Source organism: Typha angustifolia, chromosome 4 (genome assembly GCF_048772165.1).
Source record: "Typha angustifolia cultivar Huaian chromosome 4, ASM4877216v1, whole genome shotgun sequence".
Lineage (NCBI taxonomy): Eukaryota > Viridiplantae > Streptophyta > Magnoliopsida > Poales > Typhaceae > Typha > Typha angustifolia.
In genome coordinates, this window is record NC_133242.1 from 9018196 (window position 1) to 9139256 (window position 121061).

Consider the following 121061-nt stretch of genomic DNA (forward strand, 5'->3'; position numbering starts at 1 on the left):
AGGCTCACCCTAGGGACTCATCAACTAAGTTAAAAAATCCAAACAACCCAACAATTTTTTACCGCGGTGCATTTGAACGCGCCCGATCATGTTCAAACACTGAATTATAATTCTTTGCCGTTGCGAACGTGTGCAAGCGTTTGAACGATCGCGTTCGAACGACCCGATTTCGTTCGAACGCACAATTTGCATTCTCTGTTTTTGTGAACGTGTGTAGACGTTCGCAAGGCCCATCAAAAATCCTTTTATTTCTATAAATAAAACTCAACTAGATAAATAGGCTCATCCAAATGAACCCAATATCGTGAGTGGAGCCAATATGGACCGAGTCATATCACTCTTCTTCTTCTTCTTCTTCTTCTTCTTCTTCTTCTTCTTCTTCTCTTCTTCTTCTTCTTCTTCTTCTTCTTCTTCTTCTTCTTCTTCTTCTTCTTCTTCTTCTTCTTCTTCCTCGGTTTTGATTTTCCCTCTTTTCCAATTCTTTTTAGTTATGTATTTTATCTTCTCTAGTTAAAGCAAATTAGTTATTTAGACAGTTAATTTTTTAAAATTTATACTCAGTAATTGTTACGAACCGGCCTAATTCGATCTGCAACAGTTCCGAAACTTAGATCCTAGCTTGATAACCCTCCAATGGCTAGATGGATACTAGGTTTAGTTCTTGAGTGAAGGAGGAGAAGTTGTTATGAAAGAGAGAGATTAGAGGCTGGAAGAGGCCGTCCAAAAACTTGGGCGGTGAAAGAAGGAAGGTGGGAAAGAGCGCCAATGGCTAGAGTCAAGAGAGAAAAATAAGGCTAAAGCCTATTTCAATAACAAGATCCTCCCTCAATTAGAATTTTCTCCACATATACATAAAGGCTCACCCTAAGAATTCCTTAATTAACATAAAAACACTCCAAACAACCCTAACAATCCCTAACTAAACCCATACTTTTGTCGATGGTGCTGTTTTCAGTCTCCCTTTTGTCCACGATCTCATAGTCATATCCGAGTAGCTTAGACACCCACCTCTGTTGGACTGGTGTATGAATGCGTTGCCTAAGAAAATATGGTAAACTCCTTTGATCCGTGCGAATCGTGAAGCGTCGCTCGATGAGATAAGGCCTCCATTTGGTGATAGCATGGATGATGGCGAGTATCTCTCTTTCATAGGTAGATTGCAGCTGTGAACGCTCAAAAAGAGCCTTGCTCATGTAGGCTACAGGCCTTCCCTCTTGCATTAAAATCGCTCCCACATCGACTCCGGATGCATCGCACTCAATGGTGAACGGTTTGGTAAAATCTACTAAGGCAAGGACCAGGGCTGAGACCATTGCCTTCTTCGAGTCTTCAAATGCTTCCTTGGCTTTGTTCATCCATGAGAATGTACCCTTTCATAGCAAGGTCGTGAGGGGAGTTGCCACCTTAATATAGTTCGCTACAAACCAGCAATAGTAGTCGGTTAAACCAAGGAAGCAATGCAGCTCCTTGGTGGTCTTTGGCAACGATCAATCCACCATACTTTGGATCTTCTTAGGGTCTGCTTCCACACCATCTTTTGATATGATGTGACCCAGGTAGTCGACCATTTGCTGCCCCATGAACACTTTGAGTCCTTTGCCTTTAGCTTGTGTTGCCGAAGTAGTTCAAGAATCATTCGAAGATGCCCCAAATATTCCTCTCATGTGCGGCTGTATACCAATATATCATCAAAGAATATCAGCATATATTGCCTTAGGTGCGGCCTAAAGATATTATTCATCAATCTCTGAAAAGTGGTTGGGGCATTGGTAAGACCGAAAAGCATAATTAGGAACTCATAGTGTCCATCATGAGTTCTAACCGCTGTCTTATGCACATTTGATGGTTCGACTCTAATTTGATGGTATCCAGCTCTCAAATCCAACTTTGAAAAATAACATGCACCAGCTAGTTCATCCAACAACTCTTCAATCACCGGAATGAGGTACCGATCCTTGACGATGATGGAATTGAGAACTCAATAATCTACATAAAACCGTCACGACCCGTCCTTCTTCCGCACAAGTAAGATCGGTGAAGAATAGGAGCTTCTACTTGGCCTTATCACCCCACTAAATAGCATCTCTTGGACCATCTTTGATATAGCCTCCTTTTGGATGAATGGATATCGGTATGGCTTCACAATGGTTGGACCCACCCTTGGCAAGATCTCGATGCGATGGTCTTGCGCTCTAAGTGGTGGCAGTCCATGGGGCTATTGGAACACATCTTCAAATTCCTGGAAAACAGCCTTTAAATCAGCGGGTAAGGGTGCTGAAACATCTATGTTTTGGGTCCCCTCGATAAGTTGCATGAGGAACCCGCGGCACTCGGGTTTCAACAACCCTTCTAGGGACTGTAGTGCTCCAAAGGTTTCCACGTTTGATGCTGCCGTTAACTAAATCTGTTTACCTTCGTATATGAACTCCATCACCATGGTAGTGAAATTGAAGGTGACCAGTCCAAGATTCTGTAGCCATTGCACCCTAAACACCATGTCGGCTCCTCAAAGAGCCAACGGATAAAGGTCAATTTGGAAGGTATGGCCTTGAATTTGTAACTGTACCTTATAACATATGCCCTCAATTCTTAACATGATGCCATCTCCGATTATCACATCAAAGTTATTAGAAGGCTTCGACTCTAATCCCAACCGCCTCACCATCCGTAGATCCACAAAGTTGTGGGTGCTTCCTTGAATCAATAAGAATTAGCACCTTTTTCTTCTTAATCATACCTTCGACTCGAAGGGTTTTTGGAGTCGATTCGCCGACAAGCAAATGGAAGGAGAGTTTGGCTTGAACTTCCAGCGAGTTGTCTTCATCGATGTGATTCATTTCTTTCACTTGTTGCCCTTCAAGATCTTCAATAGGATCTTCCTCAATCATTTCTTCCATGAGCATGATGGTTGCAGGCTATTTGGCACATTTGTGACTCGGTGTGAAGCGCTCGTCGCAATAGAAGCATACGCCCTTCGAACACCGATCTTTGACCTCTACTAGTGTAAGGCGTCGCCCTATTACCCTTGGCTGTCCCCTAGAGTCAAGGCATGTCCATGGTGGGTTTGGCCGATTAAGATTTGGCCAAACCCACCCCGAACGTGCCACTTTTGAGACCGACGGTCTGGTGTTAACACGCGAGTCCGTAACGCTCCAATTAGGGCGATGAGTAGCCTTCAATTCCTTTATCTTTTGTTTCATCATTTGAGCCGTTGAGAAGGCCTCTAACAAGGATGCAAGATGGGTAGTTGGTGCAGTCTAATACCAGTTAATAAGCTTTCATACCAATTTGATGGGTTCTTATACAAAATGATCGGCTACGAACCAATTTGATGGGTTCTGAATTTATTGTAGGAATCAATCCATGTAATCGTGGGAAAATATTCGTCAGATATTCTTCTAAAATTATAAAATTATGAAACTAATTGGGTTAGATCTGTAACTTCCTAATCTACAACTTTTATATTTATGCCCTTTACAGATTCGAACTGTAGTAGAGACAAAAACATGAAAGAACGTGGGTGATGGTGCTGGTGATGGGTGGAGTGGATGTTAGGGTTATGGATGGGTATAGAGATGAAGATGGATGTGACTAAGGAAAGTAGACGAAGGGAATGAAGTGGTCGAGATTCCAAAGAAGAGTGGTGGCTCGACAGTCGAGGGAGATTAGAAGTTAGGATAAACCTTGCCGATAGTAGAGGTGGAAGGATGGTGAAGAGGGAGGAGGGAGGAGCCTAGAGAGAAGATAGGAGGTAAGAAATCAATAATTCAATAGCATTTTGAAGTTGGTTGCCATCCAAATATTTATAGAGGCTAGCTAACAAGTCCTAAAATAATATGAAACCCTAATTCTAGAGGATTCCCGTCGATCGCGTTCGAATGTACCCGATCGCGTTCGAACGCACTCAAAAAGCTCCATCTCTGGATGTGCGAATGCGATATAAGCTTTCGAATGTGGGTGTCCGAACTCGCCCGACCGTGTTCGAACGCATAATATGCGTTCTCTGTATTTGCGAACCTGATGCAGGCGTTCACAAGAGCGTTCGAACGCGACCCCTCCTGCGTTCGAACACGACCTATAGAAATTTTATTTTAATGAAAATAAACACATAATGCAATAAAAAAAGATCATAAATAAGTGTATCAGCCCACCACGCTTCCCTCACTTTGTCCTCAAGGTGAAAAGTAAGGGAAACGCTCCAAGATATAAGTCTCCAACTCCCATGTCGCCTCATCGGATGGCTTGTCAAGCTACTCCACTAAAATCTCCATCTCCAATCTAGTACCATATCATCGTCGGCGTCTATCAAGTACATGAACTAGCTCTACAATCTCTATCTCCTCCAATGGCTCCGGTAGAACTGATTCAACGATCTCATGATCTCCAATGTGCTCCCTCAGTAATGAAGACAGGATCCACTCTCGACTCCTCCGGCAACTCCAAACGATATGCAACCAGACCAATACGCTCCAACACTCAAAATGGACCAAAGTAGCGATGTGCTAACTTTTGGTTATGCATCAGACGGAAGGTCACCTGTCGATACGGTTGCACCCTCACAAACACCCAACTGTCGATACCGAACTCCTGCTCCCTATGACAATGATCATAAACTTACTTCATGCGGTTTTCAGCAAGTTTAAGATGAGCATGCAACCTCCTCAATGTAGCGTCTCTATCCATAAACACTAAGTCCATCTCCGTCCGATCTGCAGATGCGACTGAATCATAAGCACGTAACATCGGAGCCATGTGTCCATACACCACCTCAAATGGAGTCATGCCAACGCTGCTATGGTAGGTGGTGTTATAAGACCACTCCGCCCATAGTAAGAACTCTAACCATCGTCTTGGTATCTCTCCAACAATGCACCTCAAATACTGCTTAATGCCTCGATTAACCACCTCGGTTTGGTCGTCCATCTGTAAATGGTAGGCCAAACTGAAGTTCAATCGAGTCCTCTGCAAGCTGAAAAACTCAGTCCAAAAGTCGCTCATAAATACACGATCACGATTTGAGACAATCGTGCATGGCATGCCAGGTAACCGAACAACCTCTCTAACAAAAATTTCAGCCACTGACTTGGCTGAAAATAGATGTGACAATGTCGAAAAGTGCGCATACTTGCTCAATCTGTCAACCACCACCAAGATAACAGAATAACCACGTACCAGCGGAAGACCCTCTATGAAATCCATAGAAATGTCCTCCCAAACACTGTCCAGTATAGGTAAAGGCTGTAGTAATTTGGCCGATTTTAATATGGTTGCTTTAGCCTTTTAACAAACTTCTCAAGCATGAACAAAACTCCTCACATCCCGCCTCAATCCTAGCCACGTGCAACTCGAAGATATCCTCTTATAAGTCCTCAAGACACCCTCATGGCCAGCCTCTAGAGTATGGTGAAAGTGCTCCAACAATTTTTGCCACAATCCATCATTTGCAGGCAACCGAATGTATCCGCGGTTTAGCAACAAACCGCCTCGATTCTCCAACTCTAAATGGTGCTCCGGATCATCCATTACCTCCTGCAATAATCTCAAAATATCTGGGTCAGATGTACATGCATACCTCAGCTTGTCAAGAAAGGAAAAAATAGGAGAAGAATAGGTTGCAAGCTCGACGTTATCGAATTGGAGCGATAATGCATTCGTCGCTCTATTTTTCGTTCCCTTCTTGTATTGAATTTCATAATCATATCCCAACAATTTTGTGACCCATCTCTACTGTGCCGAAGTATGTATGCGCTGTCCCATAAAGTATGAAAGGCTCCTTTGATTGATTCGGATAATGAATCGCCTACCGATCAAATAAGGCCTCCACTTTGTCACCGTATGCAGAATTGCCAACATCTCTATATCATAAGTCGATAATTGCTGAGATCTTTGAGATAAAGCCTTACTAAGATAGGCAATGAGACATCCTTCTTACATTAGTACAGCTCCTATGCCAATACCCAATGCATCACATTCCACAATAAATTCTTTGGTGAAGTCTGGTAGCACTAAAATAGGTGACGTCGTCATTGTTGTTTTTAATTTTCAAAGGCTATAGTGGCTTCATCCGTCTATCTAAAAGAGTCTTTTTTCAATAAAGAAGTGAGAGGAGCAGTGATCTTGCCTCTTGCCATATTTAGGGATGAATCGGCAATAATTTCCGGTCAGCCCAAAAATCCTTTCAATCCGGTGGTAGTAATAGGAATAGACCAAGCGGTCATGTATGAAACCTTTTGAGGATCCGCCGCTACACTATCCGCTGAAATGATGTGGCCTAAATACTCCACTTTTGGTACTCCCCATAGGCACTTGAACCTCTTGATCTTCAATTGGTTTTGCTTCAACAAATTCAGCACGTCCTCCAAATGCCGCCAATGTTCCAATTCAGTCCTACTATACACCAAAATATCGTTAGAAAATACCAAGACATACCTTCGCAATAGAGGCCGAAATATATCATTCATAAGGCCTTGAAAAGTAGCTGGAGCATTGGTGAGACCAAAAGGCATCACTCGGAACTCGTAATGTCCATCCGGAGTCCGAAATACAGTTTTGTGCACATCCGCCGGGTGAACTCTAATTTGATAATACCCAGCCCTCAAGTCAAGCTTACTAAATATAGTCACCCCTGCAAACTCGTCTAGCAACTCTTCAATAACTGGAATAAGATACCGGTCTTTGATGGTAATAGCATTTAGTGCCCGATAGTCGACACAAAAACGCCATGTTCCGTTCTTTTTTCGCACCAATAACACGGGAGATGAGTATGAGATATGACTTGGTTGAATGAGGCCTTGCTCCAACATCTCGGCTACCATATTTGAGATAACTTCTTTTTGCACATGTGGATAACAATATGACCTCACGTTCACCGGTGCAGCCTCGGGTACAATCTCTATGCGATGGTCCGCTGCTCTCCTCGGTGGCAACTCCTGCAGCTCCTCAAATAGTCCAAAAAAGTTATCTAATAAATTAAACAATTTAATATTAGTACCTGAACTCGTTTGAGGCTCATCTCCTACTGGTCCTAACTAAAGAAGATAGGCCAAATCGTACACACAAGGTAGCCCCATCATAGGCTGCATCGTAGGAATCGGCGAAGACCGAACACCATCAAGCTGCACATCTTTGTTTCCTTGTTTATATTTCATCCACATGCTCCAGAAATTAAATGTGACGGGTCCCAAACTTTGTAACCACTGAGCCCCAAGGACAATATTCGCTCCTTGCAACGCCAACGGATACAAGTCCATATTGATCTCATGTCCTTGCACTCGTATACCGACCCGTTGACACAAGCTCTCCGCCCTAAGCTTTGTAATGTCTCCAATAGCAACGTCAAATCTCGTGGTCAGTTCGGCATCCAAACTCAACCTCCTCACTAACCTCTCGTCTAGAAAGTTGTGTGTACTCCCCGAATCGATGAGGATATGCACACAATGCTTTCTAACGAGTCCGTCTACTCGTAACGTCCTCGGCGCGAAAGTACCCAAATATGCATGCATCGATATTTCAGCTTGAATATCTTCCTCAACACCCTCCACAACGGCCTCCTCATGGACCTCCTCTGGACACTCCTCATCGTCAACAACATCATCATCCTCCTCAAGACCATCGATAAGCATCACACTCCCAATTGGTTTAGAACACCGATGATCGGGGGTGAAACGCTCATCACATCGAAAGCAAATGCCCTTTGCTCTTTGCTCCTCCACCTGGGCAGGTGTGAAAGTTCGAATGAGGGGGTCTAATGCCTCTAACATCAGAAGAAGGTCTCAAAAGTGGTCATGGTCTAATACTCGCAACCGTTGTTTTTGAAACCGCAGAATTTTCAACTGGCGTTCTAGGTGCAAACCGTCAATCTCGGTTGCCCCAATTGGTTTTCACTGCCATCTTTAGAGCCCTATGCTTTTGTTCCATCCTCACGGCCTTCTCAAAGGCCTCCTCAAGAGTAGTAAGGCATAGAGCATGGACATCCGCTTGTATCTCATCCCGCAATCCTGAAATAAATGTACTCATCAATGTTCATTCGGGCCATAGTGGCTCACAACGACTACTAACTCTTTCAAACTCTGCTTTGTACTCCAATACGGTCGTCCTCTGAACCATCTTGCTTAATGTGACAGCAAAATCTTCATATGCTGTTGTCCCAAATCTGTGTGTAATCCTCCTACAAAAATTAACCCATCCGATAAATTCACCACCATGAATAACCGATCTATACCAATGCCATGCCGTTCCTTAGAGGTGAAAGCTTGCCATCTGGACTTTTGCATCTTCCGCTGTACCTTGACAATCAAAATATTGTTCAACTTGAAACACTTAATCCGATGGATTAACACCTTGGAATTTTGAAAAGTCCAAGCATGGAGTTCTCCCCTGAATAGCGTTGTGGGGTTCGCGAAATATCCTTGGTTCAGGTCTAAACCTTTGTGCATGTTGATCACCTTCTCTAAATCCTTGAGCACATCCATCACCATCTCCATAGGGATCAATATCATCCTTATAGTGCAAATACTCCTTATCGACGAAGTGCACCGGTGCTGCACGCCTCTCAAGTTCCACCACCGCCGATCTTGGGTTTTGTAACGGAGGTGGGGGATGATGTGAAGGCATAGGTAAGAGGGGATCATTGACACTCATATGACGCACTTGGACCTGTGGGGTACCGGTTCGATGTGGTCCCACCGCTGGTCCTTCTTGAAACTCTGATCATCGTCGAGGAGATGACGAACCGAATCGATTCACGACATATTCCTTGAATTCATTGTGATCCTTTTGCATGTTGTTAACTTTATGCAACAATGTTTGAAACATGTAAGTTCATCTATATTCGAACCCATGGATGTTGGTTGACTCGGTCTTATTGTGGTCGCTCTAAAGAAATCGGCCTCCCTTATTAGTGTGCTCTCCATAGGTTTCCTTGTTAATATCATCTTTCTTGTTTCAACCATTAATGAAGGTCTGAGGTTCGCCTACTTTGATACCACTTTGATGCGCTCTAATACTAGTTGATAAGCTCTGATACCAATTTGGTAAGTACCAAAAGATCGGCTACGGAATAATTCCTTAAAATTTGAATTTATTGTAAGAATTAGTCCGCACAATCGTGGGAAAATATTCATCAAATATCCTCCTATGATTAGAAAATTATGAAACTAATTGGGTTAGATCCATAACTTCCTGATCTACAACTTTCTTATTTACACCCTTTGTAGATTCGAATTGTAGCAGAGACGAAAACATGAAAGAATGTGGGTGATGGTGGTGGTGATGGGTGGACTGGATGTTATGGTTATGGATGAGTATGAAGATGAAGGTGGATGTTGGATGTAATTAAGAGAAGTAGACGAAGGAAACGAAGTGGTCGAGATCTCAAAGAAGAGGGGTGGCTCGATAATCGAGGGAGATTAGAAATTAGGAAAAACCATGCTAACGGTAGAGGTGGAAGGATGGTGAAGATGGATGAGGGAGGAGTCTAGAGAGAAGATAGGAGGCAAGAAATCAATAATCTAATAGTATTCTGAAGTTGGCTGCCATCCACATATTTAAAAAGGCTAGCCAACAAGCCCTAAAATAATATTAAAACCTAATTCTTGAGGATTCACGTCGATTGCATTCGAACGCACTCAAAAAGCTTCATCTCTGGATATGCGAATGCGATATAAGTGTTCGAACGCACAATATGCGTTCTCTATATTTACAAACCTAATGCAAGCGTTCACGAGAGCGTTCGAACGCGACCTATAGGAATGTTATTTTAATGAAAATAAACACCTAATGTAATAAGAAAAGATCCTAAATAAGTGTATCAGTAGCCTTGACTTCCGCTTGGATATCACGACGAAGCCCGGAGATGAAAGTACTTTTAAGGGCCGAGTCCGACCACCCATGGACTCTATTGCTGATTCTTTCGAACTCTTCTTGATAGACTCTTACAAAAGTCTTTTGGGTTAGTTTCGTCAAGGTGGTTTGGAAGTCTTCATAGTTCAAAGGTCTAAAACGCACACAAAGCACATCGGCGAACTCCTCTCAAGTGGCGAAGGGGCGTGCGCGATGCGTTGCTTGATACCATCTCACCGCTACGTCTTCAAGGTGGAATGAGGCCAATAACACCTTTTGATGATTAGGTGTCCCTTAATATGTGAAGAATTGCTCCACCCTATAAATCCAATCCAACGGGTCCCCAGCACTGAACTTAGGAAAATTGATTCGAACGGTGCGGGGTTGTAGCATTTGGTCGCACCCGTTCTCACGTCCTCGATGAAGCAGCTCTTGTTATTAGGCCCTTGGCTGATGAGGGAGTTCCTCCCACTCATCCCAAGGCTTCTCCTCTGGGTGTGGGTCCCTCGGGTGCAAGGGAGCTAAGTCGGTGAGGCACCCGTGCAGCTCGTCGCGCTGTCACCAAGGTGCCTCTTGGATCGGTCTTCGTCGATTTTCCTCACTAGGTAAGAGGGGTTCCTTATGCCTTCGATGACGCTCAAGGGTACGTCTTGGAGGGTATTCATTCCTATCAGCAAGGGTGGCTTTGATCTCCAACAATGTTTGTGCCATAAGTGCTGCGGTTTGCGCGAGATCAGGTGGGCTTTCTGTCCATCCTCGAGAACTCTAAGGGAATGGAGATCTTGATATAGCCACACGGTCTGTCTCAACAACTCAATCACTTACTTGCTTAGCCACCTTGGATCTTGTGATAGCTATAGTGATCCGAGGAAAGTTGGCTCTGATAATAGTGTTACGAATCGGCCTAATCCGATTCGCAACGATTCCAAAACTTAGATCCTAGCTTGATAGCCCTCCAATGGCTAGATAGATACTAGGTTTAGTTCTTGGGGTGAAGGGGGGAAAGTTGTTGTGGAAGAGGGAGGTTAGAGGCTGAAAGAGGCCGTCCAAAGACTTGGGCAGTGGAAGAAGAGAGGTGGGAGAGGGCGCCAATGGCTAGAGTCAAGACAGAAGAAGATAAATGTTACAGACCAGATCTGGAACGATTCATTAGTAGGATGATTATGAAAATTTAAATGGAGGTAGCCTCGTGAGTTAGGGATCTAATGGCTCTAAATCGGAGGTCGGGATGAAAAGATAAAAATAAAATAGTGGAGATAGGCCAGAGAGAGTAGAACGATAATTTTCGACGTTATGGTGGTCGTCGGAGGGTGGCGGACGGCCAAGGGTGGTGGTGGACGGCCGTATTGTAGGGCGGCTGCTGGAGGTAGGAGGTGGCTACGGTTTGGATGCTTAAAAGCGATCTACGGTTAAAATCTACTCCTAGGAAGATAAAGGCAATCCCAACGACAAATGTAAAAAAGATAACGACGAAAATAATAACTGGCTAAACTTAGATTTCTCTCAATTAAATTCCATTCCCTCCAATTATTAATACATGTCCACTCCTACCTATAGAAGTAAAAATCTATAGCAGATCGGATCCACATGCGGATTATCCGATTTATTTGAAATTCAAACAACAAGATAAAGCTAGCTAACTAACTAAATCAACCTTCTTTATATTTCACGGATTAATCAAAGTTGTAGATATGAAGGTTGGCGATCTTATCCACCTGGTTTGATATTATTTGGACGCTTGTAGTATATTCTGCGAATATTTTCCCAAAACTGCGCAGAGTTGGATTTATCTAATTAAATAAAATCCTAACCTTCTAACTAAACCAAATAAGCAAATAAGATAACTAGACTCAATCCATTGAGTCCAATCTCTCATTGATGTGATCCGATCTGAGCCAATTCCAATAACAAGATCCTCCCTCAATTAGGGTTTCCTCCACATATATATAGAGGCTCACCTTAATAACTTCTTAATTAACATAAAAACACTCCAAACAACCCTAACAATCCTTAACTAAACTCACACTTTTGCCGCGGTGCGTTTGAACGAGCCCGATTGTGTTTGAACACGAAATTTCTATTCTCTGTCGATGCGAACGTGATGTAGGCGTTCGAACGGTCATGTTCAAACGTGCCAATTCCGTCTTCTATCGATGCAAACATGATGCAGGCGTTCGAACCACCCTGTTCGAACGCGATCCTTGCATTCGAACACATCCTGGCAAAAATTGATTGTATTGATTCTACTTACTCAACTAGATAAATAGGCTCACTTCCATGAACCTAATGTTATGCGTGGAGCCAATATGGATCGAATCGTATCAGTAATATGATTATTAGCTAAGTATAATTAGTATAATAATTGATTAGTTATAATTAAAGATATGAATATATCTATAAGTTATGCATTGTTATTAGATTAATGTATATATTTATATTGATAATAATCTTATATTCATGTTTATATTTTACATAATTATTTTTAGCATCTTATTTTGTATACTATTTTGTATAAAATGGCATACTGACCTTACATATTTATTTTTTTTAGAATAATAACTATTTTACATATGACTAGTTAAACAAGAGTAAGAATTACAAAATAAACTATAAATAAATCGTGTCTACTTATATTGTTTATAATTATATATATATAACCTTTTATTTTTATTTTTTAATTATATATCTAGAATATCTTTATGTAAAAAGAATAAACATATTCTTCTTATATTAATAAATTGCATTTCGGTAATAATAGTATATTTATAGTATTAATGTTATGAACCGGCCTAATTCGATTCGCAACAGTTCGTGACTCGATGAAGCTCGCAACTTCCGAAGGAATTTGTGAATAATTTAACTGATGGATCATCCTGAATTTTGGATATGTTGTTGTTCTTGAAGAGAGCTTTCCAAGAATCCAAGATCACAGGATTTGGACAGTTAGATCTTAGGATATCGACCAAACAGTTGCCAAAAGTCAATTATATCCTAGCTTGATAGTCCTCCAATGGTTAGATAGATGCTAGGATTAGTTCTTGGTATGAAGGGAGAGAAGTTGTTGTAGAAGAGGGGGGTTAGAAGCTGAAGGAGGCTGACCAAAGCCTTGAGTGGTGGAAGAAGAGAGGCAGGAGAGGGCGCCAATGGCTAGAGACAAGTAAAGAAGAAGATAAAGGACCTAAACAACTAGGGTTTCCTCCGCATATTTATAGAGACTCACCCTAAGGACCCAAACAACTAAGCTAAAAACCATAATAAAGCAACTAAACCAGTCTTCCTTATCTTTTCGGATTAACTCTTCGTTTCGCCACTTATCTTCTCGGATTAACTCTTTGTTTTATTGTAGATAGATTCTGAATCTGGAGATGTTCGTGAATATCAAAGTTGTAGATCTAGAGGTTAGCGATCTTATCTATCTGGTTTGATATTATTTAGATATCTATAGAACATTCTGCGAATATTTTTCCGAAACTACGTAGAGTTAGATTTAGCTAATTAAATAAAATCGTAACTTACTAAGACTCTAACTAAACGAAATAACCAAATAAGATAATTAGATTCAACGCGACAGGTCGGGCGGGGCCCGTCATGCACAAAGACACTCTTGTGCTCAACATAATCCATCTCAGAGATAAATCATACTATCAACCAAACAAGTCTATTAACATACGAATATCCAAATCCACAACAATCATACTAGATAGCTACATAATCTAGCAGGCCCACACAGGCCACAACAAACCATCAAGATACAACTAGAATAATTAAAACATGAGTACACTATATTTCGACCTGTATTATATAAATTATCGTCTATACAATAGAGTACAAATATCAAATAATAATACAACTCAATATCTAGATAAACTATCTTCTATACCATCTCGCGTCTATAGCTCACCTCATCTTTACTCTAAAATATATTCTCAGGATATCTCAAGTCGCTATCACGTATTATAATATCTTGGGAGAGGGGGGTAGACAATAAAAAAAAGAGTCATAAATAAAAGACTTAGTGAATAGACATTATCCTGAATCAGTAATGTTAAATAGAGAGTAAATCAAGTACTGAATAATATGAATCAAAAGGAGCAGCATGTCATGAATAAGTATATGAATGTGTCCTCAATATATAAATAAAAGATAGATATCATGTTATAACTAATAAAAATATATAATTCTCAATAATGTATAAACAAATTTTTATGTCATACCATCGTCATAACTCTATCAATATGACATATATGATGCATTCCGACCATAACCATGTTATAATATCAAATGCAATCATATATAATGCATAATAACCACTCGATAATTAGGTATATCAGATGATAATTAAATCATATGTATTTTTCAACATCTCAATCAGTGTCATCCTTGAATGTCATCATCATACTAGACCATTATGCACAGTCATCACCCAGTACCCAATCTCATCAATATGCTTGAAGGCTTAAAGCATACCCTACCATCCATAAAAGGTATCTCAATCATAATCATACCCTACTATCCGCAAAGGGTATCAACATCCATTCAGATCGGGCATCCTTCTAGCTGATAAAAACTACGTGAGAATAACTCGTCATATATGCCCTAGCAAACGACATGTGTTCGAATGTCTATTGCACACACAGACTAACGACCTCGGACGTAAAGTTACAGGATCGCGACTACGTCGAGCGATCAATCATCCACCAAGCACTTCCTAACCCTCACGCCCATTCGAGTATCCTCATGCTTTTTATCAACTATCATATCAATCAAATTTCATGTTTTCCTTCTAAATGACAAATCATATACATTTTATCCAATATTATAACAAATCATACAACTCATAAATTTAGGTAGTAAAGAAGTCAAGATGAAAAAGATACAATGCAATCTCCAACTATATATCTAACATATGCATACCCTTGCTAATTTATTGCATGCATACTCATGCTAGAGATCATCTTGATATAAAGTTCCAACAATAGTCATCTCTAATCATCTCTATAAATCACCTGTATACTCATATCTCAGATCAATCTAATCAAATGCATGATAAAATATGCTTAACTGAAATCATCTCATGTTGGAGGCCAAAACATGCATATACATAATTAAATATTAAATCTTAATTTGAGAAAAATATTTAGGAGATAAGACTACTCACATTTAGGAGATAAGACTATCGAATGGGATAGATAATGGAATCGCCACCAGCGACGATAGGAGGGGAGGATGTACACCAGAGAAGGGCATCATCGTCGAAGGTGTCGAAGCCGGAGAGAGGAAAGCAGATCGGAACGGGCAAAGGGAAATCGGTAGAGCACACTAGATCCTGGGCTTCTATAGCGGCTGGGAATAAGAGAGCACCAGTAAAGCCGGGGGCTATACCGGAGGAGATCCTAGCTAAACTTCGCAACCAGCTGGAGGATAGTGTGGTGATTGAACTTGAAGTCTTGGAGAAATGCCGGGCAAGATGGAAGCTATCACTCTTTGGTAGGTTCCTAGGGAAGGGCATACTGCTGGTTCGGATGAAAACACTGCTAGCCAAGCTTTGGGTTGGGATAGAGGGCTTCTCAGTCTCAGACATGGCGGAGGGGTACTATGTGTTTAGATTCGAGAAGGAAGAAGATTTGAACCATGTGCTGACCAATGGGCCGTGGACAATACAAGGCCAAGTTCTTAACCTAATACCCTGGCGCAACAACTTATGGCCGTCGCCTGAGGCGTTCACTACAGTGCCGGTTTGGATACAGCTCCACAATTTACCGCAGGAATACTGGGAACTGGAAGCACTTATTCCAGTGGCTGCCTTCTTTGGCAGACCACTACGGGTGGACGAAACAATGTTAGACCACACCAGAAGCAGATTTGCCCGGGTTTGCATAGAGGTGGACCTCAGCAAACCTTTGAAAACAGCGGTCTAGCTAGGGCTAAAGGAAGAAGGAGTGGACCAGAGAGTTATGTATGAAAGCATCCCAAAATTCTGCTTCAAGTGTGGAAGGAAAGGGCATAAGGCGGAAGAGTGCAGTTTCAATCCAAAAGACAGATCAGATGAGCCACCAGCGACCAAGGACGGTGAAGGAGGTGGAGATCACCAAAGGACAAACCCTAACCCGCCAGAGGAGGATAAGGAGGAAGACAACACGTACTATGGTCCATGGTGCACTGTCCAAAGGAAGCCTAGGTGGCAGGCTACCCAAAGAGGAAAAGGAATCAATGACCCTAATCGAAATATTGCAGGGGCGAAGAAAGACCAAGTTCCAATAGCCTCCAAGAAAGAATGGGCTAAAAATCAAAGAGAAAGGAAACAATATCCGCAGGCCAACACTGCCCAGGGCAAGGAGAAGATTGCAGGCCAATATGACAAAGATCAACAGCAGGCCAGTACCAGCAGGAGGCCAGATAGCAGGTTTGTCATGGAAACGGATAGCCTACGTCGGACGCATGCTCCCCATGCAGAACGGGAACAAATAGAGAAGCTCAAGAAGGTTGTAGAGGTTAACCTAGGAGAGGAATCAGCGAAGTGGCAAACCTCGAACCAAAAGCCAATTAGGTCAGGAGGAGTGATGATTACAGATCGAGCTGAGGGCCCCGCGCACAAGAGGCGATCCAATGGTGAGAAGCAGAAGGAAGTACGGATGGAGGAACGAGATGGCGACACAGAAGGAGATCATTTAATGCTGGACGAGATGGAGTAGGAGGGCGCAATTTACAAATCGACAAGTGTAGGAGCTGTGCAAGGAAGAACTGCCGTTGTCCAAGGGATAACAGTGCTGCTGGGCTCTGGCGACCAGCGGGCACAACGGTCGGCCTACGTCAAAACTGTTAGATGCCACGGAGGAGCGCGACGGACCAATAGCGAGTATCCGGTGCACATCTTACAAGATGGGATAGCCACGGCAGGTTATACACCTGCCTTAGTGCAACAGACAAACCCACCAGACAAACACGGGGAAGCGGCGGCAAGAGTTAAGCGGTGCTTACTGTTGGCTGAGCGGGAGGAGGAAGACAAGGAAGGAGAAGTGGTGCAGTGGAGAGGTCATTCTGGGGCCTAAGTGCAAAGCCTTCGCGAAGTTTGTGGACGACGCGGGGCTGTGTGACCTGGGATACGAAGGCATTCCCTACACATGGTGCAACAACCAAAAGGGTGATCGGCACATGTGGATTCGTCTCGATAGGGCCCTGGGTAACACGGAGTGGGTGAGCGAGCACCCGGCATGCAAAGTCCAGCATCTGGACCGGGGTGCCTCGGACCATGCACCGATCCTCTTCCGTGTACCATTAGCAACGACAAAGGTGAGGAGACCTTTCCGATTCGAACTCTACTGGATGGAATATGAGGAATGCCGAAGCATACTGAAAGACACCTGGGCGCGAAACGCCAGAGGCAACCCAATGCATGCGCGCACTCACCACGTCAGCGAACTTCGGAGGAGCCTGAACAGATGGAGCCGCGAGGCGGTAGGGTGTGTGGAACATCGACTGAAAGACACCAACACCCATCTAGCAGACCTAGAAGAGCTGGATGCAAATGGCCAACTGTCGGAGGAGGGATTGAAGAGGCTGAGAAGCATTTACAATCGCAAAGCTGCCCTCAACAGACAGCTAAATATCAAGTGGCTGCAAAGGTCCCGCCTCAGGTGGACGAAGGAAGGAGACCGAAACACCAAATTCTTCCATATATCGGCTACCATGAGAAGACAACGGAACATGATACCAGGTATCATGGGTGATGGGAATAGATGGGTGCAGGAACCTGCCGAAGTGTGCCAAGCTTTCACCTCCTTCTACTAAAGCCTCTGGGGTGACGTGGAAAATCAAGGCGATGGAAGTAACGAATGGCCCACGCTACTAAGAATCTTGGCCGAAGAAGCAATCGTGCTCGAGAGGCCTATTACGCCGGAGGAAATTAAAGAGGCGGTGTGGAGACTCCCGAGGGGCAAGGCACCTGGACCAAATGGGATGCTAGCGGAAGTATATACCAAATACTGGGATACCATCGGTGGAAGCCTTTGCCAGGCAGTAGGCCACTTCTTCACCTGCGCGGCTATGCCGAGATCATGGGGGGAAACCTTCATAACCCTCATACCCAAGAAAGAGCACCCGACGAGAGTGACGGACTACAGACCCATCGTGCTGTGCAACGTCATGTATAAGGTTATTGCAAAGATCATGGTCAGTCGCTTAAAAACGGTGCTACCTAAACTCATAGGACCAGAGCAGGTGGCCTTCGTGGCCGGCAGAAGCATAGGAGACAACATGCTAGCGGCTCAGGAGGTGGCTCACTCCATGGCGGTAGATAAAGGAGGGAAGCCTATCATGATGATCAAGATGGACATGGAAAAGGCGTATGACCGGGTTAGCTGGTAGGTAGTGGTTGGATCGCTACAGCGGATGGGTTTCCATTCGCAGTGGTGCAACTGGGTGCAGGCGTGCATTGCGTCCCCCCGTTTTGCTTTGCTGATCAACGGGACCCCGACAAACTAGATCACGCCACACAGCGATCTGCGGCAAGGTGATCCACTTTCACCCTATCTCTTCATCATCGTCACGCAAGTTCTGACGAGGATCATAAACGAGAAGGTGGACCAAGGGCTGCTGCGAGGTTATAGGGTTGGAGATGTACAGTTGTCTCACCTGTTGTATGCAGATGATCTACTGCTAATGACGGAGGCATCTACTGATAACGCTCAGAGTATCCTAGAATGCAAATCACCAACCAGAAAGTAAATTATAGTAAGTCGGAACTGTATCTGCCAAACAGGATCGGGGGGGAAGAGGGTAAACAACTCAGTGAGAAGCTTGGGTTGAAGGTGACAGCCATGCCTTTCAAATATCTCAGGGAGGAGAGTGAAGGTGAAAGATCATCAGGTGCTGGTGGAACGCATCGACAAGAGGCTTGCCGGCTGGAAAAGGAAGCTTCTGTCATAAGCCGGCAAATTAACCCTGATTAATGCGGCCCTGCTGGCGATCCCGGCATATTGGCTGGGCAGCACTTGGTTGTCAGACGCGGTGCTGGAGGAGATGACCAAAAAAGCTCAGACTTTCCTTTGGAAAAATAGTGAAGGCCACGGTTTACACCTCATGAACTGGGAACAGGTCACTACCGCCAAGCAGCAGGGTGGCCTCAGAGTCCAACATCTCAGAGATGCAAGAATAGCTCACCTAGGCAAGCTGGTCTTCAAGATGTTAAACAGGGAGCAGGCCCCATGGATCAGACTAATGCAGGCCAAGTATGGGAGCCTGCACCCGTGGGAACCAAAGAAGATCAAAAATGCATCATGGGTGTGGCGTGCTCTAACCTAAATAGCCAAGCAACTAAGGATGGGCTGTAGAGTGCTGATCGGGAATGGCAAGGGCACGAGAGCCACCTACGATCCATGGTTGCAGGAGGTCCCGTGGAGCAGACAGCCGAGGGATCTCGCGAGTGCTCTAATGGATGAAAACCTAAGGGTGGCGGACATCACCAACAACCAGCGCTGGACCACCGTGAGGTTGTGTAGGGAGGCGAGCTCGGATATGGCGTATGAGATATCAACCTTCCCCATGGGTACTACCACCAGTGAGGACAGGTGGATCTGGTGGCCGCACCCAAGGGGAACTCCATATGTTAAAGCTATCTACCACTCCCTACAACCGCAGAGTGAGCACCAATGGGAAGGGTGGAGGATTCTCTAGAGGCTACCGGTAGCTCCGAGGATCAGAACTTTTTGTTGGAAACTCTTGTGGGGCAGGCTCCCTACGCGAGCTTATCTTTAGTATATTCATATCGGATCAGAGGAAGGTTGTATAATGTGCGGGCAGTTCCGAGAGACGGTCGACCACCTCATGTTTACGTACAGATACAGCCGAGAGGTGTGGGAGCTTCTGCGAACCAGAGAAGGGGTGGAGACCGCAAGGATAGATCATGAATGGATCACGAGAGAGTGGAGTTCCAACAAGGAGGAAGACCGACAGATCAAAGGGATTATAGCCTGCACACTGTGGTCCCTTTGGAAAAGTAGGAATGAAGCTGTTTTTGGTGAGAAGAAGATGCCGGAGACAGTAGTGGTGAGAAGAGCAGTAGCGTTAGCGGAGGAGCACAGGCATAAGACTAAAGAAAAGAAACAGAAAGAAGTGAGGAGTAGGTAGAGATGGGAACCACCACAACCGGGGTGGATCAAAGTCAACACCGACGGCGCGCTCAGGGTGGGCGCCTGCCAAGTAGGTGCAGCGACTGTCTTCCGTGATGCAATCGGGGAGCTTGTCCAGGCGGTATGGGAGCCTTGTCCAGGGAGCTCGGCCTTACAAACTGAGCTATGGGCCATCAGACTAGGACTGAAAGCGACCGGAAGACACTGCAGGTTGGAGATCGAAATAGACTGCCTGGAAGCCATTAGATGCATGCAGAGGATAGAGCACAGCCCTTGGCGTGTTAGGAACCTGGTGCAGGAGTGCGTCGATCTTGCAAAAGATTGTATGGAGGTAAGGATTACTCACGTAGGTAGAGAAGCAAACAAAGTTGCTAACTAGGCAACTGCTAAGGCAAGCGTGGCCTCCGGATCTAGTGCTTTCGAGCGGCTAAGCCACACACCCCCAGAATTTTGTAAACTCATCGCTGTCGACACGGATTACGTGTCGACAGCTAATTAATTAATATATAGCTGGAAACAGTTCCTTGATAGTCAAAAAAAAAAAAAAAGACTAGAAAACAGAACCACAACAAATCAAATTGAATAACTTAGCTTTTGTACTTCTCATCTAACTATAATCATCTCTCAGCAAATGAAATGAAAATGCAACTTCTTTAAAATAACTATGAATATAGTGCTCATATAACTGTCAGTTCAACATATACATTTACAGATGGCAGAGACATCAAGCCAGCTTGCAATACAAAGAGACCATCTCAACCTCTCTCAAAAAGGAACCCTATTAAATATTTACACCCAGAAAATAATCACATCTGAAAATAAAGTAAAGTATAGAATCTTGACAAAATTTAGATCTCAGAGCCAGACTAACAACAACTAATTTCACCCTCCTCTACATCTCCAATGTTGACAGCCGAGATCCATTCCTCAACTTCCTCTTCAAGATCGTCATTCTTTATGAACAAACCTAACCGCTCCAACGGGTTGGCAGGGCCAGAGTGCAGATTATTCCCATACATAACATTAATCAGCATTTCATCAGGCATAGTGATTCCCATCTGGCAGTAACTCAAACTTTCTATATCTTTTAAAATCTCACTGTTATCAATTTCAACAGTCTTCTCCATCTGGATAATAAAGAGAATATATAAAAATTTTAACTGGAGCAACTAATCTGGTAAGAGATATATTACAAATAAAAGGAAACAGTACCTTTTGCAGTGCCAACCGAGCTGCTTCTCTTTCCTTCTCCCTTTGCATTTTCATGTCAGCTTCTGCCTTCATTCGTGCAGCAGCCTCTGCAGCCTTCACATGGGCCTCAATCCTTGCCTTCTCTGTTTAATGGAGAAGTAAAAGAAAAAATATATATATATGACTCAACACCGGATGAAGTAATATAAGGGCAGTGCTTTCATCTTGCCCTCCAACTTCAAGGTATCAGAGATGAAAATGCTATTATATCAAAACACCAGTCCCTATTTGTCTCCCCAAGCTAAATCCATATACCCAACAAGATTATTGGTTTATTCCATATGACATATCAAATATGTTCTGGGAAAATGTCTTAATAACTTCTTCTTTAGCAGTATATTGAATTATTAGACATAGTAATAGCTAATTAGGCTTCTAAATGAATTATCAAATTTTCTATAATATTGGTTTGTTTTGATATCTCAATGGTCATATCTCAGCCATGAAATAGCAGCAATGCCTTCAAATTCTTAAGACCTTTTTTTCTCACCTTCCTGCTGCCTTCTTTCTAATTTCTCCCTTTCCAGCTGCAACTTTGCAGGGTCAATTTGCTTCCCCTGTGTGAAGTAAATATAAAGTCAGCCAAAATTCTAAACTAACATACTGAATTAATCTAAACATTAGTTCAATCATAATGATGTGAGTTATGCAAGTTTACCCAGAAAAAATAAAAATAAAGGGAAGTACATGATCTAGAAGAGCTCTCTGCTGTGCTTTGACAATAGTATCAGCAAAACGACTCTTGAGCATTGCAGCTCGAAGGGCTCTAGTTGGTGACAGCGGTTCCTCAAAAGGAAGACTATTATTTCCTGGATATGAACAAAGCAAAACTGTAGAGTGAAAAGAGTGAAAAAAAAGGTGATCAAGCCAAAAATCTACACGGCTACAAGCTTTATAGAAAGGAAAAGAAGTTGAGAATGTGCACTGAAAAGAACTACAATATTGTCCAGTTGAAACTATTAAGTAAGATAATAGCCAAAGATGTACAAACAAAGCATATCATAGATAGAAGATAATAGAAGAAAACCTTTTTCAGAAATAGCTGGATCAGAAGGTTGAAAAGGAGATATAACCTTGTCACTATCACCAACTTCTACAACTGCATGCCAATATTACAATTAATTAACAAGCATGAAGAGGTGGAAACTGGAAATTAGTAATGATGTAGAAAGAAGGTAAAAGGGATACCATCTAATTCACAACTTGGATCACCCAACCGCGCTCTTGATAATGTCTTTATATGTTCCTGCAGTATAAGATCAATAGGAGCACATACAGGACACTATAATATTGCATCAATTTAAGTGGAAGGAAAAGAATATTCAACATACCAAGTCACAGGAAACAGGACGCTGTGAATAACACTCTCCACCAGGAAATTGTTGAGTGAAGTTGCCTTTGCGAGTCAAGCAGCGACCCATAGTTGCACATGTTGTATCTGCACGATCAGAAAATCTCGGAAGAGATTCAACTTTTGCATCAGCAGATGTAAGTCTTGTTTCACCACTACCTGAATTGCATTTCCTAAATTAGCTTCCTAGACAAGCTTTGCAATGGAAGATTTAAACAAAATTAACAATTGTATTATAAACACCTTTGCATGATCCCTGGGCAGAGTCTTGGCCACATTTTCTTATTACCTGTGCACACTACATGAATATTACAGATTTCAGAAGGCAAAGTAAAAAAAGGAGTAGATGAAGTGAATGACAAACTATTAGAGCATAAAAGCATCAAGAGAGAGACTACTTACATCTAAAAGTTTCGCATCCAAAGAACTCCTCAGCATCTGATGCAACTTGAACAAAGTCTCCTCATTATGCATATCAATCTCCAAATTGATTCTCTCTTCAGATTTTTCAAGCATAAATTCCTTCTGAAGAAAATTGAGCAACCGTGGCGGCATATTTCTTATTGGTATAGTTGCTAAATCTTTTCTTAACTTCAACTTTTCAGCATATGTTAGGGATCTCCTGGATGATAGATTTGAGCACCCAGAAGGTAATTTTACAGTCACTGGCCTCAAACTAACAGTCTGCAGTCCCAAATCAGAGTTTCCTTTTCTCCATTGTCCTTCCAAGGATTTCCATGCTGAACTGAATATATCATCTAATTCCTTGGCCATATTATGAACCTCATTTCCCGGAGGATTATACTGCATTGCGTTTGAGAAAGTTAGCCTTACATCAGCTGCAAACTGATGGGTGCTATTGTATAGCTTGCTTGCAAGGTTGTGCCGTATTGTACCCAAGTCCATTGGTTTGGAGATAATAGAAAAATAATCTGGAATATTCAGTTTCACTGGATCCACAGGATGATTAAATACCCAACCAAATGGATGATTCATCAATTTCATCAAAATATTGGAGCATTGTCTTATTTTGGTGATGCCCATTTTTTCACACTTCCCTTTAGTATTTGTCAAGCCTCCTAAGGGATTCCTTTTGGAGACAACTGTAACAGTTGCTGCTATTGCTTCACACTTCCTAGAAAAAACAGTCTCTTCGACATCAAAATGAAAATCTAAATGCTTTTGTCCTCTGTCTGTCCCAGGTGCTTTCCTTTTCTTACTCATCTCAACCTGATAGTTCTCTTTCCTTGACAACAGCTTAAGAATCTCCTACTGAAAGAATTCAAGAGGTACATATTCAAAATTAATAAAGTCACCTCCAGATAACGTTACCAGTTTATAACAATCAACTTACAAGTTCCAACAGCTAACAAAGAATAAGCAAAAAGTAATATAAACTGGTTTGAAAGCATTTTTGCATGTATCATAATATGTTGTAAGTTATAGTGGCCATTCTTCATGATTAGTAAAATAAGATGACAAACTTACTGTATGTCTATGGCTAAATATAACTCAAATTAAGAACTGGAATTATAGTAATAAAGTAAATGTTCAATATAGGTATCACCAACAGTTTCTATTTGAGAATTCAATTGATTAGTTCAACGGAAATATATGTGCTTAAGATAGCGATACAATTTATATTGGTTAATGATGGACGAATTTCTAATAAAGCATCTATGAAAGAATTGTGAATAATTTAACAATTATGGTTTATCAAAAGTCTCAATTGAATATGGAAAGATATTCCTAAGAAGAAATTTCCTGATACAACAAGCATAAAGCAAAATAGTCTGATCTTAAACTAGATTGAGCATAACAGTCCCTATAGAAGCTTTTTCAATACTACTTGGTCCATCTTGGATTAAACACAAAACATGAACATTAAAAAGCAAGCCTCATATGAAGTGCACATTTTCAAAATCTATCCTATGGAAGAAGGTCAAAAGATTCAAAATAGATTGAGCATAACAGTGATCTTAAACGATTGAGCATACAGTCCCTATAGAAGCTTTTTCAATACTATTGGTCCATCTTGGATTAAACACGAAACATGAACATTAAAAAGCAAGCCTTACATGAAGTGCACATTTTCAAAATCTATCCTATGGAAGAAGGTCAAAAGACTCAAAATAGTTTGTCACAACTGATTTCCACTTAAGAACCAATTTGATACTAAAAAGTAGCCAAAATATTTTTTTAAAAAAAAAAACTGATGAAGATTGTGTCAAAGTCTGACTCAAAAGAGTGTTGTTTTGACTGATCATGAACTTATAATTATTTAACAAGTGTTCTTATTAAGGTTAAAAAAATTGGGATTGGGATCGGCCTTCCGAAAAAATGATACGTATCTGCCAGATCGGCCGTATCGATCGTCTATATCTGATCGAATTTTTTAATTACGTAAAATTCTAAATATTATTTAAAAAATGCAGGAAAACTTCTAAAAATTTAGAAAAAAGTTTACAAAAAATAAGAAAATAAAAAAAGAAAAAGTATGGTGCAATAAAAATTAAAAAGAAGAGGAGATTAGAAAGAAAGTGACCGGAAGAAAATCAAACAAAAGAAAGAGAAACTATAGTGTAGTGAAGAAGAAGAAGAAGAAGAAGAAGAAGAAAAAGAAGAAGAAAAGAGAAGATAAAGAGAGAGAGTGGAAGAAATAAAAAAAATGAGAGAAAAATAAATTAATTAATTAAAAAATTATATCCCAGAGTTAGTTAGAGTTCGCCGGAGTTCATTAGAGTTCGCCGGAGTTAAATCTTTCCGTAAGAGAAATAATGGTTATATGATAAGGAGAGGAAAAGAAAGAAAGAGTGAAAGAAAAACAGAGAGTGAAAGAAAGAGTGAAAAAGAGAGAGAGAGAGAGTTCGGATCGTGGTTGGATCGAGATTGGGTTCGGCCGATCTGGATTGGGTTCGGCCGATCCGGATCGAGATCAGCCGATCCAGCGAACCATGGTTCTTATAGGAAGGAAAAGATTAATCCCCTCTATTCATCTTACATTACATTCTCCAATTAGTTCTTTAAAGTTAGAAGTGCTAATTAACATCCTTGACAAGAAGTCTAGAACCTAAATTGCCTTTAGTGCTTCAAATATTAACAAAAGTTGATTAAAACAAAATGTTACATTTAGAAGTAATACAATATTACCAAGAATGACATTTACAACCAAGATTTCAAGTATCGGAAAGCGGGATTGGGATCAGCCATTTACAAAAAATGATGTGTATTGACCATTTCATTATTGTACTATTTTTTAATTATGATTGTTTTAAGAAAAAGGTATAACATGCAGAAAAAAAGCTAAAAATTCAGAGAAAAAAATGACAAATAAAACAGAAATATCCTCTCCCTCTAAACCAGTGAAGCAGCAAAGATAGTTTTTAATTCTTTTTCTACCTCCCTCTCTCCCTCACTTTGCGGGAAACTCCTTGCCGGAGGTTGATATCACCAGAAAACTACTCATCATCGTTTGATGTCGCTGGATCAAAAGTGATGGGATACGTCAGGAGATAGAGGGAGATTGAAGGGAAAAGAGAGCGTGGGGGAGATGAGGGGAAAATATATGCCTTACCACCGTAATTAACACTATGAGTACCACTACAAATACAATTTCATCAAGAACTAGCCCAATTAGCTTCCCTAGAGTCAAATCAAGAAATATGCGCTTGACCAAAACCCCCGGCTCACCAGATTGCCATAATTACTTTGATCAAATTCATTGCTGCCTCTTCTCAACACAGCGTTAGCTTCCTAAACCCTAACCTGCCTGCCGTTCTTGAAATACTAACAACCCAGACCCCGAATTCTAAGAACTAGTACAGTAGGTTTTCCCTAGAACCAAAATCGACGAAGACATTGAACCGAATAATAACCCTAAACTAACAACCACGGATCGACTAACGTTTTCCCCCTTTTCTTACAGCTAAAACCATCAAATAGCCTCTCCACGATTATTAGAGATCAAGGAAAAGAACACAAAGACTTTGTAGAGAGAGGGAGGTAGACTTACTTGAGGAAGGAGACGACGGAGCTGCCGCCGAAGGTTAGAGAAAGTCGTCGTCGGACGAAGAGGAGAGAGAGTGAGTGAAAGAACTTATACAGGGTTTTACACAATCCGAATCAGCGTCGAGAAAGCTAGGGGAAATTACAATTTTACCCCTACGGTTAGGTCTAAATTAGTAAATTCACTTACACCCCTACTTCTATTTATATCACTTTATCCTCAACTCAAAGATTATATTTGACCAAACTAAACTCGTTAATTTTCCCATTTTATTTTATCAAACCATTCCTCAAATTTTAAACATTTTAAAAAAAATTTGATAAACTTTCTAATACATCTAAAATAATACTGACAAAGATCCGATAAAAACATACATTTGTTTAATTTATTTATATTATATTTATTACCTAAAACTTAATTAATATTATTTGAAAATATTAGCAAGTTTACTTAATCCTCTGTAATTTTATATCTAATGAGTTTTTTATATTTGACATATGATTTGATAAAATATGATGAAAAAAATAACCAGTTATACTTGAGTCTAGACTATAAGAAGTAAAATGATATAAATAAAACTACTTGTAATTTTTCTATATAGATCTCTGATTTATCTTTTGTGATACTGTCGCGACTCAAAATCGAAATTATGACTAGCCTTTAACCTTAATATGCTTGAGATACACGAAGTCTTACTAATACTTCCTAAGTATACAATGGCAAGAATAAATAAACGAAAATGATCTGCTTTATTAAATTTAAACTAATTACAATGAACATAAAATAATGTTATTGTTTGAGTTTCTAAACGAAATAAAATTAATAATTAATCTAAAGCATAAAATCCAAAAAAGCGGAAAGGTAAATAGGTAGATTCTAAGTGGAGGTAGGGTTCGGGTGCATCTTGCTTAGTCACCACGCTAATTATTACCTGAGATAAAAATTAAAAAAAAAAAGAAATCCATGAACCAATAACTATAGCTCAATGAGTAGAATCCACTCAAAAACCAAATAAATTTTAAAATTTTATAGTGTTAAATAAAACCCAAGTTCAACTATATACATAACAACTTGCAACAAGCATGCTTTTAAATAATGATAATGATAACAATATAGTGACATTACTTGTAATCTTGCACAGTTTTAACATATTAATATCTTTCCAATACTTATAATGTCATTTGTCATTGTGTCTATACCTTGTAGATCCATATCAACCAAAAGTCACCTCGAGATGACGCTTAAGACTTTTCCTCATAGTTGATATAGTTAGAGTCATCAGATGATGTCACTATGTGATCAACACACCTTGTCTTTTCTACTAACCGTTGAAGGAGGTTAGAATCACCTAGAATATTTCTCATTCATTTTGGGACTATTCCTTAACTTCGCCGAAGTCACCTAGGAAAGTCACCGTAGTGATCTGATATAAGACATTCTCTTAAACTTTCAGATAGGCTTGAGTCATCACAGAAAACCGCAAGCGATCTATACCGAGACTGTTCTCTAAATCATACTAATACTAGTTTTATTTTTCTTTTCACCAAAATCTATAATTTATACAAGGTATGGTGATGCACTGAGTGTAATAATTAAATGCACACAGAAAATGTAACAATTAAATTTGCACGTAAGAATGAAATAAATAAATTTACACATAATAAATTGCATGGTCTGACAAAGATACGAAGTATAATAAAAATAAAGATGTGAGTGAACCCACTCACTTGAGTCTAGGCAAGACAACTGAAATCTCTAATCTCTAACTCACGTGCTAAATATCACCACCTTTAATAATAATAAAAATTTTGAATTAAAAAAATATTATGATTTTCTACAATTTAACTCAATATTAATTAATTTAGGCCAAAACAAACCCAATAAGTTAAGTTGGCTATAGTTGACCCGTAGCCCTCCTAACCATATACTTAAATGGATTATGCCAAAGGCCCAATACAATTAAGTTAATGGAACCAGGTCGGGTCCTTGGATTCAAATCCAACCTGACCCAAATCCAAAACTTAAAGGAAAAAGGCCAGACTCAAGTCTCGAGTCTACCTTCTTCAATCCAAAGGGAAATCGAAGGGCGAGAGAGAGAGAGAGAGAGAGAGAGAGAGAGAGAGAGAGAGAGACCCCAGTGGTCATTGCCAGCGATTGATCAATAGCCACCCTCAAGCTCCCCAATGTTCTCATGATGTCGTCGTCCTCACGTGATGGAGGAGAAACCGCAATGGCGATCGACTCCATGGCCGACGACCATGGAGTTGTTTGCTACCACTCACCGAGCCACAAGGGCTCTAAGGAAGCACACCACGACACGAGGCCAAAGGCATGAAGCATTAGCACACAAGTGACAATGACCCGAAGTCGCTGGCCGGCTCAATTCAACTTCTCGCTTCACCCCCTAAATATAGGTATTTCTATTCTAACTTATTAAACACAAATTAATTATAAGGGATGGAAGAGAGCTTATCGAGGAATCCCATGGTGGTCTCCGGTTGCTCCGGTGACACTCTAGCGATCCAATTCCACGGCAACAACTCTGACAATAAGGAAAGAAAAGGGCTAGTGTGGGTGAATAACATAGGATTAGAGTTTTTATTTATATGTTAGGTTTTAATCCCAATCCTTAATTCGATTTAAATTCAGAGTGGTCGTAAATTCTACAGCCAAATGCAGTGCACCCTCTTCTTTCTTAAATTTTTTTTTCCAGTTCTTACAGATACACTGATCCTCTTGGAAGTTAGAAAATATTTAAAATATCGTTAGATTTTTCTAATAAAAAAACTAATATGTGAGTATCAGATTATCATTTTTAGGCCCCCTAAAGACTATTTTACTATTATTTTGAAGGACAAAAAAGAAAGCTAATTATAAGTAATCATTGACATTTTTTGTTAACACTGTAATAGCTAGGAAAAAAAGGGTCATGGCATTGCATGCGACATTTTTTGTTAAAAAGATATTTTTTGTTAACACTGTAATAGGTGGGCATGTATTTTAGTTGAGTTTTTTTACCATACTGTTGTCCCAATTTATTTTTATTACTCCTCAAATTTATTACTAAATAGAGTCTAATTTACTGTAGCCCTAATAAAACGTTAACCTAATCAGTATTTTCAAAAACACTAATTAGCTCAGCGCTTTTGTCTTGTACTAAAATACTGATTAGTTTAGTATATATATATATATATATATATATATTTAACTTAATCTTTCAGCAATTAAAAAAATTCTAAAGATAAAAATACTGAACTGATTAGTATTTTTAAAAACGCTAATTAGTTTACCATTTTTATTAGGGCTACAGTGAATTAGACCTATAATAAGTTTGAGAAATAATTTATTTTAGTAACAAAATTAAAAAAATAAAAAAATAAAAAAAGGGCTAGTTTGGTCAAAAATTCTATTTTAGTTGGGCATAACCCACAGACATCATGCAAATTGCGAGTATAATAGTTGATGCGGATCTTAAGTCTTAAAATGAGAAATATAATATTATTTGAGGATATTGACAAGGTCTTCATAATAAAATTTAAGCATATTATCAGTTTGTTATTTGTATTATTATTACTCGTGCTTTATTATTCATGTTGTGAACATATTAGTATTATCCATGTATTATTAATTATCGAGCTTTAAATTTTTAAATCATAATTTATAGGTTATAATTTTTACTTGCTATTTATACAATATGGATTCATCCCAGCGCTGATCAACATGACGAATGAATGTGCTATATTGGGATTCTATTACGTTCACTTAGGATTCGATTGTTTATTTAGTCCTCTTTATTATCTTATATAATTTTATTAATTGATTTGGAATCATTATATTATATTGAAATCTTTTATATTATTAATTTTATATCTCAAATTCTATAAAGATATATAACTAGCGATAATTTCAATTTCAGATCGTAACGGACACCGTTGAAATGGTGAAATTTAAATTATGTGAAGATTAGCAAGCATTACAAATAAGACCAAATTACTTAGATGGAAAAAATATATATTCCCAGCTTTACCATTAAGAGATAAAACCTAGAAGAAATCCATTAGACTGTAGTAGTCTGGAACTCTTTTTTTCTTGAAAATTCGTGCATTCCTTTCCTTAAAGCATATTCCAACCTTACTGATTTAGTTTTTCCTCCAATCCGACCAGAATTGTTGAACTGAATCAGGCTAAGAATTGACATCCAACCAGTATACCTTGACATAATCTTTCTAATACTTTCATTTTTCTATAGCAAAGAACACAGATCACTAAACCTTTCCTTCATAATATGTCCTTTGAATTGATCTCATATGAAACCACCAAAATAGAGTTTATAAAGAGAGTGAGTGGAATAAATACCATTTGAAGAATATCTCCAGGATATGAAAAGAAAGAATATAAACTGGAATGGCAGATAGGACTGAAGTAAGAAGAATCAATCTTACACCATAATCTGGATTATAGCTTGTTAATTACTGGTAAAGATAAAAGTATTATCAGCATATTGCAAAATTTATCCGCTATTATCGTACCCGAACCTTGAATAATATTATTAGAAATAGACAAGGAAAAGAACTAGTGACAGCACTTTGACCTTCTTGATTATGCCTTAACAGCCATGCTCATGTGTCATAACAAACCTTTCAAATCATAATTAGTTAAATTTAACTGACAGAATGACATTTATAGAGGAAGAAATATAGAAAGATAATAAAGTTAAATATTTTGAATAATATAGAAAGATATGATGGGAAAATTCTACCCCAGCCTTAACATTGATCACTCTCAACTAATGAACTAACAGCAAATTTCCCTATTAGTACTGAGGAACGTGGTAACATGCGAGAAATAAGAGACATGTATCAAAAACTAAACTTAGAGAAAAAGATATCAAGAGTATTACTTAAATTGTAAGTTAATCAAACCAAAATATTTCAAATACTATTCTTTCCAATCTCCATGAGAATTATATCATAGTCACTCATAAGCCCCTGCAAGACCTAAAATATAACAAACCCGGTGTTCGTACATTATTTGAAAGCAGAAACTAATGCAAGCACCTAACTCCTTGTTCATCATCATCTACTTATGTTTCAATGAAGCAAAATAGGTACCATTAGCCACCACCACCTGATCCATACTTCTTTCCGAAGACGATAACTTGGAGCTTGTCATAACCAGCCAAGACACCAGCACCTGCAACCGCACGCAGGATATTCGCACCAGCACCCTTAAAGAGGGACTTGGCACCCTCGTTCTTCAAGATTTGTTGGAATGCATCCAGTGAACTACGGTACTTGACAGCCTCTCCTGATGTCATCATCATCCTCCTTCTGACAGTGTCGATTGGGTAAGAGGCAAGACCAGCACCAATTGTAATTCCCCATCCTAGCAAGAAACTTGCAAAGAAATTATCCTGCAACATCAAAATCAAACAAAATATTAATAAAAAATATTGATTTGCAGAATCTTATGTGAGTGCTACTAATAAAAGCTAATGTAGTAAAGCAAAACATAATCATTGAACATCAACGGGACTAGGGTTAATTCTGCAATTCTATGTGAATTCTACTAAACGCTAATGTCATACAGATTTGCAAGATAGACAAGCAAATATAGCCAATGAACATCAAAGGGGCTCAGATGAATTTCTACAATCCTATGTAAGTTCAACTAAAAGCTAACACTATCCAGAGTTTGCATGACGGACAATCAAAACTTAATCATTGATCATCAAAGGAACTGATATATGAAATATCACCTAATTGAGGTGGATCTATTTAAACTTCAGGGGCCATAGCATTTCACTTCACATGCTAAATGTTAATTCAGTACCTTAGAATGTCATCTTTCTATTCTTGTAGCATTGCTATCATGGCCCACTTGGGATGGAGATCAATAAGTCCTCATGTTATGACTACCAAGCTAAAGAAAACAAGGTTAGCTTCCACCAAATTATCAATTCAGCTTTGGCCAAACCATGAATGAATTGTCATGAACTCAAGATCCATGATGGGCTGATCATGCTATATATTCCAGATCAAGTTTGTTAAAATTTGAAATATACTTGAGGCCAGAATAACATATTGTGAAGAAATATGTCACATTTCTCTCCATGCTCCAAAAGTCCAACTACCATAAAGACCTAAACAACCCAACACCAATCACTTAGAAGTTTGAAGAAGGATCAAGTCAAAATATAAAATAAGATCAGTCAAGCAAACGTTTCAGAAGAGGAAGACCATATCTCAGATTCATACTACTTGAACAGAAGGCATACTGGATGATAGGACAGAAATATATCAAGAATCTTTTCATATTAAGAGACTCCCAAGTAATCAACAAAATGAGCTCAGATTACACAATATTGTTGTTATATCAAGAATAGCATACCTCAACAACTTCCTATCTGATGATATAGACAACTACATCCTATCTGATGATACAGTTGGTTATGGAATCTGTGATGAGAACTCTTGAATCAATCTTCAGTCCACACTCTCATAAGGCATATAAACAGTAATATAACAGAACAAAACAGGAGAAACTACATGCAGCCATTGATGAAGATGATTTAAGTCTAAATATAACAACTACTAACCTGTAGGGCACCAACCAGAACCACTGGCTTTAGAGAATCATACATTCCAAAGTAGAGCCCTCGATAAACAATTATACCAACGCATGATATGTTAAAGCCACGATAGAGGCCGGCAATACCATCGGATTTCACAGTCTTCTTGTAAACATCAATAAGACCATTGAACTGTCTTTCTCCTCCCTTCTTAGCAGCCTTGGCATCATTGGCTAGCCGTGTTCGGGCATAATCCAAAGAATAGACAAAGAGGAGTGAAGAGGCACCAGCTGCACCTCCAGATGCCAAGTTACCTGCAAACCATTTCCAGTACCCATCTCTATCTTTCTTAAAGTTGAACATTCGCTTGAAGTAGTCCTTGAAAGCGAAGTTCAAGGCCTGAAACATACAAATCAATCAGTCAGCTGTTGAATGGGAAATTGTAAACAGAAAAAAGCAAAACAAAAATTAAGGCTTCAGACCTGAGTTGGAAAATAACGAATAACATTTGCAGTATTTCCTCTCCACAGTGCTGCAAATCCTTCATCCTTAATTGTTCGGCTAAAGCAATCTCCAATTCCTTTATAGGGTTCAGAAAGCCGACCAGATTTTATCATTTCATCCTGGTTCTGAATTAAGAGCTTCACCCTCTCAATAGGAGCAGCTGCTGTTTTGGATACAGCAGCAGAAACTCCTCCCATAAGGAAATCTATAAAAAACCCAGACATACCCTTCTCTGCAGGGGCATTAGCAGAGATAGGTGAGAGAGCTGACAGGGATGAAAGACCAACTGTCCCATTAATACTGTTGTGTGGCCTGAGCAACGGGCTCTGCAAGCCTCCATTCATATAAGTGGGTGGAAAGTTGTACATGCCAGAATTCCTGGCTGATGAATGAGGAGTAAGTCTAGTATATAAGTTCGATCTCCCATAGATCTTATGTATAACAGAGGGGGAATGTAATTCCTCTGCCATTTTGGCAAGCCACAGAATGAACAAACCTGCATCAAATAAAAAAACAGTACTTATAAACAGTATTTAGAAGCAGAGGCCTATGGCATGTCATTAAGAATATTACCAAGGCAAAGCATAAGTCTCACAACAAAAAGGCACAAGCCTCACTTCCTTTAAATGTCCCCAAATTTAAACATGCTGTGGTATAAAGCAAAATTAAGCTGCAGAATTATAAACTACTAAAATGTTTTGAAAAAAACAAATATATGCACTGGAATGTCTTACATCCACATTGTACTTATTCACCTCCTTGCAACTGGATATCTCATAAACCAAGATAAAAATGTCACTGCAAACAAGAGAGCATTTTTTCCCCTCCAAACAAAGACAAGAATGCATATTATATATTCACTGACAGATGAATATGATTTATTTTCTACTGAATAGTTACTCATTTTCTATTGAATAGTTTCTCAATAGGACCAGTTTTGTTTATCTATCTGAACACTATTAATTAGTCAAATCATCGTCTCATGGATGTTGGAAAAGTTTGCTCTGATCTGTAAATTTCTGAATTGTGTGAAACACCTGTATCTACTACATTAAGGGAAAGTGGGAAACTAACATAACCTATAATTGTCAACTTAAAAAATCCTAACCAGCTTGAAATCTTTCATTTATCCCATAACCCAATAACATATAAACACCATCACATAAACATACCATATTAACTACAAACAATGCTCTACAGAATTATGCAATCATCTTCACAGTACAATCAATTCAATCCCCAAAAGTAAATCTCTCGAATCTAGCTAAGAGGAGATTATCTATCTTACTTTTTAAATAATGAACAGGAAAATTAAGTGTCTATATGCCTCAAAGAATAATCACTCTAATAAACTAACAGTGAAAAATATTAGCATGGGAATACAAGCACAATTCATTAATGCAGCCACAACCACAAACACATACTCATGCAAAGAATCACTCATTTAAAAAAAAAACATTCCCGCAGGCAGACAGATAGTTGCACATGCATGCAGCAGAATACATTGACAGCCACACCACCCCCCAAACACTCCCATGGTATATATTATACACATATATACATACATATATACATATATATATAGGCTATTAAGTGCATCTCAAGATTAGTAAAAGGTCAAACAAAGGTGAAATAATATGAGAGAATTTTCTCTCTCCACCTTGGGAATAGGATATCCAAATGTGGAATCAACAGCTAGGGTTGTTAAAACTTATCTCAAAATATTAAAATAAAGTCTCTAGTCTACCTGATATAAATTTACATATAATATACATAAGTTTCTTACTAGTAAATTTCCAACTAACCAGTAAATTTCTTACTCCTGAATATCCAACTAACCAGTAAATTTCTTACTCTTAACTTTCTTTGACAAAAAGCCACAAAGCTTAATAATTTTCCAAAATACAGTATCATCTATTCACCACAAAATTCCTTTAGTATAATTGCAAATGTGAAGTGTCGGTATTTTATCGGTAAATATCCTTAATGACATCAAATTTGCAGAATCCATGCTCAATCTCCTGTAATCATATTCATTCATAAGCCAGGTTTGATCCAGCTCAACCCAAAGCTTCAGGTACTAGCTTTGTCCTTAGCCCTGAACTCATCGTAGACTGCACTCGTTCTTAGCGCTTCTTAGCCTCCCCACCCTTGCTAAGCCCTCCGCATTCAAACATATCCGAATTTTGGTAAACTATTTTCTTCTATGATGTGATATTTCAATTTCATGAAAAATGTGCCTACTATCTTGGAGACCAAAAAATTGGCCCCTCGGTTATTAAATTCCAGTCTCAACTTACTTCTTTCATAGATGTGACCAAATAGCTCATGCAACATAACTCCTTTATGCATGAGCTATAGGAAATGTCACTTCTATCACTATTTTATTTCAGAAGCTAACACTTTGCTTTTGCAACACTTCCCCATCTAGTTATCACCCAATATGTAAAAAGAAAACATTGATTGTCAATGTAGAAAATCACCCAAATAACCCCTACAACGTTGTGTTCATTTAGCTGGAGTTAAATAAGGATACTCTTAGATAGAACATGATTGATATCTTAAGCATCCAAAATATTGTTAAGTATCAATGATATTTCCCAAAAGGAAAAAGAAAAAAGAAATTACCAGTGAAATTGCCACTTCCATCACTGTCCTTCCAACATCTAAGACTAGCTAAACAATCTTCATATCAAAATCCATCCATTTATACTTCAATTTCCACCCAGTAGATTATTTACATACACTAGTCCAATTTATTTACAGACTTACATTATTACGCAACAAGAGCTCATAGAAAAATCATAATGAATTTTAAATAAATCATTACACTGAGCCAACAGATAATGAAGCTATGAAAATAAAGTCTCTTGTTCTCCACAGTCCACATATGTTGGAACATGAGCAGACAATAGTTGACTGCTAAATTTTAACACAAGAATAGATGAGTATCTGCAACGTCAGGTCAGGATCATCCAACTCAGCAAAATCAATGAAATAGATGAAATTTCAATTTGTAATTCGCCAAATCAAAGAGCGATTTATATGGAAATTGTTTTCCAAAATAAGTTGCTAACTGGGTAAGCAACATATACGAGTCCTTGACCAGGTATGCCCCTTGGTCATTTTTTTTCATTCTTCTTGTTCTTGCATAACTTGCTTACCTAGTCAGCGACATATTGTTTTAACATAAGTTGCTTATCTGATTAGCAACTTATTGAGGAAAGCAATTTTCATAACTTAAGTAGCTGGATGGACCTCAATCAGCTGTGTCAAATTTAAAAACTCATCTCATGTCGTATTAAAGTTTGGTTGTTAAGGGAAGGGGGGAGGGGGGGCGGGGTGGTGGGGGTTTAGTATGGTCAAAAACTCTAAGAAAAGATAAAATTTGCTATTATTGCCTATCCCTCCCTAATAAAGAAAGAGTGAAGGATAGACGGGTATCTGTTCTGTGGAGGTCAAACAACAATGGCCATTCTCAGAAAACTGAAGCAAGAGTCAATAAAATAACTACAAATTCACTTAGTGGAAAATAGCACACATTTCCATCCACCAAGGTGTACATTATTATAATAGCAAAGCAACTTAAATCACATGAAAACGAAATTCTCGATCCACTCGCCAATTGTTAAACCAAAATGATCTCACTTCTATCTCTTTGCAACTCCTCCAGATGTCAGAAACATTAGACTACTAAATCAGCAGACTCTACACCACTTGATTCTCCTAACAAGTCACATAAATCAAAAGAACCTACTAAAATTCACCATTTGTACGATATAAGAAACAACCAAAAAAAAGTTGCTAACAGTTAGATCCAACATACGAAATAAAAAAAACCACACGAAACAAACAGATCTAATCTAGGAAAACTAACGAAAACCAAGCTTAGATCCTAACAGATCATGAAGCATAAGAAAAGAAAAGTAAAGATGAAACCTTTCCGAGAACTACCGATTTACACCAACAGGGGAAGGGAATAAACAACAGATCGGAGAGAGAAGAGAGCAAACCTTGGGAAGGCCGAGAAGGAGAGCCTCCACCTTCCTCCGATCTCGATAGGAGGGTGGAAACGGGAATCAGAGATTTGCATTTATATGGAAAGGAGACGGCTGCAACCCTACTTGCTTCCAATTCACTGGGAGTTCGAACTGACAATATTACCCTTGCCTTCCATTTGTTTTCCAATTGTTTTTCCACGCTTAGTCTGGAGAATTTTTTTTTATAATCAATCCATCTGGATTAATTTGAATAGTATTTTTGCTCATTTTTAATTAATATTTTGATGTTATTTTGACTAACTAACTGTTTTAAGATATTAATTAATTTTTTTATGTTCTTAGTTTTGATCGGGGTCTGTGAGTAAAATATTAGATTCTTTTATGAATTAAGAAGAGAAATGATTGCTTTAAAGATGGGAGAAGATATCACCGTTTAAATTTGAGCTTTCTTCTCACGATTTAGATGCATTCCTTTCTATTGACATTTTATCTAATTAATAGACAAACAGGATTATCACTGTATCACTAAGAGATAAATCATATCCAAATAAGCCAGCAAACAGTTCCTTTTCTTATATATATATATATATATATAGACTTGATTTAATTAATGACCTACAAATATAGAGAAAGTGTTTATTGTAGGAGATTTATGCTCTCAAATTTGGCAAAACTACATGAAGAGAAGAGAAGATTATTTTTTGGATGTATGGCTGTCACAGATAATTAATTGTTTGAGGAATTGTTCAAATCTTGGTCCTGGATTATACCAATATATACAGTTTTAATTTGATATCATTCTAGTATAGAATAGAAAGAGTGTATTAGGATGAGAATAAGCACAATTTGCAATATTGTGATTGTAGTCAATGTAGTGTGTTATTACTATAATTTTTGTCAGATTGTGATTTGTGGTATAGGTATAGGTAGTATTTTTTTGGTAATAATAGTTAGTTTGCACTACAATGATACAAACGCCCTTTGAACCTTCATGATTGCCATGAGTCCAAATCTAAAGACGAAATTGAATTTTGGCTCTTAAGCAAAAAGTTAGGGTTATCGTAATTTATTAAGGTTAAAAAGTCACTTGAGATCCAACAGTTAGATAAATGTGAGTTTTGGAGGTTGTAATAGATTTGGGATAGAGGATAAATTTATCGGAGTGGATCATGAAAAGGGGAGACGAAAGTGAGCATGGTGGTGATCGACCTAGGATGGCAGTAGGGTAGTGGGTGATGGTGTTGGTGGAAATTGAGGTGGTTGATAGTGAAGGTGATAGAGAAGAATATGGTCGTTCCTTAGGGTTAAGGAGGTGCAGCTAGATAAGGAGATAGGCAATGGTGGTCGAGCTAGGTGGTAGTTAGATGACCATGGCTTGGAGCTAATCGAACAACGAGGGAGAAGATCTTGAGAAAATAATTCATTAATCTAAGATAATTTGGATTAAGGGCGCACCACATGTTGTATAGTGGCTCCCTAATTGGCTTGACCAACCTAGCTAGGTTAACTTAGGTCCAACCGACTCAAACTAGCATCCTAAAGCATCCAATCAAAAGGTTAGGCTCTAGGCCTAACCGATTACAATTACATGCGCACTACATGCATTTTGGGTGGCTACTTGACTCAACTAGCCTAGCTTGAGGAGCTCGGGTTTGGCTCACCTAACATAAATTCTAGGCTGCAAACAACTAAATAACAAGTAAGCAATAAAATCAAATAGATAAATAGTCGGATTGGACGTGAAAGTCCTTAGCCCCACACTCGTCGCAAGAGCCTAGTGGGATTTTGCGTCCTCCGAGTCAGTTCAAAACATATATTTTCAATTTGATATCTCAGTCAAGTATAAAATATGAAGAGTGTTACAATGAAAACATCAAGATCCTTAAGTATCTGTATTTGTTTAAGATTGCATTCATATTTGTATCTTTTTAAAATCTGTCTAAAATTCATATCCAAATTTGTATCCGTTTAGTTAGGATATGGTTCTAAATTTTGTTATCCATCTAATATTCATATCTGAATCCTTATCTGGAGCAAAAGTTCTAATCCGAATATGAGTTAAGCACTATCCAATATGTATCTGATCTATTTTCACCCATATATATAATACTACTAGGAGAAAGCCAATGGTTTCTATAATGCCCTTGCCGCGATGAGCACGTGCACCACCCCACATGCCCACACGGCATATGTGATGCATGTGACAGGACATGCAAAGCCACACAAAGGTACATCTACACTTACATAATTCATCTCTAAATTAATTATGTTATTATCCAAATAAATATATTAACATATAAATATCCAAATCCACAACAATCATGCTGGACCCACATAGGTCATGACAAAACCACCAAGATATAACTAAAACAACTAATATATAAGTACAATATAATCCAACCTGTATTATACAAATTATCGTTTAATATATAATGGAGTACAAATATCCCATAATAGTACAACTCAATTTCTATATAAATTATCTTTTATATCATTTCACGTTTAGCTCACCTCATCTTCAATATAAAATATCTCTTTAAGATATCTCAAGCCATTATTAGGTACCTCATATATTAGGAGTTAGAAAAGAAAATAAAGATAGTCATGAGCTAAAGGCTTTATAAATAGACATTACTCTAAATCAGTGATATCAAATAGAAAATAAATCATACTAGAGAATATAAATCAGAAATTAGCATCATATCATAAATAAATATATAAATGTATCACAGATATCGTGTCATGACTGATCATTATATAATTCTAAAAACCCTATTAAACTCTCAAATATAATATATATGATATATGTCAACTATGACAATGCTATGATACCAAGTGCAACCACAATAATGCATGATGACCATTTAACACTCATATATCTCAAATAATGGAATCATATATATTTCCACGGGATCTCAAATTAAAGAGTTCAGGATCTAAAAATATTTAAATAATATGATATTAGTCGACTATCCCATTCAGAATTCATTGGTGTAAAATATAATTTATAGATTTTATTAAATAACTAGGTTTACATTATATATTTATATATAATTATGATAACCTTATTCTAATTATATATTAGGAATATAATACTTAATCTCTTTAAGCATGAAAGAATCCGATATACAATAATATAATTAAAAATATGTGTAAATACAATAACTAAGTATAATTCAATAATTTTGAAATTACAACTCTTACTAACTAGTCACTAGTTTTACATAAAATAATTATTATCCATTTATATAAAAATAATTATCATTGCTTAGTATTTCGTTTTATATAAAACAGTATATAATAATAAAATGCTAAAATAGTTATGTACAATATAAACATGAATATTAGATTATTATCAATATATCTATATATACTAATCTAATAACAATGTATAGCTATAGCTATATTTATATACAAATACTAATAATTATAATTAATCAGTTATTCTACTAATTATACTTAGCTAAAATTAGATTAGTGAGTGTAAATTATAAAAAAAAATTAATTATCTAAATAAACTAATTTACCTAATATAGAAAATAACAATATAATTGACAAAAAAGAAAAAAAAAAGTATAATCCTCTTTGCTACTGGCCTAGCACTGTTGCAGCAAGAGGAGATAGAACTGAGAAAGAAGAAGAAGAAGAAAGGAAGAAGAAAAGAAAGAAAGAAAGAAAGAAAGAAAGGAGGAAGAAGAAGAGAAGAGAAAGAGGAGGGGAGTGCGGACCCAGGCCGACAGGGAGGGTACCGGCTGCTGTTGGCCAGCCGACAGCTCAGCTTCATCGAGCCGAGCCCAAGGAAAGAGAGAGATAGAGAGAGAGAGAGAGGAGCTCACTAGCGCTCGATGGAGATGGCGACGGTAGGTTCCGGCAGTAGCACATCCATGAGAGAGAGAGAGTGACCGAGAGGAGAAGAGAGAGATTTAGAGAGAGAGAGAGAGAAGAGAGAGAGAGGCGGTGGAGGGAGGGCTTGGTGGCGACGGGGCCCACCGCGCCAGCTGGCCTGGATAGGTTGATCGGGCTAGCAGCTGGGGGCGCGTGGCACCCTCAACCCGTCTGCCATTGCATGGCACGAGACGTTGTGCCATGCACCATTTTTTTAAAGATAGGTTGTTACAACAATCATTTAGAATATGGTAGGAAAGATTGTAAATGAATATTGTATTTATGAGTTTTATTAAATTAGATTGATCTGAGAGGTTGATCGGATCCATAGTTCTTTTTCTTTGTTTGTTGAGAAAGAATTTTCCACATTAAAAAAATCATGTTAGTGTGTTTACCATCTTTAATTTTTCCTATTCCTTAGCTTTTTCGTGTTCCATTCTTGATTTTATACTCCCTAACTTGAGTTTGGTTTCTTAGTTTGAATAGTATTTGAATTTTATCCACTCTTGATTTATACATACTCACTTACTTGAGTTTGGTTTCTTAGTTTGAATAGTATTTGAATTTTATCTCCTACTAAATTTTAGTTTTCTAAATATGATTTATAATTGGTTTTCTAAACCTTTTTTTTAATCTACAGACTTAGAATTTGACTTGACATTTGACTTTTCATATCTTCTAGACCTAGTCAAACTAGGATTCCGTTTCAGCATGTGAAAATTGACTTGACCATTTGGAGGTGTTTGTGGGTTGCCACTACTATTATTACACATTGATGCAGGTACTTGAGAAAGGAAACAGAGATAAGAATGATTGGTACCGTATCTGAGCTTCTTTCTAACCAAAAGTTTCCCTCCAATGCCAAAGGGCAATTGGGTGCATAACAAAGAATTTTTGACCAAATTAATTAAATTTATCAAAATAGACTACTACCCAAATTTATTACCAAAAGGGGTCAAATTAACTCTAGCCCCATTAAAAACCCTTATAAGTTTAGCGTTTTACTATTCGAGGTAAAAACGCTGGACGTTTTAGCGTTTTTCTTCTTAGTGAAACGGCTGAATGGTTAAGCATTTCTCTTTATTAACCGGATTAATTAGTTAGTTAAATGTTGGAGTTTGATCATTAAAGAAACGCCGTAAAAATGCTAACTATTTCAGCGCTTTTATCATGGTTTCTAAAACTCAAGTCTTAAATAAAAAATACTAACTAGTCAGCGTTTTATAGTAATGGAACGCTGAAGAATTCAGCATTTTTAACAGGTTTCTAAAACCTGAGAGCTTCATTTTTGGCACGTGAAGGTAGTTACAAAATAAATGCTTAAGGAGTAAGCGTATTATACATAAAATGTTAAATAGTTCAGCATTTAATGATAATGAAACGCTAAACAGTTCAGCATTTTTAGCAAGGTTTTTCAAACCTAAGAGCTTGAGGTTAGTGTTTTAAGGGCAATGAAACGCTGAGCAATTTGGCATTTCATGAGTGGCGTCATTCCATCCCTTACCCTGAGGGGTCTCTAGTCAACACTCATCTCTTCACCATTAAGCTGCCGCACTCTATTTTCTCCCCCTCACTCTCTCCAATGATCCATCGACACCTGCGGCCCCACCTCACTGTCTCCGGCGATCCATAAACTCCCACGGCCTCGCCTCACTATTCCGACGATCCATTGACGCCTGCGGCCTTGCCTCATTGTCTCCGACAATCTATCGACGTCCTCAACCTCGTCTCACCCTCTCCGGCGATCCATTTCAAGGTAATATCATTTAATATGTTTTGGCAGATTTTATGGTTCTCCTAGACACAATTACGATAATTAGTTTGGCAAATTTTGTAGTGTATAATATCATGGTAATTTCAATAATCAACTGACACAATTATTATTGTCCTCGTACCAATTCTAACATGAGCTAACTGATATCTATTGGTATTTACACTATATTTGGTCATTACATTATTATTTTGTATAGTTGAGAATTTTTCCAAGATAATTTTATAATGTAGTAGGAAAAATTAGAGTGTCATCTATAGCTTGTCAAAACCATAGTTTGCTAGATGTGTCGATCTCGATCCAAGCTCGATCCAAACTCTCTCTCTCTCTCTCTCTCTCTCTCTCTCTCTTTCACTCTTTCATTCTCTTTTTCTCTCCTTATCATATAACTATCGTTTCTCTTACGGAGAAATCTAGCTCCGGCGAACTCTGATGAACTCCAGTATATAATTTCGTTGTTTCTTTATTTCGCCCTCTCTCTTTCTCTTTCTTTTTCTCTTTCTTATATTTCTAAATAATATTTATAATTTTACGTAATTAGAAAGTCCAATTCGATCTAGGCGATCGATACGGCCAATCCGTACCATTTTTTTCGAAAGACCGATCCCGATTTTTCAAACCTTGGTCAAAACAAATGCCATTTTTTTGTAACTAAATCCTTCAAAATGTTTTATATCTGAAGTTCTTGCACTCCAAGTTGGCAAATAGAAGAGATGCTAATAAACTCTTAAATGTATTTTTTTTTCATAAATTACCTTAGATATTTATAACAATTACATGTATTTGGGGTGGCGATATTATACAGTTGTAAGATGGTACAATAAATTACGAAGGTGGGTTAAATTTTTTTGCTAAAGTGGATATAAATTATAGTTACGATCAATTGGTCAAAAAAGCATCAAAAGCGACTAAAATGAGTACAAAGCATTGGAGTATAAAATTAGTATGCAGTAGAGTTTTCTAATGAGAAAAAGGTGTAGTTCATTGGAATATATGATGACGACGATGTTAAGGCTATGCTTAATATTACATAACAACACCAAGGTATATTGGAAGTCTATATTGACGGTACACCAATTGTTGACAAAGAAAACAACTATACTGATACACCAATTGAAGCTTCACTATACAACTATACTAATATGCCAGTTGAGGTTACATGGATATCTAATGAAGGACCCAATCAACCAATTAATTGAGGCTATATTCAACCAAGCCTTGAAGGCCCTAGTGAACCACTTGGAATCGCTATAATTAAAGAAGTTGTTAATATAAATAATGAAGGCTATAGTCAACCATCGCATATAGGTTTGGATGATCAATCTATTGATACAACTATTGCACGCATTACTGAAAGTGAACAAAAATGATGGTGTGTTTTACAATATACTACAAGATAGCGAACCGTTTAAAACATCTAACAAAGAGGATATTGATGCATTGTCAGTGAGTGATTCAACTGATGATGAGTTTGATAGAATTGCAATCAATCCAATTAGTAGTTTTGAGCCGATGCTGTAATTGTACAATGTAGATATGACACAAAGTGTTAATGTTATTAATTCACTTGTCAGCCTACCTACTCCTTCGAGGTATACTGGCGGTGATTTGCATGTTGCGATGCTATTTATGAGCAAAGAAGACGTACAAATATGTCTAAAAAGAAATGCTATTAGCACACATCATTCATTTAAAGTTAAGACTTCTAAATCTATAATTTTATATATTAAGTACAAACAAGAGGATGGATGTATGCCAATAGAGCTTCGAGCAGTATTACGTAAGAGCCATAGAATATGGAAAATTATATGTACTTACCTCAATCTTTCTTTGAATAAAGACCATCATTAGCTTAATATAAATTTTTTTGCACATAATATTAAAAGGTTTGTTAGTAATGACACAACTGTTAGTGTTGCTCAGTTGCAAATTCACATTCTTAAAAAGTATTGCTATCAAATTTAATATTGAAAGGCTTGAAACGCAAAATAAAAGGCCATTAAATATGTATTTGGTGGTTGGGCTAATTCTTATAACCAATTGTCATCATTTATGCGTGAATTACAACATAAGAATTTGGATATAGTTGTGTTGTGGAAGAAAGTTTATTCACTTGGACCAAATTACAACATAAGAATCCAAATACAGTTGTGTTGTGTTAAGTATTGATGGCACATATCTCATATTTTGCTTATTGTAGTCGTCACTTACGTGAATGATGGTGTGTTTACTCTCGCATATGCTGTTATCGAGAGTGAGAATGCTGATAATTGGAGTTGGTTCCTTGCTTGTTTGCGCTCTAGGATTGTACATTGAATAAAATACTTATGTTATGTATACTACTTTATGTTATGTAGACTTCTAATGGCTACACACGAGGACTTAGGGCCTATCGATGCATCTGTGTTGAGGTTGTAGAGGCACTATAGATCTAAAGATAATACGGAGGGGCAAGGTTTGTATTGTTAATTATATATTTTAAATTTTATTTTTAGGGTCAACTTTCTAATTTATAATTCACATTTTTATTTTTAGGATCTATGACTTTTGGTGTATAGGCACCGTTTTTCATGTACTGTGAGATAGTGGGAGCCTGATCCATGGATAGTTGATATCCTAGGGCAGACCAGATTCTACTATGTATATCGACTTGCCGGGATACATATTGATTGAGTGTTGATTATTGCATTAGTGGAGCATTGGTGACTAGAGACACACACATTCCATATGAAGGTTGGAGACATCACCATTGCATTACAGGATATTATTATACTGTTAGGTCTACGCATCCATGGACTTGTAGTCACGGGGACCACAGCTATTCAATGGGATAGTGTATGTCATGAGCTCCTAGGAGTTATCCCACCTTAGACAACGAGATGTGGTTGATCGCTATGCATGCACTGGTTGATAGAGGCATTTGGCGCCCTTCCTGCAAATGGTGATGTTCAGATGATTACACAGTATGCTAGGACTATATTTGATCATGGTGGTTATGAGACTTGGATTATACTAGCAGATTTAGTTGGAGGAGTGTCGTATTAGTAGTACTTTATCAAGAGTTATGTCGTGCTAGTCAACATGATGCAGAGAGAAAGCTGGGTCACTTGTTTTATTATAGGTATTTATAAGTCGATCTTTTGGTGAGTACTTGCATATAATTATATTTCTCACTTAAGCTATTAAGATAATTATAGGTTTGGGCATGGGAATGACTACATGTGGATTGGCCTGATAGACAGTCGGGCTCCCTTTGAGGTTGTCAATACTGAGCTAGAGAACCCTCAGCCATCTTAGCCTCAGCTTGGTGATGCACTTGGTTCCAGGTAGAAGTTCAAGCGAAGTTATGACCAAAATCTAGTCTTGCATATGTTGCATTTTTATCGAGATCAACTAGACCAGCAATACGATGATTAGATAATTTTTGAAAATATGTAAAATTACTTCTAACATGATATATTTAACTTATTTTACTAATGTGCAGATTATATTTGAGAATAGGAAAAAAAAAAGGTTGAGAAAGGAGGCTGCACGTGCGCTGCACGTGCAACCCCCTCCTCTCTCCCTTTCCGGCACACAACGAGGCACAGCAGAGATCTCGCCGAATCCGAATCAAATTAGATTTAATTTTTTTTAATCTATAAATTAAACCCTAATTCTCTCTCTCTCTCTCTCTCTCTCCTTAACCCCCCCAGCCTCTTTCTCCCTTTTCTCTCCTTTGTTTTCTTCTTTCTCACCGTTGGAGTCACGCCGTGGAATCAGCCTGTCGGAGTGGCGCTGGAGTCGTCGGAGACCACCACGTGACTCCTTGGTAAGCCATCTCCCACCCCTCAATTTTAATTTTAGTTTAATAGGTTAAAATAGAAATACCTAATTCGTGATATTTCGACTTCGTCGGCGAGTCACATTGGCCGGCGGCTTCGGGTCACTACCGCTCCATCACTGGAAGCCTCTTGCCGACGAACCTCGCCCGTAGTGGCCGATAGTGTCTCTCTCTCTCTCTCTCTCTCTCTCTCTCTCCTTCTCTTTTTCTCTCTCGCCCTTGTCGATCCCCCTTCGGGTTGAAGAAGGCAGACTCAGGCAACCCGAGTCTGGCCTTCTTCCCTTAAGTGTGGATTCGGGTCGGGTTGGATCCAAATCCAAGGGACCCAACCCAGTTCCATTAACTTAATTGGATTGGGCCTTTGGCCCAATCCATTTAACTGTATGATTGGGTGGGCTGCGGATCGACTATAGCCCAGCCCAACCGATTGGGCTTGTTTTGGCTCAAATTGGTTTTTTTTGAGTTAAATTGTAGAAAATCTTAATATTATTAATTTAAAATTTTTATTGTTTTTTTTAAAGGTGGTGATTTTTAGCACGTGAGTTAGAGATTAAAGATTTCAGTTGTCTTGCTTATACTCAGGTGAGTGGGTTTACTCATATATTTATTTTTATTATACTTCGTACTTTTGTCATTTATTTCATCCTTACGTGCAAATTTAATTGTTACATTTTCTATGTGCATTTAATCATTACACTCGGTGCATCGCCATACCTTATGCAAATATTAAATTTTAGTGAAAAAAAAAATGAAACTAGTATTGGTACGACTTAGAGAACAGTCACGGTATAAATCACTTGTGGTTTTTCATCTCTATCTAGAAATCCAAGGGAAATTCTTATATCAGATCACTACGATGACTTTCTTATGTGACTATTGTAGAGTTAGGAAATAGTTCTAGGATAAATAAGAAATTTCCTAGGTGATTCTAATCTCTCTCAATGGTTAGTGAAAAAGATATGATGTTTTGATCACATAGTGATACCATTTGATGACCCTAACCAGATCAGCCATGAGGAAAAATCCCGAGCGTCATCTCGATGTGACTTTTAGTTGATGTGGATCCACAGGGTATAGATCCATTGAGACAAATGATAGTATAAATATTGGAAAGATGTTAATATGTTGAAACTGTGCAAGCTTGTAAGTTATGACTCTATATTATTATTATTGTTATTATTTAAGAGCTTGCCTATTGCAAATTGTTATGTATATCTTTGATCTTAGGTTTTATTTAACATTATAAAATTTTAGAATTTATTTGGTCTTTGAGTGGTATCACTCACTGAGCTATAGTTATTGGCTCATGGATTTCTTTTCTTTTTCGTTTTATTTATTTATCTATCTCAAGTAATAGTCAGCGTGGCGACTGAACGAGACGCACCCGGACCCCACCTCCACTTAGGACCTACCTATTTACCTTTTCGCTATTTTAGATTTTATGCTTTAGATTAAATGTTAATTTTATTTCGTTTAGAGACTCAAACAATAACATTATTTTATGTTCATTGCAATTAGTTTAAATTTAATAAAGCATATCTTTTTTGTTTATTTTTCTTGCCATTGTACACTTAGGAAGTGTTAGTAAGGCTTCGTGTATCTCAAGCATATTGAGGTGTATGGACAGTCATGATTCCGATCTCGGATCGTGACATTATATGGGAGTCACATATAGGAGAAGTATTAGCTGAATTACCAACAATATATACAGCAGATAGTAGTATATGGAGGATGAGGGCACCACTTATTTGTTTTGATATTGTTGAGTGGCATATCCCAAATTGGGTCATGCATCAATTTGGTTAGACTCAATAAAATTCTACTCCATGCAATACTGAAGACAAACTTTATATTGTCGATAAGCATAGTAAGAGTACCTATGATTGGCAGGCTCACCATGCAGAGTATATTGCCTATTGGGAGCAGTGTGGAGCCAACATAGTGGATTCATTGTCGATGGTTGCAGTGATGAGTTATGGTGATCCATACATGTTGTGGTATAGTAGGATTACATGACGATTGATTTGTCGATTATCAGATAGGCCATACATGCAATTTTCGTCCTCTAGCACAACTATTGAGGCTGTGGTACATTTAGTATTAATTGTAATATCCTAAAAGGTTTGAGATTTATCAAAAATATTAACTAACTACTTAATATTTGGTGTAGGTTCATACTTTATCCGATATTTACTATCGAGACTTACATGCACTTGCCGCATGGAGTAGCAGTGGTGGTTGAGCATCGATGAGCATGATTGTTGACATGTGTGCTAGTGCATTGAAGATGGTTGATGAGTCGCAACATTTATATGCTCCTCTTATAGTGCATAGACCAATGTCAGCTCCTATAGAGCATTAACAATTACCACCTCCTGTAATTAGGGGTAGAGGTAGAACAAGAGGTTGAGGGAGAGAGAGAGGGACATCTACTGCAGAACAAGCCATAGAGGAGTCGATTAGAGAGGCTGACTATAGAGGAAGCAACTATAGAGGAGCCGACTAGAGAGGAATAGACTATAGAGAAGGCGACTAAAAAAGAGTCGATTAGAGAGCACACTACAGTAGAGCAGCCAGCAAATGTAGAAACCACGACATTTACGATTTTATGTACTAAGAGGATAGATAATTGTTTTAAAAACTTGAAATATTTTAATGTAAATATATGTTATTTAGTGGTTTTACTTTCAATATAGTTTGATGTGAATTTACTAGTTTTACATGTGTTTTGTGAATCCTTAATTATATGTAGATGTTATACTATCACCAAAATATCTTTATTATTATAAATATGTTTGAATATATTTTCATTTAGAGTTGACTGATGATTGCTTCGTAGTCATGAGTTTGGAAGTTTTCTAATGATTATTTATTTATAAATTTGCCTTTGTAATTCTGCATTTGTATAAAGAAGTTGTTTTGTGCTTGATTATAGTCGGTCCGGTTAGTCTACGCTACGAGTTGAGAAGTCATAGTGTTTTTTTCTTTTTTTGGCTATTCATTAGAATGATAATTTGTGCTTAAGTGTGGTGTAATTAAATATTCTGAAACAGTCCATTGTGCCGGTTATAAGACGCTGAACTTTTCAACATTTTATAACCCATATAAAACGCCAAGAAGTTCAGTGTTTTATGCTTTATAGTTCACTTTTCAAGGATAACGCTGAAATATGGAAAACACTTATCTACCAAGCATTTCATTTTGAAAGGTAAAATGCCAAAATGTTTAGCGTCTGAAGTAGGGCTAAAGTTTATCCGGACAGCATTTCTTTAATGCTTAACTCCAACATTTAACCAACTCGTTAATCCTGTTAATATAGATAAACACTTAAATGTTTAGCATTTCCACTAGGAAGAAAAACGCTGAAAAATTCAGCGTTTTACTTGAAATAGTAACGCTATACTTAAAGGCGTTTTCAGTAGAGCTATTGTTAATTTTGACCGTTTTTTATAATAAGTTTGGGAGATATTTCATTTTGGTAAATTTAATTTCAAACAGTTTTTGTCAAAAAAAACTCGCATAACAAAGCTTAAAATAAGTCATAACTCATAAGCACTTCATGTGACTGTTTATCAATTGAAGAAACAAAAAGGGACGGCAAGCTGACAGAAGGTGGATAGCTGTAGAGTGTTTCTTCTTTCTTCCTTTTATTTTTCTTAGAAACTTTATTTACTAAAATGTACCACACTCTTAAACTTAATACCAATAGAAATATATTTTATTATGGCAACTACGTAATGCAGAGGTTGAGCTGAGTAATCATGCAAAGCCCGAGTTATATTATATGGTGATTACTCTTAAGTTGGATCAAATCCATCTCCGTGTTTCCTTTGAATCTTCGAGTTATATTACAGTCATGGCAGCTAAAATCTATGGTACAATTTCTTATAAGCTCTCAGTTGCTATTGAACATCTCTACATTCTATAGCCTCTTGTTTGTGTCTTCTTCTAATGTGATATAGCATCATATTAGAGCAAAAACTATTAAGAATACAGATATTTTATGCAACAAGAGTAAATGGCATCTGTGGCTCTATTAATATGGGTCTTCTCATCCTGATCTTAATATTGTACAACGGAAGAAAAGATAATCAAGTTATCTACAAACCAAACTTTTTGGGTCTAAGATTAGATCCCTTCTTCAAACCTGGCATCGCGACTTGTTGCTGCTGCTTCACCCTCTTCTCACGTTCTCTCTTCCTACTTACCCTTTCAGCTTCAGTTTGCTCTTTCCTCAGATTCTCCATTTCCTCCTCCATTGCTGTCTTTTCTTCTTTTTGTTTCTTCTTATGTTCAAGCAAAGATGTGTCCGAATCCTTAACAGAGAAGAACATTGGGCCTAATTCCGCAAGCCAATGCGGCTCGACTGCGGTGACACATTGCATGTACTCCTTGGTTGTTAGAATAAGCTCATGATAAACGACATAGTCTGGAGTGTATCCGAGTCCATAGAGGGCACTGCTGGGATGCAGGTGACATGGCATCCCGTTCCGGCAATTCACATACTCACCGACACCTTTCAACCTAGCAGCATTGTGAAAATATGCAGAACAAATTGCCTTCCGCACTACATCCCATTCCATCCCACATGAAGTCAGAGGAATCTTCAAGGACTTCAGTATGTCTAACAGCTGAGACCTTACTTCTCTTGCCTTTCGAAGCCCTTTAACGTGTAAAAAGTGATCATTGCACCAATCTCCGCGATATTGATTTGCCTTCCATTGCTGGTAAACATTGAGAAGTGTTAAGTGGTCCGATTCTGGGACGAAGAATTTCTCCCTTGCTGCATCACTCTCCTCTACTCGATCCTTTGGCCGGAAAAACACTGATGGCACTGAAAGCATAGAGACAATTGTCAGCACTTCATTGATGCAATCGAGCTGTTCCCCCATCAATAACATCTTGGCAAGTGTTGGATCCAACGGGAACTCCACCATTTTCCAGCCAATCTCTGTGAGGGCACCAACATTATTCAAGGCACCCAGCACCCAGAGCTGGTACATAGAGTTGAGAATGTTTTCCTGTGGAGGTGGGTCCATGAAGTCAAAATCCAAAAGGTTTTCAACCTTTAAAGACTTGAGTAACAATACAACATTTCCCAGATTGGTCCTTTGGATCTCTGGAACAGGATTGGGTAGCATCTCATTTTGGTAGGCCGACTCTGTAAACAGCCTATAACATGTCCCAGGGCCAGTTCTTCCTGCCCGTCCAGCACGTTGGTCTGCAGCTGCTCGGCTGATTGGAAACACTTGGAGAGCATCCATGCCCATCCTTGGATTGTAGACCTTCATCTTACCATATCCAGTGTCTATGACATAAAAGATGCCATCCACTGTGAGTGATGTCTCAGCAATATTGGTTGCCACAATGCATTTGCGAGCACCATCTTCAGCTTTCTGGAAAATTTTAGCTTGCAGGTCAGCTGGCAACTGCGAGTAGATTGGCAGTATAGAGAGCTTTGGGACTGCCTTACGAGCAGATGAGATCAGTTGTTCCACACGCTCTGCGAGAGCATAGCACGTAGCTTCTATCTCTTCCTGCCCTGTCATAAAGATCAGAATATCACCCGGAGGACTAGTAATGTGAATGGTCATGGCTTGCTTCACTGCAGCTTCCACATAATCTTCACAAGGTGTTTTGCTGTACAAGATGTTTACCGGAAATGTCCTGCCAGGAATATGAAATATAGGCACACTGCAGAAGAAATGAGCATTTAAAAGGAGTTAGTAACATATACTACAGAAAATGATAGGACGTGAATAGGGTCCAGAACTTTCTTCTGCAAACAGCCGTATCTAACCTTCCAAAGAAGTTGGAGAATTTCTGTGCATTTAAAGTTGCAGATGTCACAATGAGCTTAAAGTCACGTCGCCGGGCAACTACCTTCTTCAATATGCCAAACAACACATCGGTGTTCAATGATCTCTCATGTGCTTCATCCATGATAACAATTCTGTTAACAAAGATTAGGTCCATAAATACACCCAATTCTTTAAGAATTTATTATCGTCCAAAGTAATTTCTCATAATAGCAATGTTATGTAAAATAGAAAATAATGAATAGGTCGTAGCACAACTAATATTAGAGTTATTTATACTATTGACATTGAAAGCTTTTCAAACATCCCATTTGCCACTATATCACCCAAGATATCAAATTGCCACAGAAAATTCAGTCTGTTAGCCACAGTTCAAATTTAATTGAGATGGTCAAAGGCCAGTTTACCTAATTACCAGTTTACCAATGTATAAGTCATTTGGAACAAGTCAAAACTATCTAACGCTACAGAGTATCATATTATAGGAAAGTATCATAATAGTTTTTTAATCTCTCCATTAAAATTATACTTCAAGAAAAAAGATTTTCATGATTTTGATGGATCATTAATACTAACAGCCCCCATTTAGAAACATTTTTTGAATATACCTAAGTTAACAGTGATGGCATTTTTGAAAGAATACAATGATTTAGTGGCAATTATGACATTTTAAAGAATGTAGTGAAAACTATGATGTTTGAAATTTTTCAGTGACGATTATGTAGACTAGTGTAGAGTTCCATACAGAAGCTGCTAAATTATGACAAAACTTGCCATGCACTAATTCAAAAAGGATCAAACAGATAGGCCAGCTTGTAATAGAAATAAATATCAATAGTCCACTTGCTTGATCAAGACGGCTCACATTAACAGTCTAGGATTAATTCCTAGTGCCAAACATCATAAGTGAAGTAATTACTCTAGGAGAAAGGAAAATGTCTATAATTAATAGTGCAAATGCTAGAACCAATGTAACTTATTGGAATAAAGCTGCCAATATTTTCTGCAATAAACAAATTGCTAAGTGACCAAACTACCTAATTTATATAGGATTACTAATCTCAAAGGGTTCCTATTTTGCGTGTCTTCCCTAGTTATTTACTTTCCCGGGATGGAATTCTAGTAGTTTTAGGAATTCTATTTGCTTTAAATATTGTTCTCTATTTAAAGAGAGTTGGTGCATGATTAAGAACACATTATTTTTGATGAAATTGATTGTTAGTTCTATTTTACTTATTTTCTTCTTCTATTTTGTGATGGTGATCACACAATTCCTCCATCAGCTATGCCAAAATGGTATCAGAGAATCATCCTCTTAGGGAGATCTTGTCATGGTCAACATTGCTTAAATTGCAGCAAACTTGTTGGAGGCGCCTCCAACCTTCAACCCTCGGTAAGGTTGGCATTGAGAATTCAGCAACATTACTACTAAAACCAACTGAGTTATGCTGGGTGGAACCTATATATCGCTACAAATCCTATAAAGTGCCATCAATGTGTAGAAGTAAGAACATGTTCAAATTAACGCCTTAAATGACGACTAGTCAATTTCATTGCCAATGATGGTTTGATCAAAGATGAGCAATATGAAGATGATGAGGCTCATAAAACATATGAGAATGAAAGAGTTTCTTTGACTGTCCAAAAATTATTCTATGCCCCAAAGCAAGATCCTCCTAAGCAAGTACATCATATTTGCAAGATAAGATGCATTATCAATTAGGGGGTTTGTGATGTTATTACTGATGAGGGCAGCAGTGAAAACATTGTCTTACGCGGATGGTTAACAAATTTGCAAAGTGAGTGGCAGTCATTGGTAAACAAGCTGCTCTTTGGTCTATATTCATCCCATAAGCAATACACATAAGTGTGTTCCATCTATCTAAGTTTGTTTGTATAAACATACCTCGAACTTTTGTGATCTGATTCATCCCAGGAAAATGATCTACCTGCTCAAGGTCATCTAACCCTTAAGTTTGTATATATTCGTCCCATAAGCAATCTAAGTTTTGTTTGTATAAAAATACCTCGAACTTTTGTGATCTATTCATCCCAGGAAAATGATCTACCTGCTCAAGGTCGTCTATCCCTTATTTTATAAATAGATCAATAGTGTTGGCAAGACAATTGACCGAACAACGTCTTATCACTTTCTCCATCGACAAACTTCTTTAATGTGGTCATCACAGATGTTTGCCATAGATGTTTGCCATATACTCATTGGTTGCCCATGGCAATATAACATCAACTCATCAACTCTTGGATAATAACTTTACCTTTTACAATGAGTGAAAATGATTCTCACTCCTATGTGCAAGGAGAAACATGCACCAATTGCACACAAGTGATTGCAGCTTTCTCTTAGTCAATAATCATGAGTCACAAGAAACTAAAGAAGTCTTTGACTTTGATCATAAGAGAATAAGGTCCAATATCGATACTAGAACAACCTGAGGTAATTCCATTTCTCGATGAATTTTGTTCTTTAATACTTGATGAGCTTCATAAAGATTTGCCTCCGGAGCGAGACAAACATCATATTAATCTTATTATTAAAGCAAGTTCAAATCTACCAAAACAATGGATATAGCCCTTGCCTAAGCTGAGTTTGCATATAATAATATGAAAAACCGATCAATGAGAAAATCACCAATTGAGATTATCTTTGGCAGTCACCAAATCATCTAGTGGATCTTGTTCTTTTACTAATAGTTGCAGATAAATGTCTCAGACTGAAATCTCATAAAGAATATGAGTTAGGGATGGCCTGTCTCAGAAAAGAACGAGTTCTACTAGGCAACTACAACAAGTTAAATCCGGAAAATATTGAAACCTTTTGTATTTTGCACATTATCATTGTTGAATCCAAAAAATCAACGTAAGATTTGCATTTTGCGCAAAATCAATAACAATACTTACATGATTGACCTTCCTAAGAGCTATGGAATTTCAACGGCATTCAATGTGCAAGACCTGTTCAAGTATCATCCTTATGAAACAAGTCCATTATTTGACTCAAGGACAAGTCCTTTTCAGACAAGGCAGACTGATGTAGCACCAAGCATTCTAATTCTTATAGCATTCCTAATTGTAATGGTTTACTATTTCTCATAGGAGTCTTATTCTCAAAGGTTTCCTAGTTCATATAAGATTCCTAACCTCAAAGGGTTTCCTATCTAGGTTTCCCATTTGGAGTACCTTTCCTAGTTATTTAGTTTCTCTTACAAATGTCAACATTTCAACATCTTATCCTAATTACCCTTACGAAACTCTCTTACCTATTAAAGTAAGTAGATTTTCTATTTCTTGACATTTTAAAGAACTGAAACTTAATTCATTCATCATTCTTTTACATTGTTTGCACCCTTCTTTCTGCCGCTGGAGTAAAATCAACTAGAACTTTACTCATGCTAGAACTCTCATGATATAATTGATGTTCTTACAGATAAGATAGCAGCAGTAATAATAACTAATGACAGAACCAATAGGGCAACTCTCCAACTAATGGATTCAACTTTTTATAATCAAAGTTCTAAAAAACACGCGGCTGGTATGTAGTGGCCAAGGGGTTTCATGGCGTGAAGTGGATCGTGGGCACCATGACGGTGACATAGCCCCAAAGCGGGTTGCAAATAAAAGTGTTACAAATATATTTTCCCTAAACTATCTAGCCAACATATAAGTTTTGCATAAATCATCAAAAACTCATCAACGTTACCAGAATCTCATCTAAATGTGTGGAGCTCTTTAAAGCCAAATTTTGGGGGTAAGTTGTTGAGATTTTCACTCCTATCCAAAATATACTGAAGTTAGTATATACATAAATAGACCTCGAGATCAAACTGTAAGCATCAAGGATAATTTCTCCACTATATTGAGTGACTTGATTCCAACCTATTAGAGAAAAGTAGGAACGAGACATTAAGCTGATCAAGTAGATAAAAAGAAGATGAGATATCACTGTCTGTTCAACTTTACCGACAACATTACTGCCATGACTACATAAAATACTTTCGGACTTTGTGTTGTTTCAGCCGAGGAAAGAAAGAATAGCATACCGGTATTTATCAAGATCAGCATCCTTCAGTGTTTCACGTAGAAGTACTCCATCTGTCATATACTAGAGAAAATTGGAGGCACAGTCATAAGATACATCAGAAAAACTTGTAAAGTATGTTAAAAAATTTGCATTGCCAAAACCAAGCCACTGAATAAGGCTATTAATACATCAAATTGCTAATATAACCATGGAAATACGAGCTTTCATAAACATGAAATCCTACTATATAAATAAGAATAAATATTCTTCAGCTTTTTTCTGTTTTAAGAAACACTACGAAAGAAATAACCCTAATCAGTCTAATAAGATATTCATTACAACTGTTTGGAACCATTGTGATCATGCCTCCTACCTGAAGCAAGTGGAATAAACCATAGAAGTACTGATTATGTAGAATATGCAAGTCACATAACAATTACAATCTACAAGTTAAAAATCTAACATGAATAATCACCTTTATAATAGTATTTGGACCAGTAACATCCTCAAATCGAATAGCATACCCAACTTTATCACCTAATTCCGTCTCCATCTCCTCACTGACACGTTTAGCAACACTCATAGCTGCCACACGTCGTGGTTGTGTACAACCGACAAGGCCACTATATGTATATCCATCTTCATGAAGATACTGTTAAAACTTTAAAAGTCAGATAGAAAATAAATACGGGTTAATCAATAAATCATAATTAGATGGTAGAAAATTACTGACCTGTGTTAGTTGGGTTGTCTTCCCAGAACCCGTTTCCCCAACAACAACAATTACCTGATTTTCACGTACCACCTAGATAATAGTATGAGCACCTGAAGTTAGGCTAAAAGGTGAAACCAAGCACTTGCATTCTGATAAAGAAGCACAAAAACTACAATAAGCCTAGAATCCAGCTCAACAACACTACCATCTAATATTCTGCACAAAAAAGAGCTTAATTATTAACTTGAATCAAGTCTTACATTTTAAGCAACATGAAGAGTACAGTTTGCAAGAATCATAAATGGAACAGGAAAAGAAAATATAAGAGTAACATAAAATATAAACCCAGATTTTGTGGAAAAAAATGCCAAGTTCAGTTCCAAATTTTTTCTAGATAAGGGGGATCGGGTCAAGAAGTGAAACAATTCGACCACATAGGTTGAGTCAGTCAGTCGAGTCGAGTTGAGTTAGTTAGATTTGCTTACTGGTTTAAATTTCAAATAAAGAGAATATAAGCCCAATGAGACAAATTGAATCCAACCCACTATGAATCTACTCCTATAAATAGGAGAGTTCATGAGTTAATTATCATTATGAATGATTATTGAGTTTAACCAATTTCAATATTGAACTTTATCTTTTATCGTAACCATTAGATCATCTTTATCTTCGTAAGAATACATCTTAACTATAGAACTCTTTCAAACTTCCAAATCCTAACTATCATCTTCCTCTACAAGCCTCCCTGCCTTACGGCTGTCCGCCACCCTCCGACGACTATCATCACGTCAGATAACTATCAATTTGTTCAGTTCTAACGTTCCTCCATTATTTTGATTAAATCTTTTCACCTCAACCTCGTATTCATGTGAGACTAAAACCAAAAAATCCTTAACTCACTAGGCTACCATCCATAAAAATATCATAAATTTCTTATGAATAGATCGGTCCAAATCTGGTTCGTAATAGTGGTATCAAAGTCAATGTTTCTTGAACGATGGTGAACATGCGATCCAAAGCTAACCCAAGAGAGATCGTTGCCATGGTAGACTAAGAACTCATCTTCATCCCAATGGAAGTTTTGACGCCACTACCACCACCAGCCATCGTCGATGACGAGCGACCGGCGTGGATGAAGGCATTTTTTAAAGAATTTTCTAAGGAGGCCACTAGATTTGCTGTGAAGAGCACCGAGAGGATCGAAAAGGCAAAGCCTTGGCAGCAACCCTCATGACCCAGCATAACCTCCCTATGCCGCCAACGTTGTTGGCCACTATGGAACCTCCACCATCTCAGCCATTAATCTTAATCCATGAGAGAGGTGGAATGAAGCCCCAAACCGCAACCACAACTCTTTCCCTGGCCACAGTCGAGTCCCAACCACCTTTGCGAACCCCTCATGCACCATTGGCGTCGCCAACCATGTTGAAACCCGTCCTCCACGATGAGACAAACTCAACCCATGAGGGAAGAGAAGAGCCAGTCCAAACCAAAGCCAAAGCACCACCTCTAGCCTTATTGGAGTCCCTGCCACCTCTATAGACCCTCCCAGCTGTCGACGTGATCCTGGCAACAGCCTCCAGTGACGGTCCCACCACCATCTTCCCTAGCTACAGTGGAAAACAAAGGCCGATGTCATAACCCAAAATAGGAATCATGACCGGTCATGCATCTCAATATGCTTGAGATGCACGAAGCCTTATTACTACTCTCTAATATACGATGGCAAAATAAATTAAAAAAAAAATAGAACCCATGAGCCAACAATTATAGCTCAGTGAGTGGAATCCACTCGAAAACCAAATAAATTTTAAATTATATTAATGCTGAATAAATTAAACTAAAAGCAACAATATCCATCACAATATGCAATAGGCATGCTCTCTAAATAATAACAATAGAGAGATGTCATAACTTGTAACCTTGCACGTTTTTCAACATATTAACATCTTTTTGATATTTATACTGTCATATGTCTCAATGGGTCTAAACTCCGTGGATCCACATCAACTAGAAGTCACATCGAGATGACGCTCGGGACTTTTCTTCATGGCTGATCCGGTTAGATTCATCAGAGGGTATCACCCTGTGATCAACACACTCTGTCTTTTCCTCTAACCGTTGAGAGAAGTTAGAGTCACCTAGGAAATTTTCTCATTCTTCCTAGGACTGTTCCCTAACCTCGCCAGAGTCACCGTAGTGATCTAATTTAGGGCTTTCCCCTGGACTTCCAGATAGACTTGAGTCACCACAGAAAATCGCAAACGATTTATACCGGGACTGTTCTCTAAGTCGTATCAATACTAATCTCATTTTTTTTTCACAAATTTCAATATTTGCACGGAGTATGGTGATGCACTGAATATAATAATTAAATGCACACAGAAAATAAAACAATTAAATTTTCGCACGTACTGATGAAATAAATAGATTTGCACACAGAAATTACAACAATTTAATTTTTACACATAATGGTGAAATAATTAAATTGTACACAGAAAATTTATATGGTCTGACAAAGATAAGAAATACAATAAAATAAACATGTGAGTGAACCCACTCACCTGAGTCTAGGCAAGACAACAGAAACCTCAAATCTCTAGCTCACGTACTAGAATTCACCACCTTAAATAATAAATAATATTCAAATTTTTAATTTGAATAATAACAGTATTTATTAAAAATTCAAAACGAAAAGAACTAAAAAAAAATGGGTTTAAAAATTACCCATTGGATTGGGCTGGGCTACTGCTGGCCCAGCCCATTCCAAAAAGAAATTTAATTAATCGGGTTGGGCCGAGGCCCATCCCAAAACTAAGTGGACTGGGCTACGGGCTAACCCGTAACCCACCAACTTAAGTGGTTCGGTTCGGGTTTGTGGATCCGAAATCCAAACCCGAACCGAACCCGACTTAAAAGGGAAAATGGGGTTGGCTCGGGTTACACCCGAGCCCAGCCAACCCTTTTCTTCCCCCTCGCGACCGACGCGAGAAGATGACTGAGGGAGCGGGTGACCGCCGGCGACCCCTTCACGACCACCTTCAACCTCTCCTCTCCCTCGCACCCTTCCTCTGTCATCCTCACGAGGTGGAGGAGGACCCACCACCGACGACCGACGCCGGGGCCGACGTCGACTGGAGCCACGAGGGCTCTTCCAGAAGACATCCATGACACGAGGGTAACGACTTGGCGATCTCGAGCATGAGCAGCAGCAGCCCGAAGCTGCCGGCCGGCGAGAGTTGCCGGCGAAGCCGAAATCCCCAATTTAGGTATTTTCACTAAACCCTATTTTTCTTTAATTAACTTTGAGGGGTGAGAGAAGGCTTACGAAGGAGTCACGTGGTGGTCTCCTGTCACGACCCAAAATAGGAATCATGACCGGCCATGCATCTCAATATGCTTGAGATGCACGAAGCCTTAATAATACTCTCTACGTATACGATGACAAGATAAATAAATAAAATGAGAATGTGCTTTATTAAAATTTTATTACTAATTGCAATTAAAATAAAAACAATGTTAATGTTTTTGAGTCTCTAAACTAAAAAAAAATAAAAAAAAACTTCTAATCTAAAGCACAAAATCTAAAAGAGCGGAAAGGTAAATAGGTGAATCCTAAGTGGAGGTGGAATCCGGGTACATCTTGCTCAGTAGCCCCGCTGACTATTACCTGAAATAAATAAACAAATACAAAAAAAAGATAGAACTCATGAGCCAATAACTATAGCTCAGTGAGTGGAATCCACTCGAAAACCAAATAAATTTTAATCATATCAATGCTGAATAAATTAAACTAAAAGCAACAATATTCATCACAATATGCAATAGGCATGCTCTCTAAATAATAACAATGATAACAATAGAGAGATGTCACAACTTGTAACCTTGCACGTTTTCAACATATTAACATCTTTTTGATATTTATACTGTCATATGTCTCAATGGGTCTAAACTCCGTGGATCCACATCAACTAGAAGTCACATCGAGATGACGCTCGGGACTTTTCTTCATGGCTGATCCGGTTAGATTCATCAGAGGGTATCACCCTGTGATCAACACACTCTGTCTTTTCCTCTAACCGTTGAGAGAAGTTAGAGTCACCTAGGAAATTTTCTCATTCTTCCTAGGACTGTTCCCTAACCCCGCCAAAGTCACCTAAGAAAGTCACCGCAGTGATCTAATTTAAGACTTTCCCGTGGACTTCCAAATAGACTTGAGTCACCACAGAAAATCGCAAACGATTTATACCGGGACTGTTCTCTAAGTCGTATCAATACTAGTCTCATTTTTCTTTTCATAAATTTCAATATATGCATGAAGTATGGTGATACACTGAATATAATAATTAAATGCACACAAAAAATAAAACAATTAAATTTTCGCACGTACGGATAAAATAAATATATTTGCACACAGAAATTGTAATAATTTAATTTTTACATATAAGGGTGAAATAAATAATTTGCACACAGAAAATTTACATGGTCTGACAAAAATACGAAATACAATAAAATAAACATGTGAGTGAACCTACTCACCTGAGTCTAGGCAAGACAACCGAAATCTCAAATCTCTAGCTCACGTACTAAAAATTACCACCTTAAATAATAAATAACAATAACATTTTTAATTAAAACAATTATTAAAAATCTTTCTACAATTTAACCCAAGAATAATTAATTTGGGCTAAAATAAGCCCAAATCAGTTGGGCTGGGCTGCAGTTGGCCCGCAGCCCACCCAACTAATACTTAAATGGATTGGGCCAAGGCCCAATCTAATTAGCTAATGGAACCGGGTTGGGTTCCTTGGATTCGGATCCAACCCGACCCGAATCCAAATACTAAAAGGGAGAAGATCAGACCCCGAGTCTGTCTTCTCCAAGCCGAAGAAAGAGAGAGAAAAACAGAGGAAAAGAGAGAGAAAAAGAAAAAGAAGAGAAGGAAGACGCCGGCGGTCGCCGCGGAGAAGGTTCGCCGGTCGCACCCTCAGCTCTCCAACACCCATACGGTGCCGCCGTCCTCGCGAGGTGGAGGAGAACCCACGAACGGTGGTCGATCCCATGACCGACGGCGACCGGAGCCACGAGGGCTCCAACGGTGACTGCCCACGACACGAGGCCAACGGCAAGGTGCTTCCAGAGGTAGCGGCTGCGACTCAAAGCCACCGTCCTGCCAAATTTGCCGATGAAGCCGAAGAAACCCCAAATTAGGTACTTTCGATCTACCCTATTAAACTTTAATTAAATTTTATGGGTGGGAGAGGGCTTACAAACGAGTCACGTGGTGGTCTCCGCTGGCTCCGACGACGCTCCGGCAGACCGATTCCACGGCGACCACTCCGACGGTGAGGAAGAAGAAAGCGAAAGAGGGGAGGAAGAAGAGAGAGAAGAGGGCTAAGATGGTTAAGCAGAGATTAGGGTTTTAATTTATAAATTAGAAGAGAAATCTAGACCTAATCCGATCCGGATTAGGCGTGATTTCTCTCTCTCTACGCCTCGTTGCCTACTGGAGAGGGAGAGGGGAGGGGCTGCATGTGCACCCTCCTCTCTCAACCCCCAATTTTTTTTTTTCGATTCTGACATCTCCTCTGGCTCCGACAACGCTCCGGCAGGCCGATTCCACGGTGTGACTCCAGCGGTAAAGGAAGAAGAAAGCGAAAGAAAGGAGGAAGAAAAGAGAGAGGAGAGGGCTGAGATTGTTAAGCAGAGAGAGAGAAAAAATTAAGGTTTTAATTTATAAATTAGAAGAGAAATCTAGACCTAATCCAATCCGGATTAGGCGTGATTTCTCTCTGCGCCTCGTTGCGTGCTGGAGAGGGAGAGGGGAGGGTTTGCACGTGCAGAGCACGTGCACCCTCCTCTCTCAACCCCAATTTTTTATTTTTATTTTTGTTTTTTTATTTTTGATTCTGACAGCTGAAATCCTAGTTTTTCATCAACAGCGATCTAGGCAGAAACTTCCTTCGACCTGCCACACCCGATCCATAGTCACCATTCACACCAGCATTGGCTGAAACGCCATCGTTAACAACCCTCTTGACTGTAGAAAACTCGCAATTCCTAACCTCGAGTCCAGCCCTTCGGCGGTCACTTATGGCCACATCTAGCCTCCCCAGCTCGACTGCCACCTAGTGGTAGCCATCGCAATCGCTGACGGTCACGTTCATAGTGATATTGCTCGAGACAAGCCATATCAAGGTGGCTTCCGACAGCCTCTTCGCTGCCTCAAATCTAGTGCAATAGGGGTATGGCCACCAACCGCAACCACTAGGGGCCGGTGGGCCCACTAGTTACTCTTTATGGCCTCCACTATAGTAGATCAAGTCGCTCCACCACCAGACTTTGGCTACCACAGGCCAATAACCTTGCCCAACTACCACCAACACCCATGCAGCTTGTGGCAGCGCTCTAGGGTGAAAAATATTTTTAGCCCTGGGATTCAAATTTGGTCTATTGGGTGGGAGAGATAAAGTGCACGTATCTTGAGGCATGATAAATTTTTGCGAACCGGCTCGATCACCTCATATGAACTAGTTGGGAACCTATGAGCATGACTTAGGGCCCGAGAATGAGCTCGAGTCAGCTAACTGAGCCAAATCTACATGGGCCCATAGGCCCGCGTCAGCTAACTGAGCCAAATCTACATGAAAACCGATCATGACGCGAGCTAGGCCGGTGGGTGAATTATTTCTAATCACATTGAAGACAAGGTGTCGGAAGCGTGCTGGATTGATACAATCCGACCACATAGGTTGAGTCAGTTAAATCGAGTTAGTTAATTTGCTTATTATTTTAAATTTTAAATAAAGCAGATGTAAACCCAATATGCAAATTGGATCCAACCTGCTATGATTTTAATCTTATAAATAGAAAAGGTCATAGGTTAATTATCATTGTGAAATGAGTTTTGAATTTAGCTATTTTCATTATTTGTCTCTATCTTTTATCGAAGCCATTAGATCGTTTTTATCTTTATAGGAGTAGATCTTAACCGTAGAACTCTCTTAAGCTTTTAAACCCTATCCACCATCTTTCTCCACGAGTCACCCAACCTTACAGTCGTCCATCACCACACTTGGCTGTTTGCCACCTTCCGACGACTACCGCAACATTGGATAATTAGCAATCTGTCCGATTCAGATCTTCATCCACTATTTCGATTATACTTTTTGCCCCGACCTCGGAATCACATGAAACTTAAGCCAAAAGATCTCCAACTCGTGAAGCTACCACCTAGAAAAATTTAATAATTTTCTTATGTCCAAATTATTTCAGATCTAGTTCGTAACAGGAAGGATGGTGGTCTTCCGAGTGAGCAAAAGACACTTCTTCGTGCTCCTCGTAATGTCCTACACTGGCAGATTTGGAAGCATAAGAACGATGCTCTGTTTAACAACATAGAGTATCTTTCCCGAAAGGTTTAAGACCTTTGGGTAAAGTCATAAAATCTAACTAATCAAAATTTCAATTGTATATCTTTGCTCATACATCCTCTACTGCTAGGCCTCTCATCCGTTGGGAGCCACCTCCACTTGAGTGGGTCGAGCAGACAGGTCATTCATTTGGCCAGCAGACCTAGTAGGAGTGGGTTTTGTAGCTCAGCAAGCTAAATTGCAGGACATCAGTGTAGAAAATTTCACTCAACTCTCACAGCATAAGCTGGGTTCCTACATGGACTTGTTACAGTTATGAAGAATTATCTTCTTACCAAGATTTGAATCCAAATGGTTTCTTTGTTGTTGATCAATATTCTTAATGAAGTTCACACACCTTTATAGTCTATTGACTCCACTGTTAATTATATATGTTCTCTTATCAAATAATACCAAAATCGTAAGATCTGTAAAGTTTTTTAGGAAGCCATAAATCTACTGATTAGCTACAGGTAGGATTTTGGGATATAGTTATACTTGAGCAGGGGTTGTCTCCACTCCACTTCTGCAACTTTTGCTCTCCGACCTCAACTAAGCTTCTTGTGACCGTGGTAATTAAGCAATAAAATTTCCTCTATATTAATTGAAAAAAGGGACAATTACACTTAGCTTTCTATGTTATTACGTTTTTTCACATACACTTCCTAAATTTTTTTATTTTCCACATAGAACCCTTAAACTGAAAAAAGAAATCCACGTAGACTCCTCAATTAAGGAAAAAAAGTAACTACATGGACTCACTGAATTAATATTCTTTTTAGGTCAGAAGACCTATGTGGTAAAAAAAAGTTCAGAGTGTATACAAAAAATGATGATAATTTGAGGGGGCTAAGTGTAACTAACCCAAAAAAACATTCACTTTTGAGAACAACTACAATGCACGGACTTTAAATTTGAGAAAACCAAGTGGAGGAAATCAAGGATATTTGTCCAAATAGAGCATCTCCTGCCACTTGTTGGATGGCATTGCATGTGTCAACTGCCACGATGCATGCTGACTGACATGGCCCTGTGTGCTAATATAATAAACTTACCATTGAGTAAGAAAGCGAGAAGATACCGGATAGAGAGAGAAAATATCAAGATCATCTGTACTAGACTGTTGTCATCGGTGCTCTATCAACTGCTGTTATCCATAATTCAAATTACTATAATAGTTCATTGGGTTATGTCAAAATTGTCTTCAAAGAAAAAAGGACATACCAGGTTTAAGTCAATTAGGTTGAAATGGATTGTCCCAACCCAAGCCAACCTTATTAACTTAGAGTCTTAGACTTCATTCAAGTTTACATTAATTGTGCCAGAACATGACATATAGCAAATTAGAGAACAGCCTTCAGTTTTGGAGCATACTAAAGTAAAAGAAAATCTCTCAGTCCTGCTAATTTCACATAAAATGGTCAACGTGGCCAGACATAGTAAATGGAAATTATTCAACCTTTTAAACTTAATAAGAACCTGATATTATCACCAAAGGTTCTATTAGATATTATTGTCTATAGAATACCACTAGAAATTGAGAAGGCAAGCTGAAGACCTGGCATAAACCTGCCAGATGTTTGTGCTAATAGTGCTGAAGGAGAAAAGTTCAGGAAAGAGAGGAGCCTGACTACACACCTATACAGCCAAATGGTAGGTCACCTTAGTCACATGCCAAATAGAAACTTTTGATTCCCCCACATGAAGAGAAAGAGAGAGAGAGAGAGAGAGAGAGAGAGAGAGAGAGAGAGAGAGAGAGAGGTCTACAAGGAGAAAAGGTAGCATTTAATTAAAAGAAAAGTTAACATATCTCCAGCATGTATAGGCAAAGAGCTCAAAGAATGCACAATGAAATTGAAAATTGTAACACAAGCTGGAGGGTAACAATAGATTATTATATTATATCAATCATTGTTGGACCATATAGGAACCATCTGCTGATAATACTTTCACTGAAAGAACACATACTAATATATTATACATGTAAAAGGAAAAGCTAAAAGTCCCTAAGCATAATACATCATTGTCAAATCTGCAAGAGCAAATTTCAGCATTATTATATAAAGTTCTCATAGTTTGACACAAGAAGCAGATCAATGGGTTGGCAGATTCATTTCCAATTCTTCACAGAAGTTTTCTCAGTTAATCACCTTTTATAGCTTTACCAACCGAAGCACTGAAAAAGAAAATATAAAGAGAACAACAAAGAGAATAAAACTCAGAAGTGTTATGCATGTAAGACAAGTCTCTATGGGAAATGCTAACCTGCAACAATTCCTCACAGACACAATATATTGGGAGATATTGCCCAATATACAAATAAAAGCACAGAAAAAATGAAAGTATACAGAGACAAGCAAAGAGAATAAAAGTCAAAAGTGTTATGAATGTAGGACAAGTCTCTAAGGCAAGTGCTAACCTGCAACAATTCCTCACGCACAGAGTATATTGGGAGATACTGCCTTTGTTGTGCAAGAGAATTTAACTTTGCAAACTCACTGATTGCTTCACCTTTGACTTTCATATGTTGTGCAAATTTTGCTTCCTCTTTAAAATCAACTTCACCCTCTTCACCTACTACTGCAGTATCTGCATCAACCTGATAATTTTGAAGTGTAAAAAAGAACATCAGTTCAAATGTAAATTTTAGCAAATATTATTGCTTCATAAAAGTTTCAGCAATTATGATGCTACAAGTACCTGTTCTGCTGTCTTCTCGACGCCCAAAATATCACCAAGTTTTGATCCCGCAAGCTCCCAAAAGCGTTGACGTGACTTATTCATGCTTTGCTTTTCATGAATTTCCCTAACCAAAGTAGAACTTTTACGTGATATTATAGCCATATCTGAGGTGGGATCTTTTAGTGGCATTACAGGTTCCTCTTGCTTCGTATATACAACCCTTCCATCTAGGAAAGGAGGCTTTGTGTCTGCAAGACAATAACATTAGAAATAAATATATCATGCCTAGAAGGTTCATTCTGTGTCAAACTATGATTAATCCATGACCGAAACAAATCCTAGATAACCAGGGATGAAATTTAAGAGTTGCACAAGTCTCTCTAAATCAGATGCCAAACAATGCCGGATTTCCAGTTTTCTTTAATTCAAGATACCCAGAAAAAAGGCTCTTTCCATAATAATATAGGTACCGTCTGTCCCATGGAAATAAAAAATGGGCATAGTCATCTAAGCTGCTGCTGATTTTATTTACCAATAAATCCTCATATGGAAGTGATGGAGACTAGATTGCGATATGTGAAGATACTAACTAATGCAACCATATTAACTTAATTTGCTAATGCATATAATTCGGATATATAGAGGGCATTCTGATATGATCCAAGTTTGATCTGAATCTACGTCAAAAATTAGTCTGAGGCCCTAAATTGTAGGAATTTATAGTTTACACCAAAGTTCCCAGTTTCAGCTGATCCCGAGTGGGATCGGCCGAAACAAATTGAGATGACGATCCTTTCGGCTAGGGTTTCAGCCATTTGAGCCGATCCTAACCGAAATGGGTGGGAATGTCCCCCCCTACCTACTCTTTCTCTTTCTCCCTCTCTCTCTCTCTCTCTCTCTCTCTCTCTCTCTCTCTCACCGGTCTCTTTCTCATCTGCGACTTAGTAAATCTCCAGTGACCTCGACCTCCCGCGACGTTCTCCGACGAAGATCCGACGACCTCAACCTCCGACGACCTCGAGTGAGTTTTTTTCAATTTCTAATTCATTTCTTTCTCTCTTTTTTTAATTGTGCACATGTTGCTGCTTACCAGCAGGCAGGTGCTGCTGTGGTGAAGCAGCAGCTGGTGCTGCTGCTACGCACCTATAGCATGTCAGAACTAGAAAAAAAAATTAGGGGTTGAGAGAGGAGGGTGTACGTGACCGGATCAACTATGAAGAAAAGTTTCGAGCGTCATCTCGATGTGACTTTTAGTTGATGTGGATCCACAGGGTTTAGACCCATTGAGACATATGACAGTATAAATATTGAAAAGATGTTAATATGTTGAAACCGTGCAAGGTTACAAGTTGTGACTCTCTCTATTGTTATTATTTAAAGAGCATGCCTATTGCATATTGTTATGGATATTGTTGCTTTTAGTTAAATTTTATTCAGCATTAATATGATTTAAAATTTATTTGGTTTTCGAGTGGATTTCATTCACTGAGCTATAGTTGTTGGCTCATGAATTCTTTTTTTTTATATTTATTTATCTATCTCAGGTAATAGTCAGCGGGCTGACTGAGTGAGATGTACCCAGACTCCACCTCCACTTAGGATTCACCTATTTACTTTTTCACTCTTTTGGATTTTATGCTTTAGATTAGAAGTTTTATGTATTTCGTTTAGAGACTATAAAACATTAACATTGTTTTATGTTTATCGCAATTAGTTTTAAATTTAATAAAGCAGATCTTCATTTTATTTATTTATTTTGCCATCGTACACGTAAAAAGTACTAATAAGGCTTCGTGTATCTTAAGCATATTGAGATGCATGGCCGGTCATGATTCCTATTTCGGGTCATGACAATTAACGTGTCGTGTTAATACATAAAGGTGTCAAAAAAAACGAGCGGCTCGAGCTCGGCTCGATTTGGCTTGGGCCAAGCCAAGCCTGAGTTGGAGCCAACACGATCGGCTCATTTAAATAAAATATTATTAATATTGTATATATATAAATATATTTATAGCCATTAGATCTTTAATCCAATGGCTACTATTATCCTATCCCTATCTAATCCTACCCCTAAATCTAATAAAAAACTCCTAACAGACCCAACACCCGATCTCCTCCTTATTTCCTTTTCCTCCTCCTCCTCCCCATCAACCGGCTCATTTGGCCTTTTCCAGTGGCCTCCTCCTCCATCGACCACGGTGTCGACCTCCTCTGCCGCCTCCTCATCTTCCTCCTCCGCCGTCTCCTCGTCCTCCTCCTCTTTCACCTCCTCATCCGGCCTCCTTGTCCTCCATCGATGAGCCACTGCCCCGCCGTCTCCTCCTTTTTCACCTCCATATCTAGCCTCATTGTCCTCCATCAACAAGTCGCCGCCCCGTCGTCTCCTCCTCCTTCACCACCTCATCTAGCCTCATTGTCCTCCATCCACAAGCCACCGCCGCTGCCTTCTCCTCTCCATCGGCCCCCTCCTCCTCCGGCCTCCTTATCCTCCTCTAGTCCCAGCAAGCCACCGCCTCCTCCTCATCCTCATCCTCCTCCTTCGGCAAGCTGCCGTGCTACCGTGTCCTCCGCCTCCTTCTCTAACTAAGCTCGGGCTCGGCTTGGGCTGGGTCTGGCTCGGCTCGAGTTGAGCTAAGCCGAGCCTAAACATTTTTAGAGGGCTTAAATTTAATTTTCAGTCGAGCCTGAGCTAGAGCCGACTCACTCAAGCTCGGCTCATTTACACCCCTATTAATACAACCTGTTTAATAAATGAGTTAGACGAGCTGTGTTAACATATTGTGTTAACATGGTCTATTTATTAAACAAGTTAGACGGGTAATGTCGTGTTATCTGTTTAATAATTAGACCGTGTTCGTGTCTATCAAATGCAACCCTTTTATTAGTCAGGTCGTATTCGTGTAGGAGTGAAGTTGACCAGACCCGAATCTGATCCAACCCGAATCCACTTAACCCAACCCGATTGCCATCCCTATTGTCAAGTCATAAAATACTGAAAATAGAAATCAATAACTTTGCATCCCACAAGGCCACAACCTACTCATTATCTCTCAGAAGGAAAGAGAAAAATAAATAACTATAAACAAATAAAAATGTCCCAGCGTTTTGTCATCAAAATTATTGTTCTTCTTTCAGCACACTGAGCAACTATGCATATTCTGCTGATGGAAGTTGTGACATGCTATGGAATAAAAAGTTTGTAGCTCATATGATAGCCATATTAAGGATTAAAGAGGAAAAAGAATACCAGCATACCATGAACAAGAAGAATTACTTTCCGCTCATCCTCATCTTCAAATTCTGTCTGGACCTCAGTTCCTCTTACAGTTCCAGAACTTAACAACTGCTGGTCTTCCCATTGCGCATTATCAGTAGTCAACTGTGATAACTTCTTGCTCTGTGCAAGGGTCATTAGAGTACCATCTTTGCGAGTCTGCAATCAACATAGATACATCAGAAATGTCTTTCGTAACTCCAAAGATCCAAAGGATTAGACATATCATCAACTTTACTATGTAAGACGGACATAAGAACCAAATTTACATCCAAACCTCCACCGACCACAAATGCACATTGAAATTTAGAGAATATATTCTTATGATGATGTCTTTAAATGTTATCCATATCTCAGTGTTGTTATGTAATCTGATGTCATCTAGCTATATCCATTAAGAATCGATACTAAAATAAGCAATTTGCAGTGAATGGCAATTTTTCTTGATGAAGATGATAAAGATTCTCAGGTCATTATATTTGAAAGTTAAGTCACAGGACATTAACGTGCTACTAAAGTATTTTGGTATCACAGATTTACTGTCCAATCCAGCAATGTCCCACCATTACTTTTTTGGGAATTACTTGCATCAGTATGCCACTTCTTTCTCACATTAACAATAGAATATAGATGTGTTTTCCAAGCAAGAAATTAATACTGTTGATGTGAGGAAGTATTTGACACTTTACATTACAGATTTTCTGTTCAAATACTGGGTTGTACTGATTGAGTCATTAAACATTGACAAGGCAAACACCGGCCGGTCGATTGAGAACAGGATGTGTTGACCACTCGTACATTCGGGGTGGTGTGTAAAGGGAGATCCACCTGCCCGGTGCTGAAAGGTCGGAAGGAGAAGTGTGATAAGCTTTGAATGGAAGCCCCGGTAAGCGGCGGCAGTAACTCTAACTGTCCTAAGGTAGCGAAATTCCTTGTCACATAAGTAGTCCAGTAACTGGATCTCGCTCTTTAAAAGGAATATAAAGGCTTCTTTCCTTCCTTCTGCAGTTAATTACATTTATGGACCAATAGGAAGAGCCAGTTGAAGCGTCCGAGCAAGTCGACCAGTTTCTTCTGGTGAATTACTGATCAAAGAGCAGGTAAAGGTAGTTGATTCAGCAGATGTAGAGTCAGTTCGTTCTCGTCCCCACAGGAGAAGAACCAAAGCGAGCAGGACCGACCGGTAGTAGATCCAGGACCAGTTAGATATGGGTGAACCAACATTGGGCAACAACAGGACACACTGGTAGGGAGGCCCTCTCCTTTCAGAATGCTAGAAATGCAGCTCAAAACAGGTCGGCAAGAGATGCACAAAGGAAAGCATATCAACCAGTACAGAGGTCAATGATTTACAGGCAGAGATAAACTCCCAAACCCTCAAAAGGCTCAAACAACCAGTAAATAACTGGCACTATTCCACCAACAAGCACTTTGTGAACCATAATAGATGCCACGCATGTGCAGCCATCCCACATAAAACCAACCAGCATGACTGCACATAGCTTGATGCATCCTAAATTTTTTCATCAACTGTCATACAAAACATAAGAATTAAAGCCTCACATAGTTACAAATATTTATCTTCCATATGCCTTATTAATAACTTTTTATTTATTTTGTGTATATTGGTTTTATGAATTCAAAGTGTGACCTACAGCATGACTACCTGCAATAGTTACTAATCTAGAAATGAGCTGTTAGTGGGATGACACTGATCATGTCACAAAAGGTTTCTAAGACTGCAATATTTTGCATGTTGACAGGATGTGCAATATACACTAACCAATTTTAAGGTATGTAAGACCTACAGCATGACCACCTGCAATAGTTACTGACTTAAAAACAAGTTTGGGTTACCACACTAAAGACTGCAATGTTTTGCATGTTAACATGACGTGCATGTATATGCTCTCCTAAACAATTTTAACATATATTTTGACCCTTTTGCAAGAACATCTTGAAATCAAGTACATGCATGTGTGTGTCTATGCGAGTTTGTGTATAAATACAAACCAATTGCCACATTAAAGACTCAATTTAGCACAGTTATCATGTATGAAGCAACCTAGGTTGCTCCAAGAAATAGTGGAACATCAAGAATATCTAGCCAGCAAGCAAGCCACATTGAGATAGATAATCAGGTAGAGAGATGCAGAAAGGAGGAAAAGAAGAATAATTACCAGCTTCTTTGTTAATTCTGCCTCTTTCTTTTGATAAGATGGCACATCACCAAAATATGAGTTATCACCATCAAACATTGTGGTCTCCTCTTCCCTATCATACCTACACAATAATCATAAGGTGACATGAAAATCTTTTTCCCCAGCATTGATGAGAGCATTATACCATAAAGCAGAAAGTAGAACTTGGGACATCATAGATCATCAAAACTTCTAATTTCTGAATCAGATTTTCATTACCAAAACAGATACAGAAACTATGGTATATAGAAATTGAGGTAACTCCACATTATGGAACATTTCATTGTCACAAGTGACCCATTGTTTTCAATAAAACAATCAACTTCTCTTTGAGAAGATTCAGAATAAACCAATAGAATAGAGCATAGAATTCTGATATTTATACAACGCCACAAGAGACATCCGGACAAAACATCATAAATGCATCAGAAACAGCTTGATTCAGTGAAAGATATATCAGACATATTTTGTTTTAAAGTAAAATAAAATATTAAAAACTAGAAAATGAGATACCATGCACGGTCAGCATTATAGTCCATCTCCTGCAGCATTTCCTCTGTTAGCTCGTAAGTTTTATCCGTAATTAAAGAGCTCCTTTCATCTTCAATATCCTATGAAAGGCAGTAGTTATTAAACTAAAAATACCTTTTAGAAGGAGAAAGTCTTCCTGCTTATTAGGTTTAAAAGTGAAGCGTAATGCCACAATACCTTAGAACTTGTTGAAGCTGAAAAGGTTAGCTGATGGTATCTTCCACCTAAGCGTGAATGTGGAGCTCCTTTTGAAGAGCCAGTGGCACGTATTGGAGCAGGAGAAGGAGAAACATTGTCCCAAGGGGAAGCTGTAGTCAATTATGTATTATTTTTCAAACTCTCAATCCGAAGTTTAAAATGTTGATCATCTTCAAGAAAAAAAAAATCATAAAATAAATTGTTAGCTTTTGGCAAACAGACCACCTTCTTACCTATAGAATGAGGTGTATGACCACCCAACCATGGAGAAACCAAGCGTGCATGAGGCGATGCCGCCGCCACCATAGGGGATGGTGAAGGATGATGCCTACGTGATGCACCGCTGTCCTGAGAATCTCGACGAGGGGTATCTTCCCGTTCCCATTGACCGTCATCCCAATCAGATCTAGCTGAAGATTAAGATATAAGAATATTTTCATCAGACTAAGAAAATGGAAAGCTAGTTTACAATCATGGTGTAACAGTAAATATTCAATCCAATAATCATGACTAGTCATTAATCATTCACCAATAGAAATTTGGACATTACTGATCAATACGCTTCCTTATTAATGATTATTACATCTGAGGACTTAGAAACAATATAGAGAAATTTACTGCAACCTAGACAGTAATAACCTTAGATACTAACATTAAACAACTCTATAATAAATAAATAAATAAATAAATAAAAGAACATTCTAACGAATAGACTACGACCTACTCAAACCCCATAACTACCCAATAAAGGAGAAATCCAAGCATCTTGAAGTCAACTCCTCTATCGATCATTAAAAAAAAAACTTATATAATTTTAAGTATCATTTAGATATTACCAACACCCAATTAAAACTTTAGACAACAAAGGTGGTGAACATGCACTCTCTAAGAACTAGCTAATTGGTACCCAGAAAAGACCTACACCAAGGCGACCTCCAACTAGACATCAATAAATTACCATCAATTCACCCTTCCAACTTTAAACACCCTAGACAGGCAGCTAATCAAGCTCCGATAACTCAATGCATGCACTTAGTCACTTGTCATAAAAGTTTATCCGTAAGAATAAACTTTTTTTTTGGGAAAAAGAACAAAAAATAAAATAAAACCAAACAAACATTATGATAAGCGAAAGCAATGCTAAAACAAATATGGTGCACCATGAAATATCAGACAAGTGACAATAATGCCGGCAATCAGGCCACCACATAATTTTTCCACTCCTACCAATTCGTCTTACAAATAAAATAATTTTAAATAACTCAATAATTGATACACTCACTATGCTTCTAATTAGACAACTAAATGCACAAAGACCTAATAAAAGTCAAATACATAAACTGACCAATGCAATAATGATTCTACTGTCAAAATCAAGAATTTGGTTGCTAATCAAGTCATCGAGCCCTAACCACTAATCATACTAATGAGGGATAATTTAAAAACACTTAGTATAGAATAAACTCCAAAATAGAATAAGTTACACACCTTACCAAGGGAACCTATAAAAATAACATCTACGAAAATTGGCACAAGAAATCATCATTAATTCACCCTTTTTTCTTTACTTTTATTTTCCAATCCAATTGCATATCTGACTCCCTTAGTGCTAAAAATAATTAGCAAAAGTAATTACCCGATTTAAATGACTCAAACTTTATGTCCAATCAATTTATGAATTTTTAAGTAAAACCTAGATATCACTAATGTTCAAACACATCCAACTATACGCAGTCTCTATGTTTTCCCACACCTCACTCCTATCAATAGTATTTAAAAAGCTTGCCAAATTTAGTAAACCTGGGCCCCAATACCATGTTATAACACCCACCTCTAAATACACATGTCCCTCATATGAGTAGAACCCACGTAGTTTCCATATGACATGTTGGTCAATGTTTGTACATAATATACAGTATAAAACCTAATATTTTCACAAATAAAACAAGTTGCACGGAATCTAAATTACTAAAGGTCACAACAAGCCCTAAAATACATATCAATACACCTCATCAAGGCATATGCACACGCAAGAGCTACAATCCATATAACTTATTTTGTAATACTAAAATAAATAAAGAAAATGTAATTAAATCTTAACCAGTTCCTCCACAAACTTGGGGTCATCTACTAATTTGAATAATATTTTCAGTAAAAGATAGTGAGCATAAAGCACAGCAAGTATACATCTCTACAACCTAAAAATAGGATAAAGATAGATGTCACATGATACAAATGTATACCAACATGATCATAGTAATGCATCCATGCAACATATTCATATTAATAGTTCACATATATTAATATAAAAACATATGATATGCATCATTTAAACTATCAAATCATTTATATCAAGCTCACACTAAGCCATGCCCATAATTATCATAACATGCTAAAAGAGCTATCCACCACATAATAAACATAGAATCACACGTCATCTCAAACATCGAGGAGGGATAAACATCTAGCGATAATGCAGCCCATACATGCCTAGCAACGCTACATATGATCAATTGTCTTTGCCCACCAAACAAATAACCCCAATTGTAAGCTCATGTCATTGCACATAGCAAAATCATCGCATATAACGCAATCATCGCCCATAGTAAAAACAAGAGTATATTGCTCATAAACACCCTGACCCTACGATATCGAGTACCGCTAGGTCTACAAACCCTACCTCTCAATCATAATTTTATATCACCTAGTGTCTAGTCTCCGTACTCGGCAGTGTTACGTCTAATCAAACCGGCGCACGCAGTGCCTAATAATACCCTCCTGACCTCATGACCTCAAGCATTGACCAATATAAATATAGGTAATAAATATACACTCTGCCCCCTAACCCTGGGCTAAACGAGTAAAAAGGCACTACTTAGACGAAACTTAACTACATGATGATACGTGCAAGTTGTCATGCCCCGATCCGGGAACATGATGGCCGTGAATCTCTAGGATAAAATCCGAAGAAAACACAAAAGCTCAAATAGTAATTAAATCCTAAAATAGATTGACACAACGAAAACGGTACTCAGTCTTCAGAGTCCTCACTAAGCGGCTTCTTAAATTTATGCAAAATAATAAGTCCTCATGAGCTAGACGCCCAGCAAATAACTCACTCTACTAATAATATGTCCAATGACAAAGATCAGCATGTGATACATATAGTAGCAGGAAAAAAAATATAATAATAATATATAAGTCGTCTTAAAAAATAAATAATTTTGTTGTCTCTATATTGAATTTCAAAATCCATATATACTAAATTAGAATCATAAATTATTCATATTAACTCATTTTAAATAAATCAATATAAAACAAATCAATCTCTGCTAAAAGTGTATTTTCATAGAAATCAAATCATAAATCATTCATATTAACACAATCCGAATAAATCAATATAAAAGCAGTCGATCTCTGCCAAAAGTGTACTATCATGGAAACCCGTCAAAACTGATAAAATGCAATATTATCTCATTAATGGGTACTCTGACCCATGGCCACATCGCACTACCTAGTCACCATCAGGATGGCGTCCAGGGACTTTTCTAGATAGTCGATCCGTCTAGGGTCACAATAGATACTATACAGTGCCTTACTGACTTTTCCACTAGCCGTTGAGAAAAATTAGAGTCACCAGGACAAAATCTAGGAATCTTTTCCCTAATCCCGCCAGAGTCACTTGGTAGAACGTCACAACATTACATTCCAAGAATCTTTTCCCTGGACTTATCTTCTTGAAAACAAATTGGGTTTCAGATCTCACTTTTATCAATATTCAACTATACTAATTCATTCTGAATCTCAAGTATCAAATTTCTCAATCACCAAAAATCTCAATTTTTCAAATACAATATATACACAAATAATCCATAAATTCAAATACTACTATTTCCTCTATAATATATATAATATAATATAGAGAAAATAAATTGGGTTTGGTCCACTCCCGGCCCTCAAGGGTTGTCCAGACGACTGACCACCTCCTCTATTTTGCTCCTGGTACCTCCTCGGCTTTTTCTATGGATGCTGTTGTTCTCGTTCTTGGCGAAGCTCCCCAATGTTTCTTGTCACGACCCAAAATAGGAATCATGACCGGCCATGTATCTCAATATGCTTGAGATGCACGAAGCCTTAATAATACTCTTTACGTATACGATGACAAGATAGATAAATAAAATGAGAATGTGCTTTATTAAAATTTTATTACTAAATGCAATTAAAATAAAAACAATGTTAATGTTTTTGAGTCTCTAAAATAAAATAAAATAAAATAAAATCTTCTAATCTAAAGCACAAAATCTAAAAGAGCGGAAAGGTAAATAGGTGAATCCTAAGTGGAGGTGGAATCCGAGTACATCACGCTCAGTCGCCCCGCTGACTATTACCTGAAATAAATAAACAAATACAAAAAAAATAATAGAACTCGTGAGCCAACAACTATAGCTCAGTGAGTGGAATCCACTCGAACCAAATAAATTTTAAAACATATTAATGCTGAATAAATTAAGCTAAAAGCAACAATATCAATCATAATATGCAATAGGCATGCTCTCTACAAAATAACAATGATAACAATAGAGAAATGTCACAACTTGTAACCTTGTACGTTTTCAACATATCAACATCCTTTTGATATTTATACTGTCATATGTCTCAATGGGTCTAAACCCTGTGGATCCACATCAACTAGAAGTCACCTCGAGATGACGCTCGGGACTTTTCTTCATAGCTGATCCGGTTAGGGTCATCAGAGGGTATCACCCTATGATCAACACACTCTGTCTTTTCTTCTAACCGTTGAGAGAAGTTAGAGTCACCTAGGAAATTTCTCATTTTTCCTAGAACTGTTCCCTAACCCCGCCAGAGTCACCTAAGAAAGTCACCGCAGTGATCTAATTTAGGACTTTCCCCTGGACTTCCAGATAGACTTGAGTCACCACGGAAAATCGCAAACGATTTATACCGGGACTGTTCTCTAAGTCATATCAATACTAGTCTCATTTTTCTTTTCACAAATTTCAATATTAGCACGAAGTATGGTGATGCACTGAATATAATAATTAAATGCACACAGAAAATAAAACAATTAAATTTTCGCACGTACGGATGAAATAAATAGACTTGCACACAGAAATTGCAACAATTTAATTTTTACACATGAGGGTGAACTAAATAATATGCACACAGAAAATTTACATAGTCTGACAAAAATACGAAATAAAATAAAATAAACACGTGAGTGAACCCACTCACCTGAGTCTAGGCAAGACAACCGAAACCTCTAATCTCTAGCTCACGTACTAAAATTCACCACCTTAAATAATAAATAATATTCAAATTTTTAATTTGAATAATAACAATATTTTTAAATTTTAAAAACCAAAAATAACTAAAATGGGTTTAAAATTACCCATTGGATTGGGCTGGGCTGCTGGCCCGGCCCAATCCAAAAGAAATCAACTAAATCGGATTGGGCCGAGGCCCAACCGAATTAATTGAATTGAGCTCGGGCTAACCCGCAGCCCAGCCAACCCTTTTCTTCCCCCCCCCCCCCCCTCGCAACCGACGCGAGAAGATGGCTGAGGGAGAGGGTGACCGCCGGCGACCTCTCGCCAACGACCCCTTCACGACCACCTTCAACCTCTCCTCTCCCTCTCACCCTTCCTCTGTCGTCCTCACGAGGTGGAGGAGGACTCAGCACCGATGGCCAATGCGAAATCCAACGCCGATCAGAGCCACGAGGGCCTCGTAGAAGACATCTCTGACACCAGGCTCGAAGCACGAAGCCTCCGGTGACGATGCGGTTGCGACTCGAAGCCGCCGGCCGGCCAGATTTGCCGACGAGGCCGAATTCCGCAAATTAGGTATTTCGGATTTACCTATTTAATTTTAAATTAAACTAGAGAGATGAGAGAGGGCTCACCGGGGAGGAGGGTAGTGGTTCCAATTTCCTCCGGCGACGCTCCGGCTGGCCGATTCCACGGCGACGACTCCGACGGTGAGGAAGAAGCGAAAGAAGGGAGGAAGGAGAGAGAGAAGAGGGCTGGGGGGTTCAAGAGAGAGAGGATTAGGGCTAATTTATAGATTAGAAGAGGATTAAATCTAATCCGATTCGGATTTGATGAAATCTCCCCTCCCCTTATCAGCCTCGACGCGTGCTGGAGAGGGAGAGGGGAGGGGCTGCACGTGCAGAGCACGTGCACCCTCCTCTCTCAACCCCTAAATTATTATTATTTTTTCTTTTTTAATTTCTGGTTTTGACATTTCTCTTGGCGAGGAGTGCCTTAGACATCATTTCTAGAAGCGTCTGACACTGAAATAATGATATCCTATCTCTGATGGCTGGCCGCAACTTACCCTCGAAGAAGCTAACTTTCTCTTCCTCGCTCGCTGCTATATGTGGAACAAATCGCAACAGCTTGGTGAACCTCGCCTCAAAGTCCACCATAGACATGCCTCCCTGTCTCAGCTCAAAGAACTCATCATGCTTCTTCTTCTTTAAGGCCCGAGGGTAGTACTTTTCGAAGAAAATCTTCTTAAAGTTTCCCCAGGTCAACTCTTTCTCTCATCCAATATACTGGCGCTCAATCATCTACCACCAATGCTCTGCCCGATCTTCAAACATATAGGTCGTCAAAGCAACCTTTTGATCCTCTGAACAATCCAATACTCGCAATATCTTCTCGATTCGCAGCAGCCATGCCTCTGCTTCAATCGGATCAGTGGTCCATCTAAAGGTAGGTAGAGATGCCTTCAAAAAAAATTTAAACACTGTACCCCTATCTAGACCTTGACTCTGATGTAACCGGAGTCTGCGATGGCTGTCCTCCAACGGCCTAAAGAAGGGTCTGAAGCACTGACACCACTGTATGAGTAGCAGAAACTGGGGCAAGGGTAAGAGTCTGGATAGGAGTAGGAGCTTGGGTAGGAGCAGTTTCTGATTCCGAACCAGGAATAGCAGTAGGTGCAAGAGCTGGCGCTTGAGCAGGAGCCGGCTCTTGCTCCCTACTCCTGTCAGGAAATAAACTCTGGGCCGCAGCTCCTTGTCGACGACGACGCGTATACATATTGTCCCTTCAAGATTTATAATGAGATAAGAATAATTTTACTGAATATAATAAAAATTTCATAACGAACCTGAGCTGATGCCACCGGACCTCCACACAACTCTAAGGGTGATTTAAGATAACATAATTTTTAGGCTCTGATACCAACATTGCCACGACCCAAAATAGGAATCATGACCGGCCATGCATCTCAATATGCTTGAGATGCACGAAGCCTTAATAATACTCTCTACGTGTACGATAACAAAATAAATAAATAGAATGAGAATGTGCTTTATTAAAATTTTATTACTAATTGCAATAAAAATAAAAACAATGTTAATGTTTTTGAGTCTCTAAACTAAATAAATAAAACTTATAATCTAAGCACAAAATCTAAAAGAGCGGAAAGGTAAATAGGTGAATCCTAAGTGGATGTGGAATCTGGGTACATCTCGCTCAGTCGCCCCGCTGACTATTACCTGAAATAAATAAACAAATACAAAAATAATAGAACCCATGAGCCAACAACTATAGCTCAGTGAGTGGAATCCACTCGAAAACCAAATAAATTTTAAATCATATTAATGCTGAATAAATTAAATAAAAGCAACAATATCTATCACAATATACAATAGGTATGCTCTCTAAATAATAACAATAATAACAATACAGAGATGTCACAACTTGTAACCTTGCACGTTTTCAACATATTAACATCTTTTTGATATTTATACTGTCATATGTCTCAATGGGTCTAAACCATGTGGATCCACATCAACTAGAAGTCACCTCGAGATGACGCTCGGGACTTTTCTTCATAGCTGATCCGGTTAGGGTCATCAGAGGGTATCACCCCGTGATTAACACACTCTATCTTTTCCTCTAACACGTGAGTGAACCCACTCACCTGAGTCTAGGCAAGACAACCAAAATCTCAAATCTCTAGCCCACGTACTAAAAATCACCACCTTAAATAATAAATAACAATATCATTTTTTTTAATCAAAACAATTATTAAAAATGTTTATACAATTTAACTTAAGAATAATTAATTTGGGCTAAAATAAGCCCAAATCAATTGGGCTGGGCTACAGTTGGCCCGCAGCCCACCAAAAAAAAAAATTTCATAAATGGATTGGGCCAAGGCCCAATCCAATTAGATAATGGAACCGGGTCGGGTTCCTTGGATTCGGATCCAACCCGACCCGAATCCATCACTAACGGGAGAAGATCAGACTCGGGCAACCCAAGTCTGTCTTCCCCAAACCGAAGAGAGAGAGAGAAAAAGAGAGGAAAGAAGAAGAAGGCGACGCCGGCGGCCGCCACTGCGGAGGTTCGCCGGCGCACCCTCAGTTTCTGACGGGATCCGGAGGTAGCGGCCGCGACTCGAAGCCGCCGGCCGGCCCGATTTGCCGACGAGGCCGAAAACCCCCAAATCAGGTAATTTTGGATTTTCTCATTTAAAATTTAATTAAATTAGAGAGGTGGGAGAGGGCTTACGGGGGAGTCGTGTGGTGGTCTCTGCTGGCTCCGGCGACACTCCGGCTGGCCGATTCCACGGCGACAACTCCGACGGTGAGGAAAAAGCGAAAGAAAGGAGGAAGAAGAGAGAGAGAGAGAGAGAGAGAAAAGGGCTAAGATGGTTAAACAGAGACTAGCATTTTTAATTTATAGATTAGAAAAGGATTAAACCTAATCTGATTCGGATTAGGTGAAATCCCTTCTCTCCCGCTACGTACCGGAGAGGGAGAGGGGAGGGGCTGCACGTGCAGAGCACGTGCACCCTCCTCTCTCAACCTAAATATTTTTTTTTTTTTTTTTTTTTTTTGGTCCTAACAGGCAGGCCCCGTAGAATACATCTCCAACACCGGGCTTGGAGCACGAAGCTTCCGGTGATGATGCAGTTGCGACTCGAAGCCGCCGGCCGGCCAGATTTGCCGACGAGGCCGAATTCCGCGAATTAGGTATTTTTGATTTACCTATTTAAATTTAAATTAAACTAGAGGGATGAGAGAGGACTCACCGGGGAGGAGTATGGTGACCCTAATTTCATAAATCTAAAAATTCATTTAAATTGAATATTCCTAATTTATTTCTTATTTTCTGCAATAAAAATACATAATTTGAAATCTGAAAAATAATAAACAATAAAATCCATTTTCTTTCTATGAATGATAAATATGAATTTTCCAACGATGGCCATGCCACAGGCACGGACCGTGCCACCTGCCGTGCCGTAAGTGGAGAGAAAAAAAAAATAGATACTCACCTTTGCCGTCGCCGCTTGCCGATCACCGTCACCGCCGCCGTCACCGGATTCGGATCCGCAACTTAAGTTTTAACCAATCTCTCGCTCTCTCTCTCGATCTCTCTCTCTCTCTCTCAGTTTCTCTCTCACTCTCTCTCGATCTCTTCTTCTCCCTCAGGCTAGGGCACCCGACGGCAACGGCGGCAGCGACAGCGACGGCGATCGACAACGAGGTTGACGAAGAGCGGCGGAACAATTAGAAAGGGTGCCGTGCGACACCCCTCGTGCCATGTGCCGGTACGCCACCGGCACGCCCCGTGCCTGTCGGCACGACCATCCTTGGAATTTTCTATAAAATACAAAATCTTAATATTTCTAATTCTTTATTGAAAATCCTTGAAACAACAAATTTCTTAACTTCCCGCATAATTGACATCATCATATTGTAAAGTTTCTTATCTTATAAAATTAAACATGATAAGAATAAACATAAAGATGCTTATAATTCATCAATTCTATTTTTAAATAATAAAAATTTAATAAAATATGAGTGGGAACTTGCCTTGATCGCTCAATCCAAAATAATTTGATTCTTTGCGTCCTAATAGTAATCTGCACGAATTCCAAAACGCTCCATGATTGTCTTCTCTTTCCTTTTCTTTTCTTTGGTATGATAAATTTTTTTTTTATCTATTTTCTGTTCTTTTTTTTCTCTAATCTCCCAGAATAATCTCTTTCTCTCTTTTTTTTCTCGGTACTGTAGCGCCTAATTTCTCTCCTAAAAATCTTTCTAGGGTTTTCTTCTAGGCCCCCCTTTTATAATTGAAAAAAAAATTAATAAGAGTACTATTAGAATAAGGATTCTAATATCTTAAATATATATCTAAAAATTTAATTTAATTTAATAAAAATCCTAAAATATAAAAGATAAAATAAAATTTCTCATTATCTAAACTGTATATTTCTATTTATTTTATTTATTTATGTTTTAAAATTCTGGGTTGTCACACAAGTGGTGCACTGATTAACTTTATCAATCATAAGACATGCACATCCAAGATATCATAATAAAAAATGCTCTAATAATCCATGAATAACTATGAAGTAGTAAATTAAATATAATTATGTTGAACAATGAATAAACATCTACCTATGTATAATATGACTGTGATAAACTAACAAAGTAAAAAACATCACTTTAATATTACATTATTCCTAAACTACCGAGAATTCACTTGCCTGACATTACTTCCAAATTTAATCAACTTCAACTGCGTCATGAATCATCCTTGCACGATAATAAATCTGCCTCAATAATAAAAGTAATATATATAAGCACAAGCCTACCTAAATTAATTACTTAATTAATTAATCCACAGTTAGCTATTATGAGTTTGGGGTATGTCCACCTAAAAATCCTTACAGTTATTAATTAGATAGAGTTGGTATATTAATTACAACAATCTGACGCACTATTCAGAGTCATTATACAATTATCATCATAATTATCGTTCCCCTAATAATTGTCGATTAAAAGTAAATTAAAAAAAATAGACCGCATTTAATTAACTTACTTATTGAATATTCAAGCATGTTTAATATGATTATCAATTATTAATATTGATTTATAACAACTATTATAATTAACAAAAACTACCCTTTAAAGATAATTAATAATTGAGACTCAAATTAACAAAGATAATTAAATAATATAAATAAATTATATTAAAATAAATTAAAAAGCAGCTAATCTGTTTGAGCTAACCTAAGGCCCAGAGCAATGGGTTGGATTGTAAGTAACCCAAAGACCATAACACTAACTAACCAAAGTTAGGCCTAAAGCCCAAACTATCTAAAAATAGCCACTTGGGCCGGACCGCAGCGCAGCTCAACTCACAACAACCTTGGGTTAGGCTGCCGCAACGCAACTCATCCCACAACAACCTTAAGTTGGGCTACCTACAGCCCAACCGAACCACACACACCACCCCTTCCTTCCTTACCCTCGATAGAATGCCAGTCGAGAGGAACAAAGAGGGGTGGCTATCGGCGATCACCATCTTCAACAGCCCAGCCCCTCTCTCCGACCAAGGTAAAAGGCACACAAGGTGCTGACCAAAGACGAAGCCTGATCAACCCGAATGAAGGAAGTTCGACGGTGACAAGGTAAGTGAACTGGCGATCAACAAGGGAGACCAATAAGAAAACATAGCTAGAAGGAAGAGGAGGCCAAGGGGCGCATGCACGATGCACGGGTGAACGACCAAGGTGGCCGGCAATGAGAGGGAAGGCTCCTTCATGGCCGACGGCCATGGAGTTGGTCTACACCGCCGCTCAGGCTACGAGAGCCCCAAAGCAACGCACCATTGGCTTCCCTTTGTGGAGGAAAAGCTTCCCAAGTGGCTAAGGAGAGAGTAAACCGGCGGTGATGGCCGGAAAATTGGCTCAAAGCCAATGAGGGGAGGCTACCACGTGTAGCCTCCACCGGGGAATGGAAGGCCCACTAAGGGCATCACCGGCAAGAGGGCGGCGAGAGGGAACAATTGGGACTAGTGACAGGAGGCAAGAAAAAAAAAACAGAGAGAGAGAGAAGAGAGAGGGGAAGAACATGGCAAAGGACACATTCCCCGCACATGCGCGCCTTAGGGTAGTGCACGTGCCGGTCACATGTGCACACCAGAATTTCTTTTTCTTAGATAAATTTTTGATTAAACAGAGGTACAACATAATGATATGCACATAATTAATCATCTGTATAGGGTAAAAGAGGAAATACCAAGAACCACACTAGAGAAAGAAATATGTAGAACAGTAGAAGAGTTATTATCAGGAAATAGAAATTAATCCCACAAACACCAGTCAAATGCTTGTAAGTTAAAGTACCAAATAACTAATACTGCTACACCAGCAACCAATTTGCTACAGAACTCATCATATGCAAGCATGCCGGTATAGCAGAGTGTGTGTATATGTGATAGTTGGACACATGGTTGGTGCATACATGATACATGGTCCACAATAAGTATATTCACATTTTGCTGCATACATGGTTCAGACAAAATCAAACACATAAAAGATGGAAAATTCTTTAACTAATTGGATCATATTTGATAACTCAACAAAGATCATGTGGATGCATGAAACATCAGCCATAACAAATTTATATATGAGGTTACCACAATCTTACATTTTCAAGTGCTCAACTAGTTAGTCATTACATCTCCATTGTCTAACATGCTATCTAGCTATCATTCACCAGTGCTCTGGAAAGCTGTTCATGTGCCACATAAGGTGACAATGGGGCACAGTCTCTCTATCACCCACATAATCCACACCAGCATACGGCCTAGTCATAACCAGCCCGCATAAAGACATAATTGAGTATTGACATAAATCATAGATGCCTTGCTACTGAAACAATTCTATACAAGGATCTTTGCAGTTCCTAATTTTTACTATCCACATATTCATAATCAAATATGCATTTCTTAGATCAGAACACTTGTATTACCTGCATGACCTTCATTATCTTACAATGCCACCAAAACAAAATTAAAGTAGGCCTCCAGCAGGTTCTTTTATTTTCTTTTTCTTTTTGTTTATTTAATGTGTTTCTTTTTCATTTCTTACATATTAGCTATAAAGCGCGGATACGGATACGATATGATACAATACGAGAATATGGCAAATTCTCATAAAATAGGATATGATACATCTAGGATACGGCAATAAATAAATTATATAAAATAAATAAATTCTAATGACAACCTATACATGTGTATGTGCAAAAGAAGTTTATATTTTAATGACAACTTACACATAACATTGCATTCAATATTTCAATATATCTATTATCTACATAAGCATTTAATAGCAAAAACGAGAATAGTGGATCTCAAAGACAATTAGACAAAGTAATCATGTAATACTTAAGCAAAGGAGTCTCTGAAAAGACTGTGAGTGAGAGAGGATTAATTAAACTGTAATACTTAAGTAACCATATCAGAATTAAGTAACCATACTTAATCATGTAATACATTAGCAACCACATCAGAATTAATTAACTGTAAATAAGAAAGAGAAGAAAATCTGCACAATTTCAAAGAAAAATATTTAGAGGACAGGCGAGAAAAAACTAAGAAAAAAAACTGAGGAACAAAACTGAAAATAGAATTTTGAGAAGGGAAAAACAAAAGAAATCAGATGAAAAAAAAAATCATAGAAGAAACAGATAAGAAATTGAGGGAAAAAAAGAGAGACAATTAGAGGGATAAGAAAATACTGTCGGGAGAGTGAGAGGGAAAGATCGTCATTGTCGAGTGCCGAGAGAATAGTGTCGACATCAGCTAATTGGTCGAGAGAAAAGGAGAGAACGGGGAGCGGCGGTGTCGTCGCGGTTGAGAGAGGGGGGAAGCGATGTCGTCGAGAGAGAGGGGAGAGAATGGGACACAAAATCTTTTAGAGGGGAGAACGAAAGGAGAGGGCCAGAAAACGGGTCGGATATATAAAATTCGGATCCAATTAAATCCTACCCAACCCGATTCGAATTGAATTCGAATCCAATTAAATCATACCCAACCCGATTCGAATTGAATTCGAATAAAAATTCCTACCCAATCCGAATACGGATTCAGATATGGGTAAGAGTGTTAAAAGAAAAACCCGGATACGAATTCAGATTTGGGTAAGAAACTTGGATACGGATATGAATACGGATCGGATATAATTTTTCGAATATGGATACTAGTATTAGATATTCGTTTAACCGCATATTTTTTGAATGATATAGTTTGTAATTTGTTTATCTAAATGATGAATATTGTGTTATTAATAATGTATTTTATATTATTTCTATAGATTGATTTTACTAAATTTACATGTATTTAACTAGCAAGCCTCGAGTCGCTGCCTCCTCCCCACCACCTCTCTCTCGATCTCTCTCATTCTTTGCACTATCTCTTTTTCTCTCTTTCTTCATCTCTCTCAAGCTCTCCTCTCTCCCCATTTTGTCGACATTGATCTGCTGTCGTCGCCGCCACAAGGTGATCCCTTCCTCGCTGGGCCGCCTCCCCTCTCTTCCCTTCCCTTCCCTTCCCTTCCCTTCTTTTTCTTTTTCCCTTCTTTTTATTCTATTCTTCATCTTCTTCCTTTCCTTCTCTCTTCATTCTACTCAGCCGAGTCTAGCACTGTAGCACCACAACAGAGAGATTTTCTCTTTTTTCCTTAATCATTTTTATTAATATAAATTAGATTAATTAGACAACTATTTGAAACACCCGTCACCAAATACACGTGCCTTTCACGTGGGTAGAACCCACGTGGTATCCACATGACCTGTTAGTCAAAGTTTCTACATGATAACAAGATAAGAAACCCACATTTCCATAAATAATACAACAAAAAAAAACTCAAATTACACGAACCACAACAAGCCTCAAAATATATATCCATAAATCACGACAGAATAAAAGCCCGCGAAGAGGCTACAATCTATCTAACTTAGTTTACAATAACAAATATAGATAAAAGAGACTATTAACAAATCTTCTTTAGCTCCTCTATGGTCTCGGGGTCATCTACTAATCTGAAAATATTTCCACCAAAGGTGGTGAGCAGAAAGCCTAGCAAGTATATACCTCGACAGTCTAAAATTAGTGTAAGGAAGATATCACACCATATACATATATGCCAACATAATCATAATAATGCGTCCATGCAACATATCTATCATGTCTATATCTACAACTCACATATAATAATAAGGGAATACATGATATGCATTGTTTAAACAATCAAATCCTTGCTCTCATGCTCCCACAAAACCATAGCCATAAATCATCATTATATGCTCATCGAGCTATCCACCACATCATAAACACATGCTCATAAATCATCTCATACATCGAGAAGGGATAGACATCTAGTGGTAATATCATCCGTACATGCCTAGTGACGCTGCATATGACTGATTATCTATGGCCAACAGACTCAAAACCCCAGTCATAAGCTCATATCTCCCTCTCTACAATTATCACCGCTCACAGCGGGATAGTCAAGAGCCCTCAGCTCATTAGTAGATGTCATGACCCTGCGTCATCGAACACCGCTAGGTCTAAGACCCCTACCTCCCAATCATATTTTCATATCACTAGTATCTAGACTCCGACAAGGCAATATGATTACCCGAATGCCACTCAGGCTAACGACCTCAAGCATAGACCGTTTATCCCATAGGCACCATAGAATCAACTCTATCCTTAACCCCAGGTTGAGTTAGTAAAGGGCACTACTTAGTCAGAACTTAACTACGTGGTAATACGTGCAAGTAGTACAATGATCAACATCATCAATCATATGATATGTACATCAAGTTGTCATATTCAGGTATGCACCGACAATCCATGAATAACTATAAAATAGTAAAATAAATATAATTATGCTGAACAATAAATAATTTATTTGCACACATGTGATTTGCATGTCATAAATTCATAAAGTCAACATCACATCAATGTTACACTATCCCTAGACTAGTGAAGATTTACTTACCTGACATTGCTTCCAAGTAAACCAACTCCAACTACGCCACGGGATCCTCCTCGCACGGTACTGAATCTACCTCGATAATAAAAGTAACAATATAAGCACACATTTCACTAATTAATTAATAATCCTACTGACAATCGATACATGTATTGGTAGGTCCACCTAGTATCTCCTTATATTTATTGATCAAGTAAAGTTAGTATATTAATCACAACAATTTGACATACTATTAAGATTCACTAATTTGATTATCATCACATTTACCGCTTCACCCATTATTGTCCGTTTAAATTAAAAAGAATAGACTACATTCAATTACCAAAGTCCAATTATAATTAAATTTCCATTAAAAGCAAATTCATAGAAATACTCACCTACCACTGCCTCATTTATTAATATAACAATTATTATGGCTAACTAGACTGCCTTCTAAAGGTGATCAATATTTAAGGCTCAATTGACAAGAATAATGAATAAGATGACTAAAATAAATTTAAATATTTATGGTGCTACTAATCTGTTTGGACTAGCTAAAGCCAAGCACAAATCCCCCAAGATTGGGCTTGAAGCACCGAGGCAACTAGGCCTAAAAGCTTTTTGGGCTGGGCATCAGCCCAACCCACCAAATCACCAGAGCTGGGCTGGGCCGCAGCAGCCCAACTCACCCACACTCCGCTCCCTCACCTCCAACCCAAACCAAACAAAGGAGATGCTGCCGACGGCGAAGGGGAGCACACCGGCAAATGCCGAGGGAACCCGGAGGAAGGAAACCGGAAGACTGGGGAGTCGACGGGAAAATCGCTGGCCGTCCAAGGTGGCCGGCGGCGACCCCTCTCCATGGCCGCCGGCGACGAGGGGCCCTCTCCATGGCCGCCGGCCATGGAGGTCGCCATTACACCTCAATGATCCACGAGGGCCCCGAAAGCCGACTGCTCAAGCTCCTATGGAAGGAGAGCGAACTCCAAGGCCGGCACGGGGAGGCACAAGGCCACCGGCCGGCCGATCACCCGACGGGGTCCGACGGGAAGGAAAAGAAAAGGAAAAGACATTTCAGGCTAAGTTAAATACAAAAATAACTTCACAATACGGGAGAGGACTCACAGGCAAGTATCTCCGCGGTGACGGCAGGCTCCGACGATGCTGGACGACGGCTGCGGGGTGAGGGAAAAAGAAAAGAAAAGTATTATTTCGCACAGGATGTTACATAATTATAGTTAAATATACTAATTAATATAGTTATTAACTAAGTATACTTAGTATAATAATTAATTAATTATAATTATCAATATTTGCATATAAATATATCTATAGCTTATATATTGTTATTAAATTAATATGTATAGTCATATTGATAATAATTGTATATACATGTTTATATTATACATAACTATTTTAGCATTTTATTATTTTATACTATTTTTGTATAAAATGAAATACTAAGCTATGATAATTATTTTTATATAATCAAATAATAATTATTTTATGTATATTTAGTGATTAGTTAAGTAAGAGTAATTATCACAAAATAACTGAGCTATACTTTGATATTGTATGTACTATACTTTTAATTATATTATTATATATTTGCTATTTTTATGTGTTATAATAAAGGAGATTAATTATTATATGCCTAATATAAATAATTAGAAAACTAGAGTCTTTAATAAATAAATATAATTTATAGCAATAACATAGACGGACGGCAAAGATGGTGGTGGATAGCTGTAGATTAGTCCTGGGGGCTAGGATTTAAAATATCGTAAAGCTTCTGCGGTTATTTGAATTTATTCATACAGCTGATTCTCAAGCAGCTTCTTCTTGAACTTCCCCTTCTTCCTTAACCATAACCAAAAGGTACAACGGCCCGAGCGACCAGACTTAACATAAATGTAGCCACCGGAGCCATTCTAAAAAGGAGAAAGACGCACTACTTGGTGAAATACCGTCGCTGAGTCCATGACATAGCCGGTATCGGTATAATTATTATCGTATCAGCTCATATTTATCAAAAGTAAAATCCTAACGGATCGAATTTACATAAAGATTATCTAATTTATTTAAAATTTAAAATAATAAAATAAAACTAACTAACGAACTCAACCGATTTTATTGACATTACCCACGTGGTGGAACTATAATATACACCAACACAACACAACTGAAAAAAAGTAGATGACGCGTAAAAAATTAAGCTTTTCCTTACGCATTTGATTAGGTTTGCAGCTATTAAGCTTTTCGCTCAAAATTAATAGTATATTTATATATGTGCCTTCCAACTTTTTTATAAAAAATATTACACTTAGACTTCCTAAAATTATCGCCCTTTCTTATATATACCCTTTTTTTTTGGTTATACACTCTTAAAAAATTAAAAATATCTCATCCTCCGACATCATCGTAGATAAAAAAATAATAAAAAAAAAGCTTAAATAATCAAAATCCCCCCTAAGAAGGTTAATGTATTTTAGTAACCTAAAGTTTCTCTTTTTTTTTCTCTAAAATATAAGGATAAATATGTCATGTAGCGCACAGGTAACTTGAATGTAGCACTTTTCTTTTAGCAAAAATTATAAGGCTGTCTCCTTCTAAAACTTATTAAAAATATACATCATCAATAGATAGGAGCAAGATTCTAATAATATACAACTAACCCTACTAAAAGCTAATAGACCATGTAATTAGGGGTGAAAATGAGTCGGATTAACTCTGACTCAACCGCTTCCACATCCGGATTGGATCCGATATGGGTGCATATTTGCTACCCATCCCAGATTCGGATACAGATAGGGATATAGGTTTAGTAAATTTCTCAGATCCAGTAAAGCAATTCATGAATCATGTTCCTATAGACCGGTTCATTAATTGCTTTCGCTAATTACTGAAAATAAGACTTAATTGATTAGCCAAACAATAGTCACTCTTTAAGAAAATGATATTCCTATCGTACTATTTTGAAAAATATTTTAAACAGTGTTATAGTTTGAAAAATATTTTACTATAGTAGTATTTTGGTCAAAAGCTGTACATAATATGAATAAGAAATTGCGACACAGGTAGCAACTACGTACTGGAGAGGTGGAATGCAAAGCATAAGTCATATTACATGGTGATTACTCTTCAGTTGGATCAAATTCATCCCCGTGTTTCCTTCAACTCTTCAAGTTATATTACAGTCATGGCAGCTAAATTCTATGGTACAATTTCTTATAAGCTCTCAGTTGTTCTTGAACATCTCTCCATTCTATAGCCTCTTGTTTGTTTCTTCTTCTAATGTGATATAGCATCACATTAGAGCAAAAAATTATAAAGATACAGATATTTTATGCAACAAGAGTTAATGGCATCTGTGACTCTATTAATATGGATCTTCTCATCCTGATCTTATATTGTACAATGGAACCAAAGACAATCAAGTTATCTACAAACCAAACTTTTTGGGTCTAAGATACGTCGTAGATCCCTTCTTCAAACCTGGCATCACAACTTGTTGCTGCTGCTTCACTCTCTTCTCATGTTCTCTCTTCCTACTTATCCTTTCAGCTTCAGCTTGCTCTTTCCTCAGATTCTCCATTTCCTCCTCCATTGCTGTCTTTTCTTCTTTTTGTTTCTTCTTATGTTCAAGCAAAGATGTGTCCGAATCCTTAACAGAGAAGAACATTGGGCCTAATTCCGCAAGCCAATGTGGCTCGACTGCGGTGACACATTGCATGTACTCCTTGGTTGTTAGAATAAGCTCGTGATAAACGACATAGTCTGGAGTGTATCCGAGTCCATAGAGGGCACTGCTGGGATGCAGGTGACACGGCATCCCGTTCCGGCAATTCACATACTCACCAACACCTTTCAACCTAGCAGCATTGTGAAAATATGCAGAACAAATTGCCTTCCGCACTACATCCCATTCCATCCCACATGAAGTCAGAGGAATCTTCAAGGACTTCAGTATGTCTAACAGCTGAGACCTTACTTCTCTTGCCTTTCGAAGCCCTTTAACATGTAAAAAGTGATCATTGCACCAATCTCCGCGGTATTGGTTTGCCTTCCATTGCTGGTAAACATTAAGGAGTGTTAAGTGGTCCGATTCTGGGACGAAGAATTTCTCCCTTGCTGCATCACTCTCCTCTACTCGATCCTTTGGCCGGAAAAACACTGATGGCACTGAAAGCATAGAGACAATTGTCAGCACTTCATTGATGCAATCGAGCTGTTCCCCCATCAATAACATCTTGGCAAGTGTTGGATCCAACGGGAACTCCACCATTTTCCAGCCAATCTCTGTGAGGGCACCAACATTATTCAAGGCACCCAGCACCCAGAGCTGGTACATAGAGTTGAGAATGTTTTCCTGTGGAGGTGGGTCCATGAAGTCAAAATCCAAAAGGTTTTCAACCTTTAGAGACTTGAGTAACAATACAACATTCCCCAGATTGGTCCTTTGGATCTCTGGAACAGGATTGGGTAGCATCTCATTTTGGTAGGCCGACTCTGTAAACAGCCTATAACATGTCCCAGGGCCAGTTCTTCCTGCCCGTCCAGCACGTTGGTCTGCAGCTGCTCGGCTGACTGGAAACACTTGGAGAGCATCCATGCCCATCCTTGGATTGTAGACCTTCATCTTACCATATCCAGTGTCTATGACGTAAAAGATGCCATCCACTGTGAGTGATGTCTCAGCAATATTGGTTGCCACAATGCATTTGCGAGCACCATCTTCAGCTTTCTGGAAAATTTTAGCTTGCAGGTCAGCTGGCAACTGCGAGTAGATCGGCAGTATAGAGAGCTTTGGGACTGCCTTACGAGCAGATGAGATCAGTTGTTCCATACGCTCTGCGAGAGCATAGCACGTAGCTTCTATCTCTTCCTGCCCTGTCATAAAGATCAGAATATCACCCGGAGGACTAGTAATGTGAATGGTCATGGCTTGCTTCACTGCAGCTTCCACGTAATCTTCACAAGGTGTTTTGCTGTACAAGATGTTTACTGGAAATGTCCTGCCAGGAATATGAAATATAGGCACACTGCAGAAGAAATGAGAATTTAAAAGGAGTTAGTAACATATACTACAGAAAATGATAGGACGTGAATAGGGTCCAGAACTTTCTTCTGCAAACAGCCGTATCTAACCTTCCAAAGAAGTTGGAGAATTTCTGTGCATTTAAAGTTGCAGATGTCACAATGAGCTTAAAGTCGCGTCGCCGGGCAACTACCTTCTTCAATATGCCAAACAACACATCGGTATTCAATGATCTCTCATGTGCTTCATCCATGATAACAATTCTGTAAAAAAGATTAGGTCCATAAATACACCCAATTCTTTAAGAATTTATTATCGTTCAAAGCAATTTCTCATAATAGCAATGTTATGTAAAATAGAAAATAACGAATAGGTCATAGCACAATTAATATTAGTCATTTACATTATTGACATTGAAAGCTTTTCAAACATCCCATTTGCCACTATATCACTCAAGATATCAAATTGCCACAGAAATTCAGCCTGCAAAGTTGATCTAGTTAACCACAGTTCAAATTCAATTAAGATCGTCAAAGGCCAGTTAACCATACCACTTTACAAGCCATTTCGAACAAGTCAAAACTACGTAATGCTAATCAGTATCATATTATAGGAGAATCTGGATAAAGATTCAAGTATCATAATATTTTTTTAATCTCCACATTAAAATTTATATATCATTCCTAACTTCAAGAAAAAATGATTTTCATCTCTTTTTAGATCATTAAGACTAACAGCCCCCATTTAGGATCATTTTTTTAATATACCTGTTAAGTTTACAACGGTAGTATTATTGAAAGAGTACAATGATTCTAGTCATGATTATGACATTTTTTTAGAATGTTGTTGAAACTAAGACATTAAAGTTCTCAATGCCAAAGTATCATGCATGGATCCTAGTTTCGACAGATCCCGATACCCAATCTGTTTTGAGTCAGGATTAGCCATATTGGCCGATCCTGCCTAAGACGGGTACGAGTAAAAAAGAATGGGGTAGAGAGAGAGAGAGAGAGGGAGAGAGAGAGAAAGGGAAGGGGGGAGAGAGGGAGCAAGAGAGAGGGAAAGAGAGTGAAAGAGAAGGAGGAAATGAATTTGTGTGTTGAGGTAATAAGAGGGAGAGGGAAGAAGAGAAGGGGAGAGAGAGATGTGGAGAAAAATTAAAAAAAACTATGTTGGAGAGAGAGAGAGAGAGGTGGTAGTCGGTGTGCGTAAGTGAGAGAGAGAGAGAGGAGAGAGAAAGTTAGTGGGGGAGTGAGTTTAATAAGAGAGAGAGTTAGTAGAGGAGAGTTTGATAAGAGTGTTAGTAGGAGAGAATTTGATAAGAGAATTAGTGGAAGGGAATGTAAGAATTTTTTTTTATTTGTGTGAGAGAGGAAGAGTGTGAGTGATAAAAAATGGGATAGATATCTTAAATACAAGCCAATTTGGTCAATACTACCGATACGGTTGATATATATTATTTTTTCGGACGGCTGATCCAAATCCTGATTCCGATACTTAAAACATTGGTCTCATGCTAAATTATAACAACTTACCATGCAATAGTTCAAAAGGATCAAAAGGATAGGTCAGCATGTAATAGAAATAAATGTTTAGAGGCCACTTGCTTGAGCAAGATAAGTTCGCATTAATACTCAAGGATAAATTCCTAGCAAGATTTCGAAACTCGATATCGAGATCAGAACCGACTGTTAGAAAAACTGATACATATCTACCGTATCAGTCATATCAGCAACTTGTATTGAATCGGGTTATTTTTAATTATGTAGAATTCTAAATATTATTTATAATGCATGAAAATTTTTAAAAATTTATAAAAATAATAGCAAATTAAGAAAATAAAAATTAGCCACATATGAACCCTAAAAACTAAAGAAAAAACTCACTCAAAACTATAATAAATTTCATTGAATTTAACAAATTCTTATACTCATAGTTACTACTGTAAAACAAAGTAGTAAGAAAAAAGGAGTTAAAAAAGTGAGTGAGAAAAAAAAAACATCCCGAGTTCACTAAAGTGTGGAGTAGCCGAAGGGGCTCACTAGATCGGCCGGTGAATGAACTCAATGAAGCGTGAGAGTGAGAAAAGAGTATGTAATAAAAAAAGTAAACCATAAAAAATTGAAAAGAAGATCGTTAAGGACATCAAATTACTAATGCCTCCCTCATTAGATACATTTTAGATTCAACTCAAATGTTAAAAAAAATATATATATTGTTTGGCTGATACTGCCGAGTTTCAGCCGATATAGTTGAGACGAATCGGCCGATCCAACCGATACAGCCAAAACCAACCACCAAACTGGTTTCGGGTCCAAATTGACCAATTTTGTGATCTATGATTCCTAGTGCCAAACATCATAACTGAAGTAACTACTCCAAGAAAAAGGAAAATGTATAGAATTAACAATGCATGCTAGAATTAATGTGACTTATTGGCATCAAGCCAACAATACTTTCTGCAATAAACAAGTTGAAAAGTGACCAAACTACCTAATTTATATAGGATTCCTAATCATTTTTCTAATTTGCGGGTCTTTCGCAGTTATTTAGTTTCCCTGAATGGTTTCCTAGTAGTTTTACAAATCTATTTGCTTTAAAGATTGTTCTCTATTTAAAGACAGGTGGTGCATGATTGAAAACACACTATTTTTGATAAATTTGATTGTTAGTTTTATTTTACTTATTCTCTTCTCCTCTATCATCTCTTCTATTTTGCAACGGTGATCATAAAAGTTCTCCATCAGCTATGCCAAATTGGTATTAGAGTCCTGTATGTCTTAGGGAGATCTTGTCATGGTCAACATTGCTTGAATCGCAGCAAACTTCTTGTCGGTGCCAACCTAAATCACATAATACTCGATGGCTTCTAATGAAATTAGCGACAACTTAGGTTGTGAATATGACCGACTTCCTCAACCTTCAACCTTCAATGGATGAATTGCAAGGGGCAATTGCACAACTAGTAAAAAGCAAAGCCAACACCAACCCTTCCTTAGAAACGAGTTGGTTAGGAGACCCTTGTCGTCCAGCCTATGATGAAAATTCTAGCAATGAGGAAATAGAAGATATCTTTCTTGAGCATAATCCAAGAAGGACGAGGAGAGCACATTGTGATTCGCAACATAGTTTCCAGTTGGCTAGTTTCGGCCGTACAGGCAGCCACCTGCAGCAGTAGGCAACTGTCTGCTGCTATTGTCAGCTGCTACTAACAGCAACAGCTAAAGAGAGAGAGGGAGAGAGAGAGTGAGGTAGAGAGAGAGAGAGAGGGAAAAAGGAAGATAGAGTGAGGGAGAGAGGAACAGGTCAGCAGCAGTTAGAGAGAGAGGGGCAGAGAGAGTGAGGGGGAGAGAAAAGGAGAGAGAGAGGGAGAGAGAAAGGGAGAGAGAGAGGGAGAGGAAAAAAGGAAGAGAGAGTAAGGGAGAGAGGGACAGGTCAGCAGTAGCTAGAGAGAGAGGGAGAGAGAGGGAAAAAGGAAGAGAGAGGGAGAGAGGGAGAAAGGGACAGGTCAGCAGCAGCTAGAAAGAGAGGGAGAGAGAGAGGAAAAAAGGAAGAGAGAGAGGGAGAGAGGGAAAGATAGAAAGAAATAAAGAGTGTAGGAAAGAATGGATACTTCAAACTAATAGTTAAAGGGATAGAAAAAAAGAAAGAGAGGAAGAAAGATTTTTAATTTTTTAGTTTTTAGGCTTTATATGTGAGTAATTATTATTTCTTATTTTCTTATAATTTTTCTAAATTTTTACAAATTTCTAAACATTTTTAAATAATATTTAGAATTTTATTTAATTAAAATAATCCGATCCAATACAGGCGGCCGATACGGCCGATACGTATCGTTTTTCCAGACGGCCGATCCCGATCCCGATACCGATTTTTGGAACCTTGATTCGCAAGAACATATAGGGATTTTCTCATGACGGTACATCCTTCATCTTTTATATGGCCAATTATATATCAAAGATTTTCTTGACTAGAATTAAAAGGTGGAGCAATTTGATTACATAGAGATCAAAGAGGAAAAGAAAGTTAAACTGATAGCATACAAGCTAAAGGGAGGAGCATATGCATGGTAGTATTATAGACGACTTGTGTGCGATTAAACAATCTACAAATCAGATATCGAACTCGAATGGACCAATTGTTGCGTTCCAGTTTCTTTCATGTCAACCACGATCATAGCTTTTCCAACAGTATCAAAATTGTAGATTCCATTTGTGGCTATATCATCAAATTGTATCGACTCTGCACAGAACAATTTATCTGACACAGAAGCTCAACATGTAGGGAGATTTATCGAAGGGATTAGTCCAATAATTTATGATCGAATTTTGCTTCAACCTATCTTCACTCTTAATGATTTAGTACAGTGGCTACAGAGGTAAAGGATCAATTAGATCAATCAAGTGGGAGGACTATGCACTACAATATATGCTCTTCTAAGATAACTTCAATGGATCCATCATCAAATCAGGTATGTATTTCACTCCATCCATTTACTCGATCTAGTCCACCGAGAAACCCAATAGTGCAATCAAATATGCCTCTCAACGTACTACCTCCCAGAATCAGCAACATTACTACTAAAACCAACTGAGAACAACATTGGGTGGAACCTATATATCCTCACAAATCCTAAAAAGAGTCATTGATGTGTAGAAGTAAGAACATTGCTCAAATTAAAGCCCTAAATGACGACTAGTCAATCTCACTGCCGATGATGGTTTGGTCGAACAGCAATATGAAGATGATGAGGCTCATAAAATATATGAGAATGAAATAGTTTCTTTGATTGTCCAAAAACTATTCTATGTTCCAAAGCAAGATCCTCCCAAGCAACTACATAATATTTGCAAGATAAGATGCATTATCAATCAGCGGGTTTGTGATGTTATTATTGATGAGGGTAGCAGTGAAAATACTGTCTTACAGTGATGGTTGACAAATTAAATCTACCCACTCAAGATCATCCAGACCCTTATTTTATAGATAGATCAATAGTGTTGGCAAGACAAAAGTGACCAAACAATGTCTTATCACTTTCTCCATCGACCAATTTCTTTAATGTGGTCATCAAAGATGTTTGCAATATATTTATTGGTCGCCCATGGCAATACAACATCAAATCTTGGATAAGATCTTTACTTTTTACAAATACGGAGTGAAAATTATTCTCACCCCCAAGGAGAAACACGTACCAATTGCACACAAGTGAATGAAGGTTTTCTCTTAGTCAATAACATGAGCATGAGTCACAACAAATTAAAGAAGTCTTGACTTTGATCATAAGAGAATAAGGTAGAACAACCCAAGGTAATTCCATTCCTTGATGAATTTTGTTCTTTAATACTTGATGAACTTCATAAAGATTTGCTGAGATAAACAACATCATATTAATCTCATTACTGAAGAAAGTTCAAATCTACCAAAATAAAGGATATAGCCCTTGCCTAAGCTGAGTTATAATAACATGAAAAACCAATCAACGAGAAAGTTACCATTTGAGATTATCTTTGGCAGTCAGCAAATCATCTAGTGGATCTTGTTCTTTTATTAATAGTTGCAGATAAACCATCAATCTACTTTATATCAAATCAATGGTATTTTATTTATTTTTTTATTCTTACCTTCACTTTATATCACATTAAAAATAATTATTATACCCAAGTTTCTGAAACTCGGTATCGGGATCGGAATCGATCGTTAAAAAAAACGATACATATCGACCGTATCATCTGTATCGGTCGTATCCGCCACTCGTATTGAATTAGACTATTTTAATTACATAAAATTTTAAATATTATTTAAAATACAGAAAATTTTCTAAAAATTTATAAAAAATAATAGAAAAATAAGAAATTAATATTAGTCACATATGAACTTTAAAAACTAACTCAAAACTATAATGAATCTTGACTTGAATTAGATAAATGTTTATATTCATAATTATTACTGCTAAACATAAAAAAAGAGATCTCCTTTCACTGTTATATTATAGTAGTAAGAAAAAGAAAATCAAAAAGTGAGTGAGAAAGAAAAAAAATGAAAAAAAAAACTCATCCGAGTTCACTGGAATCGACTACCAAATGGACTCGGTGACGAAAAAGAAGTAAGAAGGAAGTGTGTGTAAGAGATAGAGAGTAAGAACTAAAAATTTAAAAAGAAAGCAGTTGATGACATCAATAATTAATGTCTTCTATGTTAGATATATTTTAAATTCGACATAAATCTTAAAAAATATGAATTTTAGCTGATATTGTTGTTTTCAGCCAATACAGCCGAAACCAGTCTGATCGAGATTGATTATGGCTGATCCGATCCGACTCAAGACCGTCCAATTTTGGGACCCATGATTATACCCTTATTTCAAAATAGAAGTGAACATAGCAACAATTATTCCTAGAAGAGATCCCTAATTTTAGTAACAACTATAACCCTACTCCATATGTGATCGAGGCATAAAATTTTGCATAAATCATCAAAAACTCACCAACATTACTAGAATCTCATCTAAATGTGTGGGGCTCTTTAGAGCCAAATTTTGGGGGTAAGTTGTTGAAATTTTCACTCCCATCCTAATCATACTGGACTAGTATATACATAAACAGACCACGAGATCAAACTGTAAAAACAACCCATTAGAGAAAAACAGCAGGAATGGGACAATAAGCTGATCAAGTAGATATAAAGAAGATAAGATATCACTGTCTGTTCAACTTAATTGACAACATTACTGCCATAACTGCATAAAATACTTGACTTTGTGTTGTTTCAGCCTTTCAGAAGTAAGAAAAGAAAGAATAGCATACCGGTATTTATCAAGATCAGCATCCTTCAGTGTTTCACGTAAAAGCACTCCATCTGTCATATACTAGAGAAAATTGGAGGCATAGTCAAAAGATACATCAGGAACGCTTGTAAAGTATGTTAAAATTTCACATTGCCAAAACCAAGCTTATATGTAGAAGAGCTTAGCAATAAGAAGCTACTGAATAAGGCTATTAATACATCAATTATAATATTACAATTAACCATGGAAACGCAAGCTTTAGTAAACATGAAATCCCTCTATATAATAATAATTATCTTCAGCTTTTTTATGTTTCTTGAAACTCTATGAAGGAAATAGCTCTAATCTGTCTAGTAAGATATTCATGCAAACTGTTTGAAACCATTGTGATCATTCTTCCTACCTGAAGCAAGTGGAAGTAGACCATAAAGTGCAGACATATGTAGAATATGCAAGTCACAAGACAAAATTACAATCTACAAGTTACAAAAATCTGAGATGAATAATCACCTTTATAATAGTATTTGGACCAGTAACATCCTCAAATCGAATAGCATACCCAACTTTATCACCTAACTCTGTCTCCATCTCCTCGCTGACACGTTTAGCAACACTCATAGCTGCCACACGTCGTGGTTGTGTACAACCGACAAGGCCACTATATGTATATCCATCTTCATGTAGATACTGTTAAAACTCTAAAACTCAGTACAAAATAAATACAGGATAATCAATAAATCATAATTAGATAGTAGAAAATTACTGACCTGTGTTAGTTGGGTTGTCTTCCCAGAACCCGTTTCACCAACAACAACAATTACCTGATTTTCACGTACCACCTAGATAATAGTATGAGCACCTGAAGTTAGGCTAAAAGTTGCAACCAAGCACTTGCATTCTGATAAACAAGCACAAAAACTACAATAGGCCAATGAGATGACAAATATAGAATCCAACTCAACAACACTACTATCTAATATTCTGCACAAAAAAGAGCTTAATTATTAACTTGAATCGAGTCTTTCATTTTAAGCAACATGAAGAGTACAGTTTGCAAGAATCATAGATGGAAAAGGATAAAAAAAGTACAAAAATAACATATAGTATAAACACAGATTTCATGGAAAAAATGCCAAGTTCGGTTTTAAATTTTTGGGGGGATGAGGAGGATGGTGGTCTTTCGAGTGAGCGCATGACACTATTTCGTGCTCCTCTTGAAGTCCTACACTAGCAGATCTGGAAGCATAGGAACGATGCTCTGTTTAATAACATAAAGGTTTCTTCCCGAAAGGTTGGCAACCTTTGGGTAAAGTCTTGAAATCCAACCTATTGATATTTCAATTGTATATCGTTGCTCATACACCCTCTATTGCTAGGCATCATCCATTGGCAGCCACCACCACTTAAGTGGGTCAAGAGAACAGGTCATTCATTTTGCCGGGAGTGGATTTTGTAACCCAGCAAGCTAAATTGCAGGAAATCAGTGTAACTCTCACAACATAAGCTGGGGTTCTATATAGACTTATTATGGTTACGAAGAATAATTTTTACCAAGATTTGGATCGAGATGGATTTTTTGTTGTTGGTCAATATTCTCAATGAAGTTCACAAACCTCTATAGTTTATTGACTCCACTGTTGATAATATGTCTTCTTATCAAATAATACAAAAATTGTAAAATTTGTCATGTTTCTTGGGAAGCCAACAAATCTACTGATTAATATATTATACATGTATAAAAATGAAAAGCCAAAAGTTCCTAAGTGTAATACATCAATTGTTGAATCAGCAATAGCAAATTTCAGCATTTCTTTTATGGAGTTCTCATAGTTTGACACAAGAAGCAGATCAATGGATTGGCAAATTCATTTCCTATTCTTCACAAAAGTTTTCTCAGTTAATCATCTTTTATAGCTTTACCAATAGAAGCACTCAACAGATGCATCATAAAATATCCATCCGCATCTTCAAGAAAGATATCGAAAATATAAAGAGAATAAAACTCAGAAGTGTTATGCATGTAAGGCAAGTCTCTAAGGGAAATGCTAACCTGCAACAATTCCTCAAATAATATATTGAGAGATAATACCCAATATACAAAATAAAAGCACACGAAAAAAAAATGTATACAGAGAACAGCCAAGAGAATAAAAGTCAAAAGGTATTATGAGTGTAAGACAAGTCTCTAAGTGCCAACCTGCAACAATTCCTCACGCACAGAGTATATTGGGAGATATTGCCTTTGCTGTGCAAGAGATTTTGACTTGGCAAACTCACTGACTGCTTCACCTTTGACTTTCATATGTTGTGCAAATTTTGCTTCCTCTTTAAAATCAACTTCACCCTCTTCACCTACTACTGCCGTATCTGCATCAACCTGATAATTTTGAAGTGTAAAAAAGAACATCAGTTCAAATGTGAACTTTAGCGAACATTATTGCTTCATAAAATTTTCAGCAATTATGACGCTATGTGTACCTGTTCGGCCGTCTTCTCGACGCCCAAAATATCACCAAGTTTTGATCCCGCAAGCTCCCAAAAGCGTTGACGTGACTTATTCATGCTTTGCTTTTCATGAATTTCCCTAACCAAAGCAGAACCCTTGCGTGATATTATAGCCATATCTGATGTGGGATCTTTTAGTGGCATTACAGGTTCCGCTTGCTTTGTATATACAACCCGTCCATCTAGAAAAGGAGGCTTTGTATCTGCAATACAATAATATTGGAAGTAAATATATCATGCCTAGAAGGTTCATTCTGTGACAAACTATGATTAGTCCATGACCAAAACAAATCCTAGATAACAATGCTAGAAGACAAACAAATAAATACTACCAAAGACATCTATACAACCCTTCCGTCTAGGAAGGAGGCTTTGTATCTACAAGACAATAATATTGGAAGTAAATATATCATGCCTAGAAGGTTCATTCTGTGTCAAACTATGATTAATTCATGACCAAAACAAATTCTAGATAATAATGCTAGAAGACAAACAAATAAATACTACCAAAGCAACTAGACGTCCTAGAGCGCATTTAGATTCTCATCATGCAACTGCTTAGCATAATAAGCCAGTCAGGAAATTTAAATGTTGCACAAGTCTCTCTAAGTCAGATACCAAACAATACTGGATTTCCAGTTTTCTTTTATTCAAGTTACCAAAAAGATAGGCTCTTTCCATAACAGTATAGGTACTGTCTGGTCCATGGGAATCAAAAATGGACATAGTCATATAAGCTGCTGCTGATTTTATTTACCAATAAATCAACAGTGGAAGGAGGTGATGGAGACTATATTGCGATATGTCAAGGTACTAATGCAACCATATTAACTTAATTTGCTAAAGCATAATTCAAATATATAGAGGGCTTCTAATACGATTAAGTCTGATTTGAGTCTGAGACAAAGATTAGTCTAAGCCCCTGAATTATAGGAATTTACAATCTGAGCAGTTCCAAGAAAATAATCAGCAAATATTTATACAACAACCAAAAATATGAAACCAGATGGATTAGATTGATGACACCATGATCTACGGTTTTCCTATTCGGACATTCTCCAAATTAAAACTCTATCTGGAGCAAAATGATGATCCAGTCCAAGGGAGATTTATGAACTGTTTAGATAAGCTCAATAGTTTGTTTCTTATAAGTTTTTAGGATTCTTCATTCTATTTCAATAAATAGAACCTTATTATTTGTATCTTAAGCATACTTTAAATTATTGAAAAAACTATTGTTTCTTCTATTTCTCTTGGCATTAGCGTTCTCTTTCATCTCTAATTTCTCCCCCTTCATCTGTCCTTGTCTTTAGCCATCTTTACTCTCATACGGTTCTCATTTTTTCTTTTATTAGAACTGTAAGTCAATCATAGCCTTCAACTATTTATCGCATCCGCAAGCCACTATTGCTATCTTTTATCAAACCACCTCCATCAACTACTCAGCTTTCACTCCATCATCATCTCCACTCTACACCAAGCCTCCATCACTAGTCGTATCAATTTGGTATCAAAATCGAGTATCCCCAAATTGGTTTGCATCACATTACTAGTGTAATAGTACATCGTGCCCCTTGTATCCAAGAGGTCAACAATTTAAATCATCAAAACTATCTATATGATAATGAAGACAAAACTGTGTACACATTGTCCTAGACCCCACATTGGTCAGCCCCCTATGCAATAAGATATTATTTTCAAGTAATTTAGATATTGTATCACTAATAGGATGTATCATAAACAAACCACTAGGTATTGCATTTCCACTTTACCAAACAGCACTTGCCCAAGCTTCAGATTACAAAATCTCAACGAACTTCCCATCAAAGATCATTAGGAGATCAAGCTTAACTGACAACTAGCAACTCAACCTTTATTAGGATCATATGGATATTCATATTGCCATAGATTGTGGCAGCACAAGTGCTTAAGATCAAGTTCTCCACTGAACTCCCACCACATAGGATTATTTGCCTTTAGCAAAATCATGGGACCTGCGATATATGTGTATAAACCTATATCTACTTAAAAGCAAGACAAATGACATTAAAATATGCAAGTCAAAGCCTACTTGATCACGTTTTTGACTCTCTATCATCAAAACTTGATTCAAGACCACATTATCTTTTTCATCAGCCCTCTACTCCTCTTACATTGTAGCTCTTATCAGGATATTAAACATGGTCCTTAAAACAGCAAGACTGATACTTTCCACCAAGCTCCCCATCACACCACAAAATATTAGGTATTGGTAAAAGTGTAAAACCTTGATAATCAATATATATGAATCATCAACCAGCAGATCTTCACAGGAAGAGAAACGACAGTACAATATGAAAGCCGAACCTATTATGTTTTAATCATCAAATCAGGATTCAAATCCATACATTTCATCTTTTATAAGAATGTGTTCAGATACTCTTACTCAAACAACTTTCAGTTCGTTGAATGTTTCATCCCTACTAATCTGATTACAAATTTACAACAAGCTCCTTCCAAGTTTAACCAGTCAATGTTCCTTTTTATATTGTCTATTGATGTCCCCAAATCCCAATGTGATGGGAGTGACACAAAGATTGACACTTGAAGAGAATATACTACAAATGCCAAGCCCAATTGAGAATCACTCCAAGATCTCTTATTTGTCTATCTTCTAAGTTCTACACATACAATCGGACGAGTTCCAGTTTGTGTGCAAACCACTAACACCAAAACCAAGCTTGTTGCAAGTTCCAATTAAATGCAATTTAGGGACAGTTTGTTGCTTCCATTAGCACAATTAACAACATCTAACTAGACATCTAAATATCCAATAGATGGTGCGAAAGATTGGAAGATGAAGAACAAAAGGGGCTCATGTAAGTATCTGAAGCCTAGGTCCAAACAGAACTCTATATGGAAAGTTCAAACAGAATACAACATGCACGATCCCGTTTAAACACTATACAATACAGTACAGAGTCATGTTTAAACAGAAACCTGAATACCAAAATTTAAGTTTCCATAAATAGTTTGATGCACTTAGATTATTGACGAGATACTTAATTCATCCTTGTACTACAAACAGTTAAGGTCACAACTAAAAGTTTAAAACCCATAGCACTTGATTAAAAATGATTTACAGTCAAACAAAATACAACATAAAATGTCTGGTTAGATCAAATCTTTATATATAGACTGTTTGCATTTCCAGAAAAAGAATATAGCAACAATATATGATACAGCTAATCAAGTGAGAATTCCCTTTGCTACAAGAAAGGATGAGAAATCATTTCAAGTAGTCAAAGCACACACGCACAGCAAAAAGAAGATGCTACTCTACAGTCCTTTTCTAATGGATAACAAAGATTCTTTTTCCATCTCTTTTACATTTTCAGTAGTACATTAATACAAAATAGCTCATTCTCAGTAGTACATTAATCTTGTTCACCGACGATTTAACGAGTATAGAGTTGACTTTTGGTGAAAAAGTTAATGGCAAGAGTAATGTACATATATCAAGTCTGACAGCAGTACACCAATAGAACACCACGTCTCTATTTGATAGGATCTCTACAAATGGAAAAAAGTTATTCCACCATCTATACCTGACAAGGAAAGCCATAGGGAGATGAAAAGAAGCTGGCCTCCAATGACTCAACCTGAACTAGGTAGCCTGGACACTCTTAACAGCCATGACCTTCCATTCTATAAAAAATTGAATGATGAAACTGGCCCCAACAATTAAGATTTGATAAAATAGTAAAATACATCTGATAAAATAGCAAAGGTTCTGTTTATGACCACCCCTACTTGCTTTCATTATTCTTTTCAACTAACTACCGAAAGGTGAAAAGTTAGTTTTCAGAAGAACCAGTGTAACTTGTCATTTTACGATCTTTGGTACAATTCCTTAATCGCCACTAGCATGCAGCATTGTTATAATATATACACAAACCATGTGCCTATTGAGCTAAGAAAACTAATTTACTAAGACAGGAAAAGACTAAATATCATCATTAGAACTGAACTTTTTGAAACTTCCACAAGATCCAGTTTAAGTACTTGTCAAGTCATGGAATATTGAAAATAGAAATCAATATACTTTCAATCCTACAAGGCCACAACCTACTCATTATATTTCAGAAGGAAAGAAAAACATAAATAACTATAACCAAACAAATTCCCAGGATTTTGTCATCAGAATTATTGTTCTTCTTTCGACACACTTAACAACTATGCATATTCCACTGATAAAAGTTGTGACATGCTATGGAATATAAAGTTTGTATCTCATATGAAAGCCATATGAATGATTAAAGAGGGATAAAAATACCAACATACCATGAACAAGAAGAATTACTTTCCGCTCATCCTCATCTTCAAATTCTGTCTGGACCTCAGTTCCTCTTACAGCTCCAGATCTCAACAACTGCCGGTCTTCCCATTGCGCATTATCAGCAGTCAACTGTGATAACTTCTTGCTCTGTGCAAGGGTCATTAGAGTACCATCCTTGCGTGTCTGCAATCAACAACGATACATCAGAAATGTTTTCATAACTCCAAAGATCCAAAGGATTAGACATATCATCAACTTTACTATGTAAGACATATATAAGAACCAAATTTACATCCAAACTCCACCTGCCACAAATGTACATTGAAATTCAGAGAATATATTCTTACGATGATGTCTTTAAATGTGTTATCCACATCGCAATGTTGCCAAGTAAGCTGATATTATCTAGCTATATCTATTAAAAATATATACTAAAATAAGCATTTTGCAGTGAATGGCAATTTTTCTTGATGAACATGATAAAAATTCTCAGGTCATTAAATTTCAAAGTTAAGTCATAGGACATTAATGTGCTACTGAAGAAATTTGGTATCATAGATTTACTGTCCAATCCAGCAATGTCCCATCAATACTTGTGCAAGTTCTTTCTAGACTAGCATTGTTACATTAATAATAGAATTTGAAATGTGTTCACCAAGCAAGAAATAAATACTGTTGATGTCAGAGGTATTCGACATTTCACATGACAGATTTTCTGTTCAAATACTGAATTGTACCGACTGAGTCATTAAATATTGACATGGCAAACACCATAGATAGGGGTGAACCAACATTTGGCAACAACAGGACAACTGTAAGGCCCTCTTCTTTCAGAATGCTAGAAATGCAGCTCAGTGAGCATAAAAAAGGTCAGCAAGAGATGCACAAAGCATATCAACCAGTACACAGGCCAGTGCTTTATAGGCAATAGATGAAAACTCCCAATACCTCAGGAGGCTCAAAAAACCAATAAATTAATATCACTGACACTATTCCACCAACAAAAGCAGTTTGTGAACCATAATAGATGCCACGCATGTGCAGTCCTCCCACAAAAAAAAGACCAGCACAACAGCACATGCCTGATGCATCCTAAAATTTTTCTTCGACTGTCATACAGAACATAAAATATAGAGCCTCGCGTAGTTGCAAATATTTATCTTCCATATACCTTATTAGGAACTTTTACTTATTTTGTGTATATTGGTTTTATGAATTCAAAAGTGTGACCTACAGCATGACCACTTGCAATAGTTACTGATTTAGAAACAAGTCTGACCTGTTCAGTAAGATGACACTGATCATGTCAGAAAAGGTTTCTAAGACTGCAATATTTTGCTTGTTGGCATAATGTGTATATATGCTAACCAATTTTAAGGCATGTGTGACCTACAGCATGATCACCTGCAATAGTTACTGAATTAAAAACAATTTTGGGCTGTTCAGTGAGATGATAGTGACCACTCTAAGACTGCAATATTTTGCATGTTGAAATGACATGCACGTATATGTGCCCTCCTAACCAATTTTAACGTATGTTGTCACCCTTTTGCAAGAACATCCTGAAATCAAGTGTATATATGTGTGTGTTTATATATGTATAATTACAAACCTTATGTCACATTAAAGACTCAATTTGGCACAGTCAATCATGTATGAAGCAACCTAGGTTGCTACAAGAAATAGTAGAACAACAAGAAAATCTAGCCAGCTAGTAAGCCACATTGACCAATAGATAATCAGGTAGAGAGATAATAGAAAGGAGGAAAAGAAGAATAATTACCAGCTTCTTTGCTATTTCTGTCTCTTTCTTTTGATAAGATGACTCATCACCAAAATATGAGTTATCACCATCAAACATTGTGGTGTGCTCTTCCCTATCATACCTACATAATAATCACAAAGTAACATGAAATATTTTTCCCCAACATTTATAAGAGAATTAAACCCTAAAGCTGAAAGTAGAACTTGGTAAATCACAGATTATCAAAACTCTAATCTCTGAATCAGATTTTCAATTTTTCATTACCAAAACAGATACAGAAACTATGGTATATAGCAAATCATGGTAACTCCAAGTTATGTTTCATTTCATTGTCAAACAAGTGGCCCATTGTTTTCAATAAAACAATCAGTTCTCTTTGAGAGGATTCAGAATAAGCCAATAGAATATAGCATAGAGTTCTAATATTTATGCAACACAAAAGAGACTTCGAACAAAACATCATAAATGCATATGGAATAGCTTGATTCAGTGATAGATATATCAGACACATTTTGTTTTAAAGTAATTTAAAATATTAAAAACTAGAAAATGAGATACCATGCACGATCAGCATTATAGTCCATTTCCTGCAGCATTTCCTCGGTAACCTCATAAGTTTTATCCGTAGTTAAAGAGCTCCTTTCATCTTCAGTATCCTATAAAAGGCAGTAGTTATTAAACTTAAAACACCTTTTAGAAGGAGAAAGTCCTTCCTCCATATTAGGTTTAAAAGTGAAACTTAATGCCACAATACCTTAGAACTTGTTGAAGTTGAAAAGCTTAGCTGATGGTATCTTCCTCCTAAGCGTGAATGTGGAGCTCCTTTTGAAGAGCCAGTGGCACGAATTGGAGCAGGAGAAGGAGAAACATTGTCCCAAGGGGAAACTGTAGACAAATGTGTATTAGTTTTTATACTCTCAATCTATCGTTTAGAATGTTGATTATCTTCAAGAAAAAAATCATAAAAGAAAATATTAGCTTTTGGCAAACAGACCACCTTCTTACCTGCAGAACGAGGTGTATGACCACCCAGCCATGGAGAAACCAAGCGTGCATCAGGCGATGCCGCCGCCAGCATAGGAGATGGTGAAGGATGATGCCTACGTGACGCGCGGCTGTCCCAAGAATCTCGACGTGGGGTATCTTCCCATTCCCATCGACCATCATCCCAGTCAGATCTGGCTGAAGATCAAGATATAAGCATACTTTCATCAGACTAAGAAAAAGGAAAAGCTAGTTTTACAATCATGATGTAACAGCAAAATTCACCTGGTGTTCTTCTTGAGACGTGCTCATGTCGACTGCGCTTACTTGCATAGTCTATGGATGTTGACCTCTCGCGCTCACGAGATCCTTTGTCACTATGATGTCCTTGTTTTCTATCCCACTCATACTTATCTGAACTATAAGATCGAAAGCTCAACGAACTTCTGGGGGTCTGGGACTTCAAAACACAAGAAAAACATAATATGTTGCACGATGAAACTACTGAAATTAGAAAAAAAAAAAAAAACCTTTAAATAGCTCATTCTGACCCAATCATACTGCAAATTCTGACAGCATAGTAAAACGGTAACCTACCTCTCGCCGTGGGGAACCGTTCACTCGCCGTGTACGAGAAGTGTAGCTCCGTTCATCATCACCTGTTAAAGTAGATTCTGAAATATAAAATGGATTTATTTTAGTATCGCAATGAACAAAAAAGACAACAATAAACACAATTCTTGAGCTCTTGAATTCCTTCCTGACTTGAGTATGGTTTCTACTAAAAACTGGAAAAGGAGAGAGTCCAGCAACATGAGCTGGTATATTTGTTATACACTCTCTGCTGCTACCCTATTTATAAGTTCGACTTTATAAAGCATTAAATTGCTCTTAATTTCTCTCTTGCTTTAGCACAAATAAAGAAAGGAATGTGGCCACAGAAGGAACGATCTTTAGAAAAATTATATACTGGTACTGATAGTTGTAATACTGCTGGTTATCTTTAAAACAATAGTAGTTTGAAACTTTATAAGTCTTAACTTGTACACTAGTAAAGCAACAATGATTAATCAAAAACTTCATAAATAGTTCATCAGAGTGAGGGAAAGTATCATGTACACCATAAATAAAGACTAATTACCTGAATGTAATTGCTCCTCAACAATACTTCCTCGGTAACGGCGAGAAGCACGTTCACTTTGAGGTAAACTGTCACTATCATTTTCAATGAAGGAAGCAGACTTCTCTTCTTCATCTATGGAAGTAACAGATGAAATTGTTCTTTGAGATGGAGCTTTAAACCCAACATCACCTTCCAGCGCTCTTTTCTTGCTTGCAAGAACATCCAGACCTGTTTTAGATCACTAAAAAGAGTTAGGAGACTAACAATTGCCATCCATGAAGCATGTTTATTCTGTAAGTGTGGTCACCTCATGTTGCATGGATGTACACAAGACAAAAACTGACTGAACAGAGTACAACATAACGATATACATATAGTTAATCTCTGTATAGGGTAAAAGAAGAAATACCAAGAACTACATTAGAGAAAGCTGTATGCAACTTTGCAAACCATGTAGAATAGTAGAAGAGTTATTATCAGAAAAAAGACATTAATCCCACAAAAACTAGTCAAATGCTTGTAAGTACCTAATAACTAATACTGCTACACCAGCATGTTGGTGCATACATGGTTCACAATAAGTATATTCACATGTTGGTGCACAAATAAGACAAAATCAAACACATAAAAGAGGGAAAATGAAAAGAGAAAATTCTTTAACTTATTTGGATCATATTGATAACTCTACAAAGATCATGTGGATGCATGAAACATCAGCCATAACAAAATATATATAAGAAGGTTGCCACAATCTTGCATTTCCTAGCTAGCCATTACATCTCCATTGTCTAAACTGCTGTCTAGCTATGATTCACCAGTGCTATAGAAAGTTGTGCATGCGCCACATAAGGTTACACTGGAGCAGTCTCTCTATTACCCGCATAATCCACACCAGCATAGGGCCTAGGCATAGCCAGACCACATAAAGACTAGATTGAGTATTGACACAAATTGTAGATGCCTAGCTACTGAAAAAAAGGGATCAAATTCTATACATGGATCTTTGCAGTTCTCTATTTTCATTATCCACTAATTCATAATCAAGTACGCATTTCTCAGATCAGAACACTTGTAGCACCTGCATGACTTTCATTATATTACAATGTCCCCAAAAAAAAATTAAAGTAGGCCTTCAGCAGTGTTCTTATTTTATTTTTTTGTTTATTTAATGTGTTTCCTTTTCATTTCTTACATGTTAGTATTTTATAAAATTGAGTATATTTTACTGTATCCAATGTTGACCATATAGGTTTGGTATTTTTGGAGATCGGGGTTGACTAAATACAGACTATTTATATAACTAATTCTTCGCGCGCTCTAATGAAAAGATATAGTAGAGGAAAAAAAACAACAAAAACAACGGGATAACAAGGATTACAAAAGCATACCTAAAACAGATTTCCCCTCAGGAGGTCTATATAGTATTTTCTCCCTGTCAGGAATACAAAGACCCCCAGAAATGCTGGACTCAGGCTCCAAGGTTGTCATCGTTGCATTCAAGTCCATAATCTTTCCATCTCCCTACATCAACGATACAAAGGAGATTATATTTTAGAGGGGCAAAAATTTAAGCAACATTAAGAATACAAATACATGATTTCTCCGTGATGATTATTTGCAAACAATTCAAGAAAAATCCTCCCAAAAAACCAAACTTAGTTCAAACTAATATATGTGTAGATGTAGTAAACAAAACATGATCACAATCGAATTACACTGTTTCACAAACGATTACGCATTTACATTAATTCAAATAATCAAATCACAGTAAGTTACACTATAACACAAATATTACACTAACAAAATTCACATAATTACACTAACACTCTCCGATGTGATGCCTCGTGCAGAGGTTGGAGGTGGTGGAGACTGGCAGAGAGAGAACGTGAGAAGGTAGTAGGTGGCGGTCTGCCAGAGGAGGGAGGGAACGATAAGACGAAGGTGATGTGGCAGCGGTTGTGGAGGGCGGGTGGCACAGAAGAGAGGAAGAGAGAGGAAAGTGGGATCGGTGTAGAGAGAGAAAAGCCGCGGTGGCCGGAGGCCGGTGAATGAAGCGGAGAACGAAAGAGAACGAGAGAGGCTGAGAGAGAGAGAGGGGGAGAGAGACCACTAACCATCGAGAAGAGAGAGCCCACCGTCGCCAAGAGGAGAGAGATCACCGCCGGTCGAGAAGGAGAATGGGAATCGTTGAATTGGGATTTAGGTTAGAGGGATTTGGCCATTTGGGTAGGTCGGTGATAGGGCTGCCGAAATAATCAAGCCCGTTCGATTAGCTCGGCTCGAAAGCTCAATCTTTCAAAATATACTCAAAAATAATTTCGATCAAGCTTAATCATGAGTGAGATAAAATTATTATATATATATATATAATATGAGTAATACCGGGTGAAAACTGGTTGGATTAACTCCGACCCGAGCCGCTATCCGACTCGGATCGGATTCGGATAAAAAAATTTAATCCAACTCGGATCGGATTCGGATAAAAAAAATTTATCCGACTCAGATTCGGATTCGGATTCGAGTACGGATAATGATTTATAGTTTTTAGTTTGCTTATTTAAATAGTAAATATTAATATTATTACTAATAATACGTTATTATTATTTATAGAGATTAATTTCTCTAATTTTATATATTTGACGTACAAAGAAATTTTTTGTTGAAAAACTCTTAATAATTTTGTGTTAATTATATTTAAATAAAATATTATAATTATTTTAAATTCAATCAATATCTATTTAAAATCCGATCCTTTATCCAAAAATTATCCGTATCCATTTAGTTAGGATATGGTTTTAAATTTTGCTATCCGTCTAATATCTGTATCCTAACTAAAAATACGGATCCGGATATGGGTTGAGCACTATCCGATCCGTTTTCACCCCTAGTAATACGTTTTATTTTATATTATATTATATTGTTATTCTATTTTAAATTTTACTTAAGTGGATTATTATGTACTCTAATCTTGTAAAATTTAGTTTTGAATTTTGATGTATCATATCTTTTCTAAATACATGAATATTTTTATTAGTTTATATTTTTGAATTAGATCTTATTTTAAGCTTCAAGCCTAAATCAAGCTTAATTTAATTCAAGCTTCATCTAGCTCAAAAATTTTGCTTCAATTGATTAAGGCTTGAAATTACAAATTGATCGACTCATTTAAACTCAAGCTTGGTTCGAGCTCGAAATAAACTTGAAATTTACTCAAATTGAAATGATTTCAATTCAAACTTGATCACAAATCTAGGCTCAAAAATATTTTTAATTCAATCTTGATTAGCCGACGGTGTAACAACTAGAGAAAAAAATAAAAATTGGCACACACGTAAGTTTCCCTTTTTCACACCAATCCGATGAGCTTTCCTTTTTGCAAGAATGCCCCCGTTGGCTTCCTACGACACCTTTGTGGCCTATGCTGTCAGGTTGCCCCTCGTCTCGGTCTGCAGCCAAGGCGAGGTGGGTGCTTGCTGCCAGTCGCCTCTAGAACCTCGGCTTCCCCTCGATTTGTTTCTGCTTGCTGAGGAGAGCATGTCAACAATGTCGACCAGGTTGCTGACAACAAGCCATTCTCCCTCCTTTCGATTGAGGTGAGGAAGGAGGGGGGTAGTCGAGCTAGGCGCAGCTAGCCCGAGCGCCGGGTCGGGTTGGGTGCGGTCCAACCCGAGCGCCGAGTCTAGCTAGGTGCGGACCCAGCTCGAGGCCCGCGTTTTGGGTCGGGCCTCGGGCTGGATCGCACCCAGCCCGACCTGAAACGCAAGCCCCAGCCCATAAGGCTGGGTGCAACCTAGCCCGCGGTGGGGTGTGGTTGGGTTGCAAGCAGCCCCAATCCATGAAGTCTTTAGGCCTAGTTCCCTTGGAGCTTTGGGTCCAATTTTGTGGGTTTGTGCTTGGCCTTGAGATGGCCAAACCAATTAGTAGCTTAATAATCTTTTTAAGTGATGCTAGTCATCGTATTCTTTTATTTTTGTCAACCTAAGCCCTAATCTTTAATCATTTTTTTAGCAGATTGTGTTCGCGCTATTAATTATCTTATAAATTAGTTTTAATGAATTATATTATGGCCAAAGAGTACCGCAACATATAACACATATTAGGGACTAGCTCCAATTGGATATTAACTTTTGCTGATTATAATTTTGGGCTAATTAAATTTTATCAAAGGAGTCGATGGTCCCGATGTATCTGTATTAATTGCTCCTATCGGAGAATTAATACAGATAAAATGTAAGAAAATAATATTAAGCAAGTTGCATTTTTCGACAAAGCTTATTAATTAAATAACACCTCTGTGATCTTTCATGAGTTTGGTAATAATGATTTGGGCGATAATTTGAGGAGAATATTATTGTTATGTTTAATAACGCGTCAAACATTGGTACAGCTATGTTGGCTCTACCTGATTAATAAATGTAGAAATTACGATATGGACCTACCCAAGCATGTAGTTGCAGTTAGTGCTAGGAAAGCGGTTCAGGCAAGTGAAACTTCTATAATCTAGAAGCAATGCAGAAAAAGAAATATCATATCTTATGAAATAATCGCATTCATATCATGCATATGCATATGTTTTTCTTACCGTTATTATTGCACGTCATGCATGGTAATTATATCTTGCAGTTCAGTAAGATTTCATATATTATAATATCTACGCATATTTATTGGACATGATCATATGTTTAGTATGCAAGAACATGATAATAATGGGTGTTACATTATGCTTACTATGTTAGATAATATCATGTCACTTGTAGTACCCGACCATAAAGGGAGTGACTGGTACATCTCGATAGTATCTGACACTTTTCCCAACCAGAGTTAGGGGCGGGGGATATTCTTATACATATATATATTAAGGCTCACGCTTGAGATGTTAGTCTATTGATTATAGACAATTAGACAGCCATTTTGCTGAGCGATGGGCGATTTACTATTGATCGATGAGAGTCATACCCTTTAGAGTATTTAAGATAGAGAGAAGGGTAAGATGACGTAGACCTAGTTGTACTCGATGACGTAGGGTGAGAGCGTCCGTGAGTAACAGCTCATGATTTTCATACGGTGGTGCAATGGTGTGGAAGCGAGGGCTTGGATGGTACTATCAATGTGCGACACTGACCTTTGTGATGAGCTTATGATTGGGGTCCTTAGTCTGCGGTGATGGACAATCGGTCATGCTGTTTGCTAGGTGATAGGCTGGCGTTTCTACCACTAGGGTCTACCCTCCCTTGGGGTACGTGTGTGGTCGAGTGTGAGGATTGATGTGGCCTACGGGCATAACTTTGCATGAGCCTATATTACAAACTTAGTAGTCTGAGATAATGCACATTATGTGGTATGATGTTGACATGGCGTATGGGCGAAGCTCAATATGAGCTTGAGTTGAGGATTTAATAACCTGGATTGATGTATTCATTTGATCATGATGCGCATATTCATATTTACTTACTATTGCATCATTCATTGCACTACTTTTAGATTATACAATTAGAAACTTACTGAGCTTTATGCTCACCACCTTTTAGTGAAAATATTTTCAAATTAGTAGATGAGCCGGAGTTCGTGGCGGACCTAGTGAAGACTGACTTGAGTCTTCTTTTTTCTAATTCTTATTCTTATTCTTAGTTTGTTAATGTAAATTAAGCTAAATGGTTTTTAGCTCCTGCATGGGCTTTGTCTTATTTTGGTTATGGATATATATTTTGGATTTAATATGACCTTGGTATTATGAGCTTCTTCTTTATATTATTTGTGAAAATGTGGATTTTCTTGCCTATGTATTGTGTTGAGATATTGACTAGCAGGTCACCTGGTAATCACGTGGGTTCTACCCACATAAGGGGTACGTATTTGGTGGCGGATGTTACAAACAGTTTTCTTTATTAATTTAGCCCTTGCACTCATAAGCCTCCTTCGCACCTATGCGACTACATATATCTAATGAGCGGTCAGTCAAAGAACCAAATATGTCGCCAACGTTAGACTTCCATAAAACTTCATGTTCATGTCCAAATAATCGAGTATTTTTTTTTTTACCAAACTAGCTCTTTTTATATTTTATTTATTCAAATAGATTATATCTCAAACTTAATACTAAAATGGGTCTACGAAACTGTAGCTCTATATAAAACGCTGGTAAATTCAGCATTTTATCTTTAGATAGAAATGTCAAAAAGTTTATTTTATAGAACATTCAATTGTTCAGCATTTTACATTTAGAAAACGTTGAACAGTTGAGAATTTTATTAGAGAAAAATTAAAAGTAATAAAAGTAAAATTGGAAGGAGCTATAGTCTTTTTCTATAATTCCGAGCATTATCAGTTGCAAAGAATCACTACATTATTCTGCCTTACAAATTTTTTTTTCTTATCGTCACAACGACATATTTGTGACTAGAATGAATAATCAATCACAAAGTTACGATGCTACAAATTTTTATTATATTTAATTTTCTATCATCTTCATAACGTCATATCATATATCCAAGATATACCATCGATTAAAAAGTCATAATCTGCATAAATGAGTAGTTCAATGTCTTAACAAGATGTTGAATGATTTAGTACTTTTAACAATTAAATACTTAACTATTCAATATTTTATATATATCATAATTTCCTAGCTTCTTTTGATAAAAATGTTAATCACATCAGCATTCTACATGTAAAAACACGGATTGGTATTAGCATTTTTGAAACACCCAAACCTCCAAATACACGTGTAAACCGCGTGGGTAAATCCCCCACGCGGTGCATCACATGACCTGTCAGTACAAGGATTTCACAAGGCACACAACAGCATAATTTCACCATAAATAAACTCAACTATAAGAGTCCGGATACAAGTTCCACAGGCCACAACAAGCCTTCCAAATATACATCCAAAATACAACAGGCCACAACAAGCCTTCCAAATGCCACAGCCCACCAAGGTTGGAATAGTGGGCTGCAGACCGCAACCCACCCAACATTGGGTTAGTGGGCTGCAGCCTGCAGCCCACCCGGGTCCAAGGCCAGGTGGGCTGCGCCTTGTAGCCCACCCGAGTCCAGGTGGGCTGCGGCCTACAGCCCACCCAGACAGTCCTTCCACCCCATCTCCTCCCGAGGGAAGGAGGTCGAGGCGGTGAGAGGGATCCACGAGGTTGCGGGGTTGCGGGCGGCGCGCCACAAGGCTGGCAGTGCAGCACGAGGCCGACGACACGGCCACGAGGTCGGCGGCGCAGCACAAGGCCGAAGGTGGCCACGAGACCGACGGGTAAGTGAAAGGGGAAAAGGGAAAGAAAAAGGGGAAGGAGGTGGACCCGACGGCGACGACCGCGCTCCATGGCCGGCGGCCATGGGGAGTCCATCCTCCCCCCATCACCAAGGGCCCGAAGCCCAGAGATGGCTTCTCTCCCTCTACCGGGGCTTCTCGGATCGGCGACTAGACGCGAGGTTGTTGGCCGTCGTGAGCTTCGACGACGGCGAGGGAGGGGGGTTACACTATCAAAATTAATGGCAGGGGGGAGGCTTACCGGGGGGTTGGCTGGCAGGCTCGGCAACTCTCGGTCTGGCTTCGGCGGCAACGGCACTTCGTCAACTCCGACTTTGGCAATCCGCGAGAGAGGGAGAGAGGTGAGGTGGAGGAGAAGACGAGAGGCAGGGTGGGATGGGTGCGGTGAGGGGAAGGAGATAGAGGAGGTGGGGAAGGTGGCGTGCACGGCAAGGGAAAAGGAAGAAGAAGGAGAAGAGAGGACGCGGGTAGGGTGGCAGGGCTGACGCACGTGCTCGGCGCGTGTGTCAGTCAGAGGGATTTTATTTATTTATTTTAGGGTGTTACAGTTTTAGTTTGTGTCATGATCTGAACTTGGTAAGAAAGGTGGAAGAGGCTTGGCAATGATGAAACCGATTTGGAGTTAAGATAGATTTTTGGCGAAACTGTAGATGATCTAATTATTGGATGTACCTGAAATTTGGATATGTTGTATCTCTCGTAGAGAGCTTTCCAATGACCCCAAGATCGTGAGAATCAGATGGGTAGATAGTGAGACATTGATCAAAACATGGACGCTGGTCGGAGATGGCAGACTAGCTCGAGGTGATCTCTAGAGTTTTTGGGGATTCCGTGGGTCAAGATAGTAGAAGGTAGGTTTTGGGAGGAGGTTTATTTATTGTTTAAGTTTATCGATCAAACTTAATACCAAAAGATGCCTCCTTTGATCACGTCAAATGCGGTGTCATAAGATGCAGAGACAACTATTGAATTGTTCAGCGTTTTATATAGAAGTTGAATGTTAAATTAATTAGCAGTTTATTCTTTTATTAAATCATTGAACAATTTGGTGTTTTAATTCTAAATCTAATAGTTTTGTCATGTCTCCTCTACGTCCGCCGCTCCCTGTCTAATGCCCATATTGTCCACCTCTGCCATTAAATTCTCGCCTTCCAGGGCATCTTGAAATTCTCCTATGGCAATGCCTTTCTTCTTGCCAGCCCCCAAATGTATTAATGCCCTCCTTCTCGTGAATAGGGAAGGAAACAATATGATATTTTCAAGGGGACCAAAAAATCACAACCTCTAAGGCTAACCTATGTGGAATAACAAATAGCATAAACTAAAAGCATATGATTTCATAGAGGATTCGGAAGCACATAGGAGAGATAAAGATATGAATAAGTAAGAGAGGAAACTCACTGAGTAGAACTTTCTAGACTTCATAAAAAATTGAATTATTC

General features: G+C 38.1%; 4 protein-coding genes across 9 annotated transcripts; all 4 read right to left on the reverse strand.

Annotated features, from left to right (window-relative positions):
* Window positions 1–20599: 20599 nt before the first annotated feature.
* On the reverse strand, window positions 20600–26681 carry LOC140759586 (transcription factor GTE11-like). Of its 3 annotated transcripts, none has more exons than XM_073096188.1 (10): window positions 26582–26681; window positions 22972–23841; window positions 22813–22858; window positions 22550–22728; window positions 22407–22464; window positions 22246–22317; window positions 21906–22027; window positions 21709–21775; window positions 21180–21301; window positions 20600–21094 (listed from the first exon to the last, which is right to left on the reverse strand). In XM_073096188.1, the coding sequence occupies exons 2-10, from the start codon at window positions 23791–23793 to the stop codon at window positions 20834–20836; spliced, it is 1749 nt and encodes a 582-aa protein (XP_072952289.1). In that variant the 5' UTR covers window positions 23794–23841; window positions 26582–26681; the 3' UTR covers window positions 20600–20833. The 3 variants fall into 3 exon arrangements, with proteins under 3 accessions (XP_072952289.1, XP_072952290.1, XP_072952287.1); XM_073096189.1 differs by having other exon boundaries at window positions 22550–22656; window positions 22813–22867; XM_073096186.1 differs by having other exon boundaries at window positions 22813–22867.
* Window positions 26682–31447: 4766 nt separating this feature from the next.
* LOC140758966 (ADP,ATP carrier protein 1, mitochondrial-like) lies at window positions 31448–37815 on the reverse strand. The gene is made up of 4 exons (XM_073095392.1): window positions 37664–37815; window positions 33629–34146; window positions 33174–33545; window positions 31448–31988 (listed from the first exon to the last, which is right to left on the reverse strand). The coding sequence occupies exons 2-4, from the start codon at window positions 34118–34120 to the stop codon at window positions 31689–31691; spliced, it is 1164 nt and encodes a 387-aa protein (XP_072951493.1). The 5' UTR covers window positions 34121–34146; window positions 37664–37815; the 3' UTR covers window positions 31448–31688.
* Window positions 37816–51115: 13300 nt separating this feature from the next.
* Window positions 51116–91010, reverse strand: LOC140758683 (pre-mRNA-splicing factor ATP-dependent RNA helicase DEAH7-like). The gene is made up of 14 exons (XM_073094927.1): window positions 90949–91010; window positions 89851–89916; window positions 74235–74411; window positions 73981–74111; window positions 73786–73883; window positions 73252–73354; window positions 71053–71230; window positions 67816–68045; window positions 67535–67714; window positions 57722–57793; window positions 57464–57640; window positions 57008–57069; window positions 52931–53083; window positions 51116–52824 (listed from the first exon to the last, which is right to left on the reverse strand). The coding sequence occupies exons 2-14, from the start codon at window positions 89855–89857 to the stop codon at window positions 51231–51233; spliced, it is 3162 nt and encodes a 1053-aa protein (XP_072951028.1). The 5' UTR covers window positions 89858–89916; window positions 90949–91010; the 3' UTR covers window positions 51116–51230.
* A 1920-nt stretch (window positions 91011–92930) lies between these two features.
* On the reverse strand, window positions 92931–114614 carry LOC140758859 (pre-mRNA-splicing factor ATP-dependent RNA helicase DEAH7-like). 4 transcript variants are annotated; one of them, XM_073095229.1, is made up of 17 exons: window positions 114458–114614; window positions 113732–113864; window positions 112362–112571; window positions 111818–111879; window positions 111506–111674; window positions 111242–111418; window positions 110991–111121; window positions 110795–110892; window positions 110255–110357; window positions 108477–108654; window positions 104127–104356; window positions 103846–104025; window positions 102416–102487; window positions 102159–102335; window positions 101668–101729; window positions 94972–95124; window positions 92931–94865 (listed from the first exon to the last, which is right to left on the reverse strand). In XM_073095229.1, exons 1-17 carry the CDS (start codon window positions 114458–114460, stop codon window positions 93266–93268), a joined length of 3738 nt encoding a protein of 1245 aa, XP_072951330.1. In that variant the 5' UTR covers window positions 114461–114614; the 3' UTR covers window positions 92931–93265. The 4 variants fall into 4 exon arrangements, with proteins under 4 accessions (XP_072951330.1, XP_072951329.1, XP_072951328.1 ...); XM_073095228.1 differs by having other exon boundaries at window positions 111506–111680; XM_073095227.1 differs by having other exon boundaries at window positions 111818–111894.
* Window positions 114615–121061: the final 6447 nt, after the last annotated feature.

Coding starts and splice junctions, on each gene's coding strand:
- LOC140759586 (XM_073096186.1), bottom strand. CDS start 23,793: ATGAGTAAGAAAAGGAAAGCACCTGGGACAGACAGAGGACAAAAGCAT. Junction 22,028..22,245: donor TCCAGCTATTTCTGAAAAAG/GTTTTCTTCTAT, acceptor GTTCATATCCAG/GAAATAATAGTCTTCCTTTT. Junction 21,302..21,708: donor AGAAAGAAGGCAGCAGGAAG/GTGAGAAAAAAA, acceptor TCCATTAAACAG/AGAAGGCAAGGATTGAGGCC.
- LOC140758966 (XM_073095392.1), bottom strand. CDS start 34,120: ATGGCAGAGGAATTACATTCCCCCTCTGTTATACATAAGATCTATGGG. Junction 33,546..33,628: donor TTCGTTATTTTCCAACTCAG/GTCTGAAGCCTT, acceptor TGTATGTTTCAG/GCCTTGAACTTCGCTTTCAA. Junction 31,989..33,173: donor TTCTGGTTGGTGCCCTACAG/GTTAGTAGTTGT, acceptor TTGATGTTGCAG/GATAATTTCTTTGCAAGTTT.
- LOC140758683 (XM_073094927.1), bottom strand. Junction 68,046..71,052: donor AGTAATTCTTCTTGTTCATG/GTATGCTGGTAT, acceptor ATTGTCTTGCAG/ACACAAAGCCTCCTTTCCTA. Junction 52,825..52,930: donor TTCTCCAACTTCTTTGGAAG/GTTAGATACGGC, acceptor TTTCTTCTGCAG/TGTGCCTATATTTCATATTC.
- LOC140758859 (XM_073095230.1), bottom strand. Junction 108,655..110,254: donor CAGAAATAGCAAAGAAGCTG/GTAATTATTCTT, acceptor TGTTGATTGCAG/ACACGCAAGGATGGTACTCT. Junction 95,125..101,667: donor GCTGATCTTGATAAATACCG/GTATGCTATTCT, acceptor TCTTTTTTACAG/AATTGTTATCATGGATGAAG.